At 40.8% G+C, this 144,179-nt stretch overlaps 3 protein-coding genes and 1 pseudogene across 3 annotated transcripts; 3 read left to right on the forward strand and 1 right to left on the reverse strand.

Annotated features, from left to right (window-relative positions):
• Positions 1-24,813: 24,813 nt before the first annotated feature.
• LOC133048170 (proteasome activator complex subunit 2-like) lies at positions 24,814-34,694 on the reverse strand. Its single transcript, XM_061131797.1, has 2 exons — positions 34,669-34,694; positions 24,814-25,628 (listed from the first exon to the last, which is right to left on the reverse strand). Exons 1-2 carry the CDS (start codon positions 34,692-34,694, stop codon positions 24,866-24,868), a joined length of 789 nt encoding a protein of 262 aa, XP_060987780.1. The 3' UTR covers positions 24,814-24,865.
• Positions 34,695-34,735: 41 nt separating this feature from the next.
• Positions 34,736-35,571, forward strand: LOC133048171 (small ribosomal subunit protein uS2B-like; annotated as a pseudogene).
• Positions 35,572-39,166: 3,595 nt separating this feature from the next.
• On the forward strand, positions 39,167-102,664 carry MTCL3 (MTCL family member 3). Its single transcript, XM_061132030.1, has 9 exons — positions 39,167-39,235; positions 41,181-42,382; positions 42,871-43,095; positions 44,873-45,031; positions 75,966-76,037; positions 82,556-83,740; positions 85,363-85,667; positions 96,842-96,889; positions 102,539-102,664. Exons 2-7 carry the CDS (start codon positions 41,276-41,278, stop codon positions 85,471-85,473), a joined length of 2,859 nt encoding a protein of 952 aa, XP_060988013.1. The 5' UTR covers positions 39,167-39,235; positions 41,181-41,275; the 3' UTR covers positions 85,474-85,667; positions 96,842-96,889; positions 102,539-102,664.
• A 4,930-nt stretch (positions 102,665-107,594) lies between these two features.
• Positions 107,595-116,418, forward strand: KIAA0408 (KIAA0408 ortholog). The gene is made up of 3 exons (XM_061132031.1): positions 107,595-107,726; positions 109,946-111,278; positions 113,146-116,418. Exons 2-3 carry the CDS (start codon positions 109,947-109,949, stop codon positions 113,296-113,298), a joined length of 1,485 nt encoding a protein of 494 aa, XP_060988014.1. The 5' UTR covers positions 107,595-107,726; position 109,946; the 3' UTR covers positions 113,299-116,418.
• Positions 116,419-144,179: the final 27,761 nt, after the last annotated feature.

Here is a 144,179-nt window from a genome sequence, read left to right on the forward strand (position 1 = left end):
CCCAGGACAGAGCCTGTCTGAAGTAGTGGGGACTATCTCTGAACCCCTGAGGGAGTACGGTCCATGTGAGTTGTGTGGTCAGCTAGGTGTCAGGGTCAGTCCAGGTAAAAGCAAAGAGGAATTGGCAGTCGGGGTGGAGTGGGATGGTAAAAAAGGCATCCTTGAGGTCAATCACGGTGAAATGAGAGGTTTTGGGAGGTATGGAAGAAAGGAGGGTGTAGGGGTTAGGGACAAGTGGATGGGCAGGGACCACCACCGCGTTGATCAGGCGGAGATCCTGCACTAGCCGGTAGTCTCCTGAAGCCTTTCGAACAGGGAGGATGGGCGTGTTACAGGGAGGAGTCGTGGGGATCAAAAGACCCTGTCCCATGAGACGGTCGATGATGGGCTTTAGCCCCCTGAGGTTACGAGTAGACAAAGGAAACTGGGGCCTGGCTGGGAAGCAGGTGGGGTCCTTTAGCCGGATGAGGACTGGAGGGTGGTCCCGAGCCACCACCGGGACTCGGGTGTCCCAGACCTCAGGATTAACAGAAGAGGTTGGAGGGTCAACAAGTAACATTAGGAGGGCCCCTGACGTGGGAGCCGATCCTGGAGTTAGGTGAAAAATGGCCTTCAGCTTAGCGAGTATATCTCTTCCCAAGAGAGGAGTAGGGCAGGAGGGGATGACCAAAAAGGAGTGGGTAAATAAGCAGGAATCTAATTGACAGGATAGCGGTTGGGCTTGGAGCGGACACGAGGGTTGGCCGTCAATGTCCATAACCGAAACCTGGGAAGGACGTAAAGTGCCCCCCAAAGAGGGAAGGACCGAATAGGTAGCCCCCGTATCAACTAGAAAGTTGATAGACTTACCCGCTACCTGGAGCGTTACCCTGGGCTCGGCTTGGGTTATCGGGGTTCCCGAGTCTGGGCAGCGTCAGTCATCGTTGAAGCTCAGCAGCTCCAAGGCCGGAGGAGGGCAGGAGGTCTCCCTGGGGTGCTCTGGTCCCCGGCCCCTAGAGGTCGGGGCCCGAGAGGCCTGGGGACAGTCACTAGCCCAGTGTCCTCGTCGTTTGCACAATGGGCACGGCTTGGAAGGAGGCTGCAGATTGGGGCACATCTTGGCACAGTGTCCTTCTTGGCCGCACTTGAAGCAGGCCCCCGGAGCGGGGTTTTGGGGCCCTGAGCCCGCCGCCGGCCGCATGGCCACTACCAAGGCCTGGGTTTGCTGGTTTAGGAGGCTTGCCTGAAATTCGGCCTTTTGCTTGAGCCTGGCCTTTCGGCTGGCCTCAGTAGTTTCTTCACGGGCGTTGTAAACCTTAAAGGCCATTTTTACCAGGTCTCGAATAGGGGTCTGAGGGCCGTCCTCGGCCTTGGCCAGCTTTTTTCAGATGTCAGATGCAGATTGGGAGATAAAACGATTGGCCAAGGTAGCTGCCCCAATGGGGGACTCATGGGACAGTCTGGTGTATTGAACAAGAGCCTCAGTCAGCCGATTAAGAAACATGGCTGGGTTTTCGTCGGGCCCCTGAGTCACCTCATCTAGTTTGAGGAGGTTTACTACCTTATGAGAGGACGTTTCCATCCCATCGAGGATACACTCTATCATATAGCGTACCCGCAGCTGGCTGCCACCCCCTTCTTGGTAGTTCCAATCAGGGTTGGTGTCAGGAACTGCCTGAGCTCCCGGGGGGCGCTCGGGGGAGGGGTTGGCACAGTGCCGCTGGTTGGCCTGAGCCTTGGCTGCCGTCCAAATGGCCTGCCTCTCTTCGGGGGTGGTGGTAGACCCCAGGATGACATATATGTCCTGCCATGTTAAGGCATAGGCGTGGGTCAGACCAGTAAACTGCTTAATGTACTGAGTGGGGTTGGAGGAAAAGGATCCCAGTTTGGCCTCAATCTGTGCTAGGTCTTGGAGAGAGAAGGGGACGTGGACCTGGGCTAGACCCTCAGCTCCGGCTACTTGTCGCAGGGGGAGTAGCGGGGCTGGGGGAGGGGGAGGGGAGGCACCTGGAGGGTTGCTGTGAGAGTGAGTGTGGGAGCTAACCGGAGAAGGGGAGGGAGTGACGGGGGGAAGGGGAGGATACAAGTTAGGGTTAAGGGCCGGAGGATCTGGGGCCGGCGGTGGAGTCTCGCGGGTGGGAGCAGGGGCGAAAGGGGCTGGAGTGGAGGGGGAGGGGGCAGGAGCCGGAGAGGAAGGGGTGGGGGCCGTGGGAGATGCATAGGGAGGGGGGGCCACCAGATCTTCCAGGGGAACAGAGAAAACAGAGGACTCAGAGATGGGAGGAGTTGGCTTGGTCCCGGAGGGTGGAGTTGGGGGGGGGGCCATGGTGAGTAGGATTTGGCTGGGAGCGCACGTGGTGCACAGGGTGGGGCAAGAGCACAATGCCCAAAAGGCCTGAACATAGGGGTCCTCACACCATTTTCTCGTTCTCCGGCAGTAATTATCTAAATCACGGAGGACATCAAAGTCTAATGTCCCTGTGGCTGGCCATTGTGAGCCAGTATCTAGGGAATACTGAGGCCAGGCCTGTGAACACAGAAAAGTGAGCTGCTTGGGGCGGATATATCCCTTTAATCTTAGGGTCCTCAGGTTAGCCAGCAGGCACTCTAAGGGGGTGGAGTATTGGGGATCGGGTTTGGAGGCTGTCGATCCCATGGCGACCACGGGGCGTGGAGGCAACCCCCGCTGCCCGAACGTCTTCAGACGTGTCAAGGGAAGCCGGAGGTCCGTGAAGCCGTTCGGAACGTCTTCCTCACGAGCTGGGGACCGGGAAAGGCCGAAGCCGGAGGTCTACTCAGCCGCTGGGGACGTCTCCCCACCAGCTGGTGACCGGGAGGGCCCAGTAAGTGCACACCCGTTACTGGGCCCTAGGAGGTGGTTGCCAGGGAGGGCAGGCCCCAAATCCGAAGGGACTTACCCTGTATCCTGCCGTCCGGGGGGTTGGTCAGCCGCCTGGGTCCGGGGCTACCGCGGCGGTGGAGCTCGAGGGGGCCTCAACGGCGACTGCTGGGGGCCCTCACCTCGAGCCCCATGTTGGGCGCCAGATGTTAGAAAACGCCGCGGGAAGAAACGGCCACCTCTAAGGACCGTTGATGAAGGCCTTTATTGGGCGGTCGCTCTCGGGCAGAACTCCCGGGGGCGGGTGAGCGAGGAGACAAAGGGAGTCTGCGAGGTATGAGAGGTGGGGAGAGGTTTTATAGCCAGGGCCGGCGTCCAAGCCAGGTCTTCCCATATAAGGAAGAAAGCGCGGGCTACAGCGGCGGTTGGTGTCCAAGGGCTCCGTGTCAGCACCTGATTGGACCAGGCTGCAGGGGGTCGGCCCCCGGAAGTTTAGACAGCCTCCGGAACTCATCTGCAGCACTTTTTCTGGGGCATGCCTCAACATGCCCGACCTTTCAGTTATCACGGTCATTGTTGCCCTGTTCCCTAAATGAAAATTGAGCAGGACTCTGTGGGGCTCTGGAGTACAGATCTGTTGGGTGTTCTCCATTTCTTATCTGTAGGATATAGGCTTCTGAGTTCCAAAGGGTGGATTCAAACAATTGCTAATCAGGGAAGGGAGGGGATACAGAAACAGAGGAGAAATAATCAAATGATTGTTCAGCCTTGAGACAGGGTCCTAGTTCCTACTCAAAGAAATATGCATAACAATGTCTTTGAGTTCTACAGAACTGGAGCCCTCACCCAGGTGGAGGATGGTAACTTCAGACTAAACACAAGATTCCTGAAGCACAGCTCAGTTGTTTCACCACCAACCAATCAAAAAAAAAAAAAAAAAAAATGTCACAAGCCCTGCAGCCCTTACCCCAAATGTTGCCTCCTGTTTCTGGGGACCAGTGATGACCATCCTCTTAGGCCTCCTGTTTGACCCCTTTCTATTTCATCTCTGAGAGAGGCCAACAGTTTCAAACTAAATTGCTGTTTTTATAAAGGTGAATGCTGGTTTCAGGCAAAAAAAAAAAAAAAAAAAAAAACTAGCCCAACTTAGATTAGGTAGAGAGAGATTTCTGCTCTGCCAGGGAGTCCTATGCAGAGTACATCATGAGAAACGCTGGGCTGGAAGAAGCACAAGCTGGAATCAAGATTGCTGGGAGGAATATCAATAACCTCAGATATGCAGATGACACCACTCTTATGGCAGAGACTGAAGAGGAACTGAAAAGCCTCTTGATGAAAGTGAAAGAGGAGAGTGAAAAAGTTGGCTTAAAGCTTAACATTCAGAAAACTAAGATCATGGCATCTGGTTCCATCACCTCATGGGAAATAGATGGGGAGACAGTGGAAACAGTGTCAGACTTTATCTTTTGGGGCTCCAAAATCACTGCGGATGGTGACTGCAACCATGAAATTAAAAGACGTTTACTCCTTGGAAGGAAACTTATGACCAACCTAGATAGCATATTAAAAAGCAGAGACATTACTTTGCCAACAAAGGTATGTCTGGTCAAGGTTATGGTTTTTCCAGTGGTCATGTATGGATGTGAGAGTTGGACTATGAAGAAAGCAGAGTGCTGAAAAATTGATGCTTTTAAACTGTGGTGTTGGAGAAGACTCTTGAGAGTCCCTTGGAGTGCAAGGAGATTCAACCAGTCCATCCTAAAGGAGATCAGTCCTGGGTGTTCATTGGAAGGATTGATGTTGAAGCTGAAACTCCAATACTTTGGCCACCTCATTCAAAGAGTAGACTACTCATTGGAAAAGACCTTGATGCTGGGAGGGATTGGGGGCAGGAGGAGAAGGGGACGACAGAGGATGAGATGGCTGGATGGCATCACCGACTCGATGGGCATGAGTTTGGGTAAACTCCGAGAGTTGGTGATGGACAGGGAGGCCTGGCATGCTGCGATTCATGGGGTCACAAAGAGTCAGACACGACTGAGTGACTGAACTGAAATGAACTGAACTGAGGGAGTCCTATGCCCATGCACAGCAAGAAGAATTTACAGAAGAAAGAGACCTCCACTCCAATTCGCAAGAAGTATCTTGAGTATGAAGTCTCTCGCGGGGAGGTGTTAGGGGAAGCACACTGAGAGAAACCACCCACCCCAGCCAGGCACCATAGTAACCATTCCCATGAGTTGTTTTATGACAGAAGATACTGGTAAGGAATACGGAAGTAATAATCCACCACCAATGGGAAGAGTTGGGGAAAGGTCGAAAGGAGACAGCGCGTGTCCATCCACTTCCCAGAATCCCTCTTGCTAGCATCCATCTTGGCTGAGCGATGCGTGTGCCACCAGGAATGACTCTGCATTAGAATGACTGGCCAATGACCACCTGGAAACCAATCCCATCACCATAAAGCCCGAGACTGGGAGCCACTCGGCAGAGCACTTCTCCTGGGTTCCCTTATCCTGCTGTTCCTCACCAGAGTGCCCTTTCCCAATAAAATCTCTTGCTTTGTCAGCACATGTGTCTCCTCGAATAATTCATTTCCGACTGGTAGACAAGAGCCCAGTTTTGGGTCCTGGAAGGGGTCCCTTTTCCTGCAACATTTATACTGTATATTGTCACACTGCTTATTTAACTTATCTGCAGAGTACATCATGCAAAATGCCAGGTTGGATGAAACATAAACTGGAATCAAGTTTGCCGGGAGAAATATCAATAACATCAGATATGCAGCTGACACCACCCTTATGGCAGAAAGTGAAGAAGAACTAAAACGCCTCTTGATGAAAGTGAAAGAGGAGAGTGAAAAAGTTGGCTTAAAATTCAACATTCAGAAAACTAAGATCATGGCATCCAGCCCCATCTGTTCATGGCAAATAGGTGGGGAAACGATGGAAACAGTGACAGACAATATATCTTCTTGGGCTCCAAAATTGCTGCAGATGGTGACTACAGCTATGAAATTAAGAGATGCTTGCTCATTGGAAGAAAAGCTATGACCAACTTAGACAGCATATTAAAAAGCAGAAACATGACTTTGCCAACAAATTCCATGGAGTCAAAGCTAAGGTTTCTCCAGTAATTATGTATGGAAAGGAGTTGAACTATGAAGAAAGCTGAGTGCCAAAAAAATTGATGCTTTTGAACAGTGATGGTGAAGAAGACGTCTGAGAGTCCATGGGACTGCAAGGAGATCCAACCAGCCCATCCTAAAGGAAATCAGTCCCGATATTCACTGGCAGGACTGATGCTGAAGCGGAAACTCCAGTACTTTGGCCACCTGATACAAAGAACTGATTCATTGGAAAAGTCCCTGATGCTGGGAAAGATTGAAGGCAGGAGGAGAAGGGGACGACAGAGAACGAGATGGCTGGATGGCATCACCGACTCAGTGGACATGAGTTTGAGTAAGCTTCGGGAGTTGGTGATGAACAGGGAAGCCAGGCATGCTGCAGTCCATGGGGTTGCAAAGAATTGGACACAACTGAGCAACTGACCTGAACTGAATACTTTTATTACTCCTTTCTGATATGTTGCCAGTTCAGGTTGCCAGGTCGTTCAATTGACTTACTTGTGTACAATGATGCTTAGACTGTCCTTTCTTTGCTATCCAAGCAAAATTTTTTTCCAGAGCTTCACATCCTTTGTTGATCACAGTCTGTAGCTAGAGACATGCAACTCTGTCAGAAAAATGAGGTTTTTGTTGTGAGGGGAAGGCGGATAGAAATTGTATCAAATATTCTCAAGAACAAATCGTTTCCTTCAAAATCCTTGAACTTAGACTCACCTTAATTCTGCTACACTGAATCTCCTTGGACCTTTTTCCATTGTGTCCTCTGATCCATTTTAAATAATCAACAAATATAATCCTCACTCCTTTCACAGACCTTCCCTCTACTTCTATTGCTTTATCTTTCCTGGAAGACTTGTTTTCCATGGAGAATGGTCCTGGACATCCTTATTCATTTACAGTTCATAAACTACAAGGCATACTCACCAAGATGAAAGGTATCCCATTGAATACTCTTCACCCTTTCCTAAAACATTTCTATTTACTTTCACTTCTATTTCTCCTTTCTTTTTGTGATTGCTAGATCCTTAACAATAATTCTTCCTTATTTAAATTATCTCTTTAAAGCCTTACCCCTGGAAACCGTAATTGAAAAAAACACATGTACCCCAATGCTCATTGCAGCACTATTTACAATAACTAGGACAGGGAAGCAACCTTGATGTCCATTGATTGATGACTGGATAAAGTACATATATACAATAGTATATTGTACATATATATAATAGAGTATTATTCAGCCATCAAAAGGAACACATTTGAGTGAGTTCTAATGAGGTGGATGAAACTTGAGCGTATTTCACAGGGTGAAGTAAGTCAGAAAGAGAGAACAAACATTGTACATCAATGCATGTATGTGGAATCTAGAAAGATGGTACTGATGACTATTCTTGTTAGGGGAAGCACACTGATTGAAACTGCCCACCCTGGCCAGGGACCATAGTAACCTTTTGCATGAGTTTTTTTTTTACGACAGGAGGTCCTGGTAAGGAACATGGAACTAATAAGCCACCACCAACCAGAAGAGTTTGGGAAAGGTCAAAAGGAGACACCACATGTCCAACCACTTCCCAGAATCCTTCTCACTGGCATCCATGTTGGCTGAACAAGGCGTGCACCACCAGGAAGGACTCTGAGTCAGAATGATTGGTTAAAGACCACCCGAAAACTAATCCCACCACCATAAAACCCAAGACTACGAGCCACGCAGCAGAGAACTTCTCCTGGGTTCCCTTATCCTGCTGCTTTCCGCCCTGGTGCCCTTTCCCAATAAAATCTCTTGCTTTGTCAGCACATGTGTCTCCTCGGACAATTCATTTCCGAGTGTTAGACAAGAGCCCAGTTTTGGGCCCTGGAAGGGGTCCGCCTTCCTGCAAAATTCTAGGGGCAACAATGCAATGCAGGAGACCTGGGTTCGATCCCTGGGTTGGGAAGATCCCCTGGAGAAGGGAATGGCAACCCACTCCCGCATTTTTGCCTTGGAAACACCATACACAGCGAATTCTGGCAGACTACAGTCCACGGGGACACAAACAGTCAGAAAAGACTGAGCACATGAGCACATGTTCCCCAGAAACATAGACTCAAGAAGTTCAATCATAAATATTTCAAGCCCCGTGTTGCTCTAAATTAGTGGATCACAGCTAGTGATTTGCCAGCTGGGGACATTCGGCAAATTTTGGAAGCACATTTGGGGTCACACGTGGAAAAGAGCATGCTCCTGACATCTAGTGGGCAGAGTCCAGACATGCTGCTATGAATCCGAAAATACATACGCCAGTCCCCTCCAGTAAAGAATTACATGGCTGGAAATGTCCATTAGTGCTAAGGTTAGAAACCCTGATCTAGATGAGGGAAAGCGAACTGGTTCACAACTGCAGGCCTTGTCGTTCCCATGCAGGATAATTGAGAAGAGGTTCGTCCTGTGGTTCAAACATGCCAACCACCATCCTGAATGTCATCTCAGGAAATGTGGCCTAGATTGTGCTATAATTCCTTCTAAACAAAGTTTTCATTTGGGTTTGGTTAATAAAATTCTCCAGCTTCCCTGGTGGCTCAGATGGTGAAGAATCCACCTGCAATGCAGGAGACCCAGATTCGATCCCTGGGTTTGGAAGATCCCCTGGAGAAGGGTATAGAAATCCACTCCAGTATTCTTACCTGGAGAATCCCATGGATATAAGAACCTAGGGAGCTATTGTCCATAGGGTTGCAAAGAGTCAGATATAACTGAAGTGACTTAAAAGGACACACTGCTGCTGCTGCTGTTGCTAAGTCGCTTCAGTCGTGTCCGACTCTGTGTGACCCCTTAGACAGAAGCCCACCAGGCTCTGCCATCCCTGGGATTCTCACTGGAGTGGGTTGCCATTTCCTTCTCCAATGCATGAAAGTGAAAAGTGAAAGTGAAGTCTCTCAGTCGTGTCCGACTCTTTGCAACCCTGTGGACTGAAGCCTACCAGGGTGCTGCGTCCAAGGGGTTTTCCAGGCAAGAGTACTGGAGTGGATTGCCATTGTCTTCTCTGTAGAGGGCACGCATGCATATACAGATATAGCTTTTATTTTATAAAAAATTTAAATGAAGTAAGATGTATAAAATGGTGAATCCTCGTGTTGTATACCCGAAGCTAATATAATATTGTAAGTCAACTGTACATTGATTAAAAAAAAAAGGAAATGATGGAAACATATGGTCTTCCCTTGTTTAATAACATCATCAAGTGTTATTCACATGACAATTGAGAAAAACTTTTGAAAATTTTAATATTGAATATGTAAATACTTCAAATACTTTTAGAAAACTATTTTTATTTCCATTGTCTTTTAGTGCCTATGAAGTAAAGTACTCTCCTACCCCTCTGTCTTGAACTTATTCATCTAGAAATATAAAGGTATGGAAATTTACTTGAGCTGACATAACAAACCTGAGATTGCTATAACTAGAAAAACCTGCTGGTAAGGTTGATCTTTGGCACCAATGTGCTTGGCTCTCAAATTTGCCAAGTGAGAAGGGTTCTTCACTGTGCCCAGATTGTGCAAAGCATAAGTAATGTGTGTGAAACACCTGCTTGTTTGTGGAGTCTGGACTTTTCCTACATGACCAGCCCACTATTAAACATCTTGATCACCACATCTTTAACATGCATTCCTGGGTGGAAACATCACAGGTATGATGCTGCACATTTGTTGCTGTGGGGAAAGTGTGCTCTGTGGGATCTCTCACGGGACGGAGGGAGCATGTCAGGAAACCTACATGTGCAATCCTCAAGACTCTGCCAGTGTCTTTTCCCTTAGGGTTCAGTTGCATGTCTTACTGTATCACTGTACAGAATCTTATCCATGAGTATAGCTACATGCTGAGTCCTGTGAGTACTTCTAGAGAATGTATGATTGTAGCTCCCTGATAGAAAACCTTGAGATGTTCATTAGTTTATCCCTCACCAAAGACAGAAATAACTTTTCAAACATTTAGTTGGTATGTTTATTGAACAGGAAAACTGCTAGTTTCCATACTGAATCGTGTATCTCTGGATTCCAGAGGGTGATACAAAGTCTAACAGGTTCTAATTTCACATGTGTAAGTTTCAACTCATATGAAAAAGAAATTCCTGATTATAACAATTTCATGTAGAGGAATGTGTGTGCTGTGTGTTAGTCGCTCAGTCATGTCCAATTCTTTGCACCATAGCCCTCCAGGCTCCTCTGTCCAGAGAATTCTTCAGGCAAGAATACTGGAGCGGGTTGCCATTCCCTTCTCTAGGGGATTTTCCCAACCCAGGGATGGAACCCAGGTCTTCTGCCTTACAGGCATATTCTTTACCATCTGAGCCATCAAGGAAGCCCTGCCTTATAAGGGGTGAGTTTTCTCCATGCTGAAACTATTCAACTAGTGTTTGGGGGTAATGTATATGAAATTGATATATTGGGTAGCATATAAAACAGTCAAATTTTGGAACTCTTACATCAGAACCTAAAGAATAGGTTAAGATGGTCTATAATACTATAGATAAAACTACAGACACGTTCCAGGAGTTGCTTAGCCTAAATTATGAGTTAAAAATACATCACCAATGATATCAGGGTGCTTCCTTCTCAAAAAAAGTTTTAATACACTGCACAGTAAATATGATTGTTGCTATACTAGGATTTATGATAATGTGTAAAGTTGTGCTGAAAAATACATGAATGATCTAGTTAAAAGAAGTTTCTGCTACAAGAGAGAAGTTTGAAGTGTGCCTATATATCCAATAAACCAAGTCAGTATGTTGGCAAAAAGGCATAGTTAATTTCCAACTTTCCTTCTTCCTTAGAATTTCCTTAGCTGGGAACACGGACATCCAGAATTAAGGCTACATTTTCAGTGTCACTGGCATAATAAGCACGTTACTAAGTGCCAGCCACTGTAATGTAGATGGAAAGGGGTCCACATGTCCCTTAAAAGAAGAATTCATGTCACATTCTCACTCCTTCCTTTGTGTTGGGGTTTAGTTTGAGAAAGTGATGACTAAAATTCATTCTTGACCCTATGGACAATGATACTAACTTGGTAATGGTAGAATGCAAGCTGGAATTTCTGCAAATCCCAGAGAACTATGGAGTCACACTTTTATCCTTCTTCTATTCCCCACCCTTGGTGAAAGAGTAGGAAGATTTTGAGATTTTGTATGCAAGACTAATGGTTTTATGTTCACACATGAAGAGTCCTAGTTATCAATAAAATTTTTTAAACTGTCCAAAACAGAATATATGGTCAGTGTTTCTAAAATAAGTTATCCACATTCCAATAGAAATTAATTTAAAAAATAAATAAATAAATAAATATATCCCTATTTAACTTGTTTATACTTAAGAGCATGTAAAATATTTTTGAGTTAATATTTTAATTACATACGATATATTTACACAAGTGAAACAGTATAGCAGAGAAGCTTTAGTTTTCCTGATTAAATATTCCTTAGCTATATTTTTGGCCTAAAATTTGGTTTTATTATTTCCTAGGTAAAATTATCTTTGTTCCCGCCACTATGGCATGAAATACAAAGAGGAAAAAAGCAAAAAACAAAACCAAAGTCAAAACAACACCCAGAATTAACCTTCATTGGAACAAGGACACGGATATATTTGAAAATTACACACTAGAAACATACTTAGAACAAAGATGGACCCTAAATTCCTTGACCTCACGTGCAGGTTAAACATTAACTTTTTGTAAGATCTAGAACCACAAGAGGGGAATGTCACTGGGCACACAGAGTTTGAAAGAAGAGATGTGATGGTTGTGGTAGTCGTTCAGTTGTGTCTGACCCTTTGCGACTCCATGGACTGTCGCCCACCAGGCTCCTCTGTCCATGGACTTCTCCAGGCAAGAATACTGGAGTGGGGTTGCCATTCCCTTCTCCAGGGAACCTTCCTCACCCAGGGATCGAACCTGGGTCTCCTGCATTGCAGGCAGATTCTTTACTGTCTGAGCCACTAGGGAAGTCCCTTGAAAGGAGAGAAGATTGAGATAAATCCTATTGACACATGATTCTGATTATCTAACTCTTACCCTTGGTAGGTGTCACTGTTCCTACAATCACCATCCGTTTTCTACAAGTCTTACTGGTTATCTCTTTAAATTTTACTTAAAAAAAAAAAAATCACTATCCTTACCTGTTATTCCCGATGATTTAATTCTAAGAGATATCACTCCATTCCTGAAACAATGCACAGTTTGAGTACTGGTATCCCAAATTCTTGTTCCTCTTGATCTAATCCATCCTATGCACTGAATCCTGAATAACAGCTCAAGGCACTGTTTTGATCTTGTTAAGATGTCACTCAGAATATTATAATAAACATTTGCTGTTCACTTAACCAAGTCCAGACTACAATATTTTGATTATGTGTCAGCTTTTCAATCGTATCCAACTATCTTCTGTTACAGAGAACTAACTCAACCACTGTCCCTTTGTATAGTTCATTTGCTGTTTTCATGTTTTCTGTTTGATTGTAGTTTTCTCCTCATCTCCACTTTGCCCTATCGTATTTTTATCTGCTCAATTTCTACTCTCACAAATCTGTGATTTAGCACATTGCTTTGCATGCAATAGATACCCTGTTGGTGGGCTCAATTTCATTTGCTTTTAGTCAATGAGATGTGTCCTGAATGTATTTTGAATACTGCTACTGCTACTGCTAAGTCACTTCAGTCGTGTCCGACTCTGTGCGACCCCATCCCTGGGATTTTCCAGGCAAGAACACTGGAGTGGGTTGCCATTTCCTTCTCCAATGCATAAAAGTGAAAAGTGAAAGTGAAGTCGCTCAGTCATGTCCGACTCTTCGCGACCCCATGGACGGCAGCCTACCAGGCTCCTCTGTCCATGGGATTTTCCAGGCAAGCGTACTGGAGTGGGCTGCCAGTGCCTTCTCTGGTATAGGCCAGTGTAAAAAAGCTCACTCTGAAGAGTTAAGTATGCAATGTTTCTTTTCTTCCTGGTGATACTTTTAGGAATTTTTGCTTTCAGTTTGAATAAAATATGTTAATTACTTTTAAAATTTTTGCATCTTATTCAGTGTTTTCTAGTTTTTTTTTTTTTTTTGTAGTTTGTATTTTTATGCATGTCATTAATTTTGGAAAATTCTGCATCATCAATCCTTCAAATATTTCTTCTGCCCCATTCTTTTTTTTTTTTTTTCTTTTCTATTTTCCTCTATCTTTTGTTCATTTAAGTTTTGGTGTTTTCTATTCACCTATTTTCAAGTTCACCAATTTTTTTGGCCTCTGCAGAGTATACTAATGAATATTTTGATGTGCCTGTCATAGGCATTCTTCATCTGTTAGCATTTCCATTTCTTATTTATTAATTGTTTCTATACCTTTGCCGAAATTGTTTGTTGACTATCTCTTCCATTAGGTTCTTTAACATATTAATCTACGTATCTGAGTCTGGTACTAAATTCTTTGCATTTTGGGAGTACCTCCATTTCCTTAACTTCATATGCTTCAAGAAGTTTTTTGAACATGGCAACATACCAAAAGGAAGAATAAATGATAGTCTATTTTTCTATGAAGACACGCTGCATTGTATTCTGAGTTCTAGGAACTTAGGTCATCTCTGCAAGAAAACACGGAAGCTGGAAAAAGACAAGTAGTCTTTGAGATGCACAGTTAAGTTGTTGTTTGCTAGTGTTTGGCCACACCTTCCGTGTGTTAGGACTTTAGTGCTGGGGATGGTGTTCATCTGGTTGAGCAGAATGTGATATCTGCTTTATCACTTTATCACACTCAGTGAACCAGAGATTTCAAGTTCCACTAACGATATCTTGTGTTTTATATTGGGGCTAGTTTCCTAGAGAATTTTTTATATCTGCCCCAACTTTAGTTTTAGAGTTTCCCTTTCTGCTCTGCTATGCTTCTAGGAGGGTCTGTCTCTTAGTTTTCCCAGAGTATTTTACACTTTTCTTTCCTTGATACTTGTTGGTCTGCTGGAGGCAAGGGAAGTGGATATCCTTTTCTGATTAAACCTCCAAGTTAGGAAGGCATCAATCAGGGATGGACTGGTACCAGTGCCATTTACCCTCCTCTTGTTCTAGTTTTGGGCCCGTGAAATGAAAATAGCTCCTGCCATATTTATAAGCAAGAAATGCTATAGCCATCAGTGCCTTCTGACATCGAAATATGAGTGGGGGTTCCCCAAACTGTAATCCAACAGATGCTGCCACCTCCCATGGTAATTGCTGAGGAGCTGGGGGAATGCAAGAAGCAAGGTGAACAGGGAAAGGGGATTGGCCCCAGATAGCTGAGGTGCATTGGAGAGCAATGAATTCAGTGAGCCCAGAGGCTTGCATCTTCCTCTAACAAATTTAACAAAGAATGTTAAATTCCTTAACTTGATACCTGTCCTTTGATGTTCAGACCACCTGCTCCTTTTGTTGCAAACTTGCATATAGCTTGACTTCCCCTCTAGCCTCCTTGGAGCAGTTTTCTCATATCTACTGAGATACTGTCTCCTGAGCTGAGTGCTCAACATTCCCACCAGAGAAAATAAGTCCCTACTTGCAGGGACTGTGCAAGGTTGTGACTGTATTTTTCAGCCGATAGCCCTCTTGCCTTGCATTCTTCCCCTTTCCCCATGTTTACAGTTTCTAGTTTACTTTCTCCCAGTGTCCTAAGACTATCAGTTTGTTACCATATTATAAGAAATGCTGTTTCCTAAAGGAACAGGAGAGAAGGGGCCAGAAGGAATTTTGGCTCCCTCCTCCAGTAACACTACTGCCCACACTCTGCTTGCGTCATGGAAGAAACTTTCTCAAGACTCTCTGTGGTCTTGTCTGTAAGAAACAACATTAAGCAATATTATTTCTTCCTGACGTGCATGGCAGGTGAATGGGAAGAAGAACCTCAAAGGTGGCTCCCAGGTATTTGGCTTGACCTGAGATATGTGTGTGTACAGTTCCCAAGGCCACATTCATCCAGTCATGGAGGAAAGGTCCAAGTCTCTTTGAGACCCATCTTTGGAATGGCAGCAACCTCCCCCTTTCCTCTTGAACATAAGTCTTTTTCCAGCTTCAGTTTCTTTGACCTTGAGATAACTACAATAACAAAATTCAAGGCAACTGATCTTTGTATAAAGGTGGATTCATACTTTTATTGTCATCATACTGTGTATTGTCACACTGCTTATTTAACTCGTATGCAGAGCACATCATGCAAAATGCCAGGTTGGATGAAACATAAGCTGGAATCAAGGTTGCTGGGAGAAATATCAGTAACCTCAGATATGCAGATGACACCACCCTTATGCAGAAAGCAAAGAACTAAAGAGCCTCTTGATGAAAGTGAAAGAGGAGAGTGAAAAAGTTGGCTTAAAACTCAACATTCAGAAAACTAAGATCATGGCATCCGGTCCTGTCAGGCAAGTGTATACTCCTCGGTTCTGTCTCGTCACCACAAAGATTTGGAGTGACGGACATTAAAGCCCTCGGTGTGTCACGGCTCTTGGGTCTTGGACAGATCGTGTTATAGCTCTCAGATCTCGAACAGACCTGTTTAGTGAAAGTGAAGTTGTTCAGTCGTGTCTGACTCTTTGCGACCCCATGGAGAGTGTAGCCTACCAGGCTCCTCTGTCCATGGGATTTTCCAGGCAAGAATACTGGAATGGGTTGCCATTTCCTTCTCCAGGAGATCTTCCCGACCCAGGGTTTGAACCTGGGTCTCCCACGTTGTAGGCACACACTTTACCATCTGAGCCATCAGGGAAGTCCCAGTGTTACAGCTCCATGTTATAGGTCTATTTTATTTAGATAATAGCAGGAAAATCCATCCTCGAGGCATGAGAGCATGTCGACCCAAAGACATGAAGAGAAGAGTTCCCCAGCACGGGAGAGAAAGAGAGAGAACCCCCAGCCCTTTGACTCCTCTTTTTATATGGTTCTTTCCCCCCTGGGCCTGCCCTGTGTAAATTGGGCTAGCCAGGAGTGATATTTGTTCTACCTGAGGTCCTCACTCTGGTCCTCAGACCTTCCTTTGTTCTAATTTCATGGGCTTTTCTCTTCCTTGTCTTTTAGCCACCGCCATTCTGGACTCCTGTTTCCTATTCTAACTACCTAACAGTACCATCCGTTCACGGCAAATAGATGAGGAAACAATGGAAACAGTGACAGACAGTATTTTTTCTTGGGCTCCAAAATCCCTGCAGATGGTGACTGCAGCCATGAAATTAAAAGATGCTTGCTCCTTGGAAGGAAAGTTGTGACCAACCTAGACAGCATATGAAAAAGCAGAGACATTACTTTGCCAACAAAGGTCCGTCTAGTCAAAGCTATGGTTTTTCCAGTAGTCATGTATGGATATAACAGTTGAACTGTGAAGAAAGCTGAGCACCAAAGAATTGATGCCTTTGAACTGTGGTGTTGGAGAAGACTCCTGAGAGTCCCTTGGACTGCATGGAGAGCCAACCAGTCACTCCTAAAGGAAATCAGTCCTGAATATTCATTTGAAGAACTGATTTTGAAGCTGAAACTCCAATACTTTGGCCACCTGATACGAAGAACTGACTGATTTGAAAAGAACCTGATGCTGGAAAAGATTGAAGGCTGGAGGATTGGGGGATGACAGAGGATGAGATGGTTGGATGGCATCACTGACTCAATGGGCATGAGTTTGGGTAAACTCCGGGAGTTGGCGATGGACAGGGAAGCCTGGCGTGCTGCAGTCCATGGGGTCATACAGATTCAGACATGACTAAGCGAATGAACTGAACTGAACTGAACTGACTGAACAAGCTGTTGTAACAGGTCTGTTTTTACCTGAGGGAAGGATAGAATTGTTGTAGTCAGGCTTTCTGGGAAACAAACTCACTCAGAATAACAATGCAAATGATGGAGTGCAGTTTACTACACGGGCGGGCCCAAGGCAGAGTCTCCTCTTAGCCAAGGACCTGGACCAGTTTTTGTGAAAACCTTATATACCCTAAGTGTACGTGCCCAAACCCACCTCCCCAAATTTCCTGAAACTAGTCTGAACAAAGGAAAAGAAAGATACAATTTAAGTTAACCCATGATTTGTTTGCCTTAAGCCTAGGTAGTTAACAGTGGACAATTATCAATAGGCCTGTGGTCATACCCCAATAAGTATAATAGAATTTATGATTCTATTCAGTTACACAGATAATTAGGATATTCTTTTAGGCAATGAAGAGTCTAGGTACGAGCCCTAGGACTCTTCCTTCTGGGGGGTCTGGTATTCCAGTTAGTATGTTATTTTCATAGATACTGGGCATATAGCTCAAAGTCCACAGTCCGGCCCAAGATGGAGTCCTGCTTTTAAGATGGAGCCTGTTCTGTCTGCTTCCTCCTTCAGAATATTTCCACATATCATGAAATCTAGTTGCCTGAAGGGAAGACAATATTACGTTCAGGTGAACTGTTTTCTTAGGAGTTCTTTTCTTTTCCCCTTGTGCAGCGAACACATACACACTAAAATCTTCTGAAAGGAAAGATGGGTGTCTATTTTAATGTTTAACCACCAGGGGGCTATAAATTATAAGGTCTACAGAAGAGAAAAATAAAACATTTTGGGGCTAGGGATTTAGTTTTCTAGCAATCTTGAGCTGACGGGTAGGATATCTGCCTCATTTCCTCTCCCAGGAGCCAGTGGATCATGATAGTAAGATATAAGTAAGATATAAATATAAATACTTGAGATGAATGAGCTTTAAATTTTAGAACAGGAAGAAACATGAAAAAATCATATAATCCATAACACTCATTTCATTGGCTTAAGAAACTGAGGTCCAGTCCAGAGACATTGATTTGCCCCAAATCACATAACGCATCAAGAATAGAAATAGGCCTTTCTGCATAGGAGGAATGGAGACGCAGAGGTGTGTCAAGTCTTCAAATCAAGATTTGAATGACCTCATCAAGTAACTGAAGGGTCATATTTCAGTGTAATAGAGCATGGTATGGTGAATTCTCTAAAGATATGTAAAATTCCTTCCAGGGACAAATTTATTGATTACCTGTACCATGAAATATCATTTCTGTAATAGAAGTTTAAATTTAAAAAATTATCAAACGATGCTGAATTAAATATAATCTTAAAATACTCAGTCAAGAGGTCAGTATTTTTGTGTAAGCTTTCCCTTTCCTAGAAATTTTACTGTAGTATGTAGAAATAATAAATGCTAGAATCATCCTGTTGCAAGTTTCACATTTATAAAAGAAAGCAGCATGACTGCATTGTATCAAAATAGTTGGTGGCACCAGAGTGGTCACGAAGAGTCGGACACGATGTGGCCGCTGAACCAGACGATATTCAATAGGTTATAAAGCGCCATCTGGTGGTCATCTGGAGAATTTAGCATTCAGCCCCAAGCCGTCCAACCAGCTCTGTCCCCTGCGTGCGGCTCCCTTTCCTATCCTCGCAGCAAACTGCAGAGCGGCGCCTATTCTGCCTTTTCGGGATAAGCAAGTTCATCTCAAGACAGGCCCCTAGGACTTATATATACCTTTTACTTAATTCATAGTAGCAACTATTTGTTTCCCAGAAACAAGATTGTCTCCTGTAAACCTTGAAGTCTGGCTCATTTTATATTGTATTTGAGAATAAATGGCTATTTTCCACAAGAGGATTTATCCCAGGTTTTTTTTTTTTTCAATTCAAAGTTATTGTCAACATCAGCACTAAGAAACTGGTCTAGTAAATATTAGTTGAAATGACCCTTTAGATGTGCACTGTTTTATGACTGGGCCCATAAAATACACAGATTTCTGAATGCAAATCTAAGTTTCTGGCTTATGATACCTTATTAAAAATAGACAAAATTTCCTCAGTTATTAGTATCACAGTGAAATGTGAATAAAGTTAAATTCTCTAGATGACCACTCTGTCAGTTCAATCGCTCAGTCGTGTCCGACTCTTTGCGACCCCATGAATCGCAGCACTCCAAGCCTCCCTGTTCATCACCAACTCTCGGAGTTTATGCAAATTCATGTCCATCGAGTCGGTGATGCCATCCAGCCATCTCATCCTCTGTCGTCCCCTTCTCCTCCTGCCCCCAATCCCTCCCAGCATCAGGGTCTTTTCCAATGAATCAGCTCTTCGCATCAGGTGGCCAAAGTATTGGAGTTTCAGCATCAGTCCTTCCAATGAACACCCAGGACTGAGCACCTTCAGGATGGATTGGTTGGATCTCCTTGCAGTCCAAGGGACTCTCAAGAGTCTTCTCCAACACCACAGTTCAAAAGCATCAATTCTTCGGTGCTCAGCTTTCTTCACTGTCCAACTCTCACATCCATAAAGACCACTGGAAAAACCATAGGCTTGACTAGACGGACCTTTGTTGGCAAAGTAATGTCTCTGCTTTTTAATATGCTGTCTAGGTTGGTCACAACTTTCCTTCCAAGGAGCAAGCGTCTTTTAATTTCATGGCTGCAATCTAGATGGTGCTATATAACCTATTGAATATCTTCCTGTGAGCCCCCGCCCCCACCCCGCCCCCCGCCCCCCATGGACTGCAGCACTTCAGGCCTCCCTGTCCCTCACCATCTCCCAGAGTTTGCCCAAGTTCATGTCGACTGAATCCGTGATGCCATCCAATCATCTTATCCTCTGTTGCCCTCTTCTGCCTTCAATCTTTCCCAGCATCAGTCTTTTCCAACGAGTGGGCTCGTTGCATCAGGTGGCCAAAGTATTGGAGCTTCAGCTTCAGCATCAGTCTTTCCAATGAATATTCAGGGTTGATGTCCTTTAGGATGGAGTGGCTTGATTTCCTTGCTGTTCAAGGAACTCTCAAGAGTCTTCTCCAGCACCACAGTTCGAATACCATCTACCATCTTGTTTTTACTGCCCTCTGCTTCAGGCTCCTTCCAGATGGCTTTTTAATGATTGCAGGTCCAATCTGAATTAATATTTATTAATGATGTCTATAGATAGTGATCAAATAGTATTGCTATTAGTTGAATGATCTGGGACAAGTCAGTTAGCCTCCTTGTGCCTCAGTTTCCTCATCTATGAAATGAGCAGAAGACTCTTTGCTCATGTAGGAACCCACGACCTGGCCTCTTGGCCTTGGCAGAATATACCAAGCATGAGCCTGTGACCTAAAAGCAGTGACTCTGAATCCTTCTCTGGGCTTTTTTCAAAATAGAACTGGGAAAGCCAGCCAGGGCCTCCCTGAAGTGGGAGGATCACAATGTGGGATGCAGGTACTGGGGAAGCAGGGCAGGAACTGGCCTGGAGTAGGAAAAACTGACGTTGAAAACCAGAGACACAGAGATAAGAGGACAAGAGAGTCCTGCAGTGCTCCCGTCCCAAGGATTGATTACTCCAATTGTTTTCTCACATTTGGCAACAGGATGTCCCTCCAATAAATACTCTTTTCCACCCCAGCTAGTTTGACTTAGGTTATCATCACTTTAACCAAAAGAATTCTTACTAATCCAGGGACTCATTCATCCTGTTCATTCAAAAATACAGCCAAGCAATTTAAGTCTTTACCCCATAATCCCTTCAAGTCTAACTCCCTTCGTATTTAATAATACCAAAAGAGGAAAAAGCACAAAGACAGCAAAGGACAAAATAAGGGGAAACATTTTCAAGCTTGTGACTCATTAAAAGTAAGTTGAACCTTGAAAGGAAGGGCCTCCTCAGAAATGCTAAGCACTTTATAAATGGTTCTTACTTCTTACAACCATCACTTCAGTTCTAAAAATCTGGATGGCTCAGCCTTCCTAAACATTGTCCTGCTGGGCAGTTCATTATTTTTTGGATGGTAAGTAAGTGGCATAACTTTATTCCAGTCCTGATTCTACTCTTTAAGACTAATGGGATAAGCATATATTTCCCAGTACTTATATTCTCAGAAACTCAAGACTAAAGGAAACAATAGAAGATAGTATAATTCTAGTGCAGAATCTCAAGGCAATAAACCAATGCAGATCTTGACCTCTCTTTCTCTCTCCCTCTTCCTTTTTCTCCCGCTCTCTCTGTCTCAGTAGAAACATGTAGGATCTTGAGTTCTGTTATACCATGTGCTGCCTATGAAAGCAGAATCCTAAAATGAGTACACTGCTGGGGGGTAGGGACATAGAGAATCTGGCAACCCCTCTATTGTTTCATGGCTCTTTTAGACCCAGCAGGAACACACTCTAAATTAACCTGGAGCAGTAGAGAATCACTCCTCTCCTGATTAGTATGCAGGTCAAATACAGCTGTCTGATGTGTGGAGGAGCACTATAAAACATAAAAAAAAAAAAATGCTTTATAGTCTTTTATGATATAAAAAAGTTTATTTTCATTCATCCTCTACATCATTGCAATAAAGAACATTATGGGAACATAATGATTTTTTAAAAAAAAACTCAATAAATCATTACTCTTCCCCTATAATAGCAGTGTCATCTCTTCCAAACCTTCCCACCTTCTTTCTTGTTGAAAGTAGCCCAACAGTTTTCAGCTCTCTAAGATCACAGTATTATTTAGAATATCTGTGAAATGCCATTTCTCTCCACCCACAGTAGTTAATTCAGCCAATTCACATTTGTCCCTTTGGAATTCATTACTTTTCCTCCATTTCTGTAACTGTTTTTCCCGATGCAAACAGCCAACTCATTTGAAAAGTCCCTGATGCTGGGAAAGATTGAAGGCAGAAGGAGAAGAGGGCATCAGAGGATGAGATGGTTGGATGGCATCACCAATGCAATGGACATGAACTTGAGCCAACTTCAGGAGATGGTGAGGGACAGGGAGGCCTGGCATGCTTCAGTCCACGGGGTCGCAAAGAGTCGGCCATGACTGGGTGACTGAACAACAACTTAACTATTTTCCTAAACCGGATTCCAATGATCTCAGATTGGATTAGACAAATCTGTGTTTTACTCTCTTTGTCTTCCTTGGATTTATCCTCTCTGACCATGGGCAACCTCTCTCTACTCTCTTCTGCAAGTATCCTTAGTGTGTCTCTGTTGATTTTTTGATCAAAGCAAAACTCTTTGTTTTGACATCTGAAATCTTAATGGATACTTATTTACTTACATGTTTATTTTTTTATCTATTCAAACCAGTATAAACATTTTTGAGTGCTTACGAAGGTCTTTTGTCCTGGGTCCTAGAGCTAGAGAAGTGAAAAAAACGAAAGCTCTACCATCTTGGAGATTCTAGAGTGGGGAAGCAGACAGGAAAACTTCAATTAATGTAGAGTATGTTAAGTGGAGATAAGTGCTAAGAAGGCACAAAAAAGTATGGTAAGGGGGTAGAAATTGTTGACTGGGCACAAGCTTGTATAAAGAAATCAGACTATTGGAGACAGTCAAATAAGGTGACAATTGAAAAAAGATGAGAGAAGGTGTGGAGGTGTGTGAGGCAAATGGCAACCTTAGGGTAGAGAGTTCTTAGCAGAAGGGAAACAATGCTTCAAAAATCCTGAGTCCTGAGTGTGCACGTAGCTTTGAGGAAAAAGCGAGACCAGGATGTAAGGGTACAGCAAGGTGGAGACAGTAAGGGAGCCTCCTTGAACCATGCGCATACCAGGGGCTTTGCCCTGGGAGAGCTGGCAAACTGTTTTAAGGGTTGAGCAGAAGAGCAACGTGTTCTGACTTGAAGCTATTTACTCTGGTCACCACGTGGACGTTACTACATAGGAGAGAGAGGAAGGGTAGATGCAGGGCGATCTTCTCAGCAAAGGACGGTGTGTTAGTCACTCAGTCGTGTCTGACTCTCTGCGATGCTATGGGCTGTAGCCCACCAGGCTCCTCTGTCCATAGGATTCTTCAGGCAAGTATGCTGGAGTGGGTAGCCATTCCCTTCTCCAGGGGATCTTCCCAACCCAGGGATGGAACCCAGGTCTCCTGTACTGCAGGTGGATTCTTTACCATCTGAGTCACCAGGGAAGGCCTTGGACTGTGGTAGTAGCAGTGTAAGTAGTAAGAAATGAATGTATTTGGAAATTATTTTGTATTCACAGCTGATAAGGCTACCTGAATGCGTAAGGACGTGTGTAGGGAGAAAGAAAGGAGTGAAGAATTTTGAATTAACTAACCAGAAAGTTGGAGTTATTATTAACTGGTATTGGCAAACTACTGAAGATACCCAGAGTATTCGTTAACAGAAAGATTCTACATCTTTCACTTCAAACTCTTCGTGACCCCATGGACTGTAGTCCACCAGGCTCCTCTGTCCATGGGATTTTCCAGGCAAGAGTACTGGAGTGGATTGCCATTCCCTTCTCCAGGGGATCTCAGACCCAGGGATCCAACACAGGTCTCCTGTGTCTCCTTCATTGCAGGCAGATTCTTGACCCACTGAGCCATTGAGGAAGCCCTTCCTTGCCTTAGGCCAAAGCTTTTATTTCCTTTGCTTAAATCCCTCTTCTCTTTTGCAATATCCCCATTCAATTGAGAATATTTATGAAATACTCATAATTTGCAAATACTCAATATTGCATAATTTGCAATATCCCCATTCAATTGAGAATATTTATGAAATACTCATAATTTGCAAAACCCTGTTCTTAAAACTGGGAAGGATATAAAATAGGTAAGATGTGACCCCACATATCCCAAACAATCTATATGAGAAGAATATTACATGCATTTGTGACAATAAAGCAATATAATTCAAATACGCATATTTTTATGGCTAAATAATCATTTGTGAGCAAAGAACAGTGAATTAGGTACAGAAACAGTGGAAATGTAGCTGTGAACAAGACATGGCCCCTGTTCTTTATATGCTAAAAGTTCAATGAAAAAAAAGAAGGAACGACACAGAATTAAGGCAGAAATAGATCACTGTCAACCAGGGGGATTCAATAAATGGGTCAAACCTGTAATTTTTTTCAAGGCCAGCTTGAATTTTATCTTTCCATGAGATTTTCCCTAACTAAATTACCCTCTGGTAAGTTTCCTTAACACCTACATAAAATCAGCACTCTGATTTTTGCTTAAGTTTATATTTTCTCAAAAGTATCCATTAGTTATACTATAGAACATAAACACGAGAGCAGGAACTTCATCTTATTTAGTTTCCTTTAAACTTTACAAACACTAAATATTGTAAAAAAAAACATTAGAAATATACAAATTATTTATACTATAAAAAATCTAATATTACTGTAAAATGTTTTTGCAAAAGGAGTGTGCAAGGGTAGGAGAGTCTTCCCAAAAGTCCAGAAAACTTCCTTTTTTGAATATATATATATATATATATATATATGTGTGTGTGTATTGCATCCCAAATACATTAAATGTTGAAAGAATTAGTCAAATGCTTGTTCCCTAATTAGTTTGGAGACTTTACATCAGGCAACTGTACTATTTCCACATATTCTGTACAATTGCTGTCAATCATGACATGTGATTTTCCTTTTATCAGGCATTGCATATTAATTTCCTTTGAAATATTTCTGATGTAAAGCACTATCACTTTGTGATAAAGATGAAAAGAAACAATATATGGAAACACTATCAAGTTGGAAACATTCTGTAAAGGTAGCTTGTTTTTCTCAACTTCTTAAAATCTGCTATTACGCTAGTTCTGTCCACTTTTGGCAAGATGGATTTTGGTCACAATGGGGAATTTCATACAGAATGGCTGACACTAGTTTGTTGTTTTGCTAACCTTTTTTCACATTTCAGAGGTATATGTTAATGTGATGTGTGTGTGTGTTCTTTAAACAAAATACTCTTTAGGATGTCTCAGATCCCCAGTGACAGTCATAGTATGAAGTTTTTGCCATTTAAAATTGTGCTGGTGTTGATAAAACACAGTGAAAGAAGTCACTGCACAATGCTATTTTCACTTTGTCAGGCACTCTGCAGTGGCTTAAACAAGATTTGAGATTGTCATAGTAATGTAAATAGGCATATCATTTTTTCTTAGACTTTTTTTTTTTTTTTTTTACACAAAGTATAGGTCATTTATTTCCCTCCTAACCCTGGGCTCAGTACATAGATGGCTTCTCTTCACCCTTTGGGTTGACAATTTTCTCCAGGTTGCTGCTGATAATATGGTAAAGCTCAGCATAGAAGGCCCTCAGGTCCAGCACCATGGCCCTGAGCTCCCCATAGACTGCCTCGTCTCGTTCGTGCACCAGGGCCCGGTAATCCATTACATGGGTCTCCTTAGAGGCCTTGGCCACAGCATCCCCACGTTCTGAGAAGTACTTGGAAATAGTTGTCTGGAAGGCTTCCACTTTGGTCTTTACTGCATTTACCCTCTCCAGCACCTTTTGCTGGATTGCCACCCCAAAGTCATTTCCATCCTCAATCTTGGGGATCAGGTGCTGGATCCATGTGATCACCAGAATGCATTTTTCTTTGAGAGTCCAGACTTCTGGCTTAACCAGGGCAAGCAAGGCCAGAATCTTCTCATTCCCAGGGAGAAAGCCGCACTTAGGGACTTCTTTCTTCTCCTGCTTATCTGTTTCCATCTCATCATCCTTGGGTGGGGGGTCTGGAATAGGGATGTCCAGTGGGGCCCGGAGAGAATTCAGGTCAGTCACATTGAAGGAGTCCTCTTGCAAGAGCTGATTAAGGTATATGATTTTCTGAGGCAAGAATCTGTAGAGGAATTCCTCAGCCTCGTGGAAAAGATTTTGCCTGAAGACATCCACCTGTTTGCGGGCTTCCCCGCTCAGGCGCACCCCAAAAGGCTTGGCCACGCTGCTCCAGTTGCTGCTAGATCTCCAGTCCCTCTTTCTTAGACTTTTTTATGCAAAAGAAAAAAGAGCGGGGGAGGAGCCAAGATGGCGGAGGAGTAGGACGGGGAGACCACTTTCTCTCCTACAAATTCATCAAAAGAATAACTGAACGCAGAGCAAACTTCACAAAACAACTTCTGATCGCTAGCTGAGGTCATCAGGCGCCCAGAAAAGCAGCCCATTGTCTTCGAAAGGAGGTAGGACAAAATATAAAAGATAAAAAGTGAGACAAAAGAGCTAAGGACGGAGATCCGTCCCGGGAGCTCTTAGGCGGCATTGCTTGGGGTAGGGTCCGGGCCTGAGTGCCCTGAGGACAATCGGAGGGAGCTTCTGCGAGTTGCCAACTTGAACTGTGGGAGACCAAAAGAGAGAGAGAAAATTAACCGGCCCGAACACACTGCCGGCCGTTCGCAGAACAAAGAGACCGAGAGGGTCCAGAGAGGAGCTCGCAGGCTGCGGACCGGCCCAGCCCCGCCGGAGGCAGGAGGCAGTGGGGAGGGGAAGGTCGCGGCGAGACCCAGGGCGCAGGCACCCGACCGGCGCGGGCGGGGACTGGGGCTGGGGACGCGGAGGGCGGAAGGCGCGCGCACCCGACTGGCGCCAGCGGAAACTGAGACTGGGTCCGCGGAAGGGAGTGGGCGCGCCACACCTGGGGAGAGTGCGCCCACCAAGCCCCTGGCTGCCTGGACCGCTCTGATGGGGAAGGCACAGAGAGCAGGCGCAGCTTTCCGTTCCGCGCTTTTGTGGAACACCCTAGGGCTGGAACCGCGCGCAGCGCGGGGCGCGCTCCATATGGAGCGGCCGGGAGCCTGAGCAGCGCAGACTGAGAAAGCAGCGTCAGCCCCTCCCGGCAGCGCCAGCCCCTCCCCGCGGAGCGACGGAACTAGCTACCTGAATAAGAGTCCACCTCCGCCCGCCTGTGTCAGGGCGGAAATGAGGCTCTGAAGAGACCGGCAAACAGAAGCCAAATAAACAAAGGGAACCGCTTCAGAAGGGACCGGTGCAACAGATTAAAATCCCTGTAGAAAACACCGACTACACTGTAAGGGGCCTTACACTTATCGAGAAGCGTAAGCTGGAACGAGGAGCTATCTGAAACTGAGCTGAACCCACAGTGACCGCAACAGCTCCAGAGAAACTCCTAGATATATTTTTACTTTTTTTTTTTTTTTAAGTAAGAAAAAAAATTTTTTTTATTTTTTCTTTTTATTTTTTCTCTTTTATTTTCCTTTAAAATTCCCTGTTACTCCCCCATTACTCCTTAACTTTCATTTTCATAGATTTTTATGATTTTTTTAATTAGGGAAATAAATTTTTTTTCTTTCTTTTTTTTTTCTCTTTCCTTTTTCTCTTCTATTTTCTATTTTTCTTTTTCTCTTATTTCTTTTAAAGTCCTCTAGTACTCCTCTACTACTCCTTAATTTTCATTTTCAATACACTATAACCTTACAAAAAAAAAAAGAAGAGAAGCCCTATTTTTAAACCGAAATTCAGTTCCCATTTTTATTCAGGAGTGTGTGGTTATTCTCTCCCAATCTTGACTCTCTGTTTTCTACCTCAGTACACCTCTATTTCTTCCTTTCCCCTTCTCTTCCCAATCCAATTCTGTGAATCTTTGTAGGTGTCTGGGCTACGGAGAACACTCTGGGAACAGACAACTGCATAGATCTGTCTCTCTCCTCTTGAGTCCCCCTTTTTCTCCTCCTGCTCATCTCTATCTCCCTCCTCCCTCTCCTCTTCTTCATGTAACTCTGTGAACCTCTCTGGGTGTCCCTAACGGGGGAGAATCTTTTCGCCATTAACCTAGAAGTTTTCTTATCAGTGCTGTATAGTTGGAGAAGTCCTGAGACTACAGGAAGAATAAAACTGAAATCCAGAGGCAGGAGACTTAAGCCCAAAACCTGAGAACACCAGAAAACTCCTGACTACATGGAACTTTAAGTAATAACTAACTGTCCAAAAGCCTCCATACCTACACTGAAACCAACCACCACCCAAGAGCCAATAAGTTTTAGAGCAAGACATACCACGCAAATTCTCCAGCAACGCAGGAACATAGCCCTGAACGTCAACATACAGGCTGCCCAAGGTCACACCTAACACATAGACCCATCTCAAAACTCATTACTGGGCACTCCATTGCTCTCCAAAGAGAAGAAATCAAGTTCCACGCACCAGAACACTGACGCAAGCTTCCCTAACCAGGAAACCTTGACAAGCCAATCGTCTAACCCCACCCACTGGGTAAATCCTCCACAATAAAAAGGAACTACAGACCTCCAGAGTACAGAAAGCCCACTCCAGGCACAGCAATCTAAACAAGATGAAAAGGCAAAGAAATACCCAACAGGTAAAGGAACATGAAAAATGCCCACCAAGTCAAACAAAAGAGGAGGAGATAGGGAATCTACCTGAAAAAGAATTTAGAATAATGATAATAAAAATGATCCAAAATCTTGAAAACAAAATGGAGTTACAGATAAACAGCCTGGAGACAAAGATTGAAAAGATACAAGAAATGTTTAATAAAGACCTAGAAGAAATAAAAAAGAGTCAATTAAAAATGAATAATGCAATGAATGAGATCAAAAACACTTTGGAGGGAACCAAGAGTAGAATAACAGAGGCAGAAGATAGGATAAGTGAGGTAGAAGATAAAATGGTGGAAATAAATGAAGCAGAGAGGAAAAAAGAAAAAAGGATCAAAAGAAATGAGGACAACCTCAGGGACCTCTGGGACAATGTGAAACGCCCCAACATTCGAATCATAGGAATCCCAGAAGAAGAAGACAAAAAGAAAGGCCATGAGAAAATACTCGAGGAGATAATAGCTGAAAACTTCCCTAAAATGGGAAAGGAAATAGCCACCCAAGTCCAAGAAACCCAGAGAGTCCCAAACAGGATAAACCCAAGGCGAAACACCCCAAGACACATATTAATCAAATTAACAAAGATCCAACACAAAGAACAAATATTAAAAGCAGCAAGGGAGAAACAACAAATAACACACAAAGGGATTCCCATAAGGATAACAGCTGATCTATCAATAGAAACCCTCCAGGCCAGAAGGGAATGGCAGGACGTACTGAAAGTAATGAAAGAGAATAACCTACAACCTAGATTACTGTATCCAGCAAGGATCTCATTCAGATATGAAGGAGAATTCAAAAGCTTTACAGATAAGCAAAAGCTGAGAGAATTCACCACCACCAAACCAGCTCTTCAACAAATGCTAAAGGATCTTCTCTAGACAGGAAATGCAGAAAGGTTGTGTAAACGTGAACCCGAACGACAAAGTAAATGGCAACGGGACCACACCTATCAATAATTATCTTAAATGTAAATGGGTTGAATGCCCCAACCAAAAGACAAAGATTGGCTGAATGGATACAAAAACAAGACCCCTATATATGCTGTCTACAAGAGACCCACCTCAAAACAAGAGACACATACAGACTAAAAGTGAAGGGCTGGAAAAAAATATTTCATGCAAATGGAGACTAAAAGAAAGCAGGAGTCGCAATACTCATATCAGATAAAATAGACTTTCAAATAAAGGATGTGAAAAGAGACAAAGAAGGACACTACATAATGATCAAAGGATCAATCCAAGAAGAAGATATAACAATTATAAATATATATGCACCCAACATAGGAGCACCGCAATATGTACGCCAAACACTAACGAGTATGAAAGAGGAAATTAATAGTAACACAATAGTAGTGGGAGACTTTAATACCCCACTCACAACTATGGATAGATCAACTAAACAGAAAATTAACAAGGAAACACAAACCTTAAATGACACAATGGACCAGCTAGACCTAATTGATATCTATAGGACATTTCACCCCAAAACAATCAACTTCACCTTTTTCTCAAGTGCACACAGAACCTTCTCCAGAATAGATCACATCCTGGGCCATAAATCTGGTCTTGGAAAATTCAAAAAAATTGAAATCATTCCAGTCATCTTTTCTGACCACAGTGCAGTAAGATTAGATCTCAATTACAGGAAAAAAAATTGTTAAAAATTCAAACATGTGGAGGCTAAATAACACACTTCTGAATAACCAACATATCATAGAAGAAATAAAAAAAGAAATCAAAATATGTATAGAAATGAATGAAAATGAAAACACAACAACCCAAAACCTATGGGACACTGTAAAAGCAGTGCTAAGGGGAAGGTTCATAGCATTACAGGCTTACATCAAGAAACAAGAAAAAAGCCAAATAAATAACCTAACTCTACACCTAAAGCAATTAGAGAAGGAAGAAATGAAGAACCCCAGGGTTAGCAGAAGGAAAGAAATCTTAAAAATTAGGGCAGAAATAAATGCAAAAGAAACTAAAGAGACCATAGCAAAAATCAACAAAGCTAAAAGCTGGTTTTTTGAAAAAATAAACAAAATTGACAAACCATTAGCAAGACTCATTGAGAAACAAAGAGAGAAGAACCAAATTAACAAAATTAGAAATGAAAATGGAGAGATCACAACAGACAACACTGAAATACAAAGGATCATAAGAGACTACTACCAGCAGCTCTATGCCAATAAAATGGACAACTTGGATGAAATGGACAAATTCTTAGAAAAGTATAACTTTCCAAAACTGAACCAGGAAGAAATAGAAGATCTTAACAGAGCCATCACAAGCAAGGAAATCGAAACTGTAATAAAAAATCTTCCAGCAAACAAAAGCCCAGGACCAGATGGCTTCACAGCTGAATTCTACAAAAAATTTAGAGAAGAGCTAACACCTATCTTACTCAAACTCTTCCAGAAAATTGCAGATGAAGGTAAGCTTCCAAACTCATTCTATGAGGCCACCATCACCCTAATTCCAAAACCAGACAAAGATGCCACAAAAAAAGAAAACTACAGGCCAATATCACTGATGAACATAGATGCAAAAATCCTTAACAAAATTCTAGCAAACAGAATCCAAGAACATATTAAAAAAAATCATACACCATGACCAAGTGGGCTTTATCCCAGGAATGCAAGGATTCTTTAATATCCGCAAATCAATCCATGTAATACACCACATTAACAAATTGAAAGATAAAAACCATATGATTATCTCAATACATGCAGAGAAAGCCTTTGACAAAATTCAACACTCATTTGTGATTAAAACTCTCCAAAAAGCAGGAATAGAAGGAACATACCTCAACATAATAAAAGCTATATATGACAAACCCACAGCAAGCATCACCCTCAGTGGTGAAAAAGTGAAAGCATTTCCCCTGAAATCAGGAACAAGACAAGGGTACCCACTCTCACCACTACTATTCACATAGTGTTGGAAGTTTTGGCCACAGCAATCAGAGCAGAAAAAGAAGTAAAAGGAATCCAGATAGGAAAAGAAGAAGTGAAACTCTCACTGTTTGCAGATGACATGATCCTCTACATAGAAAACCCTAAAGACTCTACCAGAAAATTACTAGAGCTAATCAATGAATATAGTAAAGTTGCAGGATATAAAATTAACACACAGAAATCCCTTGCATTCCTATATACTAACAATGAAAAAACAGAAAGAGAAATTAAGGAAACAATACCATTCACCATTGCAACAAAAAGAATAAAATACTTAGGAGTATATCTACCTAAAGAAACAAAAGACCTATACATAGAAAATTATAAAACACTGATGAAAGAAATCAAAGAGGACACAAACAGATGGAGAAACATACCATGTTCATGGATTGGAAGAATCAATATTGTCAAAATGGCTATTCTACCCAAAGCAATCTATAGATTCAATGCAATCCCTATCAAGCTACCAACGGTATTTTTCACAGAACTAGACCAAAGAATTTCACAATTTGTATGGAAATACAAAAAACCTCGAATAGCCAAAGTAATCTTGAGAAAGAAGAATGGAACTGGAGGAATCAACCTGCCTGACTTCAGACTCTACTACAAAGCCACAGTCATCAAGACAGTATGGTACTGGCACAAAGACAGAAATATAGATCAATGGAACAGAATAGAAAGCCCAGAGATAAATCCACGAACCTATGGACACCTTATCTTTGACAAAGGAGGCAAGGATATACAATGGCAAAAAGACAACCTCTTTAACAAGTGGTGCTGGGAAAACTGGTCAACCACTTGTAAAAGAATGAAACTAGAACACTTTCTAACACCATACACAAAAATAAACTCAAAATGGATTAAAGATCTAAATGTAAGACCAGAAACTATAAAACTCCTAGAGGAGAACATAGGCAAAACACTCTCCAACATAAATCACAGCAAGATCCTCTATGACCCACCTCCCAGAATGTTGGAAATAAAAGCAAAACTAAACAAATGGGACCTAATGAAACTTAAAAGCTTTTGCACTACAAAGGAAACTATAAGTAAGGTGAAAAGACAGCCCTCAGATTGGGAGAAAATAATAGCAAATGAAGCAACAGACAAAGGATTAATCTCAAAAATATACAAGCAACTCCTGCAGCTCAATTCCAGAAAAATAAATGACCCAGTCAAAAAATGGGCCAAAGAACTAAACAGACATTTCTCCAAAGAAGACATACAGATGGCTAACAAACACATGGAAAGATGCTCAACATCACTCATTATCAGAGAAATGCAAATCAAAACCACAAGGAGGTACCATTACACACCAGTCAGGATGGCTGCTATCGAAAAGTCTACAAGCAATAAATGTTGGAGAGGGTGTGGAGAAAAGGGAACCCTCTTACACTGTTGGTGGGAATGCAAACTAGTACAGCCGCTATGGAAAACAGTGTGGAGATTTCTTAAAAAACTGGAAATAGAACTGCCATATAACCCAGCAATCCCACTTCTGGGCATACACACTGAGGAAACCAGATCTGAAAGAGACATGTGCACCCCAATGTTCATTGCAGCACTGTTTATAATAGCCAGGACATGGAAGCAACCTAGATGCCCATCAGCAGATGAATGGATAAGGAAGCTGTGGTACATATACACCATGGAATATTACTCAGCCATTAAAAAGAATTCATTTGAATCAGTCCTAATGAGATGGATGAAACTGGAGCCCCTTATACAGAGTGAAGTAAGCCAGAAAGATAAAGAACATTACAGCATACTAACACATATATATGGAATCTAGAAAGATGGTAACGATAACCCTATATGCAAAACAGAAAAAGAGACACAGAAATACAGAACAGACTTTTGAACTCTGTGGGAGAAGGTGAGGGTGGGATATTTCAAAAGAATAGCATGTATACTATCTATGGTGAAACAGATCACCAGCCCAGGTGGGATGCATGAGACAAGTGCTCGGGCCTGGTGCACTGGGAAGACCCAGAGGAATCGGGTGGAGAGGGAGGTGGGAGGGGGGATCGGGATGGGGAATACGTGTAAATCTATGGCTGATTCATATCAACGTATGACAAAACCCACTGAAATGTTGTGAAGTAATTAGCCTCCAACTAATAAAAAAAAAAAAAAAAAGAAAAAAAAGTCCAAAAAAAAAAAACAAACCCACAAAACACCAGCCAAGGAAAAATCATTCAAGTGAAGAAACTTGGTTCACACACATAGCCTAGCTCAAAATCCATAAAATGTAGTAGCTGTAATGGATAGTTTCAGGGAATGTTTTTTCACTTGTGTAACAATTTTATATTCTTCATTTCTAAAAGAAATTCAAAAGGCTTTCATATTCTTCATTTCTATAAAAAGTGAAAACTAGTGAATGAAAAACAATTGATATTTACAATATCATTCAGCTCCATGGCAGACACAAAAATCTACTAATTATAGTTTTCATACATAGCAACAAATAATTGAAAATATAGTTGAGAGATATGCTGCTTACAATTGAAACAAATATTTTAGAATTTGTGAAAATAAGGCCAAAACACAAGTGCAAGATTATAACTACAACACAAAAGAAACATTGTTAAGGAACATTTAAAATAATTCAAATTAAAAAAAATAATAAAAAAATAAAATAATTCAAATCAATAGGTAGATTATGTTCCCAGGCAAAAATACTCTAATATTACAAAGATATGTGTTTTCCCAAGTAGATGTATAAAGTTAGATAATCACTGCAGGATTTCCAGAACGCTTGATAAGCTAAAGTTCACAGGAGAGAATAAATGGACATTAAGAGAAAAGATTTACATGAGTGAAAGGGGACATGTCCTATCAGATGTCGATGTGGTCTATGAATTTTTTATAATTAAAGTAGCACATGTCAGCATAGGAATAGACCAATGAAAAGAGTGGGTAATGCAGAAAAGACACCATTATTATTGGAATATGGAATACTATAAAAAAGTAGTGTGATAATTAAGAGCGTGCACTCTGGAGCTAGCATGGCTTGGTTCAAGTCTGAGTCTGACACTAAATTGTCACTTTGGGAAAATTATTTACTCTCACTGAACTTTGATAACCTAATGTATAAAATGGAGATAATAACAGTACCAACCTAGTTTTAGGATTAAATTTTTAAGTAATATAAATACTTAAAAAGTTGGGCTGGCTTCCCAGGTGGCTGAGTGGGTAAAGAATCCACCTACATTTCAGGAGACACGAGAGATGAGGGTCCGATCCCCGGGTCAGGAAGATTCCCTGGAGAAGGGAATGGCAACTCACTCCAGTACTCTTGCCTGAAGAATCCCAGGGACAGAGGAGCCTGGCGGGATACAGTCCATGGGGTCACAAAGAGTCGGACATGACTGAAGCAACTGAGTCCACATCCTCATCAGCAATCAAAAGGTATTATTTATAATTATCATCATCTCAGTAAGACAAAGAACAACTACTACTATTAATTTTAAGCCAGTGGAGAAAGGATAACTGGTTACTTGCTGAAACCAGACTTAAATTACTATAGCACATCGTTCACAAAAATAATTTCCAGATTTATTCAAAGCAGCTAATTTTTAAATTCCTAAAAATTATATTTGAATTAAAACTATGCATGAAAACATATTATAACTTTGTAATGGGAATACCTTTCTAAGCCAAAGTCTAACAGCTATAAATGTAATTATTGCAAAATGTATATGTGCTTTCCGCACCACCAAGACAGGAGTTCATACAGCATTGTTCTGGATTCCCATCATAAATTAAAGGGAAACTTTCACAATGTCCAAAGTCCTTGATGTCCTGCAAATGAAGGAGAAGGAGGTCCTTAAATTCCTTGCCGCAGGAACCCACTTAGGTGGCCCCAACCTTGACTTCCAGACAGAATGGTACATCTGCCAAAGGAAAGCTCATGGCATGCACATCATAAGTATGAAAAGAACTTGGGAGAAGCTTCTGTTGGCAGCGTGTCATTGGTGCCATTGAAAACCCAACTGATGTCAGTGTCACCTTCTCCAGGAATACTGGCCAGTCAGTGGTGCTGGAGTTCTTTGCTGCCCCTGGAGCCACTCCTATTGCTGGCCACGTTACTTCTGGAAACTTCATTAACCACATCCAGGCAGCCTTCTGGGGGCCAAGACTTCTGATGGTTCCTGATCCCAGGGCTGACCACTAGCCTCTTCCAGAAGCCTCTTACGTTAACCCATTTTCCATTGCTCTGTGTAACACAGATTCTCCCCTGTGCTGTGTGCAACAATAAGGGGGCTCACTCAGTGGGTCTGATGTAGTGGAAGTTCTGCACATGCGTGGCCCCATCTCCTGTGAACACCCATTGAAGGTCATGTCTGATCTCTGCTTCTACCAAAACCCTGAAGAGACTAACAAAGGAAAGCAGGAGGCAGCTGAGAAGGCGGTGACCAGGGAGGAATTTCCAGGTGACTGGACCACTCTAGCTCCAAAGTTCACTGCTTCCTCAGCTAAGGTGATGGACTGGTCTGAAGGGGTGCCAATGCTTTTTGTGTCTATTCAGCTGTTCCCCACTCAAGCCTGTCAATGAAGGCTGGTCTGCAGCTCCCACTGCTCAGACCACTGAACGGGTAGGAACAACCATGGAGTAGTCTTAAGTTATTCTTCCACAAACTCAAAATAGAAATAGGTTGACAGAAAATTAAGTTTCTTTAAAAAAAAAAAAAAAGAAAGAATAAGAAAAATATATCCACATATTAATTAAGAATTTTGTGCAAAACACCACAAAATCAGAGGGCAAAAGACAGTCTGGAGAAAATATTTACAAATAGAATATAGAAAAAGCTGGTCTAAGGTTTCACAGTTAAGTATGGGTTACTTTATCCTAAATTACTTTAGGATGCCTACTATACTCACATTGAAGTGAAGTCTCTCAGTTGTGTCTGACTCTTTGCGACCCCATGGACTGCAGCCTACAATGCTCCTCTGTCCATGGAATTTTCCAGGCAAGAGTACTGGAGTGGGTTGCCATTTCCTTCTCTAGGGGATCTTCCTGGCCCAGGGATCGAACCTGGGTCTCCCACATTGCCGGCAGACGTTTTACCATCTGAGCCACCAAGGATGAAGGAGGATTTAGGGTAGGAAGATAAAAAATTCTTAAAGCACTGATATATAAAAATGGACAATTCTGAGCTGTTAAACTACTAAGATTAGGAAAAATTTAATAACTTAGTTAAATTTATGTATATGGAATGTATATAGAATTTAAATGTATATAGAATCTTAAATGTATATAGAATTTATGTAATAACTACTAGACTTGTTAAAAATCTTCACTAAGATTATGATTGAAAATGGAATGGTATTAAAATCAGATGCTTGATAATATTTTGGCTATAATGAGTGGCTAGACACTGAATTATCAAGAGTTGATATTCATGAACATTTACAGAAGTAATACAACAGAAGTTTGGTATGCAATATGCAATTGCAAACTTACATATCAGCAAAAAACAAGAGTAAATAAAATACCTCTGGTAGAGTAGCAATTTCTGCCATTCACAAGTAGCAGCTTTATCCAGTATGTGAAATTAACCATCAGTTTTTGGTCCTAATGTTAACTTATAACATGTGTTTACTTGGTCCAGGAGATTGTAGAACAGACCTTATTGAGATGGCTGAAATTAGGCTAAACCAAAGTATAATGTGGTTTGTAACCTGCTTAGAGATAAAAAGATAAATCATGATGTTTACAACCCAGCCCATATATGAGTCTATGATTCATAAACTATTATCTAAAATGTAATTCAGATAACAAATGTTTTTTTACAGCATACATTTGTCAGTAGCAGTCAAGACAATGGCATATATCCAAGCTAAATTATTCTCCAAAAACAGAAGATGGATCTGAAAACATCAGCTTTTCTCTGTCACTAGCAAATAAAATAGCAAGCCAGATAAATTTCCAATTCAAAAGTTCTTTTTATGGCATGTTTACATGAGTAAAGAAGCATCTTAAACACTGCTTGCAATTAATCTTTATTATTAGCTTTAAACCCTGAATTGCATAATATTATATTATAAAATGACATGTTTAAGCACCTTGGTTGTTTGATTTAAGATGCATGATAATCAATTCTTGATTTTTATTAGATGTTTTTAAGTTATTAATTGCATTGAAATAAATAATATCGACTAAGGAAAAACTGAAATACACCTGAACAGAGTACAAATTCTTAAATAAGCATGATGAAGTAGATTTTGTGTCCACAGACTATGTTTATAATATCATTATTTGATTTGTAAAGATTAATCTGAAAAATGTTTTTATCCATTTTAAATTAATCTTAGTATTTCTTAAGGAAATCAAGCAAATTTCAAGTAAATTGTGATTACATTTTACCTTGCTGTTTTCTGTTCATTTTTGGTATGTTAGTCAAAGTCTGAACTATTCATGGTAGATGTCATAGACATCCCACTTCCACCTGCCAAAGGTATTTAAAGGATTATATGCAAATCATCCCATTTCTTATCGATATGCTTGAGCCTACCCAAACAGTAACTATTTCTTGATTTTTCCTTGCATACCCAGCACCTTGGACAGTGCCGAGCATAAAACAGGCATTGATCTTTTTGGGAGATGAACACATGAATAATTTTGTCCTGATGCTATGTTTGTCTTATATATTGCTGGAGATACTAATCACCAGGGCCTGAGCATCTTTATGCTTCGCTGTAATGATACTGTGTGTATGCAAACCACTCCTTAAATGTGTTATTTCATTTTTAATGCAAGGTGTTACACTAGGAAAATAAAATCTGTTACACTAAAATTCATGTCAATATAAAAATTATTATTTCCAGATATTGACCCTCTTTTACATGCAAAACCAGAATATTAATGTTAGAGAAATTTAAAATAAAAATACTCTTTGTAAAGCAACTCTTATTTTCATTCTCATCTTCAAGTTCACCAAGGAATTCGTAAAGGTAAGAAGGAGAATTTCCTACTTCCCTCCACCCACTTCACCCAACCAAAACAAACAAGCAAAACAAAAACAAGAAACAAAAAACTGGAAGGAAAAAGAGAATTTCCCAGTCTTATCTTTAAATACTGTTACTGTGGAGCAGTATGGATTATTGTGCATCGTCAAGGCATATATTCAGAAGTCCCTCCCCCCCGCCCTTTAAACTCGTATCTTATAGTAAACACACTCTTGATGATTCTTGTTACCCACATGCACTACTATGAAGATTATGGACCACGGTAATTGCTCTTTGTGTTCACAGTGGACACTGGAACTTAATAAAGGAGAGAAGAAAATGGAGCGAAGGCAAACCCGTCTGTAAGGGATCGCTGCAAACCGGTTTTTATTCTGTTTGTGCTAAATGAGTCGAGGCGTGACAAGAACCCTTTGTCTGCGGGACGACGGATCTGGCGACCATTATCTCCTCGCGGAGACGACGTCTGAAGACTCCGCCCGGGCTGGGGGTGGGGAGGGTGCACCGCGTGGAGAGCTCAACCGAGAATTAAAGTGAGCGAACAAAGAGACCGCCCAGTTGCCGCCCGCCAGCGCCGCGCAGCTGCACCGAGAGACGCAGATCACACCCGGAAGGCTCTTGGAATCCGCCTCCCCGAGACCCAGAGCTTAAGTAAATAATTGATGGCGATTGATCCGGCCCAGAACAAAGCTCTGCGGAAAACCAGCGCATCCGATTCCGAGCGGCTTTGGAAGCTTCCGCCAAGGAAGGGGTATGTGAGTGCAGCCAGGACGGTGAGCGCCGCTCCGGGTCTTCCATCTCGGGCGTGGCTCCGGCCCTTTTTTGTCTGCTTGCCACCCTCCCCTCCGCGTCCGCCCCCGCCTTCTTCTCTTCCCTTTTGAAAGTAGCCTCTCTTTGGTTACTTCTGCTCTGTCTCCCTTGCAATCCCGCCTCCTCCCCTGCCCAGGCCGGTGAGGTCAGCTCATGAATATCCGTGCACTTCCCGGGGAGCGTCTGGCACGGCGTGGTACCTCGCGGGTTCGCCGGCTCCGAGCCGCAGCTCCATCCAGCCAAGCCGCGGACGCCGAAGGAGTCATTCGCTCTCCCGGCCGCTGAGTCTCCGCGTTCACGCCATTGTTTGGAGAAAGCGAGTGGGTGTGGAACTGGTGCGAACCGGCCCAGAGTGAAAGTGCTCAGCCAGACGGTCGCATATACAATACTGCGAAGTGCAACTTTCCTCCTCTCCTGAAGACACAATAATAAATCCTGAAGTCCCCCGAAGATAGAAGGAAAGAGCTGTCGACTGACTTCAAAAAGCATCGCCTCTGCCAAGAAGTGAGCAGTTCTGGATTTTCTAAAGGGATGGGGATGAGATATGGGGTGGGTGGGTCAGTGGGCAGATAAAGCTTGAGAGTAAAAGTGTTGGTCTAGGCCGTTGCTGGGGTGCTTGCTTGGCGATTTTCGTAAGGGAAGCCTCCAAGAGAGACAGCATCTTGTCACTTTGTGAGAACCACGTGACAGCAGCCAGGTACCTTCGATTGTGGGAGTCGAGTTCCTGGAACTCGAGCTTCCTAACCTGGGTTAGAACTATATGGGGGTGAATGAAGCGTTCTCTGGTGGCTTTCTGCTTCAGAGTGGTTATGCCTAATTCAAAATAAAAATAAGGTTGCGTTGGCAGTATAACTTGTCTGGGTGATCCACCTTAGTGTGACCTGCCAAATAACTAGACCAGGTATTCAGATATTCTGGGAGCACGTTGCTCTGGGAGGAGATGTAGAAAATAAGTTGATGGACGACTCTTCCTTCACCCTCCCACCGTCTCTTCTTTGTTCACTATTATTTTCCAAACCGTGTTGGAAGTAGATTCCTGAAAGAGAATGGGAGATGGAGGAGCCTTCCCAGTAATATTTCTTTATAAATTGAGGTATTACTACACATTGACTAAGTTACGGTACTTAGACAATATCAAGGATAATGCTAGTACAGTAACTAGCAAATATCTTCTCTCATAATAGGAGCTTGTGTTTTTGTTTTTTTTTTAAAGCAGAACTTTCTGCCTAGTCATGCCCTTTTCAGTGCTTTAGAGAGAAATTATATTTCTAAGGAAAAGGCACCTAATTGAATAGCTGAGTAAGCTGAAACAGTAGGGAGAAGAACCTAGGAGGCAATGGGTTTTGAGTTGCTGTTTTCCAGATTTTAAAAGCCAGTAATGGATTTATATTGGGAAAAAAAAAACACAGTAGGAGTTAATCGTACCACAGTGAAGATGCACCAGGCTTCTTGAGTGTAGGGTCATTCTGTCTTAATTTGATTTCATGGAAAGGACTGGGTACTTTAAAAGTATAACTTTGCCTGTTAGGTGCCATCTGGGAAGATACTTAATAGTGAAAATGCTTTCTGTCTAGTAGTTTACCCTAAAAACTAAAACAATTGACAAAAACAATGAAATTTGGATAGGTGTAGAAAAGTTACCACTTGTAATTTAAGAAATTTTGCACATTCACAATAAATTATTCCCAAAGTATTTTTATTTCTCAAAGCTAAAAAATAAAAGAAAAAATCCCTTTAGGGTTGCTAATGATGAAAGCATATAGATGATTTTAATGCCATATTTTCTTGAAACTGAATTTTATTTGAAGCCATTCATTATTTCTACTTTCTTTCAGTTCTAGTCTAAAGGAAGGAAAATGGGTGCATTTCTCTAATTAAAAGCAACAATAAAGGTTAGATCAGTTTGAGAAGAGTATCATTTATCCATAACAAATTTTCTCTGGGAAAAACCCTTTTCATCTAATTGACATTTGAGAATATTAATTAAAACTTTCTCCACGAAACTAGGATTTGAAATGCAGATATGATAGTGAAGAAAACAAAGTTGAAAAATCAGGGTATTGACAGTTCTAGCATATGGACATCTTTTCCTTCTGAAGCTTCTTCTTGACCTTATCTTCTTAAAAAAAAAAAAGAAGAAGAAGAAACAAAAAAACTTCCTTCCCATCAATTCCTTTCGACTCCATGCTTGCCATAACCTGCTACCATGAGAATGTTAGGTTCAGCAGCTTTCAGATCTTCCTTTTACAGCGGTAGAGTGGGGTGGTGATAGCGCCTCCCTGGGCGAATTGAGAATTGACAATTCTGCATCCTATTTCTAAAGTCAAGGCTTCTATAAAGCGCCTTCCAAATCTCATTTTCTAGGGCTTCTCCTGTTGAGGGGAATCAGCCTTTGCTCTGTAACAACGCAGACATGCTGTATGCTTTCCTTCTTTTGTTTCCGTCTCAGATTAGAAAGGAAGGTTGGTGGCAGTGAAGAGGGAAGCGAATGATCTGGTGATGGACTATTGTATATCACGTTCCTTAGATTCTTCCTAGACCACCATGAGTCAGCCACCGACGGGGGGCGCTGCCCCTGTCACAGCAGCGCCTCCTGCCGCCACCGGTGCCACTGAGGCTCGCTCGCACCCGGAGGGCAGCAGCAGAAAGCAGCAGCGTGCTCAGTCACCCGCTAGACTGAGGGACAATTCGGTCCGACAGGCAACCGCGACCACCCGGGCCCCAGTAGGGGCTGGCACTAAACTCAATTCTAGTCGACCGCAGCAGCAGCAGCAGCAGCTGGGCAACAAGGTCGGGAGCCGTGCAGCGCCTCCGGCCAGCGCCCGGGGAAGCGGAGGCGGGGCGGAGAAGGCCGCGCCCCCGGCGCCCAAGGGGGCGGCCTCGGGAGCTGTCCAGCCTGTGGCTGGTGCTGAAGCAGCCCTAGTGGCGACCGTGGCCCCTGTGGGTGTCAGGAGGCCTGGCCTGTCGGAGGAGCCGCCCCGGGAGCTAGAGCCCGCGCCCTCTAAACTCGGGGAACCCCCTCCGCTAGGAGAAGGAGGAGGAGGGGCTGGGGAAGGAGGAGGAGCCGGCAGTGGCTCCGGGGAAAGGGAGGGGGGCGCTCCGCTGCCACCGCCGCCGCCCAGGGGCTGGCGAGGGAAAAGCGTCCGCGCTCAGCAGAGGGGCGGCAGCGGCGGGGAGGGGGCCTCCCCTTCGCCATCCTCCTCCTCCTCTGCGGGCAAAAGCCCAGGCTCCGGCAGCAGAAATTCCGGGCTTGGCGTGGTGGCGGGTGGCGGCGGTGCTGGAGGGAGCTACTGGAAGGAAGGATGTCTGCAGTCTGAGCTCATCCAATTCCATCTGAAGAAAGAGCGGGCGGCGGCGGCGGCGGCCGCGGCTCAGATGCACGCTAAGAACGGCGGCGGCGGCAGCGGCAGCCACCGCAGCTCTCCGGTCACCGGCGCCCCTGCCGTTTGTGAGCCCCTGGCGGTCCCTGCCGCCTCCCCAATGGCGGCGGCGGCAGAGGGCCCCCAACAGAGCGCAGAGGGCAGCGCGAGCGGCGGGGGCATGCAGGCGGCGGCGCCCCCTTCGTCGCAGCCGCACCCGCAGCAGCTCCAGGAGCAGGAAGAAATGCAGGAGGAGATGGAGAAGCTGAGGGAGGAGAACGAGACTCTGAAGGTGAGGAGAGTGCCGGGGAGGAGGGGGGGTACCGGTTGGGGGAGGGGTGGCGTGGGCCTCGGAGGATTAGGGCGTGTCCTGGCGAAGTGAGAGGCGGCTAACCCTCTCTCACTTAAAGAAGGGGGGAAGGGGGACACGAAATGAGAGGAGGGGGTTCCTAGGCCCCTTCCGGATCTCAGAGGGCTCGAGATCAGTAGCGTCAGGTTTTTATTTGGCTCCAAACCCGGGCCTTCGTTTCTCTGGTTATTAATGGTTTGTCTCACTTTTTCATGGAGAGCGCTCGAGTTAGGAGAGCGAGGGAAGGCCAAGGGCCCGTTTCCTTAGTTTCTCATCGTTCGTTCAGCTCCGTGTCATTCCTGTCCCATGGAGAGGGGCCGCTAAAGCTGAGGATTTGGAGTTGGAATCGGGTGTACGTGCTGTGTGTCCGAGGGGTGGGGTGGGGTGGTGGGGCGAGGCCAGTTTTGACCCACGGCCTGTCCCCGCCTCAGAACGAAATCGATGAGCTGAGGACCGAGATGGACGAAATGAGGGACACTTTCTTCGAGGAGGACGCCTGTCAACTGCAGGAAATGCGCCACGAGTTGGAGAGAGCCAACAAAAACTGCCGGATCCTGCAGTACCGCCTCCGCAAAGCCGAGCGCAAGCGGCTCCGCTACGCGCAGACCGGCGAGATCGACGGGGAGCTGCTGCGCAGCCTGGAGCAAGACCTCAAGGTCTGCGGCGGGCGCGGGGGACGGGGCGGGCGCGGGGACGCGGACCAGGGCTCTTCGCTTCGAAAGGCCTTCAGTGGGGAGAGGCCGAGAGCTTTAGGGACGCGGGAGTTTTCGCAGCACCAATGGCAGCAATCCAAGGTCCCGGAAGGGGAGGAGGAGGAACAGACAGGTGGGTCTGAGAGTCCTGTGTGTACGGAAGGTCTTTCGGAGGGCGAGCTTGGGGAACTCTCCTGGGAAGGAACGGTGACTCTTACCGAGGTGGGAGGAGGGCGCCTCCCCCGACCCCGGCGGAACATGGGTGTGGCAGAGCATCGGCTCTGGCCTTGATCTGGCTTCCAGAGAGCCGCCTCCGAGTGCAGGCCGAGTGGATGGATTCAGGCACTCAGGAGCAGCGCGGTGAAGACTCCTCCGGGGAAGTTGAAACCCAAAATAGGAACAGCTCTCGGGAAGATACTAGAGTTGAGATTTCTCTCTGAAAGCCGTCCCCCGCCCCTCCCGCCCCCCTCCTCCCGCCTTCTTTCAGAAGTCCTTTTTCTATACTTAACCACTTCAGCCATTCCCGGAGAGAAACGCCGTCTCGTGTTTGGCTCCTTTAGGAAAGGTAATGGGAGAGTGAGCTAAATGCAAGAACCTTGTTCTTAGTGAAGTAGCTCCTTCAGAATCTCCGCCAGTGGAGAAATTTCAACTTGGAAACGCCAGTTTGGGGCAGGTGCGGTCTGTTCATTGGGTTTAACTGTAGGCAGGTTCACGGACAATGCAAATCAGATGTTATCTTGACTGTCTTGGACAACAAATGAAATGCAGTATCAGTTGTATTAATTTCATCAAGATATCAAAACTGAGTGTAATTATCTTTTTTTTCCTTAAAGCTATGGGAAAACATTTTATGCAAGCTGTATCATTTCTTTTTCCTTTTTCTGACATTTGTGGAATGCCCGTCATGCACCAGGCACTGTGGCAAGCCTTGTTACCTATATTATTTCACTTAGTTCTCAAGGGAAAAAAAAACAAAAACAAAAAACTGTAAGGTAGAGATTATTAACAGCATCGTTTCGCAGGTGACAAGATGACCCTTTTACAGGAGTTAAGCACCCAGTCCCTAGCCCTGGAACTTGGCTCCCTACCTAGTCCAGATTCACTGTCTGTGTCCTATGCCACTGAACCAAACTACTTCACTTTTGTTCCAAACCCTAAAATTTCTGAGGTGATCTTAAAACAGGAGGCAAAAATGCACACACTAATTTTTTTAAGTTAATCTTAAAGATTAAAATGTTTCATAAAACTAAGCACCTAGAATGATAGGGTCAAAATTCAAGACCCAGACTCTACTTGGGAAAATTTTATTTTCAGGTGATTTAAAATAAGTGATAATGGGGGCATCCAGAATTAGAAGAGATTTGTGAAATTTCTCTACACATGATAAAACACGATTGAACATTTATAACCATGATATCTTGTAGATGTTAAGGGAACAGAGTGTAGAACCAGACTATCTGGCTGCTTGTTAGCTCTGTTACCTTGAGCATATTACTTTACCTTGATGAGCCTCAGTTTTCCTCATCTATAAAATAGGAATAATACTCAAGCCTATTTTGTGGGATTGTTGTGGTGGTTAAATGGTTTATATGTGTGAATGGCTTATATGTAAAGCATCTGGAAGGATGCCTGGCATATGATAGAGACTATATACATATTGGCTCTAATACTTTTAATGTAACTAGCCCATTTATTGTATTGTCTTTAATTATATTTTACTGGTAAAAACGCTTTAATTTAGGTTGCAAAGGATGTATCTGTGAGACTTCACCATGAATTGGAAAATGTGGAAGAAAAGCGAACAACAACGGAAGATGAAAATGAGAAACTGAGGCAACAGCTTATAGAAGTTGAGATAGCAAAGCAAGCATTACAGAATGAACTGGAAAAAATGAAGGAGGTTAGTAATTGATCATCTCATGGCATGTTGTGTATATTTAGCTCTTCATAGAGAGTGCCTAAGACCAATATGACTGTTAAAGTAATTCCATTTTTATGATTGTAGGACAGTTTGTTGTTCTCACCCAATATAGTAACAGGTACAAGCTTTCATACTAATAAATAAGTAGCCAAGAAATAATTCTGACCTCTGCCCTGCTTATGACTTGACATAAGCTGTGTCTGATGCTTTGTGTGTGTCGTCTAAATGGATGTTAGTGGAATAAATTAACACTTGACTTGTTGTTCTCACCCAATATAGTAACAGGTACAAGCTTTCATACTAATAAATAAGTAGCCAAGAAATAATTCTGACCTCTGCCCTGCTTATGACTTGACATAAGCTGTGACTGATGCTTTGTGTGTGTCGTCTAAATGGATGTTAGTGGAATAAATTAACACAGCTATGCCAAACATAAAGGGTATCACAAGTATGAAGGATTAAGCCTTCAGTTAGTTGAGGGGAAGTGCTAATCCTGTGAGATTTCTACAGAGTTCATAGAATCACAGACTTTTAGGATAAAAAAGACCATCAAGGCCATTCAATCTGATCTAACTGTTGCTTGACTCCTCCTTATAACATAACCCCCAAATGGTCTAATGCTTAGAGGATCACCAGCACATAGCCCTTAAGTTCTTCTCTGGTGGTTTAGGTGCTAAGTCATGTCCGACTCTTGCAACCCCATGGACTGTAGCCTGCTAGGCAACTCTGTCCAAGGGTTTCTCCAGACAGGAATACTGGAGTGGCTTGCCATTTCATAATTTTATCACAGCATAACTCTGTTTAAGATTTTCTTTCGGGTTGAAATTTATTTACTAGTAAGTTTAATACATTCATCTTAGTCCTACTCGTTCAAGTAGGAGAGTCAGAGTTCTCTTCCACATTAGCTACTAGAAGATTCCTAGCAAGTTTCCCCTGAATCTTCTCAAAGAACAAAATCAGTAATAAGAAAATAACTAGAGAGTAAAAGAAACAGAAAAGATTTATCAAGAAATAATTAGCTTTGTGATAAGTAACAATTTGAAATAAAATAGTATTTTTCCTTGAAAACTGCCTGAAAATGTACAGTGCAACTTGTGAAAAGCATTGTTGAAAATCAGCAAATACACATGTGGTTCTCTGAACATGTAAATGAAAATCCTGATCTTTTCATAGACTAATTGAGATATTGCACTTGCCATTGCTTTGCTTATCTCAAAGTGGTATAAAAATGTAACTACACCCAGGTAAGTGTGTTATTTGCTCAGTTGTGTCTGGCTCTTTGCGACCCCGTGGACTGTGGCCTGTTGGGCTCCTCTGTCTGTGGAATTCTCTGGGTGGAAATGCTGAAGTGTATGGTCATTCCCTTCTCCAGGCGATCTTCCTGACCGAGGGATCAAACCTGGGTCTCCCTCATTGTAGGCAGATTCTTAACCATCTGAGCCACCAGGGAAAGCCCCGAGGGACCCAGAGTGAAGGAAAAACTGACATTCTTTTAACAAATGTACAGCTCATTCCCTAGATGTTTACAGTGAAATTCCTTTGGAATGTACATGGTGTGTAGTATCTTCCCAATAAAACTTCTCATTCAGCTTTTACTAGGATTTCTTCTAGAAACAGAGGATGGATGCAAAGATTAAATAACATAGAACCTCCTTTCCAAATAAAACAAAGACTTTAAGAAAAGCCCGAGTCTGTTTCGGGATTAAAACCCTTTAATTTTCCTGCTCTGATATCATTCAAAGTGAGTTTTATTGGTGAGTGAATAGCTTCCATGAGGCAACCATTTTCCACACAGATCTCCAACGCTAAATCTAGTTAGCAGTGACCTCAACTTGACTCCAAATTTAACTGTACATGTCTAACCTCAAGGGCAGATTCTCCAGCAAAACCCAGGTTGTCCTTATTTTGCTTTCTAAAGCAATGTGTGTATTGTAACTGGTTCATGATGATGGTGATTATTATATTAATAAAGCTATTGCTCCCTGGGGGAAATAAGTGTAACTACAACATAACAATGAAAATATCAGTAGTCGAGAATATGTGGCAGGAATTTGTAGAAAACTGTTTCAGTGGGATAAACTATTTTATGGTCAAAGTTTCTACTTATTTTACATTATCAGGTAAACACTTTTAGCATGACAAATTAGAGCAAAATCATTGTACTGATACATGATTTTTGGCTAATACCTGAGGGTGGCTGCGTGCTACAGTAGAGAAACTGGGAGCCACAGGGCTGTCTTCACCAATAACTAATTGGGTGATTTAAAAGCTCTCCAACTTCTACTTGCCTCAGTGTATTCAGTTGTAAAATATTACTTTCAGTGATTTCAGTGACTCTCAGCACCTTCTGCAGCTATCATGCCTTTTATTGTGAAATCCGGGACATTGCCATTTAAGACTTCTTTTCTAAATTTGAGAGAGCAAATATTAATATAGGTATAAAGATGTTTCTTCAATAATAATATACAGTTGAAGGTTGTGAAAAATGGAAAGTTTGATTTCCAGGAAAATGGAAAGTTTGATTTCCTTTTTTAATTAAGGAAGTAGCTGGGGCTGTCATAACAGAATACTACAGAGTGGCTTAAATATAGACATTTATTTTCTAAATAAATAGGTCCAAAAATTAAGGTGTTGGCAGGGCTGGTTTCTGCTGAGGGCTGTGAAGGAAGGATCTGTTCCAGGCCTCTCTCCTTGGCTCATAAATTGAGTCTTCACGTAGACATGGCATTTACTTTGTCTGTGATGAAATTTCCCCTTCTTATAAGACACTGGTCAAAATAGATTAGGATCCACTGCAATGACTTTATTGAGGCTTGATTGTCTCAGTAAAGACCCTCTCCAAATAAGGTCACATTCTGAGATACTTGCTTGGGGTAGGATTTCAACATGTAAATTGGGGCAAGGGGTACAATCCAGCCCATAAGAGTAGCTATTAAATATCTTCTTGCTGCTGCTGCTGCTGCTAAGTCACTTCAGTCGTGTCCGACTCTGTGTGACCTCATAGATGCAGCCCACCAGGCTCCCCCGTCCCTGGGATTCTCCAGGCAAGAACACTGGAGTGGGTTGCCATTTCCTTCTCCAATGAATGAAAGTGAAAAGTGAAAGTGAAGTCACTCAGTCATGTCCGACTCTTAGCGACCCCATGGACTGCAGCCCACCAGGCTCCGTCCATGGGATTTTTCAAGTAAGAGTACTGGAGTGGGGTGCCATTGCCTTCTCCGAAATATCTTCTTAGGGACAAGTAAAAAGAAAGCTCGTTGTCACATACATAAGGCTCCATCCTTATTCTGACCTCACTTGCATTCTTCCATTTTCCTTGTCTAGGCAATTAAAAATATCCAAACTTCACTAATTACAAGGGATGAAAAAGAAGTGCCTTGTGATTTGGTATTAAATGAATGTTTTTCAAGTGAATATCTGAAAAGTTGGGTTTAAGAATTGCATAAGAGCTTTCTGATTTTCATCCTGTGTCTGGGAAAGGGGAATATTCTTGTAAACTGACTGGCCATTAGCCAGAGAGATGGGACCTCTCCTGTCTTAAAAGTCAAAATAATCTTACTGCCAAAAAAAAAAAAAAAAAAGATGACAGAAACCTGGGGATATCCTCATTGTAAAAATACATTTCATTGATTCTGTTTCCCATACTTTTTTCTTATAACCATTTCCTCCTTCAGGGCTCTAACTCTGAGTTGGGAAAATACTCTTGCTGCATTAGGCAGTGTGGGTCTATGTTCATGCCAAAAAGGAAATTCTCATGCACCTGGGAGGAATAAAAGCCAAACCCAACCTGGGTTCGATCCCTAGGTTGGGAACATCCCCTGGAGAAGAGAATGGCAACCCACACCAGTATTCTTGCCTGGAGAATCCCAGGGACAGAGGAGCCTGGAGGGCTACAGTCCATGAATGAGGTTGAAAAAAGTTGGGCACAACCTAGCAAGTAACACTTTCACTTTCATCAGGACATCAGCTTTTAAAGTAACCTTTTGTTTTTAAAATGGGCTCTAAAATAGCATTCAGTTTGGGAATTTGAGTGGTGGTAGGGAAAAGAAATGGAAATATAGAGGAAGGGAGAGAAAGCAGAAAACTATCTGAAGGATTCTAAATATTGTTCTAAAGAGAAAATGAAAAATATTCTGGCAGGAAAATTTTCTAGTCATATGAAGGTCAGTTGAGGTTGACCTTTATAGTGTTCAAAAGTGTCAAAAATAGAAAAAGTAGTTTTAAAATATGTTTAGAAATCAGAAGTGTTTCATTAAAATAAGATTTTTGTAATGGTGATTTTGTTAGCTTCTAAAAAGATAAATATAAAAACTGAGGTGCAATCTTAACTGGCTTACTTTGTGCGGTAGAGGTCATGAGCTTGGAGCTGACTTGTCCCCCATCTGATTGCAACAACTTCAGTTAATTATCTGCTTTTTTGGGTGTAAAACAGAAACATTTTTCAAGTCCTTAGTGAGTGTTAATCACACAATTGTTATCCCTTGGTGGTGTCCTACCAGTGGAGTAAATAGAACCAGGCCAAGCTTTCCATTATGAAGAAAATGTACTAGTTATGGAGTAAAATCATAAAATGTCAAACAGAATATACTAGAGAGAAAGCAGTCTTCCAACTCACAGAGTCTGGTTTCTTGTATGGAGTCATATAGATGTTGAACAACACAGCTGGGACCAATAGGCCATCTGCCAGAGTTTGGAAACCATTTACTGAGAGTTTAACTGGCTTCGAGGGTGTTGACCAAGTCCTCTCGGGGTTGGTGGCTGTACAGGGTCCCATGCACCTGCTCACATCCATCTGCTTATCTTCTCCCCCTGAGAGCACAGAGTAGGCACCAGGGGTTAAGAAGAGTTGAGCAGAGGCAGGATGGAGGTAATTAGCTGATTCTACTGCTGCTCGTTGCTTGTATTAAAACAGCTGATGTTCTGCCAACTGCAAACAAGAGGGACCTCTCAGGATGCTGGCTTGAAGTCTTAATTGCATTCTCATCGCAATTATAAAACATTGATAGCAACTGGCAATATGCTTTCTTGCAGCAGAAAAATGCCTTTACCTTTATGTAACTTAGTAAAAATGCTTTTCTGTCTTTCAGCATCACAATCAGCGAGATAGAGGTTTTTGTAAAAGTTATTTTATGGAACCAACAATCAACCTTTGGAATTCCGGGTTGGGTTACTGCACCTATAGCACGAAGGGAGAATATAGAGGGGTCAGGGACTTCCCTGGTGGTCTAGTGGTTGAGACTCTGTTTCTGATGCAGAGGGTGCTGGTTCTATCCCTGGTCAGGGAAGTAAGATCCCACATGCCAGGCACTGTGGCAGGAAAAGAAAAAAAAAAAAAAAGAATATAGAGGAGGCTATTTACAGTATGGAGAAAGCTCTGTGAGGGGTGAGTCTCTGCTACAGTTAAGGGAAGGTCACTGCCCTTCATGAAGTCTTACTTCTGTAGAAACCACCTTTATTTTCAAAGCTTTGAAAGGCCTGTGCTCTTGAGAATGAAGGGATCTTCTCATATCACCCCTAAAGTCTGGCATTTGGAGAAGCATTGGTGACAGATATTTGAGAAATGAATGAACCAATAGAAGTTCTTTAAAGACCTTTTATCTTTAAAGATCAAAAAGGAGAAAAAGAGTAAATGAGATGATCATGATGAGAACTGTTTATTAGATCTTTTTAATTTCAGAGTCTGTACTCTTTGTATTGTCTCATCCCCAATCCCAACCCAAAAATCTTAAAATAAATTAATTTTCTTAATTTTTTCTGGCTATTGCTCTAGGGAGCTCTTAACTGGCCTACTGCAATAGCACCATCTATCTTGGGACTTTTATTTTCTGTACACTTGGTTAATATATCCTATGTATTGCTGTGAACTTTCATTCTAGAACATAGCAGTAATTAGTACTATAAATTTCAACAGTAGTGTCTTTTTAAAATTTTTATAGGGTACATAGAGATTATAGCTGTTTACTCAGACTGTCTGTACAGACAGAACACTTAAATAAACAAATGCTTTTCCTGCATGTTTATAGTTACCTACTTATTTTCTTATATAAGATAAAGAGCTGATGGTAACCATGCTTGGTTTTGATTGGGCATGTTTAAGTTATAAGGTGCAAAAAGAAATTCTGAGTGATAAATCAGCAAAGAAACAGCCCTAAAGACATTTAAGTGGGGAATTTCTCTGGCATCCAAGTTATTTCCCCCCTGGTCCTGGTAGTTAACTTATGATCTGAAAAATGGAATAGTAGTCATTGATCTTTATGGTGAAATTACCATAAATATTTTGAAATGCATCAATTAAATACTATGACTGTAGTCACATCTTCTCAGAGGCCTTAGTTTGTTGAGTAACATAGGCAGGAATAAAAGAAACTAAAAGTAAAAGCAAAGCCTAATGTGGCATCTAAGCATAGGAAAGCTTGTCTTCAGGGTTACCAGTCATCAGATTTGTAAAGATGTATTAATTTACGAATTGTAAGCTTTGTTGGATTTTTAAAAAATGAAGTCACATTTGGAGTTGTATGCACTTTGAAGTGATTCCCAAGGCTCATTTGGTAAATGGCCCTTTTCTTTTACCCACATGCCAAGCTCTCAGTAAAAGCAAAGTGGTTCACAGATCAGAACATGCCTATGGGTGAAACATACTGATTTTTTATTATACGTTTCAAATTTATGTTTCTCTCCACATCAGCAGTACACACCCTATATAATGGATTAGATTACAGTTCCTTTCTTGGCTGGAGTTTCGAACTTTATATTCTTGAAACAGGAAGGCACTGAACAGATGATGAATTCTTACAATAATGGACTAAGCCTCTGCCCCTTGAGTACACATGCAGTTCCCAAGGCTTCATAGGAATTTTTCAATAAATGTATGTTGAAACATTTATTGAAATGTTCAATAAATGTATGTTCTGTTTGCTGATGAACCATATCTGTGGGAACTAAGTCTCTACTCTGGACTCTGCCAGTTTAACAGAGGCTCTAGGGGCTTCCCTCATAGCTCAGTTGGTAAGGAATCCACCTGCAATGCAGGAGACCCTGGTTCGATTCCTGGGTGGGGATGATCCACTGGAGAAGGGACAGGCTAGCTACTCCGGTATTCTTGGGCTTCCCTTGTGGCTCAGCTGGTAAAGAATCCGCCTGCAATGTGGGAGACCTGGGTTCAGTCCCTGGGTTGGGAAGATCCCCTGGAGAAGGGAAAGGCTACGCACTCCAGTATTCTGGCCTGGAGAATTCCATGGACTGTACAGTCCATGGGGTCACAAAGAGTCAGACACGACTGAGTGACTTTCACTTTCACTGGGCCTCTAGACTGAACTTAGAGTGGCCTGAGCAGCTGACCTGTGTTTCAATGCATTCATGGACGCATGTTACCTACACAGTTAGTGAAGAGTAGCTTGCTTCCCTGACTTCTGTATCTAACCTACCTTAAAAAGGGATTTGAATGGCTCTCAGTCAATTGAGTGACACTGTTGTTGCTAAAGCTCAGGGCTGCTCATTGAAATAAAGAGTTTAAAAATTTGGTCACAGAAGAATTCTGACTGTGAAGGAAAACTTAATCCATGGATGTACACTATTAATCTAAGTTCACTAGCAATCAAGGCAGGGAGAGAAATATTGGAAGAAATTCTCACCTAGCTGTGATCAGATATTAAGGCAACCCCAGGCCTCATGTGAGATCTCTAGAGCAGCCATGAAGAAAATCAGTTATAAACAGACTTTATATGTTGATGGATGGCAGCCAGTGGATGGATGAGCCTTTGTTACAATTGTTGGTTCTCATCTATACAATCAATAAATTAGGAATTTAAATTTTGCTGAAAATAAAGTTAAGGCATTTTGTCATTAGCTGTGAATTTTAGGGTGATTTATTAAAAAAAAACCTCATATGTCATGGAGTCTAGAACCTGGCTTTGCCTCATCTCTCGTTTCCTATGGTGCTGCTAAGTCACTTCAGTCGTGTCTGACTCTGTGCGACCTCATAGACGGCAGCCCACCAGGCTCCCCCGTCCCTGGGATTCTCCAGGCAAGAACATTGGAGTGGGTTGCCATTTCCTCTTCCAATTCATTCCCTATAATGTTGAACAATAATTTGAAATGCCATTTCCTCTTCCAATTCATTCCCTATAATGTTGAACAATAAGTGTAGGCCTTAGTTTCTTTACTCATAAATGTAGAAATTAAACTGAATACTCTCAAGAAAAGTATCATTTCCTCCTTGATAAAGTTATCTGTCTCTGTGTTCCCTGAAAGTTCTATTTGTGGTCAGGATGCCATTTCATTTCACTACTGTTATTTTATTACGGTAATTATTTTTTCATTTATACAATCAACAATATTTACTGAATAGTAATCTAGCACCTGCTATAATGTGGCCCTGGGTTCCATCCCTGGGTTGGGAAGATCCCCTGGAGGAGGTCATGGCAACCCACTCCAGTATTCTTGCCTGGAGAATCCCCATGGACAGAGGAGCCTGGCAGGCTACAGTCCATGGGGTCATAAAGAGTCAGACACGATTGAGCAATTAAGCACAGGGCAGCATATAATGTGGCCATATGGATTTCCCTGGAGAAGGAAATGGCAACCCACTCCAGTATTCTTGCCTGGAGAACTCCATGGACAGAGGCTTCCCTGTCTACAGGCTACAGTCCACGGGGTTGCAAAGAGTTGGACACGACTAAGCGATGTGTTCACACTACACTCTGGATGCCCCAGAGGCTACAGAGATGCAGATACCAGAATGTTGCGTTAAACTGAGTGTGCACTCCTTGAGGGCTCTGCTGAAGGGTGTTTAACCACAGAGACCTACAGTGCTCTCTCTGGTTGTTGCTACCGTTCAGCATCTAAGGAGCTGGTTTACTGTGGAAATCAGAACTGAAGACACGATGTGAGGGGCTAAGAACAAGTGAAGCTTTCTGAATAATCTCTTGTTGTTCAGTCGCTCAGTCGTGTCCGACTCTTTGCGATCCCATGAAATGCAGCACACCAGGCTTTCCTGTCCTTCACCATCTCCCAGCGTTGGCTCAAACTCATGTCCATTGAGTCAATGATGCTCTCATCCTCTGTCACCCCTTTCTTCTCAGGAGGGCCCTCAGTCTTTCCCAGCATCAGGGTCTTTTCCAGTGAGTCAACCCTTCGCATCAGGTGGCCAAAGTATTGGAGCTTCAGCTTCAGGATCAGTCCTTCCAGTGAATATTCAGGGGTGATTTCCTTTAGGACGGACTGGTTTGATCTCCTTGCTGAGCCCCGCTCAGAGTATTCAGTAGTTTTAGTGCACCAGTGGCCTCAGGAGGCCTCTAAGATGCCATGGTAACTAAAGAATTCACCATCTTTTCCAATTAGTAATAAACCACAGTATTGAATGATAGCACCTGGATAGTTTTTAACTGTAATTCTCTGCAGTGAAATCTGCCCTGGAAGGCTGCCCGGTTCTCACCCTAAGTTGTGTGGCATGAGTTAATGAGTACTGGTCATTAGTTAAACATCCAAATGTTTGTTTTATGCTACTTTTGAAATAATATGAGACTTCTCTGATGCTTTTTTTTTTCTATTTATTTTTTTATTGAAGGATAATTGCTTTACAGAATTTTGTTGTTTTCTGTCGAACCTCAACATGAATTAGCCATAGGTACACATTTGCCCCCTCCCTTTTGAACCTCCCTCCCATCTCCCTCCCCATCCCACCCCTCTAGGTTGATCCAGAGCCCCTGTTTGAGTTTCCAGAGCCATATAGCAAATTCCCATTGGCTATCTATTTTACATGTGGTAATGTAAGTTTCCATGTTACTCTTTCCACACATCTCACCCTCTCCTCCCCTCTCCCCATGTCCATAAGTCTGTTCTCTATGTCTTTTTCTCCATTGCTGCCCTGTAAATAAATTCTTCAGGACCATTTCTCTAGATTCCAAGTATGTGCATTAGAATATGATATTTATCTCTCTCTTTCTGACTCACTTCACTCTGTATAATAGGTTCTAGTTTCATCCACCTCATCAGAACTGACTCAAATGTATTCCTTTTAATGGCTGAGTAATATTCCATTGTGCATATGTACCACAACTTCTTTATCCACTCATCTTTTTTTTTTTTTTTTATTAGTTGGAGGCTAATTACTTCACAACATTTCAGTGGGTTTTGTCATACATTGATATGAATCAGCCATAGATTTACACGTGTTCCCCTAGGTTGCTTCCGTGTTCTAGTTGTAAATAGTGCTGCAGTGAACAATGGGATACATGTGTCTCTATCAATTTTGGTTTCCTCAGGGTATATGCCTAGGAGTGGGACTGCTGGGTCATATGGTGGTTTTGTTCCTAGTTTTTAAGGAATCTCCACACTGTCTTCCATAGTGGCTGTATCCATTTACATTCCCACCAACAATGCAAGAGTGTTCCCTTTTCTCTACACCCTCTCCAGCATTTATTGTTTGTAGACTTTTTGATGATGACCATTCTGACTGGTGTGAAATGATATCTCACTGTAGTTTTGATTTGCATTTCTCTAATAATGAGTGATGTTGAGCATCTTTTCATGTGTTTGTTAGCCATCTGTGTGTCTTCTTTGGAGAAACGTCTGTTTAGGTCTTTTTCCCACTTTTTGATTGGGTTGTTTGTTTTTCTGGCATTGAGTTGTATGAGATGCTTGTATATTTTGGAAATTAATCCTTTGTTAGTTGTTTCATTTGCTATTATTTTCTCCTGTTCTGAGGGTTGTCTTTTCACCTTTGCTGTGTTCTCTAATGCTTTTTAAAGGTGAAAGTCTATGTTTCCAAGTGTGAAATAATTATTTTGAGATGGCTTGTGTGTGTGTGTGTGTGTGTGGCAGACAAAAATCTCATGTAGAACCAGCCCTCATTTAACAATCTAGTCCGTTCCTTACTCAAGGGTGTAGCTGTACCTGACTTCTCCTGTGGTGCGTTAGGCTTTGGGATCTAAATTACCAACACTGTTCTCCACCACTGCCCTCTCCCCATGGCTACTCTTGGCTGCCTGAGAATGGCCCTGCCTCTAGCAGTGGCATAAAATGCATCTGTTCTGTGTCTCAGCCTTTTCCTTGAGCCTAGAATCCCCAAACTTTGATCTGACTTTAATTTAGCAGGTAGTTTTAAACATTTACTGAGTGTGTACATATAGTGTGTATAAGGGAATAACAGTTAATGTCACCATGAGCGTAGTCCCTGGACTCAAGTTAATTACTTTCTGATGGAAAAGATGGTCTCTTAGAGGTTTTATTTGACAGCAAAGTATTTGCATTCCTGTATTGAGTACTCTTGGGCTTCCCAGGTGGTGCTAGTGGTAAAGAACCTGCCTTCTGATGCAGGAGACATAAGAGATGTGGGTTAACCCCTGGGTGGGGGAGATCCCCTGGAAGAGGGCACGGCAACCCACTCCAGTGTTCTTGCCTGGAGAATCCCCATGGACAGAGGAGTCTGGCAGGTTACAGTCAATAGAGTCACAGAGTCAGATTCAGCTAAAGCAACTCAGCATGCACGCTGGTGTTCGTTGTCTCAGTGTGGTGAGCACCGTGAAGACAGGGCCCCGCCTATTGTGATCACTGTCACATTCCATCCAGCTCAGTGCCTGGCTTGCAGTCAGTTAGACCCTGTGCTTCTGTAATATTGTAACAACTGATATTTCATATTTCACTTGTCTGTAACTTTTTCCTGCACTAGAGTGTAAATTCCCTGAGGGTAAGGACTGAGTCTGTCTTATTCACCATTGCATCCACAACAACCGGAAGTTGTTGACAACATTTGACAAGCAATATAATTTTTAATGAGAGGATGAATGGAAATTAGGAAAGGTGTTTCAGGCCCTCTTTTGCAGAGAAGACAGGAAACTGACTCAGAATCAGGACTCTTTCTATGGTTGCTGAGATTATACAAACAAAATGAGAAGGAAGTAGATGACTAACTCCAGCGCCACCCCACTTCCAGTATTAGAGGTCTCTTGAGACTTTCCTGCCTCCTGGAAATTTCCAGGCCTCTACCTTGCTTCCTGCAAACCCCAATTATTCCCCGGAAGCAGCAAGTCTTCCCTGAAACAAGATTTCATTGGCTTCTTGGAAGGGGAGATGAGGATGCGAGTTCAAACACAGGAGTCCGACACTGACATCCTGGGCGTTGAATCTGCAGTTGAACTTCTGTGTTCTTTGGTGAGAAAGCGTGAACTGCAGGTTTAGAGAATGGAAGAAGATTGCAGATCCTTTCACTCTCAAAGACTATCTGAATTTTCTTTAAATGGTCAATGTTTGGGACAGTCAGTTCAGCAGTTATTTTCAGCTGGGAGATGTGGAAAATCACCCTAGGGCTGTACTTGTTCAATAGCCATCAGTGTTGAGTGCTAATTATAAGCCAGTCACTTTATGTATCATTGTGTTAATAGTTTCATTTTAGAGATGAACACTTAATGCTCAGAAAACAGGCCAGGTCCACATCAGTCCATCTACCTCCAAACCCATGTCTCCACTGGCCAGCTTGGCTTCACTGCAGAGTCTCAGGCTGCCCCTTCCATCTTTTTCCTGACCCCACAAATGACCTGTCCTCTATAGGGACCTCAGTACTTCTGGAATCTTCAAGGTCTGCATCTCCAGCACACATTTAGGGAATGCTCTGGGCAAGCATTGAGAGAATAATTTCAAGATGTCTATAAGAAAAATCTCTTTTATCTTACAAAAAAGGGAATCTTTGGAGAAAAAAAAAAACTAAGAACATAAAGCTAGAAAAATGTTTTCAGGCCTGTTGATCTGGCCTGTTCTTTTTACAAACTTAATACCTGTGTTCTTTCAGATAGATTTGTTAACGGCTGACTCTTGTTTAGTTGCTAAGTCATGTCTGTTTTGCAACCCCATAGTCTATAGCCCACCAAGCTCTTCTGTCCATAGGATTTCCCAGGCAAGAAAACTGGAGTGGATTGCCGTTTCCTTCTCCAGGGGATCTTGTGAACCAGGTATCAAACCTATGTCTCCTGAATTGGCAGGCAGATTCTTTACCACTGAGCTTCCAGGAAAGCCCAACTCTCAGTTTAATCACCTTTTAAAGGAAAATAAGTATGTTCCCTGTCCAGTCTTTTCACAAGGATAACAGGAGATAACATGTGAAAGTGCTTGAAAAACTGTCAGGTATGATGTAGACATCAGGTTTTCTTGTTATTAATATAATAATAATAATAATAATATCACATAGCTCTAGATTGGCCGATTAAGACAATTCCTAGGAAGAATTTTTAAGTCCATGTAGTTGAAATTTTAGGTCTTTCTAGGATTCCAGTTCTTTTATGTAGCCCTTTGAAACTCTTGCTTTCTCTTTTCCCATAAATGTCTGCTACTTTCTGAAGCTCCCTATGACATCTAACTTCACTATAAAACCATTCTGTCTGTCTGAGGCAGGAAGCAGGAGGTATGTCCTTAGTCCTTGCTGCTTTGCCATCCATTAACTCACATTTGCCAAGGTGTAGGGGGGACCCGCTTACAATGGGGCTGCCCTGCTTGCCCCTGCAACCATCAACAGGGCTGACAGCGCTCATCTGTCTGGATAAATGTTTCTCTCCTACCTCTGCTGCCCAACGAACATTATTCTTAAAGAGAAGCATCTTAGCAGAGAGAAGAGGGCTCCTGTATTCAAGCGCAAGATACTTTTGATCATTTTGTAGCTTTTATTGACTCCACAGCTAAATTCTATGCTCTCTGAATTCAAGAACCATATTTCATTTAACTCACACATGCAGACTGTTAAACATGCAAAAACTATCAATAAATGCACAGGCAAGGGAAGACGTGTTTAAGAAGACATTGACTGCTGTCAGAGGAGCCCAGCTTTAGCTCCTAAAATTAGAATTTACTCGGTTCCTTTGTTTTCCAGTACTTGTGTTACATTTGAGTAAATATAACATGCAATTTCACTGTATATTAGGAAATGTTTTCCAAATTGAAAATTCGGTCATATCTTGAATATTTTATACTTGATTGCATTTTAATGGAAATGCAGCCACTTATTTGATGTCTGTTCTAATTCCATTTTTACACTTAAGGGTCAGTTAAACTGATCTTTATCCAGATGGTAAGTGACATTTGAAGATGACATTGAAAGATGTCATTTAGCTGCTCTCCTGACATTTTCCATTTTATACTTAAATATTTCACTTAATAAGGCCATTTATATTCAGCATGAGTCAACTCAGAAGAGCTTAAAATTAAAAATTCAAGTGTTCTATATTCGTTGTCTGGCTAGCTCAGTTATTTCTAATTTGTCTAGCCAGTTAATCATAGTGGTAAATAAAATTAACTACATTATTTTTTCTTTCCTTCAAAAAGTAAGCATTCTTCAATTGGCCAAGAGCCTTGGCTAATAGTAGAAATAATTAGACAGCCCAACTGATTATTGCATTCAAGTGCATAATGAGTGTCTAATATGTTGGTATGTGATTATATCCACTGCCTCTTTACACAAGGAAGAAAACATTTTCATAGAACTTCATGAAATGGTAGCCGTCTGCTTGTATTTAGGAGAATCTTTTATATGAAAAGTATTGTCCTTCAAGGGTAAAATGCAATGATTGAATTCATTTCCTTAGAGATGTGGCTAAATTAGAATAATAATGTTCTATAATGATTCAGAAGAAAACTTTTAAAATACATACTTTAAAGATGTTTTTAAAGACATTTTAAATTCTTCTAGTGTTTTTTATTTTTCCTTTTATATCTGAATATACATTTTCTTTTTAATACATGTACAAGTTTCAGTTTTCACCATTACCAAAATCAGGAATGGAACACAGAATTAAGAATTCTTTTACTTAGTACAGTCCCTTGGATTATTTTCTGTGCTGTGCTTAGTCATTCAGTCATGTCCAACTCTTTGTGACCCCATGGACTATATAGCCCGCCAGGCTCCTCTGTCCATGGGGATTCTCCAGGCAAGAATACTGGAGTGGGTTGCCATGCCCTCCTCCAGGGTAACTTCCCAACCCAGGAATCGAACCAGGGTCTCTCCCATTGCAGGAGGATTCTTTACCTTCTGAGCCACCTACTGTCTCGTATGTGTTAATTTAAAATGGGATTATAAAGTGAGATTGTTACTATTAAAGTATCCATTGTTGCAGTATCAAGTTTCAATTTAAAGAATATCTTTGCTTCCTGTGTAATTATATAGTCACAGAAACAATTCTGTATATTCAATTTCAGTACTTATTGTCAATGATTTTAAACCACAACTACGTTTCTGAGACCTCAATTGTAAATCATCTTAAGTTGATTGGATAATGCTCTTGACTTATTTTCTCAAGGAAAGTTTGTAGATGCTTTATTTTCTGAGACTTTGCACTTCTGAAAATAGCATTTGTTCGACTTCACGTAGCAATGGCAGAATGAATTTAAGTCGAAATTTTTTTCCATGTTATGTGTGAATTTTTTTCACATTCATATTACATATTTTGTTCCATTAGCTTCTGTCATGCAATGGACAGATTAGCTTTTGTCTTGCAATGGAGAAGTGTGAGATTGATCTTGATTTTGATTCCTTTGTGTATCAAATTACTTTCTCTCTGCCTGTTTCTGGGTATTTTTTCTTTATCCTTTGTATCAGTGTGCTTCAGTAGGAAATAAAATTTGCCCTAGATGGCGCAAATGAATAGGATTACTCACAGTGGTGTGGGTAGGATTGAGGGAACATACTCTTAATTTGGGGCTTCCCCGATGGCTCAGTGGGTAAAGAACCCACCTGCAGTGTAGGAGATGCAAGAGACATGGGTGGGGAAGATCCCCTGGAGGAGGAAATGGCAACCCAGTCCAGTATTCTTACCTGGAGAATCCAATGGACAGAGAAGCCTGGCAGGTTACAGTCCTTGGGGTGGCAAAGAGTCCAACACAGCTGAGTGACTGAGCATGCACACATTCTTAATTTAAGCTGGCTAGGCATTCAGAGAACACTAGCAATACTTGGAAACCATCAACACCTCTAGAGATAGGCTCATCAATGGGGGAGGGTTGCAATTTAACACCATCCTCACCAACATTTATTTTCTATCTTTTTTATTATAGCTATTTTATTAAACATTGAACATGAACATTGAACATGAGATCTAGGTGTCTAAATTCATTTTTTTGCATGTGGAGTTCCAATTGCACCAGACTTGTTCATGGGAAAAACTATCCTCTACCTGTTGAAATGTCTTCATCCCTTATACTTTCAACTCTTTTTCTAATTTTTATTTCTTTTTAAAAAACTGTTATCACTGAATAGCAAATTTTCTTTTTATATTCCATCATGGCTCAAGACACTGTGTAACTTTCCCTGAGTCCCTCTCACTGCCAGTACTCAGATCCAAAGCTGTGGTGCAACTTGATTCGCACAACTCCAACCCAATTTCTGCCAGCTAGTAGACATTTCATTATTACACAGAGTGGCCAGTATGAGAGTAAAGTAAGTAAGTGTAAGTATCAGTTGCTCGGTCATGTCTGACTCTTTGCAACCCCATGGACTGCAGTTCACCACTCTCCTCTGTCCATGGAATTCTCCAGGAAAGAATACTGGAGTGGGTGGGTAGACATCCCATTCTTGAGAAGATCTTCCCTGGTGGCTCAGTGGTAAGGAATCTGCCTGCAATGCAGGAGCTGCAATAGACGTGGGTTCGATCCTTCGGTCGGAAAGAGGGCATGGCAACCCTCTCGAATATTCTTGCCTGGAGAATCCCATGGACAGAGGAGCCTGGTCAGTTACAGTCTATAGGATCTCAAAGAGCTGGACACAACTGAAGTGACTTAGCATGCACAGTAGACATTCATCTTTTTGGCCTATTCCAAAAGAATATAAGAAATATTTTCACATTATTTCAACTGCATCTCTTAGTAAATATCTATTATACTCGAATAAAAGAATATGTAGGCAGAACCCTCTTGTAGCTATCAAGAAAAATACAGGTAAGGAAAGAATAAAAAATTGTTAATATCCTGGAGTAATAAACCCAAATTAATAATGAAACTTAATATGAATAAATGTGATCTTATCATTTGATTTTTTAAAATTTCTACAAATACAAAAAAAGAGAAATATATTCATAGCTATTTATACAAAGAAAAGTTTAGGGAGTTAAGCTTACCATAAACTAGATATGAAGTCATGTCATATGATGAAGAACTGGGCAGTATCTGGGGCTTCCCTGGTGGTTCAGGCAGTAAAGAATCTGCCTGCAGTGTAGGAGATCTGGGTTTGAGCCCTGAGTCGGGAAGATCCCCTGGAGAAGGGAATGGCAACCCACTCTGGTATTCTTGCCTGGAGAATCGCATGGACAGAGGAGGCTGGCAGGCTGCAATCCATAGGGTCGCAAAGAGTCGGACACGACTGAGCAGCTAGCACACTTTGGGCAGTGTATGGCTTCCCAGGTGCCGCTAGTGGTAGAGAACCCACCTGCCCGCGCGGGAGATACAAGAGACATGGTTCGATCCCAGGTCAGGAAAATTCCCTGGGGGAGGGCAAGGCAACCCACTCCAGTATTCTTGCCTGGAGAATCCCATGGACACAGGAGCCTGACAGGCTACAGTCCATAGGGTCTCAAAGGGTCAGACACGACTGAAGTGACTTAACATGCATGTATGAGCAGTATATACAGCCTGGAGAAGAAAATACTTGAGATATGATCACTTTCTTTTAAGTGAAAGGATATAGTGTAGAAGATAAAGTGGATTTATTTTTTGAATTGCTTTAAGTGATTTCTACTTTAAGTAGATTTGAGATAAAAATAAAGATATTTTATCCATTAGAGTCATTTATGAAGGGATTGTATTGCCTTCTATAGAAGCAAACTACTAGAAAAGTACAGGCAGGGTCTAGGTTGAGTTTCTTGGGCTCCTTCCACATATGTGACCTTAGCGTTCCAGGGCAGACTTTGAACTTTTCTCTATTACTAGGGGTCAAACAGGTTATATGAATGGGTGAAGCAGATTTATCTGTGTTAAGAGTGATGGGACTAACTGGTTATTGTGTGTATGTCTCAATATTTGGTCCCAGCCCATGTTTTCCCCTCCATAATCAAGGCCCAACTTTACCAGGTCTTCTGATTTTTCAACTGAAACTGGAAATCTTCATTTTTAAAATGGAAACTGTCCACATTTTAAATTTTAGCAACTAATTCCAAAATTTTTAAAGCACAAGTGTGGGCTATCACTTTTTTAATCTCCTCCAGGAATTACCCTAGAAGCTTGCTTCTACTCCCCTGAAGTGCATTTCGGGAATTACTGAATACTCTGACCTTTGAAGTGCTTCCCTGGTGGCTAAGATGGTAAAGAATCTGCCTGCAATGCAGGAGACCTGGGTTCGATCCCTGGGTCAGTAAGATCCCCTGAAGAAGGGAATGGCAACCCATTCCAGTATTCTTGCATGGAGAATCCAATGGACAGAAGAGCTTGGCTGGCTATAGGCCATGGGGTCGCAAAGAGGTGGGACATGACTGAGTGACTAAACACAACACGCACACTGACCTTTGACATTTTATCACGAAGTATCTAAATGTGTGATTGTGTAAAGAGCAATTTTAAAGCACCTATGCAATACCACCCTTAGCATCCTGTCATCTTAATGGTACTTCAAGCATGTTTCTTACAAGACTCTAAAGTTGATACAAAATGATGTTAAAATCAAACTACATTAAGTAGAAGCTGGTTGATACACAATATCAAAACTGGGAAAATCGTTATTTTAATTTACAAATGCTGGCTGCAATTTTTTTCTTTGCTCTATTAGAGAGAAAAGCCATAAGAACTGCTTCCACTGCCCAGCCATAATTTTCTAAATGAATTTTAATTGCTAAATGCAGTGGTGCTTAGAATTCAATTCATTAATGAGAGCAATTTAGAAGGGAATATAAATCTCTGCATTTGCTGATGACTTTCAGAGCTTAGTAATCATACATTTACAGTGGATCAAGTATCTAAGACATAAAATAATTTTTTAATGATTATTATTTCAAAAGTCATTAATCAGGCTCTCAGGTTTGAAAAAAAGTCTCAAATGAGAAAGCTTCCGGTCCTGTCTCTGTTTGATTGTGTGGGACTTTCTTAGGCCTTTTTAAGGTATACCTGTCCAAGTGTAATATGGGATATGTGTATCAGAGAATAATAATCAATACTATTATCATGTTGACTTTGCTTTTTTAATGCAGGGTGATCTAGCTTTGGGATCAGTTTATTGCTGTATTGATAACTTGGAAGACCCTCTCAGAACCTATACCCTGCGTTAAAGAGGATTTCTTCAATGATGTATGAGATTTTAGTACCAGAAAATCTCTCACCAGTAGCCTTGAGCCCCTTGAATGTCCTCAAGTAGCTTAGAGAATATAGACACTAATTCCCCCTAAGGATCTGGGAGATAGTTTGATCATATGATAGAAAGCACAGAACAATGGAAGGCAGGCAATTACTGAGTCCAAGCTTAACCTTTTAAAAGGATATTTTTCACAGAGGTTTTATAAGCCCCCACCATTACAGTATTATCTCAAGTTTCCTCCCAGTTTCGTTTCCTCTAGTTCTGTAGTAAGCACATCCCATTAATAAGAGAAACATTTGTTTTTCTTTTTTTTGCCTTCTGATAGTCCATGGTCCTTCAGATCTTCTGAATTTTCTGGAATCGAGTTCAGTATTTTGCTTTTCAAGTTTCTGGCTTACGTAAATTTCACTGTGCTAATTATGGAAAGTGGGTTCCAATCTAACAACATTTAAGCACTAATAACAAGCAATATGCTAGGAAGGGAGCAGAAGAGATCTAAAGTGATGATGATTGGCAACAAAGAATGACTTTTATAAAAGGAAAGACGCTATGCAAATCTAGAGCCATTCAAAGCCATGTGGCCCTGAGGAGATAATCCCGATTCCCATATAGGCAAAGGTTCAAATGTTTTCCCTTTCATTGGTGGTAGGGTTTGATAGCATGTTCTGCAAAGCTCATGCATTGATGTTCCTTGGCAATAAAGAATTTGTACTCCTCTACAGCCAATCTGACCTCTGCTATAGATATCTAAGCACAAAGGGAGAAGGATGGAGCCAAGGAAAGGAAAATTCATTGGATTATTTTATTTAAAAAAACAAACAGTAGATAACTAATAGATAGCTATTGAGAACCTACTGCCTAGCACAGGGATCTCTGCTCAGCGCTCTGTGGTGACCTCAGTGGGAAGGAAATCTCAAAAAGAGGGATACATGTGTGCATGTATGGATATATGCCCAACTGATCTACTTTTCTGTACAACAAAAACTAACACAACATTGTAAAGCAACTATACTCCAATAAAAATGTTAAAAATTAAAAGAAAAGCTTAAAATAGCAAAGAACGTGCATGATCCCATGATCCTAACTATTCCAGTTTGGCTTTGGTTTGAAGTAGTTAGAGCAGAAAGCTAACATTTCTAGCTTTTAAAAGTGTTTATTTAGGCATTCACTGGAGGTAAGGAAAAAATAAGTTTGGAAGCCTCATAACTTAGAAGATAGGAATGGGGCCTGGGCTTATGGGACAAAAGAAAATAAGTAACCTTCTGACAGAAGAGGGTAGATTCATTCTTGCAGATGTGGGGCTCCGCCTCTATGACATACACTTATGTATGCCAGATACACCTCTCCACTGTGACATGTACCTCTGTGATAATATTCAGAAGATCACCATGTTCCCCAAGAATGAAAAATTCCATTTTTTATTTATTGTTTTTTTCTGGAACAAATCTCAGATTTAAATTGTTGATTAGCTTTCCTTCCCAAACCTTCCAAAGTTTTTTTCTCAGAATTTATTTATTTTTTTTTCTCTCTTCTCTATTCTATTCTTTCCTAAATTCTGGCCTTTGAAAATAGCAAGCAGTAGAAGTTTGGGAAATCTAGTCCTTAAAATACAATTGAGAATTTTCTCAGTACAGCTTTCCTTGAATTTTTTTATGTTTCAACTCTGTATGTTGACTTAATTAGGACATCTTGCAACATTTTTTTTCTTGCCTTGCCTAAGAAGACTATAGAAACAAAAGGACAAATGAAATTGGCGGATATAAATTAGAAACCTGGATCCAGGGAAGCACTGTAAAGATATATACATCATTTCTTTAAAAAGAAGAATAAAAACTAAGTTCAAATAGAAGGAGTATTTCAAAAATATGCTGAGCCAGACCCTGTATTAAGCTTGACTGTTAGAATGAACGTTATTAGCATTTAACTTGTATCATACCTTTGGTGCTAATTAAACACCTTCTTTTATTAAAAGAAGCATCTTAAGAGAAGTATCTGCATTTTAAAACTGGAAGGTGAGCTTTTATGATAACTTATTTAAAGCTCAGTTTTATTAAAAAAATATTTTCTGGAATCAAAATACTGACACAAGTAGGGGGAAGGTGAGAACAAAAAAAGTGTATTGAGTTTTATTTTTTCCTATGTTTTTCAACCCTCCCTTCACCTTTTTTTCCTGGCTTCTTACATATGTCTTTTGCTTTTCTGGGGTTTGAATAAAGGACTTTTTTCTTTAAACTTAACTGAATTGTTTTTCAGTCTCAATGGTGAAAAACGTTTGGTAAATGAAATAGCTTTTTATATGCAACAAACTATCACAAAACTTAGTGGCATTAAACAACCATCATTTATTTGCCTAATTATTTTGCTCTCTGTATAGATTATTCTGGTCTCCGTTTGGTCTCCGAACATATTTGTGGTCAGCTGCCAATCAATTGGGAGGTTCTACTTCTGGGAGTTGGCTGGATATTGACTAGGACCATGGAAAATAACCGGGCCATGTGACTCTTTCCATCTACCACGTTATCCCAGACTGTCATGTGGGACCAAGAGAAAAAGAGCAGGAATGAGCAATGCCCTCTCTTGAGGGCAGAGTCAGAATTAGCTTGTCGTCTTTTCTACCACATTTTACTCCTACCTTATTTTATTGGTCAAAGCAGGTCACAAGGCCAACCTGGTTTGAAGAGGTACAGAAAAAGACTCTGCCTCTTAATGGGGACACATTGCAAATGGGCTGTCTCCTGGGAGGTGAAAAATACAGTCAGCTTTGCGAACATTTTTACTGTGGAAAGCCTTCATCACTAATAAAGTCTTAGATCTGATGTATAAGAGACACTGGTTGGAGCCCAAAGTTAGGTTCCTTTATGCCCGTCATTTCCAGGCTATGTTTTGTAAAACCCTGGTGAATTATATTACATGGGCACCAACTTAGTTCACATCAGGATTACCACATTGCTGTTTACCCAAGGCTAGGGCAAATGAAAAAGTCAGGAGAGTCATTAACTTGGTTCCTTGCATGACTGAAGGCAAAGGTCATTTAAGCAAACAATTTGGGGACTTCCCTGGCTGTCCGGGGGTTAAGACTCCATCCTTCCACTGCAGGGGCGTGCAGACTGGATCCCTGGTCAGGAACAAAGATCCTTCAGGGCATGCCACATGGCCCAAAAACAAAGAATGGAATTTGGAGAAGAGTGTCAAGACTCTGGGGACTTAAGGGCCAGGGATAGAAGAGAAATTGTTGAAAAGGTGCTGACAAGTAGAAGCCATAAAGGCAGATAGGCCATTGAAGAGTGTTGGGACCAAATAATCTTTACAAAATAATTTCAAGACCTAGAATCTTAGTTTATCACACTGGAAAAATGAATTGGTAAAAAAAAATTTTTAGAAGTATTAGAACAGAACAAAGGTGTATCATATGTCCCATTTTAAATACTTTTCAGCTCATACATATTTTTGCTCTTCAGTCTTTTGTTGAAAAAGTAGGGACGTTTTGCTTTTCTAAGCTTTGTTCTTTTTCCTTTTTTGTTATTTATTGTTTATTTTTTGGCTGTGCTGGGTCTTCCGTTCTGCTTGGGCTTTTCTCTAGTTGCAGTGCGTGGGCTTCTCGCTGTGGCGGCTTCTCCAGTTGTGGAGCACAGGCTCTCGGGCTTCAGTATTTGGGGCATGTGGGCGCAATAGTTGAGATTCCTGGGCTCTAGTGCACAGGCTCAATAGTTGTAGCACACGGGCTTAGGTGCTCAGAACATATGGCATCTTCCTGGACCAGGAATCAAACCCATGTCTCTTAGATTGATAGCTTCTTTAGCACTGATTGACCAGGGAAGCCCTGCTAAGCTTTAAATGGCATTTTTAAAGTGAACTTTTATTGTTTTGTTTTAACCTGCCAACTTCTTGGTAGTGCGCGTGCTCAGTGGCTAAGTTGTATCTGACTCTTTGCGACCCCATGGACTGTAGCCCACCAGGCTCCTCTGTCCATGGGATCTCCCAGGCAAGAATACTGGAGTGGGTAGCCATTCCCTTCTCCAGGGGATCTTCCCGACCCAGGGATTGAACCCAAGTTTCCTCCGTTACAGGTGGGTTCTTTACTGCTGAGCCACCAGGGAAGCCCCAGAAAGCTTGGGAGCCTGCCTCATTTGTTTGGGGGAGGGCGCAGAGGATGTGGTCTTGGGCAGGATCTCTGGGCACTCTCACCTGCCTCTCCTCTGCCAGGTGTCAACGGTGCAACACGAGGGAGGGAGGAGGGCTTCTCGTGACCAGAGCCACACCTGCTTCCTTCCAAAATGGGTCGCTGTGACAAAATACCACAGGCTGGTTAGCTTGGTTAGCTTATAAAAAGCAGAAATTTATTTCTCAGAGTCTGGGATGCTGGAAGTCCAAGATCAGGGTGGCCGCATGGCCGGATGAGAGCCCTCTTCCAGGTCACAAACCTGGAACAAATACTCACATGGCTGAAGAGGCTCAAGAACTCTGCGGGGTCTCTTTTCTGTCTGCATTTGTCCTTGTGCATGCTCAGTCATGTCCAACCCTTTTGCAACCCCAGGGACTGCAGCCCACCAGGCTTCTCTGTCCATGGAATTCTCCAGGCAAGACCACTGGAGTTGGTTGCCATTTCCTCTGCTAGGGGATCTTCCCAACCCAGGGATCAAACCCAGGTCTCTTGCGTCTCCTGCATTGGCAAGCGGATTTTTTTACCACTGAGCTACCTGGGAAGCCAGGAGTCTCTTTAATAAGGGCACTAATCCCACCCTTGAAGGCTCCACCTTCATGATCTGGGCACCTCCCAAAGGCCCCACCTCCTGTCACCACTATCTTAGGCTTTAGGATTTCAAGATAGGAATTTTGAGGAGACACAAACATTCAGACTGCAGCAGAGCCAGACTTCCTGCCGCTTTCTGTTTTCCTCTAGATTTTAGTCAGAAATCCTTGTGCCTCACTTCCAATGTTGCCCTGAAGTCACAAGCATTTACAGGATGACTGTGAGAACCAATGGGTTTATATGTCACTTCTGCTGACTCCTATGTTGAAAATAGGAAAATGCATTGCTCCTGTGTGATCTCTGTAGACCCCAAACCCATGCAGCTGCAGCCATGGTGTAATAGCATGCAGAAGGATATGCCCAGAAATAATATAACTCTGTACTTTAATTCTTTTGGAGTAGCAGTGGGATGTAATGTATTTGTTCAGAGCAAGAGCTGTGAGCTGGATAACGTACATTCTGGCTCTAATACAAGCTGAGAGATTTATTGCTTGTTTGCTTCAGATGATGGTGGCAAATTCCTAAGATTGGTAAGATTAAATGAGTGGGAACATATCAAGTGTTAGGAGAAGTATGTGGCACACGTTTAGTGCTCCATAAATCCTATATTGGGTTTCCCTTGTGGCTCAGATGGTAAAGAATCTGCCTGCAATGCAAAAGACCTGAGTTCAATCCCTGGAACAGGAAGATCCCCTAGAGAAGGGAATGACAACCCACTCTGGTATTCCTGCCTGGAAAATTCTATTGACAGAGGAGCCTGGTGGGCGGCAGTCCATGGGGTCACAAAGTGTAGGACTCCATTGAGTAACTAACACACACACAAATCCTATATTAATACACTTATGGTTTCCTTCTTAATTTAATTGCTATGCAAATGGACCTCTCTAATTTTAATAAAAAACACAGGAGACTTTTATACATATAACATGTATAAAAATAGAATTTTAGACAGGTTCTTCTCTGTTGTTTAATATCCTAAAAACACAAAGATGCCACATATTAAGAAATGACCCAAATTTTAATCGCTGAGGGAAGTCAGTCTCGAAACATTTTAGAATACAAGTCCAAATTATATAATTGCTATGCAAACAATTGTTGGTAAAACTCTCTAATTCTTGGCCTTGACATGGATAAAAAGAATTTCAGTCTCTTTTGGATAGCTGAGGATGGGAATGCAAAGAATTATGATGTAGAGAAAACATCAGTATATTTCTCTAGAGAGTCACCTGAAGTGCCTACTTGAGAAAAAAGATGCAGATATGAGATTTAGATCTAGCTTCCCAAACTGGTCCCCTTATAGAGGTTCCTAGATTTAGTACATGAAGATGGGACAGGGTGATGGGGGGTGGAGGGAGGTGACAAAATGTTATCCTCATGGGAAAGAGACTATTTAGACTTAACTTATTTCTCCAGCTTTCTCTACCCAAGTGAATCTCTTGTCATTGTTTCACTGGAGTCAGAAAGTTAATAAAAATGTACTGGAATAGGAAAAGATGGTCAAATATTTATTGAAAATTTAAATGTGCTACTTAAAGATAGGTGTGGCTCTAGAGGTGCCTTAAAGGCGATATATTTTTATTCAGGGGGAAACCTTTACTCAGAACTTTGAGTTTGACATCCCACTTGAGTGATACTTAAATAAAAGTAAAATAGAAAATGCCTCTTAGGAAAAGATGGCCTAGTTTCAGCATTCCTCCTATATTAATTCAGAGGGCTCATTTTAACATTGCCCACAGGATAAAGTGTAAATTTCTTACCTCCACATGCTGACCTCAATCCCTGAAGCATTATACTTCAAATTCTACCTCCATCACTTCTTTTCCAAAGTCAGCAAATCTATCAAGCACATTTATTTCTCCACGTCTTTGCCCTTGCTGTTCACTTGATTTTTTTTCTGTTGAAATGTTATGTATCCTTCAAATATCAGCCCTCTTGGGTGATTTCCTCTGATTTCCCCAGATCTGGAATCATAGGGAATTCCCTGGTGGTCCAGTGGCCACGGCTGTGTGCTTTTACTCCTGAGGGCCTAGGTTCAATCCCTGGCTGGGAACCAAGATCCTACAAGCTGAGCTGTGCTTCATTGCTCAGTTGTGTCTGACTCTGCGACCCCATGGACTGTAGCCTGCCAGGCTCCTCTGTCCATGGGATTCTCCAGGCAAGAATACTGGGGTGGGTTGTCATGCCTTCCTCCAGGGGATCTTCCCAACCCAGGGATCAAACCCAGGTCTCCTGTGTGGCGGGTGGATTCTTCACCGTCTGAGCCATCAGGGAAGCCCTACAAGCTGAGGGACACAGCCAAAAACAGAAAAAAAAAAAAGAGGGAGAGAGAGAATCATAGCTGTTTTTTCCCTCTCTCCATCTTTTATTTGTTCTTCATTAATAAATAAATTAATTTATTATGGGAGAGAGAGAATCATAGCTGTTTTTTCCCTCTCTCCATCTTTTATTTGTTCTTCATTAATAAATAAATTAATTTATTATTTATTATAAATAAATAAATTTATTTATAATAAATAAATAAATTCTGTCTACCGATTTAGCTAATTATCTGCATTCTTTTTACCATCATAAATAGTTAGCCCTTTGGTGGGAGAGTGAACCATTTCCCAATCCTATTTGTATAACCATATAGTACTATATATATGCTGTGCCTGCACGCGCAGTCGCTTAGTCGTGTCCAGCTCTTTGAGACCCCATGGACTATAGCCTGCCAGGCTCCTCTGTCCGTGGAATTTTCCAGGCCAGAATACTGGAGTGGATTGCCATTTCCTTCTCCAGTATATTAGGCCAGAAGTCAACAAATATTATGTCTATGTAGTGAATAAAAAATAAAGACCCCGCCCCTCTCCCCACCAAAAGTTCTCAGAACACAGCATGTGTGTGTGTATGTTCGTCGCTAGTCGTGTTTGACTCTTGGCGACTGTAGCCCGCCAGGCTCCTTGTCCATGGAATTCTGCACGCAAAAACACGAGTGGATTGCCATTTCCTTCTCCATACTTTCCCTCGTTTCCTTTGCGTGTCATTCCTTTGCTTCATGGTCATTTGGGACTGCTGCCTTTGTGTCTTTGTATTTCTTCTATGACAGTCTGATTATGGATACTCCTTTAAAAAATTATAACTCGATTTAACAATTGAATTCAATTTAACCTAATAATGTAATTTAATCATTAATTAATTATTCTAATTTAATAATGAAATGCAATAAATTAATAATTAGGCCTCTTAATACTTCCAATTGACCTCAGGACAATAGTTTGTCCTTCCTGAAATAAAATTGAAGCTTTATTAAATGTCCTTCAAGATCTGATAGTAAATCCCATGTCACCCTCCTCACACTTCGTTACAGCCATCCCAGATATCTTTGTCCCAGCAGTGGCCTTTCTACATGGAATGTTTTGTCCTTTCCCCTCCTCTCCATCTTTGGCTATGTTACTCCTCATCTACCAGAGTTAAGATAAGACCCTACTTCTTTCCATTCCATCTCCAGCCCTAGGCTGGATTAAGCCTTTCTTCTTTGTGATCTAGTAAATAATAAAGATCAGAATCAAGCTTGCTGGAATCAAGATTTCTGGGAGAAACATCAACAACCTCAGATAATGCAATAAAGCAGAGGATACCACTCTTATGGCAGAAAGTGAAAAGGAACTAAAGAGCCTCTTGATGAGAGTGAAAGAGGAGTGTGAAAAAGCTGGCTTAAAACTCAACATTCAGAAAACTAAGATCATGGCATCTGGTCCCATCACTTCATGATGAATAGAAGGGGAAAAAGTGGAAGCAGTGACAGATTTTATTTTCTTGGGCTCCAGAATCACCATGGACGGTGACCACAGCCATGAAATTAAAAGATGCTTGCTCCTTAGAAGGAAAGCTATGATAAAACCAGACAGCATATTAAAAAAGCAAAGACATCACTTTGCCGACAAAAGTCCATGTAGTCAAAGCTATGGTTTTTCTAATAGTCATGTATGGAGGTGAGAGTTAGACCATAAAGAAGGCTGAGCACCAAAGAATTGATGCTTTTGAATTATAGTACTGAAGAAGACTCTTCAGAGTCCCCTGGACTGCAAGGAGATCAAACTAGTCAATTCCAAAGGAAATTATCCCTGTACCTGTATCCCTGAATATTCATTGGAAGGACTGATGCTGAAACTGAAGCTTCAATACCTTGGCCACCTGATGCGAAGAGCTGACTCATTGGAAAAGGCCCTGATGCTAGGAAAGATTGAAGCAAAAGGAGAAGGGGGCAACAGATGATGAGATGGTTAGATAGCTTCACCAACTCAATGGACATAAGTTTGAGCAAACTCAGGGAGTTAGGGAAGGACAGGGAAGCCTGGGGTGCTGCAGTTTTGGAGTCACAAAGAGTTGGACACAACTTAGTGACTGAACAACAATAGCAACAAAAGATCAGAAAGACTTGGGTCAAGGCCTGATTTTGCTACTTACCAAGCAGTGACTTTAGACAAGTGCTTCTCTAACATGATCATGCATCAGAATCACCTGGAGAACTGGCTAAACCATGGCTCACTGGTCCCCATCTCTTGACGTTCTGATTCAGTAGCTCTGGGATGGGTCCTGAGAATTTACACATATAACAAGTTTCCAAGTGACACTGATGATGTTACTGTGGGGACCATACTTGGAGAACCACTGCTTTAAATAATCTAGTTATCCTCTCTCGGCTTTATTTTTACCATCTATGGGGTCTCGAAGAGTTGGACGTGACTGAGCGACTTCACTTTCACTTTTCACTTTTATGCATTGGAAAAGGAAATGGCAGCCCACTCTTGTGTTCTTGCCTGGAGAATCCCAGGGATGGGGGAGCCTGGTGGGCTGCCGTCTATGGGGTCTCACAGAGTCGGACACGACTGACGTGACTTAGCAGCAGCAGCAGCAGCATGTTCGTGCTAAGATGCTTCAGTTGTGCAATGACTCTGGGTTGTACGACTCTGCGACTCTGTGAACTATAGCCTGCCAGGCTCCTCTGTCCAGGGATTCTCCAGGAAAGAATACTGGAATGGCTTGCTCTTCAGGGGCAACCTGGGGATTGAACCCGTATCTCTTAGTCTCATGCGAGTTCTTTACCACTAGTGCCACCTGGGAAGCCCCTTATCATTTACAAAGTGAACTTAAAAAAATTGTGTTTGATATGAATAGTACCCAATGCCAGTTAATATTGCTTCTGCATTATCATTGCTTTCACCACACTATTAAATTGCAGACCGAACAGACCATTTGTCAAGTAAATCAGGAAACTCATAATGAGCAGAGACTGTGTTAGTGTTATTATTGTACCTTATGAAGTGCGTTAGTAAGCACTAGAAAAACATATAATGGAATAAGTTCAAAGTGAGAGCATTCCATAAATATTTAATAAAATGAACTTGGGCATGTCTTCATAGATAGCCCCTGTACAGATGGTTCCATGAGTCCCTAGTGATGGCTTACTGTATTCCCGGTTTTCTTGAGACAGTTTCTGCTGCTTCATTCCTAAATCACTTTTGATTATGGTGAATCAGTCCCCACAGCTTCTAAGAAAATTATACAAGCAACATGGAGAATTTCTGTAAAAGAGAAATAAGTAACCACGTAGACTATTCATTGGGTCCTGTAGTTACCGTTTCATAATGAATGGAAGCAGTTGCAGCTTGAGCATATTGCCTGCGTTTAACACTGAAAATGGGTTAGAAATTAACATGTGAGGAATTTAATTTACAGTTCTTGGCAAATTCATGAAGCCTGTTCTTTTGAGAAACCGTGCCTGCCTTTACTGTCAGCCTGAACCGCGATCCTTCTCTTTGACCTCAGAATCTCATATTTCACATTCACTCATTAGTTCAGCAAATATTTTGTTTCAACTTCTGCTGTGTGGCAACCATTATTCTCATGGTGGAGATGCCATACTGAGACAAAGTCCCTTCTTTCCAGAACCTAAAGCACGGCATTTGCCAACTTGTACTAAATTGTTTGCGTCGGTATCTCTGTCTTCCTCGCTAGGTTGTGAACTTACTGATGGTGGGTACATTATTTGTTTGATCCTTGTGTATCCAGATCAATATTCAGTACATGGTGGATATTCATACATATGGATTATTGCTCACACAGAATGACTTGACTTTACTGGTGGTGAGAAGTGGAACTGAGCCCCAGAGATCAAACACTGTTGGTCTCAGAGGATTTGGCACTCAATGTGTATTTTTTTTTGACCTGCAAAGTGTTGTTTGTTTGAATTTCAATTAAGGCCAGCCAGTAAAATGTGGAAGATTTTACATAACCATCCAAATCTCCAGCTTCTTTTGAAAAAGCCTACATTTCTGATTCCTTCTCATCATCCTGCTCCTTTAGAAAAAGCATGACTCCTCCATTTCTCTGTAACCCCTACCACTCCCTACCATATTACACATGTGTAAGTGTGTGTATGAACATGTGTATCATGTTTTTTTACATGAGTGAGTAATTAGGAAAGAGTGAGATTCTTCAAATTCTACATAAACCCACTGAAAGTTGGTCTTGATAATCTTATAACAACCTTAAGTCCAACCAGAAATAATACCTTATTCTTTTTTTTTCCTTCAATGGTGTAGAATGGTAACAAGAATTTGCTTTCATTTCCAATATAAGTATATCGAGTTATTGATCTAAATTTTCTCCAACTTGCTTTTCTGCATTTTTACAGTAGGTTTCCTATATTTCTCAGATCAACATGATAATTGCCAGCTCTTCTTCTATTGTGATATATACTCCCATCCAAAGTAAAATATATATGGTTTGGGTTTTTCCCCTGTCTTATGATTATTGAACTTTTTATTTGGCTTGGTTTTTTTTTGATCATAGGAGATTAGAACTCTTAAAACTAAAATTGAATTTAAATTATAGTTTATCAAACTAAACCTATTCATGCTTTGTTTCAGCTATCTTTAAAGAGAAGAGGAAGCAAAGATTTGCCAAAATCTGAAAAAAAGGCTCAGCAGACTCCCACAGAGGTATGTGGAAATAAAATTTCAACTAGTATATCAAACACCTCTTAATGTACATAATGATAAGCTACATCTATATGTAGACATAATAACGAGACATACTTGTGTAAAACAGAATTACATTATGTGTATCCATTATGTAGCTGTAAATGCAGGAGGCAATATAAAGCATTCAGTATCTTTGCTTAAAAAACCAGCACTAACATCCCTGTTACTATGGCTTTTGTATTGTAATCACATAGCAAAATGTCATTAGTACTTTATGTGTTGCTGCATTTAAGAACTGTACCCATGGTGCTAATATTGTTCACCCATAATTAATAAGGACATTAGATTAGCTGTTCCTATAGTATCAGGAGAGGAGAAAGAAAGGAATGTTGTAGGAAGGATGGCAGAGGGAAAAGAGAGACTCATGATGTCTTTGGAGAGTCCCAGAATGAAGTAATTCTCTCCACCATGACTGGGGGAGCCAAGAAAAGAAATGAAGGAAGGAAAATAAAATTTAAAACATGTCCTCAACATGGGCTTGTTAAGAACCTTAGAAACACAGCCACAGTAAAGATAGCTTTTATGGTGAGCAGAGGTGCTGGTGGATATAATAAAGGAGATTTTAAAACAGAAGGTGAAATATTTAGGGGCAGCTATGACATTATGGCTTGCTAAAAATACTTGGCCAAATATTTATTTTTACAGGTGTAAACTGGGATCTATAATACTATAGCATATGTACTTTTTTTTTTCATTCTTACAAGGTGTTTTCTCATTTGGTAAGAATTTTAACTAAAGCGATGTTTAAATATTCAAAATTTGAAAAAGTTGATCTCACTCTTTTTTAAAAGCATAACATAGTAATTGTTGAGTTTCCTGTTCTCTCTCTCTCTCCCCTCTCTGTTCATTTTCCCCTTGGTATAGACATGAACATTTATAGGCCTCAGCAGTTCTAGAATCCCAGAGTCTCCTACCAAAGTTATCTGCATTTTGTAACTGTCTTGTGCATGCGTGCTAATTCGATTCAGTCATGTCCGACTCTTTGTGACCCCATGGACGATAGCCCGCCAGGCTGCTCTGTCCATGGGATTTCCCAGGCAGGAATATTTGAGTAGGTAGCCATTCCCCTCTCCAGGGGACCTTTCCCACCCAGGGATCAAACCCAGGTCTCCTGCATTGCAGGTGGATTCTTTACAATCTGTACCTGTCTTATCCTCCCTTAATAAGTTCATGTATGCTCTGTCACCACAACTCTCTCGCTCTGTCTTGCCATAATTTTATCCATCAGTTTTCTTCCCCGACCTCATTTAGGGAGAAGGTGCTTTATACTCCCTGCTTTAAAGTCTTAAGTCAGCTTTAACCAACAGTTCATTTTTTTAAACTTATGTTTGTCCTATTCTTATACTTGCCATGTTAAGTTTGTTTATTCTTTTCACCCATATTTTCTAATCCAGGAATCCTTAAGTGCTTGTTCCTAGCTCTGTGGATCCCCACTCCATGTATTTAGGCACTTTTCTCCAAAAGACACATGCAGCTTTCATCAGCTTTTCAGTGGGACCTGGGGCCTGCATTGCAGGCAGGTTCTTTACCCTTTGAGCCACTAGGGAAGCCCCCGTACTGCAGCCCGGGGCCATCTTACTCAGCTTGTGCTCATCAGGATCGGTACACACTTTTGAATACTTCCATGTACTCCTTTTCTAGATGAGCCATATGAAATTGCCAACATGCTGTTGATTCTGACCTACCCAAATGGCAATTTCATATGGGCCAACCTGCTACTATTGGATAGCTTTGTATTTCACTTTGTTCACTTTCTTCTATGTATTCCCCACATATTCCTCCAGTGGCACAATGACTTTATATACTGAGAAATGGTCTTGCAGAGCAGTTACAAACAGTAACTTTAGGACTAGGTTGCGTACGTGGAAATCTCTGCCACATACCAACTGCATGACCTTAGACAAGTTACTTATTCTTTCTATGCCTGTGTTTCCTCATTCTTAAAATGGGGTCATAATAGAGAGTTGTTGCACAGATTAAATGAGTTGTTGTTGTTCAGTCACTCAGTTGTGTCTGACTCTTTGTGACCCCATGGACTATACAGCACACTAGGCTTTCCTGTCCTTCATTATCTCCCGGAGTTTACTCAAACTCATGTCCATTGAGTTAGTGATGCCATCGAACCACCTCATCCTCTGTCGTCCCCTTCTCCTCAGTCTTTCCCAGCATCAAGGTCTTTTCCAATTAGTTAATACATCTAATTTATTAGAGTGCAGTTTAGCTCTAGAAATGGCTAAGTTAAAGCTAAGCTCAGCTCTCTTCTTTGGGCCTTCACCATCTTAATGTTCCCCTACCTCTTATGGTTCTTAAGAGTGAGTTTTTACCATACAAAAAAAAAAAAAAGAGATAACTTGCTTTGCATCTCAAAGCATTGTAATGTTTCTTGACTGCCATTAGTTGTGGGAAATAGAAGCAAGCATTTCTGATCAGTACATTTCAATATTAAAAAGCAGAGACATTACTTTGCCAACAAAGGTCCATCTAGTCAAGGCTATGGTTTTTCCAGTGGTCATGTATGGATGTGAGAGTTGGACTGTGAAGAAAGCTGAGCACCGAAGAATTGATGCTTTTGAACTATGGTGTTGGAGAAGACTCTTGAGAGTCCCTTGGACTGCAAGGAGATCCAACCAGTCCATCCTAAAGGATCAGTCCTGGGTATTCATTGGAAGGACTGATGCTGAAGCTGAAACTCCAATACTTTGGCCACCTCATGTGAAGAGCTGACTCATTGGAAAAGACGCTGATGCTGGGAGGGATTGGGGGCAGGAGGAGAAGGGGATGACAGACAATGAGATGGCTGGATGGCATCACTGACTCTACCGATGACATCATGGACATGAGTTTGAGTAAATTCCAGGAATTGGTGATGGACAGGGAGGCCTGGCGTGCTGCGATTCTTGGGGTCACAAAGAGTCAGACACAACTGAGCGACTGAACTGAACTGAACCTTTCAACCAGGCACTTTCCATACAATCTCTGATTTAATGATTTCACATTTACATATGGGATTTCCCTGCCCAGTTCCAAATGGTGCCTACAATACGTGGGTTACAGGATGAGGATGCAAGATACCTTGACATATAGGATTCTGACATACAGGATGCAAGGCACATTGACATACAAGATTCATGACTTTGCTACATGCAATACATGTCCAACTCATAACATACTTTTAATGTTTTCATTCCTTTGGACAGGAGAGCTTACACATACACAAATCAGATATCCTCCTCTTTTATATGTGCTTGTCATTCTGTTCCAATCTATTACATATATATTAAACATCATTGCTGTTTTAGTTAGATTCAAACTGCAGTATTATGTGAACATTTTTTTTTACTAGCAACTGAAGGCCTTCCTTGCGGTCAAGGACTTGGACAGAACATGGAGCCTAGCTGGTTTCCCCATCTCACCTACTCTTACTTCCTGACAGAACCTAGTCTAGGTAAAAGCATACTCGGCATGCATATTGTTGGGCACCTTTCTATTCAAGCATTATTTCTATTTCTTGGCTTTAATGACTTTGTCCTGCTCCGGGCTCCAACTTTTGATCATTTCTTTTCAGTCTCCCTTTCTTTTCTTCTCCCCTTTGATTGCCTCTGAAGCCATTGCAATAGCCTCAACCATCACCTCTGTGCATCTCATCCTCATGTCCTCCTCTCTGGGCCCAAGCTGTCTCCAAATCCAGGGCTGTAATCTTGCTAATCATGGGCCTGAGATTCCCATTGATAGATGTTTCTACTGGGTATCCCTCTGCGGACACACCTCAAAGGCAACATGTTAATATACTTAAGCCCATATTCTTCCCCTAAAAGCTGATCCTCTTTGTTCAGTCTCTGTCCCTGTTACTAGCAACACAATCCATCAAGACACCTAAGCTCAAAAACATCAGGGTTATCTTTGACTCTTCTGCTGATGTGGTATTAGACACTGTAATATGTCCTCAGATGGTAAAGAATTCATCTGCAATGCAGAAGACCTGGGTTTAACCCCTGGGTTGGGAAGATCCCCTGGAGGAGGGCATGGCAATCCACTTCAATATTCTTGCCTGGAGAATCTCATGGACAGAGAAGCCTGGTGGGCTAGGTCCATGGGGTCGCAGAGGGTCAGACATGACTGAGCGACTAACACACACAATATGTCCTTGGTTTCATTCTCACTGAATTAGTCCAGGGGATCCCCACACATAGTCTCTTGCAAGGCAGCTTCTTTCTTTCCTGGTGAAATGGATTCTCATATCTAATCTTCCTGTGACATATATTCTTAACCCCTTTCTCTCACTGTGCTTCTGGGGTTCTCTCATCTCTGGGCATCTCTCCTTTCTCATGAACCCCTTCTAGAGGAAAGCGTACAATCTGATTTTGTTATTTTAACTCATTGTCCTACTTTTTCCCTCTTGCACATCGTTTCTAGAGGCATCATGTGCAGGGGAAAAACATGATTTTGAGAATCAGTCTGAATACAGATGTTCTCTGTCACATTAACTTGGGCTCTTCCATGAAGCTACCTTATCTGTAAAGTAGACATCATATATCACCTTCCTCGTGGGGCTAGTGTGAGGATGTAATGATATAAAGAATGTGACATTAAGGGTCTACACACTCAGCAGCTCTCAGACCTTCATACTAATTCTCATTAGTGGACGAGAGCATAAGAGCCCCATGCCCTGCTCTCCCTCTCTTGCATCTAGAAAGCTCTGGGCTGTATTTACTGAGCATCCCTGGCAGAAGCCTTGTTATTCTCCTCACCTTCACCTTGCATGGTAGCTATATTTTTACCAGAATTCATCTCAAACACAGCTGACTCAGTGCTGGAAAAGAAAGGCATTTTTATTCCTTTTTGAAATGAAGAAACCAAAGTCTGCTGAAGTCATGTGATATGCCCAAAGTGCCTGCATAAAAGAGAATTTTGGGAAATCATCCTTGGGAAACATGTCCTTGGGAAATACGTTCTTGGACATTATAATGTGCTTTTATATTAGCTCTCAGAGAAAGAGTTGTTTCCATTTTTCTGTTTGTAATTTTCCATTTAATGATTAGGGTTTGAAAGGTGTCTTACAAATGTGTGGGAAGAACTTCTATAGCAGCAGTCCCCAACCTTCTTGACACCAGAGACCAGTTTTCATGAAAAGTGAAAGTGAGAGTCACTCGGTCGTGTCTGACTCTTTGTGACCGCATGGACTATACAGTCCATGGAATTCTCCAGGCCAGAATATTGGACTGGGTAGCCTTTCCCTTCTCCAGGGGATCTTATCTTCCCAACCCAGGGGTCGAACCCAGGCCTCCCACATTGCAGGCGGATTCTTTACCAGCTGAGCCACAAGGGAAGTCCAAGAATACTGGAGTGGGTAGCCTATCCCTTCTCCAGTGGATCTTCACTGACCCAGGAATCGAACCAGGGTCTCCTGCACTGCAGGCAGATTCTTTACCAACTGAGCTATCAGGGAAACCAGTTTTCATGGAAGATAGTTTTTTTTTCCACAGACAAAGGCATAGTGGGCGAGGATGGTTTCAGGATGATTCAAGGGCATAACATTTATTGCACTTTATTTCTATTATTATTACATCAGCTCTACCTCAGATAATCAAGCATTAGATCCCAGAGGTTGGGGACCCCTGTTCTGTAGGATCTACTCCATCATTCTTTGATCAGGCGGAACCAGTTCTATCCTTTCAGACTGATGGGAATACATCACATTTTAAAAGTGATCTAGGCGGAACCAGTTTCTTCTTAGATGGACCATTCCTGTGTTAAACTTATCTATGTTAAAGGCTTTAAAAACAATTCTCCCTTGAATAAAGATGGAGGATAGATTATTTTCTGTATGGCTCCATGATCATGTGCCTAACTGAGCCTTAGTGTCAGAACTGAATTCAAATTTCACCGTGGTCCTCTGCCACTTAAGAGCCATGTAACCTTGAACAATTGGTTGAACATCTTTAAATCAGGTGTTGTAATACCTACTCCCAAATGTACTCTACACATTAAATTAGGTCATATATGTTGAGAACTTTTATAGACTCTGGCTAAGAGTCAGAGCTCAATAAATGGCAGGGAGTGCATACCAACCACATCTTCCTTCCAGGGAATGTTTTACATATTTACTACAGTCCGGGGAATTCAGACCCCAAGAAAAACAAAACAAAGTGAACACTGTTGAAAATGACAGTCAAAACCAGTTGTATGCAGTGGGAACATATAATTTTCTGAACAGTGATGACCAGTTTTTCTGTTCTTATATTCCCTTCTCTTTTTGTTTCCAGCATATAATGTTGTCCTGATCTTTTATTTGCCAAAGAATTTAAATGATTTGGAGAAAACATACAGCGTCTATGTCTCTGTCTCTCCCTCTGTCTTATTAAAGCTTAATTACGAGGAAAGGGAATGATTTCCGCAGGTGTCCCTTTTGGGGTTGTTTTCTTTCTTTACATGAAAAATGAGCTCCTATCCGCTTCCTCTTCTTTTTCCCAATTGAGGAGGACAATGAAGATCTGAAATGCCAGCTGCAGTTCGTGAAGGAAGAAGCCGCTCTGATGAGGAAGAAAATGGCCAAGATTGACAAAGAAAAGGACAGATTCGAACACGAGCTCCAGAAATACCGATCCTTTTACGGGGATCTGGACAGTCCTTTGCCCAAAGGAGAAGCCGGGGGCCCGCCCAGTACCAGAGAAGCCGAGCTCAAGCTGCGGCTGAGGCTGGTGGAGGAAGAAGCCAACATCCTGGGCAGAAAGATCGTGGAACTGGAAGTGGAGAACCGCGGCCTGAAGGCGGAACTGGACGACCTGCGGGGCGACGACTTCAACGGCTCGGCCAACCCCCTGATGAGGGAGCAGAGCGAATCCCTGTCGGAGCTGCGGCAGCACCTGCAGCTGGTGGAGGACGAGACGGAGCTGCTGCGCAGGAACGTGGCCGACCTGGAGGAGCAGAACAAGCGCATCACGGCGGAGCTCAACAAGTACAAATACAAGTCGGGGGGCCACGAGAGCGCGAGGCACCACGACAGCGCCAAGACCGAGGCCCTGCAGGAGGAGCTGAAGGCGGCGCGCCTGCAGATCAACGAGCTCAGCGGCAAGGTCATGCAGCTGCAGTACGAGAACCGCGTGCTCATGTCCAACATGCAGCGCTACGACCTGGCCTCGCACCTGGGCATCCGCGGCAGCCCCCGCGACAGCGACGCCGAGAGCGACGCGGGCAAAAAGGAGAGCGACGACGACTCGCGGCCGCCGCACCGCAAGCGCGAAGGGCCCATCGGCGGCGAGAGCGACTCGGAGGAGGTGCGCAACATCCGCTGCCTGACGCCCACCCGCTCCTTCTACCCCGCGCCGCCGCCGCCGGGGCCCTGGCCCAAGAGCTTCTCCGACCGGCAGCAGATGAAGGACATCCGCTCGGAGGCCGAGCGCCTGGGCAAGACCATCGACCGCCTCATCGCCGACACCAGCACCATCATCACCGAGGCGCGCATCTACGTGGCCAACGGGGACCTGTTCGGACTCATGGACGAGGAGGACGACGGCAGTCGCATCCGCGAGCATGAGCTGCTCTACCGCATCAACGCGCAGATGAAGGCCTTCCGCAAGGAGCTGCAGACCTTCATCGACCGCCTCGAGGTGCCCAAGTCCGCCGACGACCCCGGCGCCGAGGAGCCCATATCCGTGAGTCAGGTACAGTTCTGCCTATTGCGAGCCACGGCGCTGGCGAGGCCGGTCCGCGGAGCCGCGGTCCCCGGAGGGGCGACTCCGCGCACCCACCTCCACGCCCCGCTTTAGGGAAGCCCCAGCTCAGAGCCTCTCTGGGCTTGGAGGCTCCACGGCGCACTTGTTCTTTCACCCTGTCCTTCAGGCCTGAGGTTTTCGTCATCCAGTCGCTTACTGAGTTAACTGTTCCCTCTCTGATCTGTTTCAGAGAGAGATATACCCACCTCTTCCTTCCCCCAGTTTTTGTGTAAAGATGAAAGGATTTCTAAGATACATTATTATTGAAGGTCGACATTTTCAGTATTAACTCTACTGATTCTAATAGATTTTGCCGCAGGAAGATCCCGAATAGAAATCTTCAATTGCTGGTCTGTGGTTTTCGAGCTGAGATTCAAATTAAGTTTAACGTATTTTTACATCACTAAATGATCAGCCTTGACGCATGACTACTGGTGGTGATGGTTGTATAGTCGCTCAGTCGTGTCTGACTCTGTGCGACCCCATGGACTGTAGCCCGCCTGGCTCCTCTGTCCATGGGATTTCCCAGGCAAGAATACTGGAGTGGGGTGCCATGTCCTTCTCCAGGGGATCTTCCCAATCCAGGGATCGAACCTGTGTCTCTTGCATTGGCAGGAGGATTCTTTACCGCTGAGCCACCAGGGAACCAGCGGTAAAGAAAGATGCTTTTGTGTCCGGAGCCCTCCCTACAAGAGGAGCAGATAGAAGCCGCTGTTGTACCTACCACCAGTCAAAGTAACATGATATTTATTTCTAGAGAAAATCAGTGTTGGTTCTATAGCGAAGACCCTCAGGCTGGGGAAGGAGTGTTATACTTTAGCCTTAAGGCAACACTAATTCCGAGAAATAGTAATAACTATTCCCGAACAGGGAAAACCAGCATTTTTCCTTCATCCTAATTGTAGAGGCACATCTGATGAATTGGACTGATCTCCTCTAGCCAGGTATGATGGCCAAAAGCCAATGCACTTTGTCAGAGTTAAGTACATAAGAGAGAGTTTATAAAACAAACAGGCAGTACTGCCCTTCTGGCAAGCGGGGTATCTTGTATCCATTGGAGAACCCACAGGAGAGCAACAGCATGCATGGCTTTTAAGGCACGCAAGAGGTTTAAATCTAAAAATCAGTTTATACACAGAAGCATGATATTAGATTAACTGCCTGTTAGTCACAACTAGAAAAATCCCAACCCTATCGCTTATTTATCTTGCATGCTGCTTTGCTTTGCTATTTAAAAAAATAAAAAGTTTTATAACAAAACTTGTTGAATTTTGAAATGTTAATGATTTTTTCTCTATGTATTATATCAAATAGTTGGTTTTTAATTTCCTTGTTGCAGATTTTGAATACTTTGAGCATGTGTTTTTTTCAATTATACTCTCAGAAAGAAATAGCAATCAGGGTAAGAGAAAGTATGTATATAACAGTTGGCTTTCAGACTTTGTAAGTATATATGAGGGAGGGGTATTTATTTTAAGTTGAATGGATATGTAGATTAGTTGATATAAACTTAAGTTTTAAAAATTATTATTAATTAATTCTTCTTTTTGTCTTTGCGTTTACCTTCCCAGATGTTCCAGCCTATCATTTTACTTATTCTCATTCTTGTATTATTTTCGTCACTTTCTTACACAACAATATTTAAACTTGTCTTCCTTTTTACACTGTTTTTTGTACTGTAAACCTTTCATCATTTACCATTCATTGTAGTATTTCAGTTTGTTTGTTTTGTTCACCCTTCAAGACAAGAAGTAAAAGAAGTATAATTTCTGTAGTAACCAATGCTATAAAAACACTGAAGACTGCTTATTTCTTTAAAAAGATGCATCTTCCCACTACCAAATTCAGTAAGAAGCCTGAGCATTAAATATTTCAGGTAAGGGTGTAAGTATGACTTCTCTTTTTATAAATCATTTTCATTTTTACCACTTCCTTTTACATTTTGATTTGTACTCTTCATAAATCACTGTAAGAATGACTGTAAACATTTCCCAATGCTCTCCATTATTTCTCAGCATTTGACTATTATAATTCAAAATCTGGGCATTCACAAGTTGGTCACATCTTAGAAAATGTATAGATTTATGCATCAGATTAACAAAATAATTTTGATATCCAATAAGTATCAGTGAAAATTCTGGTGAAGAAATAAAATGTGACCATCACGGAAACTAAACAATTTATTGGATGCTGATGGTGTTCTGTCTAAAACTGAACAAGTCATTGTGATGGTGATGGTGTTTTGTCTACGTGTTTGGAAGCATGAGTGGATTATGCCCTAGATCATTGAGAAAGGAATTATCTTTGTCCTCTGCATTTGACCAGTTTCAACCATTCCGACCAAACCAATCATATCTGTGTTTACCTATTATGTGTGTGCGTGCTCAGTCACTTCAGTCGTGTCCAACTCTTTGCGACTCCTGGGACGTAGCCCGCCAGGTTCCTCTGTCCATGGGATTCTCCAAGCAAGCATACTGGAGTGGGTTGCCATGCTGTCCTCCAGGGGATATTCCCAACCTAGGGATCAAACCCACATGTCCTGCATTGCAGGCGGATTCATTATTGCTGAACCCCCAGGGAAACCTTTTTACCTGTTATACTTGGAGCCATATGTTGCTAATCAGGTTTGTTGCTTGGCATCCTGTCCTCTGTAGTAGGTTACCATGTAGAACTGCTTCTGGAGCAGAAAATATGCTAGAAATACAGTATATGAAGTATTTTAAGTAGGGAAAAAATAGTCATTCTGTAGAATTTCATTAAATCACAGTCCAAAACCAGTGGCATAGTTCCAGTGGGAGTTGCTCTGTAGACAAACTTAACTTTGGTGAACCTCAGCACTGCCCTTTCTCCTCCTACCTAAAGTGGCCTGGATAGGTTTCCTGTACCCAAAAGTTCCTATGCTGTCCACCTCACTGGCAGTTTACAGAGTAGAAAACTGGACTCAGTCATGCTGAGTCATGCTGATTGAGTGATTGAGAGCACTCACTAAAAAGTCACCTACTTAGAAATACTGGTGAGTTGGTGGATAGATATGAAAATCTGTAATAAAATGAAGTATCTTGCCCTCAGCATAAAGAATGATATATGGAAAATCTTTGCTCTAATACAGAAGTTGGCGCAGGCCACAATCTCTTGAGTCCACATCCCTCAGCACGGATATTTCCCTTTCAGTGTTAATTTAATAAAAAGAAAAACTACATAAAATTAAAAATTGAGTTTAACTCTTTGCGACCCCATGGACTGTAGCCTGCCAGGCTCCTCTGCCCATGGAATTCTCCAGGCAAGAATACTGGAGTGGGTTGCCATGTCCTTCTCTAGGGGATCTTCCCAACCCAAGGATCGAACCCAGGTCTCCCGCTTTGCGGGCGGATTCTTTACCATCTGAGCCACAAGGGATACCTACTCCTAATGTACGTGATTTTTAATTTATAGTTTTTGTTTTGTTTTGGGGAAAAAAGAGACTGGGAGTGAGGAGTGGCTAACCAACAGTTAGAATCTGTCAGTACATACTTCTAGCTTTTCATCTTAAGATTTCAAGTGGTTAAATAGAGCTTCATGACAAGAACAAATGAAATAGCATAAATGCTATATTTAATCAATTATACGTTACTTTAAAAAAATATTTCATCTTAAGGAAAGCAACCACTTTAAAAATCAAAAACTAATTAAAAATCAGAATTTGACTGTTAGACCCTTGATTAGCCCCCAGATTGCCATCTTGGGGGCTTCCCAGGTGGCTCAGATGGTAAATAATCTGCCTGCAATGCGGGAGACCCAGGTTTAATTTCCAGATCAGGAAGATCCCCTGGAGAAGGGAATGACTACCCACTCGAGTATTCTTGCCTGGAGAATTCCATGGACAGAGGAGCCTGCCGGGTTACAATCCACGGGGTCATACTACTGAGCAACTTTCACTTTTGCTATCTCAGAGGAATCATTTTGGCAATGAAAGTGGAACTGAAAATAAATGTTTGAGGTGGAAGTTTATATGAAATGTTTATTGCCTTTGGACTGGAATGCAGTCAGCTACGCATTGACTCTCTCATCTACCTGTGAAGCATCTGGTAGTTTATGGAGGTGTTTTAGGTTCCAGTCACAGTGACTGAAAGCTCTACTGGCATTTAGAGGAAAAGGGCCAGAACTTCAAATATGTGTCATTTCCAGATTCCTAGCTTTGTCCCTGTGAGGAAGCATGGTTTGCAATGCACTTGTTCACTTCACTTCAGAAATGTCATGGATATTCAGTATCCTGTGTGGCTTTAAGAAACTGGCTTTGGAATTGAAATTATCTTTACCATGAGGAGAACCAAGAACTAAATATTTATATTAGTGGTTTTCAATCCTAGCTGCACATCAGAATTCCTGGCTTGTTTTTATAACTGAGATGCTACTTCACATTAATTGAAATCCAATATATGAACCCAAGCATATATATATATTTTTTTTTTTAACTCCCAAGAACCACTTCTTTAAATGTTTGAATTATTAAAATATGTATATAAAGTATATACAGCATATATACCAATGTCACAGCAAACTGTGTGTGATACTAGCTCTATAGAATCATGGGTTGTCTAGATTTTAGTAGACCTTAAAATTCCAAGCATTCATGAACATCTGTATCCTCTTTATAGAGCATGTCTACCTTTGTCATATGGCCTTTGCCACAAGACCTGTAATGACAAAGCAACGCTGTTTCCATACTGCTAATAGTGTTCGAAAATTCCTCCTTTCATTCAAACAGATTTTTGAAAGAAACAAAGCTAGAGAAGACAAATCAGAATAATATGTGTCAGGAAGGAGAACCATGATGAATATTGTGTGTGTCAGGGTCATACACACACCTGGAGATATCAGTGCACGTGAATGCTGAATTAAAACCTCAAGATGATCCCCCCCAACACATCATAACAAACACCACTTTGTTGTTACACAATCATCTCTGCCACAAAGCTTCCCCATGTGATCCACAGAGAGGATATGGTGTCCCACAAATCCACCAGGGATAACAGATGCCAACTGACTCTACCCTCCAAACCAGATAGAGCATGGATCCTTTGTTTATTTAACACACATTTTGAAGTATTGGCTGTGTTAGGTATAGAGGAAATTGAGGTTCAGTTTTTATGGTTTACAGCTTTCTACTGGCTGATTGACAAGGACAGAGATGTAGACAGCTAACTCTGACATGTATTCTTACCGAAGAGCAAAAAAAAGATTTGTGGTTGAAATTTATTCTTTATTGCATACCTGATAGCATGTTAGATTTCCCTAAGAGAACACAGTAAAACCCCAAAGCATTCTTGAATGGAAAAATACAGAAATCAGTGCAGGGGTAGGCTTCCCACGTGGCACTAGTGGTAAAGAACCTGCCTGCCAATGCAGGAGACTCAAGGGATGTGGGTTTGATCCCTGTGTCAGGAAGATACCCTAGAGGAGGGCATGGCAGCCCACTCCAGTATTCTTGCCTGGAGAATCCCATGGATAGAAGAGCCTGGTGGGTTACAGTCCATAAGGGTCGCAAACAGTCAAGACACGACTGATGTGACTTAGCATACGTGCAGTACATATATCAACAATATCTTGTGACCTGAACAAGAAAGAAGAGGCTAACCGAGGGAGATTCAGGCTATCCAAAACATCAGCCTTGTCCTCAGATCTCTTGTGAAGCATTAAAGTCTTCCTGGCAACAGTGTTATTAATCTTACCTGTGGATTCCTAAGCCATTGACTTTATAGAAGAATTTCATGAGAAATTTGAACTCCGTCCAGGCTCTTTGTATATGAATCCCAGTAAGAAAAAGATGAGGGGAGATAGTCCTGACTTGGAGACTCATTCCGACTCTGCCGCACCCACTGCAGAACTGATTACCCAGTTTGTGCCTGTGTGTGCACACACATCTTTATACATTGATGTACAATGGGAAATGCATCCAGTGTCAGGGAATTCAGGCCTGACTCTATCTCAGGGCACTGCTGGGGGCCAGTAATTGGAAGGTGGTCTCAGCAAACTACCAGCAGACCGACGTTAACCTTGTCCCTTGCCGCCTTCTCCTTGGAACATGAGGCTGTTCTTTGAGCACCCAGGATCTAGAGTGAATGTCTTCCTTACACTGCAGGATATAGTCATGGGAAGAACAGTTAACAGAGATGACTCCCAAGACCTCAGAAAGGAAGTCTCTGATATCTCCCTTCCCCATCTCTTTGATTCTGTTCCTTGCATGGTCTTTGTCGTATAAAGCTAGTTCTAAGAGAGGAACATCCAGGCTCCTTTGTTCATGAAGAAAACACAGTCCTCCAATTATTGAAACAGGGACTCTTCTCCTATTTGCACCTTTGAAAACTGTGCTATTTAAACATCACCCTGAAAATAAATTCAAACAAACAAAAATTCTATTGCTTGCACATTCTTGGGCGTAGGAAGGAGTGACTTTGGTAATTTGGCCGAGACTTAAGAAAAAAAGAATTCAGTTGGCTATTTTTAAGCAGAACAGGCTCAAACTCAAAACAAGGGAAAATTCAGTGCTGAGCCTGGAATGTGTATTGGCCTGCATTCCCCAGCCTTCATTTCATTCTATGTGGTAGAGTGGGATACGATTATTTTCATCAGCTGCCAGTGAACTTTGGAATGTCAATTTGGTCACTAAGCCTTAACTGCAAATGTTCATGTGGTGTTGGTAGCTATATTCGTATAGAATCACAGCTCACTTTCATCTGGCAGCATGCTTCGGGTCAGATGCTCTAATGTAAAGTCAGGATTGGAAGTGAGAAAAGTTGACACTTTTAGGGACCATTTTCAAATAGAGCGCTGTTACAACCTTTCTTGATCAGAGAATAGGAGCAGCAAAGGCAACACTCGACTCTTAAAAACAAGGAAGAATCTCCACCTTTCACTTCCTACTGTTAAACCAGGTGTTGTCTCAAAGGACCTATTCTTATGTTATACCTCAGATGTTTATGTATAATAAGCTTAAATATGTTGACATTTCCTGATTATTTTATTTCATTGTTAGAATTATAAAACGTTTTTTAGTTCACACTTGTATGAGTTTCTCTATAGCTAAATAGGGTACCATCCACATCCAATGTCTGAAAATAAAATTGTAAAATTTTACAAATTCACAAAATTTACTGTGCGTGTGTGCTAAGTCACTTCAGTTGTGTCTGACTCTGTGGGATGCTGTGGACTGTGGCCTGCCAGGCTCCTCTGTCCATGGGATTCTCCATGCAAGAATACCCGAGTGGGTTGCTATGCCCTCCACAAGGGGATCTTTCCGGCCCAGGGATCGAACCTGCATCTCTTACATCTCCTTTGTTGGCAGCCGGATTCTTTATCACTAACACCACCTGAGAAGCCCTAAAATTTACTATACACGTATATAATCAATGGTGTTTAGCAGTTTTTCAGCCTTTCAGAAAATATTCATGTAACTCTTTTGACTTGAGGATGAGAATATTTCTTTGAATGTTGTTGAAACCAAATTTCCTGTTGAGGATTTTTCAAGTTCAGTTCATAATATTTTACTTGTTTCAATTGTTTTTCTTTTAAATTATCAATGCATTTTTAGATATATTAAATATATAATCTTAAGTTTTATTTTGTACCAAGATAAATGTCTTGTACCACGGTTAAGGATCTGAAGTATGACCGTGGGCCTCCCTTTCTGAACCCTCATCTCCAGATCCTTTAGCGTGGCCTCCTCAAGTCATGATGCCACATTTTCTTTGCATCTGAGTATCAAGACCTCTCACATTAGCCCCTCAAAATCTAGCACCACTCATTCAGTTCTTCTTTCTGTCTGTCTGTCTCTCTCTCTGCTCTACAGTCCACAAAGAAAACAGCTCCATTTCCCAGGCTCTGATCAAAGCTTACCTATATTGACTGTTCCTTCCAGCCCTTTTTGTGTTAACTGTTCTCCTTTTCTTTTAGATGGGTTTGTAATCATGGCAATTGAATATCTATTTTCCATTGGTTCCTCTTTGCAGTTTCTAGTTCCTTGTTACAGTGCTCTGTGCTTCTATTAATCATCTTTCTTAAATCCTTTAGCATTTTTGTTACCTCCTTTTTGAACTAGGAGTCAAATAGACTAGAGAGATGGCTTGTTCTTTTGGAGGATTTCTCGTGTTCTTTTTCTGAGCAAAGTTTTGACTAGCCAGTAATTGCTTCCTCTGTCAATGGCATTTTATCAGACAGTTACTTAAAATGTAATGCTATCACTTAATGCTGATAAATCTAACATTCCTGGTAGAAGATAAAGGTGGGGTGGAAACACCCTGGGGTGGGGAGAATAGGAATTAATGTCTGTGTCCTTCAAGTTATTACACCCTCTCGGTGGCCTGTCAGCCCTGCTCTACTGCTGGAACTAGAAGTGTCTCAGGGTGGCCCTCTTGTGGTGGACAGGCATTCGCAAGGCCCTTTTCTGGAATGAAATGAGAGGTAGCCTTGAAGAGTCCCTGTGTCACTTAGCTTTTATTGTCATCACTATCAACATTATCATCATCCTCATTATCAACCTTTCCCAAGTCAAGAATCTGGAAATAATATAGTGAGACAAAAACAAATAATAATATAATAACAAAAACGTGTAATACAGCGAGACGCCAGAAGCAAATTGGAAAATCGTCAGCAAGATCTGTCTCTAGTCCTAAATAACTAAACATGTTTTTCAAATGTTTTGTTTCTTCAAAATATAGACCAGTACTTAAAAAAAATAAAGCAGATAGTTTGAAACTCTTTCTTTTGAATATTTCTGTCATCTGGAAATGTCTGTACATAAGCCCCATGACAGATTTGCTTGGCTAACATATTTGACATGTCGCCATCCCTCAGAATAGAGGAGACAGCCAGCATCCCATGATTTTAAGGGAAAAACATCCAGCACTGGGAGAACAGCACACTAGCTGGAACATGACAATCTAAACATGTAACTCCATGGAAAATAAATCACCCCAAATAGATTCTAGTAAGTATCGACATCATATTTCTTTTACTAACACAAGAGTCCAGACTCTCATTCTACGACTCATATAACACAGGACCAAACTTGACAGAATCAGCTGTAGAACATTATAAAAATTAAGAAACCTGGGCCTCATCACTGGATGGTCTGGTTCAGAAAGTCTCTGGAGGAGAATTTTTAAAATAATTCTTTGAGTGATTGCAGTGTACAGCAAGGTCTAAGAGTACCACTGAATGGTTCTCCCGGTGGCCGAATGCTATGGGGACTACCAAGAGAGGTGCTCCATATTTGTTCATTTGTTTCAGGAATACTCAAGAAGTGAGTAGTCATGCTGCAGTTGCTATTGCAGGGATCTTCAGAAGTGATGGAACTGGTTGAGGACAAAGATTTGCTTTATTCTTCCAGTCCTCAGAATCTAGCCCCACACCTGGCCCAGAGTTGGTGCTCACAAATATTCATTAAGTGGAATGTTAATTGGAGTACCCAAGACCTCTCCTTAAGAATGGAAGATTAAGATTCAAGAGAGTTCTACTAAACAACTGAGATGTTTCATGAAGCACTTTATTTTATTAAATATAATTTATTAAAATTTATAATTTTCAAATTAGTGGACTTTTTAAGCAGTTTTGGTTTCAGAAAAATGAGCAGAAAGTCCCGAGAGTTCCTATATAGAGCACTTTAAAAATTGCAAAGGGCAGATACTATACTGTAAGGAAGGGTTATTTAAGATTTGCTACCTATAGTAGCTTCTAAATTTTAATATGCTATGAGTTCAGTTTTTCGAAGTCATCCCTTCAATTTTTTCCATCTCTTTACAATAAAAATAGAAAAACAGTACCCCTCTAGCTGGCAAATATGTTTAAAGAGTAAAGGAAGAAGGGCCCGAAAAACTATACAAGCAAGAAATCAGAAGCCACCCAATCTAATATACGGCCAGAGCTGGTATAGCATAAACAGATGAAATAAATAACTACTTGTGGTGCTTCAAAATCATCCTTCAGATAGAGAACTGGAAATGAAATGTGCAATGTATGCTCAAGACAAAGTCGGTGCTTTTATCCCCAGGTTTTTTACGATCACTCAGTTAAAATTATTTTGTCTTCATATTCTGACCAAGGACTTATATTATTGAACGATGCAAACTTTTCAATATAAATAGCTGTAAAGATAAACACTCTCTTATATGACTCCTGCATCATACTTGGAAGATGAAATATTAATATTAACCCCTTCACTTGGACTTAGAAAAAATGAGTTTAAGATTTGGCAAAGCCAGAAGTCAGTGTCTCATGCCCAAAGCTCTTATCCCTGGGTTTTATTCCTTACCTTGAGCTCATTGGAATTTTAAACTTTAAGGCACTCCCCCAGGAATTAGCAGACCTGGATTCTGTTCCTGACATTGCTGGTAAATGGCTTTGTGACCCTGAGTAAATAACATTGAGGCCTCTTCCCTCAGCTGACAAATGAGAAGCTTGACTGGATAGTTTCAGTTTTTTCTGGCTATAAAATTCTCTAAGTCTGGAAACCTCCTAGTGACATTTACACTCTCAACATTCCTCTTTCCCCCTTTCCAAAATGTTTTAGTTTGTGGCTTAATATCATCATTTATACAGGTCATTTCAAACCCTTTCCAGGATTTTCTGTTGTTTCTTGACAGCAGCTTGTGTTTCTATATTTACTTTAAGTATTACTATATGCATTTCTTTACATATTTGTTATATGTTGAAATAGGGTTGGTATGACATCAGATATGAATGATTCTTCCAAATTCTCTCCAATGTATAGAGCAATAATTTGAGTCAGTTTCACATTTGAAGTTTCAAATATTTAAATGAATTCAAAGCAACCTGTATTATGCAACAAACTGCATTTTTTCTCTAACGTTTTCAGCCGTTATGACTCCTGCTTGAAAATGTCAGGAACTTCCAAATGTCTGATTATTACTCTATGGCTGAGCATACTGGCATCAGTCTTTAAAATCCATTTGTTTTGTGTACATAACAGCAGGAACTTTTCTTAAAACAAACTTTCTTAAAATTTTTAGTGCAAAGGTTCAGAAATACCTGTGCTGAATATTTATTGCCTTTGTATGCTGTCATCTAATTGTATTACTTTCTTTCTTTAGGGTATGAAATATAGCTTGGAAATATTAGCTAATACACATGAAATTATACAACAGAAAAGGTTGGTAAATACTAGAATAAATGGTAGACTTGGGTGAAATTCCATGAGTTTTTCATCCCTCACTTTTTATTCTATATATAATTTAAGGTCAAGTTTACCATGACAAGATGCAGATGAAACAACTGCAAAAAATAATTACTGGAACATCCATCGAAAATAACATTGAAATAGGTACTATTGAGTGAAGTACAGAGGAGAGAGCAATATAATTCTTTCTGTAATTAGCTACATATTATCTGAAGTTCTGATAGGGTATGGAAAACTGTCTGAATTTGATTTACAAAAGACACATGGAAATTAAGAGTTTTGGAGTGACAGAGAGGGTAGGAGAAACAATTTCATTAGATAATCCTATAGAGATGCCTTGGGGATCGTCCTTTCCTCCCAACTCCCACCTCCACCCCCATGCCAAGATCTTCCTTCTGTCCTGATAAGGATGGAGGAGGCAGAATGAGCTAACATTTCCTAGTACCCGGTACTGTAAGTCCTCCCCTCACCCCCATACTCTTAAAACATCCTTACCAAGTAAATTATCCCTTTACAGAATTAACAGACTTGAAGTTCACACAGATAAGTGGTAGCAGTAATTTGAAACCAGTATCTCTGTGACAAAATTCCAGTGTCCTCCATTAGAGAACCCAGTTCTAAGACCTGCGCCTCTGTGTAGTCAAGCTTCTGTGAATTTCAGCAAGATACTTGGCCTCGTTGAGCCCTGGTTTTATCAGTAAAATTGGATTAATATCTACAGACACATTTTCTGCAAGAGTGAACTAAAATGAAGATACATTAGAAGTACTTAGCCCAGAGCTGTGCAGAGTTGTCTTTCCATGAGTCATCACCATTATCACTGTAACTCCTATGGTTGTTAATTGCTTTTGAGATTATGATGCTGGGCTTTCAAAACACAGAGTATGATTTCATTTAATTGTCCTACATACACTAAAGTCCTACTATGAGCAGGTTATACTTAGTAAACATTTTAGCTCCCCATGAACCATGTATCTGGGATCAGGCAAAATACTGTAGCAGTGAATATGTAGTGCTTTAAGGACCACACAGACTTTGGACTTGAGGGTAAGCCCTTGTTATTTAAAGTTTTATCTAGCATATTTGCTGAATTAGGCTGCAGCATGCCTTAATTGAAAACAAGTATCTCGTTTTTTTTTTTTTCCTTCCCGCAATAAATATCATCCTTTCCCATGGTATCTAATTTAGCAGAAAGACATCACCATCCCTATAGATATAGGCAGCAAGCTACCAATGAATCACAAAGAACAAGGAGGTTGGTCTTTGTATGTCATTTCTACCTTATTTCAAGACAGAAGTTTGACACATCTTCACAAATCTTTTGAGATTTTTTAGATAATATGAAATCTGCCACACTTAGGTGGCACACCAGCTTCCAAAGGCACCAAAAAGTGCAGTTCTGAAAGGGGGAAACAGAGAGGCAGGCAAGATGATTCTTGCCTGTAAACAAGGAGTTAACTTTTCCAAATAAGTGAAATCTAAAATTGGCCATTGTCATTGTGTGATATTAACACCAGCTCTTTTGGCAAGTTTAGAAATACTGGGCTCCCTTAGAAAAGTTAAAAATGTCCTGGACCTGGAGTTGTTTACCCAGAGTAGGAGCTGCTCTAAAGTTACAGAACTCTGGTTGGAAGAGGTGACTTGAAGGCCGCCTCTGAGAAGCTGACGTCACAGTAGTCTCAGCTGCTGCTGTGACACTAGGCTGAGCAGCTTTTGGATTTGTGAAAGTGGTCGAGGTTTCAAAGGGACTTGTCAGTACCTCTCTGTTGAATGGTTGGACTGATTTTACATTCCTATTTCATGCAAAGAAGCAAGATTCACTGCTCCAAGACTTCAAAGACTTTTCACTCTAAAACAACCAGCTGTCCTCCCATTGCTAGGTTGACCGGTGGTTGGACCTCCGTAGGATTTCTCCCCAGTGCAAAAAGGTATGTTTGTTTTCTGGCAGTTTGAAAGCAAGTGAGTAATCGTGGCAAAATATAGAGAGGGGCTGCTGCTGACTTGTTTAAAGCTGTGGATACCGTTTAAGTAGAGGGTGATTTCAACATCTGCTTGATTTAGCATCAGTGCCTAGGCTTCAAAACAGTGGGGCGGGGTGCGTAACGGATTTTACTGACTCCCGGGGAAGAAAGGATTCAGCTGCCGTGAGTGGATTTCCTGACTCTGGACTGATGGTGCCATCAGCTCTGAGAGACGGTTTTTCAAACACTGCTTCTCAGACCTTTGAAGACCGCTTTCTCTGCTGTAGGATTTCACTAAATTTATTTATTTGAAAACTAGTTTCATTAGGATGAAGACTTTTTAACATTTGCTGAGTAAAGTTCACAGTCTTTGAAATTGTTGGCATTTGAAAATGGCAGTGAAAAATAAATCAGTGTGGTTTCATCCGAGATGATGGTTTGCTCACTGCATGAGCAATGTTTCTGTAATTTGAGTTGAAGTGTATAACATTTATAATGGGTTCATCTGCAGTTAGGAGGGAACCGTAATCTACGTCTTCTACTGTTTAAGCTGGTTAAGTTTAGGCATTTGTTTATCCAAGCCAAATGTATTTTTCAAAGCTTTTATCAGTTAAGTAAAATCAGTGTGCCTATAGGTTGGATATTTTCTAGTTTGAATATAAAACTGAAGAGAGAACATGAAGATAATGAAAAGGCAAAATTGATTTTTCAGAATTGCATGTGGTAATATCCCTTTGACTCTATTGGAAGATAAAGAACATGTTGAAGTGGCCAGTTTTAAAAATTCCCCTTTGCCTTGTAACAGAATCAAGTCATGGTTTTCTTTGGAAAGATGCCTTTGCCAGTGAACACTAAGGGAGGAATAAGGTCTGTTAATCAGTTGAAATGTTGCAAGTGATTCCTAATAGCCTGGAGAAAGGGCTGGAGAATCCTGGAAGCAAATGGTGCATAATTTTGATAGGTATAGACAAGGGAATTCCTGATTCCTCAAAGTTAAGAGGAAGTAAAGCATCTCCAAGGCAAACGGTTGTTCTAGGAATTGTGAGGTTGACAGTACCTACTGTGTGTGGCATTCCTATTGGAATGTGTAACCTTCTACAAATGAAAACGTTTCCATGATATGAAAAGTAGCATGTTTAGGGAAAGTAAATCAGAGAATAGAAAACAAACTCTGAACAAAACTCTCCAAAGGGAGAAGTTGCCATTGAGTCTGTTCTCCTAACATTGTTTTATTTGTTTGGCTAAAATCCAGTTTTTAGTGGGGAAGATGAAGGTTGAAGTGGTAATGATGAAGGTATAGTTAGGAGTGAAGCATCCCTCAGATGAAGAAGTGTTACCATGACCCACGTGAGGCTACCACGGGGAATGGAAGTGATTTGTTGTGAAATTCCTGTGTTGCTCTTAAATTTGGCTTCCTAGTAGGGCCGGAAGGTTAGCAGAACTTATTTTCCTCTCATCACCATACTTATGCAACCCACTCACAACTCTTTTACAAATCTGGCTTCCGGCCTGGGGAGGGAGAAGTGGGCTAAAATTGATTATGTAATGCTCACTTAGAATTGTTGGGGGAAGAATGTGTGCATGACTGAGTAATGCAACTCCCTCTGTCTCTTTACATGTGCTCTTACACATTTTTATTCTCAATGAAACTCTGGAGAGAGTGAAGTGAAATGGGAGAGTCAAGGAGACCTGGGGAGTGGTGTAGATAGCAGAAATTCTTCCTTCTCTCCCACGGAGATACCACTATCTGTGGGCGAAAAAGATTGACAGCTAGGAACAAAGAGAACTTTTATATTGGCCTCCGCAGAAAGCACTGAAATTTAGTTTTTGAATCAGCTGAGCCATTTTACCCCATAATTTTTCATTTCAAGACATTCAGTTCAGTTCAGTTCAGTCGCTCAGTCGTGTCTGACTCTTTGTGACCCCATGAATCGCAGCATGCCAGGCCTCCCTGTCCATCACCAACTCCCGGAGTTTACTCAAACTCATGCCCATCAAGTTGGTGATGCCATCCAGCCATCTCGTCCTCTGTCGTCCCCTTCTCCTCCTGCCCCCAATCCCTCCCAGCATCAGGGTCTTTTCCAATGAGTCAACTCTTCGCATGAGGTGGCCAAAGTATTGGAGTTTCAGCTTCAACATCAGTCCTTCCAATGAACACCCAGGACTGATCTCCTTTAGGATGGACTGGTTGGATCTCCTTGCAGTCCAAGGGACTCTCAAGAGTCTTCTCCAACACCACAGTTCAAAAGCATCAATTTTTCAGTGCTCAGCTTTCTTTACAGTCCAACTCTCACATCCATACATGACCACTGGAAAAACCATAGCCGTGATTAGACAGACCTTTGTTGGCAAAGACGTTGTGTCCCTACAAAATTGCCCAACTTAGTTGGATTTTTTTTAACACTTAGGGAGAATTATAACAAGAACAGTTTTATGTAAGATTTGTCTACTCAGATTTTTACTAACAATAAAAAAATTCCTAAATCTTCAACTTGCCTTGTGTTCTTAAAATACTTGAAAAACACTGAAGGCAGAGGAAAACCATTATAAATATGAGTTCACACAATTACACTTGCTTCTATGAATTTTCTAATTACATCAAAATTTTAGTTTTATCTAGAGGAGGATAGATTAAAGAAAGAAGGGTGCAGGGGAAGACCAAAAAAAGAGAGAGGGAGACAGGAGAGAGGAAGACAAGACAGAGGAAGAAACCAGCCCTTTATTGAGCAGCCAGTATGATCCGAAACAGTGTTAGGTGCTTGAATTAAGCATTCTCTTACTTGCATATTTAATCCTCACAAAACGCTTTGGACCCCGCTTTATTTTTGGAGGAGAATGCAATATATTCAGCTCTATTATATTTGACATTTATGGCAAGACATAGACAGTGGAAAGTACAATAAACCCACAGAAATTGACACAAACATTGCCCTATAGGAATTTTCTCTCAAAGGCTTGTTTTTGATCCATAACCATTGGGTTTTGTGGCACTAGATGTGGCTCTAGTCTTGTAAAGGACAAGCTCTCTAGATTGGTCCTTCTCCATATTAAGTGATGAGTTTGGCTCTTTGCAATTAAGTGCAGGGTTCTGTCTGCTTCATGAACATGGTAATGTTCATGTGTAGTCCTGTTACCAGGAGCAAGCCTGATTGAAGGTTTTCCTGGATGATGTTCTTCAGGTAGGTAAAAAAGAACAGGGTCTGTTGCCCTTTAACCCTGATTTGAAAGTGATTGAAGAAAAGTTTGAAATGAAAAGAAAAATTGAAGTCATTTGCTACATAATTGTAGGAGACAGTTTATGATGATTTCTGTACATTTAGTGTTTAAAGACGGAATGAAACATGGACTATCATAGCACCTGTTTTCTCATAGCTTGAAATTAGTCTGTTCTCTTTATATCACTTGCTTGGTTAAATTTGTGATTTTCTCTTGATATCTTAAACCATTCCACTCTTCCTAAGAAATTTTAATGTTAAATAGCTGCTGCTGCTGCTAAGTCACTTCAGTCGTGTCCAACTCTGTGCAGCCCCATAGACGGCAGCCCACAAAGCTTTCCCGTCCCTGGGATTCTCCAGGCAAGAACACTGGAGTGGTCTGCAACATAGTTTTAGCTCACAATTAATTACTTATAGTAAAACAGTCTGTATTCTCTGAAAATTAGCACTCTCTTCATTTCCTGTGAATAGTTATTAAATGAACCTAGAAGATTAATAGGTAATCAAAACCAGTAACAGATTCACTAAGACACAAAATTCTGTGTATTCTTTACTGTCTTCATTATGTTATGTCTTCATTGACACATTTATTTTGGGGCAACTTGCATTTGCTGTGGCACGTACCTCTGGTCACTGTCTCATAGGACTGGAGGGTAGCAAAAGGAGGGAAGGGGGACAGAGAGGATGGAAAATGAGATTAGAAAAAGTGGATAAAATGAGACATGGTAGTGTTTTTAATGGCTAAATCTGAAATTACTTCTTTTTCTTGGCTGAATTAGTCACAGTAGAGTGCCAAAGAAGTGGGTAAGAATGATCGAAGTATCTGTAACAAATTTTTTGAGAGAAGAATAACCATATAGCTCCTAACATTATTAGGGTGTTTTTTGAGGGTGGAGCCCTGCATATAGTACTGATATTCTTTGACCCTTATTAGTCTATTATAATTCATTAATAGATTGCAGCTCAAAAGTGTATGTTTGGCACAGTTTAGCACATGATATACATGTTCAGGACAGCCTGACAAAAAAATCAAATGTCTTCGATGTTTATATTTGGGATATGAAATATGCGGCCTTCTTCTATGACTGCAGACTGGGGCTTACTGCCTGGGTTTGTGGGCTTCTGGGCTTCATTTGACAATGCCAGCACCCAGGCAGCTATGACTCTTGAGAATTAGCTTAAAAGTAGCATCATCTGCCACCTGGTAAGTTAAGGCACTTTGGTCGTGGCCTAAAAAGTCAAAGAGTTAAAGACTTCTTATAGGCATGATTATCTTAGATGGAGATTTGAACACTTTAAACATGCTTTTCTACCCATGTTAAAAATGTATCTGGCTTTACTAACGAAAATACTTTCAGTGGAAGTCAGCACAAGGTTGTTTTTTTTTTAAACAAGAAATAGAGGAAATTTTATCTGTCTCAAATCTCTTTTTATTCATGTCATTTAATCTTTTTAATAACCCTGTGGATATCCTCCATTCTAATGTAAGTAAATAAATCTCAGAAATTTTAGGTGAGTTATAAAAGAGTTACCAATCAGGTATTTTAAAGTACCTCTTAAAATCCTGAGTACACATGCCCTAAATGCTAGAAATCTAATTATTTCAGTCAGTGCTTAGTATGATCGAAGGTTTCCCTGCAAAGTGATCAAAACATTTTCTTCAATACTCTAAATTCAGTATCAGAACATACATTCTGATATCTAGTCTATTAGAAGGAAAAAAGAGCATGGATAAATTCTAACATGGTTTTCAGAATAATTTTGCTGCTCTAATATTTTATTTGATGAAATAAAATAATGACAATATTTTTCCATGCTTTAGTTTAGTTTCTTGCTGATACCATCAGTCCCAGACTGACTGCCAACATTGGGGTCTTATTGATACAGTAACTACATTTGCCACAAGATTTAATTCTTCAGTATAAAATGAAGACTGTAGCACAGCACCGTCTCAGGACTTGAAAGATCATAAAATTATATAATCTGGTTGCATCAGAACAGAAGGAGTAATTCTACTGCAGAAGAATCTACCACAGTTGTGTAGCTGTGACTATCCAGTTGAATTTCATACTTCCACTCTTAAATATCCATGAAAAATTCTATCTTTAGATTAGATGGTTAGTTTAAGGAATACTTATATCTCACACATGCATTTAACCATCCTGTCCACTGTAATTTTGCTGTCTGGTTTCAGAAAGAGGAAGGAAAAAACCCTGGACAATACTTTTTTTTGTTTGTTTTTGATTGTGCTATTCTCTTCTTAAGCAGATATTTTTGTCATCTCTTCTTTTGAGTCCAATTTTCCTTTGGTTTGTTTATGTCAATGGCTCTTGACAATCTGATTAAAATGTTTCCAGAAAGCACATGGATTTGGAATTCTCTCTTGTTATGTTTATATTAGGCTTTGTTTTAAAGGCAAGTGAGACTGCTTCAAATAAAACAACTCCAAGCTTCCAAGAAACAGTTAAGAGAAGGCAGAGACGAGCAGAAACACCCCTTCACTAACACTCACACGGTTACCATGGAGCTGCATAACCGGTGGGAGAACTCAGAGACTAACTGGCACAAAGAGAAAATGGAATTACTAGACCAGTTTGACAATGAAAGAAAGGAATGGGAAAGTCAATGGAAGATAATGCAGAAGAAGATAGAAGAGGTACGTGTTGATTTGTTTGAATCCTTTGGAAACTTAAAACTCAAAATGAAAATCCTTTTTGGTTTGTTTTGTATTGGAAACTGTTTTTACTTTCCAATTCCACCTAAAAGATACATGTCTCAGTGATATTTACTAGACCGAAAATAGCATAGCCTAACCCATTGGTAGTGTAGAGACTATACTTATTTTATAACTTTGCATGAAAACTCTAAAATCTGTCAATTTACTCTTTCCTTACCAAAATGCTGATGGTATCAAAAGTGAGGTATGTATTTTGCATGAGTTTTCAAATGCCGAGCCCAGTGTGAAAATAAAAGAAAACCATAATTAGTGGAACATACCTTTGGAGTATTACAATTGGGCATTGAAATAGATCTTTTCTAAGATAATGTATGAATAATATCTACTAAAGGAAATTATGTACTCGATAATTCAGTATAACCAAAAGGAGTGTCTTATATCAAAAAGAAAATGACAGTGGACATGATATTTATCTTGGCAAGGTGCGCCACATTTATTGGCATATTTATTAGAAAAGAGTTTATGAAAAATGACATGCCCAGAATCTGATACAAATAGTAATTTTATCCCTTCAGCCTGTTGGACCTTGAATATTTCCTTAATTATCTGCATTGATATATATTCAGGCTTGTTCCAACTGAAAATTATTTATACTTATCTTGCTTTCTTATAACATCCCTGCTGTTGACTTACATGGTTTGTGCATATTGTCAAGGCAGTTATTTTAACAGATTCCTTGGCCTTCGTTCACAGGCAATCAAAGCTAATTCTTTGTGTGTTTATAGTGCAAATATTTTTCTTATTAACAACCATGTAATTGATTATGAATAAGATACAAATTGGCATGCTAAAAGGAAAAATAAGAAAAGAATAGCCATTAACCCATTAGAGAATTCCATGGACAGGCCATGGGGTCACAAAGAGTCGTGACTAACACATAGCCATTAGACTGTTCTTGTAAAATTCAACTGAGAAGTCAGGCATGTAGTAGACGATTGCAGATTGAAAGGAGAATTTACTTCTTGTCCTTCTATAGTTTGGAAAATGCATTTTGCTTCCTCTGTTAACTCCTCCACCCAGAGTTCTATTGGATCAAAAAGGAGATGGCTAAATCAGAATCTACAATGCCAGTTTGAAACCTGAACTCATAGGTCACTGGCTTCTCAAGGTTTGGAAGATCCGTTTAATAATAGTCTCAGATAATTCTAGCATCTGAGCAAAATAATTAAGGGAGTCAGGATTAGTCCAGCCAATTGTTTAAGCCATGTAGCTTAGGATGGTAGCTAAGATAGTCTGCTCTCTGGTTAAATTTGTTATTGTCAAATAATTATTCTGACAGCTCTGCAGATTCCATCTATGGAAGATATTAGCTTTGTCAATTAACAGGCATTAAACATACCTCAAACTTAGGCGATAGTCCATAAAAATACTGACAGAAGGACTGGAATATTTTTTCTGTATCTTGGATAGTAGGTGTGGTGCTATCTATGTCATGATGCCTGCTTTGTACAGCACCATACCTGAGAATATGTTGGATAATGTGCTTATTCAGACTACCCACCCAGAGAGGGTGCTCTACAATACCTGAAGACTAGCATTGTGTCCCCCTTGTCATGAAAATATAGTTGTCCCTCAGTAGACATGGGAAATGGCTCCAGGAGCCCCCATGGATACCAAAATTCATGGATACTCTCAAGTTCCTTATATAAAATAGCAGAGTATTTATGTATTCTTTTCCACTCTCAGCTTTCCACTCCCAGTATTTGTACCTATAATAATGTACCTTTAATATCTTCCTGCTTAGAAGCTACAAAGCTGGCTTAGAAAAGATTGGGAAAAACAGGAAATTGTCCTCACATGTTATAGAAAGTCAAGACAATATTTTTAACTAAAATGAAAAGTCTACACTTGGAAAAAATGTAAGATCCTACAAGCGTGTGTATGTGTGCATGCTAGTCACTTCAGTCGTGTCTGACTCTTGCGACCCTGTGGACTGTAGCCCACCAGGCTCCTCTGTCCATGAGATTCTCCAGGCAAGAATACTGGAGTGCATTGCCATGTCCTCCTCCAGGGGATCTTCCCAACCCAGGGATCTAACTTGTGTCTCTTATGTCTCCTGCATTGGCAGACAGGTTCTTTACTAGTAGCACCACCCAAAGAGACTGTATTTCTTTCTTATTTATCACGAATTCTGTGTTTTAGATCAGACACAACTTATTAAGTCATATGCTAGAAAGTTTAACATTTTTAAGTGCATGCTTATAACTTCTGTGATTCCAAGTAAATATATCAGTATTCTGATCGGAGAGAGGATCAGTATTGGGTATTAAGATGCTAATGATTCTTTATTCAGCCACTAGCCACAATCATTGCATTTGCTGTTACAAAGTGATGATGTAGATACTTGGATCTTTGAAACCTAGACTGATCCAGATAGTTACCCTTAATAGAATTAATAGACACCTGGGAATTTTTCTTTTTTTTAATCACTTTGCCATATGTCCTGCTTGTATCCTTTGTTTGAATGATCAGATACCCATTGAAGACAGCTAAGTACCAAGTAACAGATTTCCTTACACAAAATAAATGGTTTCCCATCAATAATATAATGTTTTTTGTTTTTTCATACTTCACCTAAGTCCCCAAGAGAATTTAAGATGTCAAATAGAATTCTATGTTAATTAAAGTATTTCTAAACAAGAAGAGAAAGATGAAGTGAAGACAAGAGGAAGGATCCTTTGCAAAATGCATGCAGCAGGTCCATTTTTCTAGCAAGTAACAAAAAATTATCAGATGCATATTTCTCAATATTCAGGAAACAAAAGGAGACTAACTTCCCAGAAATAGCACTTTGGTCCCTGATTTTTACATTGAAGCAATTTTGTTTTCACCCATGACTCCTCTAAAAGAGGACAGTGCCACCAAGAACATCCTTAGATTTAGCATTGTGCTTTGAAGGGTTGCTTCTTATTATACCCCTCAAGGTCGGCCAAAATTATAATGCCCACAGCAGTTCAGTACAGATAATTTTACAGGAGCCAAAACAGTTGATTCATGATGGCAATTTGATGCTGTCCTGACTTCATCCAATGACAAATTTATGACTAGGGCAATAAATGCAGTGCATATCTTTCAGGCATTAAATATGTTCTAGTGCTTCTATCTGACATTTGGGTAATTATTGAGTAGCAATAAATCTGTTATTATATTCTTTGATTAATAGATCTCATGCAGATATAGGATGTGACTGTAAAATGTAGAGTTATTTGCTTTAATAGTTCTCTGGCAGTCTTTGGAATTTGACAGGTTTCCCCAGAACTCAAGCCTGAAGAGAAAGTCACTAATTGCCTGCAGGTTAAACTAAATCCTCAAGAACTAATTTGGGGCAATTAGTAAACTAATAGATGATCAAAGCCTTAGAGTTCAATTGTATCACATAGGACAGGGTCACATTTGTTTTAATTAGGACAAAGAAAGAAACTTTTTTTGAATGTATATAACCTTGGAAGTAAAAAAAAAACCAAGTCTGAGAATTACCTACCCCTCACCCACATAACTTCCTAAAGAAACATCCTTTGATGAAGAAACAACTACTTAGGGGACAGAATGAGCTGAGAGATTGTGAGATTACTACAATTATTACAGTCTACTATGTGAGATTGTCAGTCATTTAGACAGTTCAGTGTTGACTTACAAGTAGGATCATATATTTTTAAAATATGGCCTTAATGTCAGTTAAATTAAAGTACATTGCTAGTAATTGGGAGAAGTCAATGGCACCCCACTCCAGTACTCTTGCCTGGAAAATCCCATGGACAGAGGAGCCTGGTAGGCTGCAGTCCATGGGGTCACTAGGGGTCAGACACAACTGAGCGATTTCACTTTCACTTTTCACTTTCATGCATTGGAGAAGGAAATGGAGCCTGGTGGGCTGCCGTCTATGAGGTCGCACAGAGTCGGACACGAAGGAAGCGACTTGGCAGCAGCAGCAGCAGCCAGTAATTGATTGAGGTCCTTCCAATTTTGTTAACAGTGCTTCTGTGTCATTATGACATCTATATACAATTGCAGGTTTCTGTCATATTTGAATGAGTTGATTTCTACTCAGAAAAATAGAAATTACCTTCTTTGCCCTACTACATGTAGTCTTTATGGTTCATCAAAAGTTCCTCCAGCTAATCCAGATTTTAGAAGCATGATTTGGAAGCATAAGTGTTAGTGCCCTGGAGCAGTCTATGTATGCATGCGTGCTAAGTGGCTTAAGTCATGTCTGACCCTAGGGACTGAAGCCCACCAGGCTCCCCTGTCCATGGGATTCTCCAGGTAAGAATACTCAAGTGGGTTGCCATTTCCTTCTCCAAGGGATCTTCCCGACCCAGGGATCAAACCCAAGTCTCTTATATTTCCTGCAATGGCAGGTGGGTTCTTTACTACCAGTGCCGCCTGGGAAGACCCACCATAGAGAGAGAGAGAACTCAGAACACTGTGTTTAGGATCAAAACTATTGAGAAAGTGGGATGGGGGAAAATTTTTATCTTTGTTTTCCTTATAGCTCTGCCATGAAGTAAAGCGTCGGAGGAAAATCAACATGAGTGAACGTGCTAAGGTCGTTGATCTTGATTGTGAGAAGGCCGTTGGAGATAAAATGGAATCTTCTCCAGATTACCCCAATTCAGGACAATGTAAATTTACCGGGATACATCCCAGGGACGTTCTGGGGAAAAAAGATAAAACAGAGCAGAGTTTACTCAGGGAAAGAAATCAAGTGTGCAAGGAACAAAAAGCAATCAAAAAATCAAAAGTAGGGTATATGGATTCTGAAGTCAGAGACAACCAAAAAGAACGTGAGGCCCGGCCTGACCTGAGGACTTCTGAGGCAGAGAACAAGAGCTGCTCTGGCGCCCTCAACACAGTAAGTAAGATGGGATTGGCCTTGGACTGTTTCTAAAGAAATATTTACATTTCAAAGGGCTAACGTGCTATTGCTTATATGTATAAAGGCTCTTGAAGAACTTGCCAAAGTTAGTGAAGAATTATGCAACTTTCAAGAGGAAATTCGAAAGCGGTCTAACCACAGAAGGTAGGCTGGTACATCTATGATGATTTTTATGTTGAAAAACCAAGATGGATATTGTTTTAAGTTAATGAGTCCAAGTTACCTTTCACATTTAACACTTTGTTAGCAAGTTAGTAATGTTACTAAAATCTGTTATTTTAGGAGATAAAAGCTTAAATGGTACATTTCTGTGTTCATTAATTCTTAAAGTAAATCTTCTGGTTTTCTTCATAATTTGACTACTAGGTGTACTTTATTTTTTTTTTGATGTTTAGTTTAGTTATACTTGCCATTGTGCTCAGTCACTCAGTCGTGTCTGACTCTTTGTGACCCTAGGAACTATATAGCCCACCAGGTTCCTCTGTCCATGGAATTTTCCAGGCAAAAATACTGGAGTGGGTTGCCATGCCCTCCTCAAGGGAATCTTCCCGACCCAGGGATCAAACCTGTGCCTCCTGCATTGGCAGGTGGATTCTTTCCCTCTGAGTCACCTGGAAAACCCTAACACTCACCATAACAAATAGTAAATTAACAAGTGTATGCAATGGCATTCTTTTTGTTTTGAGTATTTGGCCAGTGGAACAGTATGCTGGGTTAACCTAGTTAAATGCATCTTTAAGCTGTGTCAAATTTAACAATGTGGTGTTTTAATTTTATAAAGGATGTTCTGCTGAAATATTCTGAATTATTTATTTCTCTACATTTATTATGTATATAATGAAAGCATTCATAATTTTCAGAACAACATACTGTAAATACATACACACATATATTTTTTACACAGTGCTGTAAAAATGCTGTTTCAGTTCAGAAACACCTATATAATTCGAAGGCTAAGTTTTAGCCAAATTGAAAAATAAATTGGATTCTCCCCAAGTTAAGTGATGGATTGCTCTAAAATCACCATTTATCTCCTTGTGGGACAGCGTACTTCTCTTAGAAGCTATAGCAACATGAACCCTTATTTTTCTTCATCTCTTTGGAAGCTCAGAGAGAATTTTTGTACTGATTTACAACAGATCTGACTTACCCAACCATGTTTTATACATAATTTTGCCTTCCACTTTTCCCATTTAGCTTTTGCCTAGTAGGTATTCATCTGCACTTTTTTATAAGCTATCTCATAATGAAAGTTAAATAGGTATAAATGTGGTTTCTATTTATCAATATGATTAATTAATGTTAATTTGTGAACCCACAATACTGCTACATTTAGGCTTTTATTTCAGTAATTCAGAGAATTCTGACTTTCCAATTTGCTTTTACAAACCATCCCTGGTATAAAGTTCTCACTGTCACTTCATGGCCTTTAGAAAAAAAGCTCAAAATTCTTAATATGTAATTCGAAGTTATTACAATTTGACCTAGTGTTTCTCTCTTATTTGTCATCATCCTTTCCCACTCTGTTTTATATTCCATCTATACCAAATTACTCACTGTAGCTTGAGCAGCCACATGATTTTTACTGCAGCTTTTTAAAAAAAAATATGTCCTTTACTCATCAAAAAAAAAAAAAAAGCTCACTTTTCTTTCTTGTCCAAATAACACCTCCCATTTGGTATTTCTCATGCCTCTGTGCTTTGATTCAGATTTCTGGAATGAAATAGAATGTTATTTCATTAATTTCTTAGAATGTTATTTCAAATTTGAGGGGCGGAGATTGAGCTCAGAAGACAGTATGAATAGGAATTCAGTAGGCCAAGCTGATGTAAGGAAATGGCAAGAGAAAACCTATGAAAATGGGAACACCAGTAGGAGACACCCAAGAGACTACACAAAGTGGAGTCTGAGTGTAGGTGAAGTTTCAGGTAATAGAAGAAAATAATGCGAGACAGTTAAAAAGACAGCATGGGTCAGACTATGTATATAGTCTTGAATACAACACTGAGTGGTGGTCTTTATCCTACAGCAAAAGTGATTTGAAGTTTTGTACTAGGAAATTTATATAAAAATATTGTTTAAGGAAGTTGTGACTCCTTTTCCTATAACAGAATCCGTTGTTTTAGGCCTAGTGTCTTTTAAGAGTTTATCATAAACAAAGTCATCACTAATATAGCACATTTTATAATTTTTAGGATGAAGTCAGATTCTTTTCTCCAGGAAACACCAAATGTAATGAATACTCCTCGTGGAGATCACATGATCAACAACAGCCGGTGCATTCCTTCAACCAGTTTAGAAAATGAGAAACGGAAAAACAGGAAAAATCTGAGCTGTACCAATGTTTTCCAGAACAATTCCAAGAAAAAAGATGGAATTGATACAACTGACCTGAAAAGAAGTGAAACCCCACCAATTCCTCCTCCAAGAAGCACATCTCGAAATTTTCCCAGCTCATATTGTGCACAAGCCCATGAAAGTTGGAAAGAATGTTTAGACCACAGCATCTGGGTGGCCCAAGAGGGTCGAGGTGAAAAGAACAGCCACCCTCATTTCCTCTGGAAGCATGATGAGATGCCTCTGCTGGGTCTAAATGAAGGGAAGACTCTGAATGATGGTATCATGTTTCCTTCTTTGGCACCAGAAGCCAAAGTAGATAACAAGCCTTCATATAATGAAAATGTTGGACTTAGCATGTGGTCATGCAACACTGGGGTTTGTGTAAAAAATAGCCCCTCCACACTGTGGTTTCAGAAAGTCTGCTCTACTCCCAATAAGCCAAAATATGAAAAGGTAATTCCAGATCACCCTGCTCAATCTCCTCCTGATCTTCATATAAGCAATGACTGTAGCTCCTTAGCGTCCCAGAGCAGCGGCCCACTGAGAAGTCTCAGTTATGGCTTTGAAAAGACGACCGGGAATGAAAAGCTGGCAAAAAAGACTGATGAATTTAACAGAATCGTATTTAGAACGGATAGAAATTGTCATGCTGTACAACAAAGTCAGAGCTGCTCAGAACCATCTGAAGATCTTCAGCCCTGTGAGACCTTGACTGCGTGCACAGCCAACGTCTCAGACGGTGACAGTGTTTCTGACGTTCTGAAAACCAGTGCCCCCATGTCTATGCCCAGGGAAAATGTGCCTGATAATTCCACCAAAAAACCCACAACAGGCCAGTTCAGACCAACCCAGGAGCCCGTAAGCCCTAGCAGTTACCGGAATATGCTTCACGAGCATGACTGGAGACCAAGTAATTTGTCTGGCCGGCCAAGGTCAGCAGACCCCAGATCAAATTATGGTGTGGTGGAAAAGCTGCTGAAAACCTATGAGGCATCCACGGGGTCTGCACTGGAGAATTCTAGATGCTCCCAGGCCAACTGGACCAAATGTAGTTCTGATGTCAGCGGTGGAGCCACATTAGGTCAGCATTTAGAAAAGCTCCAAATAGAACAAGAGCTTGAGCACAAGACAGCAGTGCACGGAGCACAGCAAGTGAAGCAAGGAGTAGATTGGAAAAAGGTAACTGAGGTGAGAAAGCAATTTAACATATTTTGGTGGAACTGCACCCACATTTAGCAATGGCTCAGAGTTCAGTCATTTGCCCATTCATATAAATAGAACATAGGCAAATGTTTTGACATCTTCTGGTTCTTTGACCCTTCATTTGTGAATAAATATAAACCTTAGGATTGTAACTCGGTGCAAACTTTTAAAAGTTTAGTTTTTAAGTCTGGGTTTAGCACATTACAGCTTTTATTTAAATTCTGAAATAGCAGAAAATATAATGTAAAAAATGGGCTCAAGAACAAAATGATCAAATATTTGTTGTGTTTCTTTCTTGAAGAATATTCTGAATGGGAGTTTGTTCATTTATAGAATTTTATCCTACTAAAGTGTTCATAGTTTTTAAAGTTCTCTTATTGTGGAGCTAAAAGGCAGTATATGAAAAAAAATGATAGTATAGCATAAAAAATTTAAAGTCATTGTTATTGGTATAAATTCTTTGTGTGGAAATTGTCCCCCCAAAATGGGTATTTAAATAAACTGTTACCTTTTTTTATTACAGTGTGCCTGCAAAAGAGTGTAATCTTAGAGGGGAGAAAAGAGGTTAAAGAGATCTGTATTTACAATGAAGAGCTATCCATCAGTACCTTATACACATAATTTATAAAAAGTTACAAGGTGACATATTGTTATAATTAGGCAACACTTTGAAAATCCTAGTTTTACAGAGCACAGTGTGTATGCAGCATAGTTTTAAACGATGCAAGTTGCCTCCTTCTGGTGTGAGAAATTTTTATGTGGTTTTCAAGTCCTACAGAATATCAGTTTACATCCAGTTGATCAGAAGCTTTGTCTGTTTGCCCAAAGTGCAAATAACTATCCTGCTTTTGTATGTCTGTTGTTTAGTTGAGCCCATAAATACCTGTAAGGTCCTCTGGCTTCAGATGGAAGCGCATGGAAGTGGAAGCATGTGTACAATAATCAGCCAAAAATTCTCATTAACAAATGTTATTAAATATTTCCCATTTTTGCAATGATGGGAGGTTTGAGAAGGGTCCTCTACTGTAGATCCTTAAGAGCAGTTCTTATATTTGGGACACCCCTGATGGTCCAGTGGTTAAGAGTCCACCTTCCAATACAGGGGACGTAGGTCTGATACCTGGTCGGGAACTAAGACCTCACATGCCAAGGGGCTACTAACCCCAAGCGCCACAACTAGAGAGATACCTCACACATGGCAACTTGAGAGCTCACTCAGCAACAAAAGACCCTACATGCCCCAATTAAGACCCAGCACAGCCAAAAGTAAATATTTTAAAAAAGAACAAAGTTCTGTTTTAAAGTCTTTTAAAGATAATTTTGAAGCTTTTGAAAGATTGATAGTAAGAGTGGTTCTTAGTGAACAAAAAAAAGGTAGCATCAGACAAATCATTTGGTGGTTTGTGTCCCTTTCATTTATGATCTCTAAAAGTGTCAATAACGACATAAAATAACCAGATGCAAATTAATTCTTCATGAATTATTATCTTTTAAAAACTGAAATATCCTAACACTCACTAAGGATTATTTTAGTTCCATCATATCAATGTTACCTGACATAAACTTTGAGTTCTAACATAAGGTTAACTTACATAGTTAGTTCTAAGAAGAAATTAGTTGTATTAAAACTTAGTACGACGAGATCCACAAGATTAGCAAATGCCATATTCATATTCAAAGTGAGTTGTTTTGATTAAAACATTCCAGACCACAAATATTAGACAAAGAGCTTCTTTAATTTTTCTTACTTGTAAACATGATAATATATTAATCCTACAGTTGGGATCCATAGTATATTAAGCTCATTGTTGGTGCCTGAATGGTGAGGTGAAGGTCTTCTTTTGTGTCTTAGGAATCCATGGCAGTGAAATCCTCCCCTGGAAAAGGATTTTCCCGACCTGCCAGACCAGCAAATCGCCGTCTCCCATCCAGATGGGCATCTAGATCTCCTTCAGCACCCCCTGCCTTGCGGAGAACTGCCCACAACTTCCCCATTCCTCTCTGATCAGAAGCTTCGATGGTCTAAGTCTCTGACGTGAATTGCTAGACTACGAAAGTCCCAATTGCCAAACAGAGTATTCCAAGTGTTTACAACCAATTCTGTCTCTTCTGTATCTTTCAAGGTTACTGGGACAATTTAAACCTTAACTTCCCATCAGTCTTCAGTGTTTTTAATCTATGGAGTAATTATGTTCCTGTATTTTGATTTCCTAGATCAGAATTTTTTATTGCCATCCTCATTAATTTGCCAATATGATTTAAGTTGAAACAGTGTACTATATTGTATAGTCTGACTTTCTTGCAAGTGGCAGAAAGCAAGGTTATGTGCATGGCTATGTGTTTTGTAGGTGCATGTGTTGATATAGGACATGTCAGTATGTATTTAGATAAGTAAAACTTATGTGCTAGTGTTGACTTTGAAATTATAACATATATACCTATATATTCTTTGTGTTTATTTAAAATTTTTTAAAATACACAGTATTATTTATATTTTTTGTACATTTTAATAGGCATCCACTTAAGGCGTTTGAGGTACATATATTAACTAACCACTTCCTTGGCCCCAATTACATAGAAAACTAACTATACATACACCTAAGGTTAGTAGGTTTCTACAGCCAACTCAGTTCCTTAACCCATATAAGGATAGATTAATACCATTGGTCTCCTTGTTTATTCTTTTAAATATTAATAAATAAAGAGTTTAAATAGTTGAAACAGATCAGCCTTCTAAAACAAACATAAAATATCCACAAAAACTTTTGTATATCATTCAGCAGTCTATTATGGCTTTCACTGTATACTTGATCCTCAGAGCTGGCCTAAGACTGCTTTATAAACAACATAACTAAACAATTAATTTATTTTGACAACTTCAGTAACAAACATACCTTAAATATGGCTTAAAAACAAATTCAGTTAGGCTGAATTCTAATTTTGGCAAAATTTTAGTAAACTTTTTTTTCAGCATTTGGAGCAATACATATTGTGAGAGGTAAGTTATTCACTTTTTCCTTTTTTAACCTTTTCCCTCAAATTAGTAGATAAGAGACTATTTCAGATTTTTATTAACAAAATCAGGAACAATATTTCATTGAGAGCTGAATTGTATTTTTTGTAGTGTGCTACATTCAAAAAGCCTTAATCTAACCTTTGGCATCCGTGGGTAGCATAAGGGGCAGAGACTTTTTTGGTGGTCACAATTTGCCAACAGTGAATATCCACATACTGAGAGCTGACAGTAATACGAACGTTGAGGTGCTTGGAATTCTACATGAATGATGTTAGAAGCAACTTTGCGTCCATTGTCTCTGTATAAAGCCAACTACATTACTAGATAGTAATTCTATTTAAGCTTTTCTTTTACTACCGAAAGGTTAATGAATTCTTATGACAATGATATTCAAAGAGCCTTCTCCTTGTGATACATTCTAACAGTTTAGAAAAATTCACTTCATCACAGTATGATTTGAGGTACAGTAGTTATTTTTTGAATCCCAGACTGCCTTAGGCTCAAGACTGTTGCATGGTGATGGCCAGATTCATATTTTCCAATAAGAACAGTTTCTGGGAGTTGAGCAGAATTAAACTTTTAGAACGTGAGGTTGGAGCAGATGATAAGAAAGGGTTACAGATCCAGTCTTTTAATTCTTATTTGTTCCAGGAATATCCTTTTCCATAGGAAGACTGTAGGAAAAAAGTACCCTAGATATCAAGTGATGTCACTCAGATAATATGCTTTTCATCTAAAAGGGAGAAAACACTGGGGAGGTGGGAGACTATGGCATAAGATGATGAACCTGGTAGGAAGATGCTGCTGTGTAACAATGGAACACAAGCCTGCCCACGGGCCGTGAGACACAGCTACTCCGCTCCTTCACTGTATCTATCCCAGGTAGTCTGACATGGGGCTGTGGTTCCTAACTTGACTTACAAGTCAAATATTGAGGGTTGTGTCTTAATTCTTGGCCTCACCCCATGATTACTAAAAGAGCATTTCCAGGGGTGGGGAGGGAATTTTGAGTCCTTAATAACACAGAACAAAATATTTGCTAATTAGGGAGATTTGGAAGCAGTGACATTCATTGATACCCTAATGAATGAGTATCATTGGATATGCATGTTACTTCTCTGGGACTTCCTTATCTGTAAATTAAAAGGGCGATATTGTCACACATCACAATTTTGTGCCACTTGTTCTAACCATCTGAATGAAACAGTGGGATACATTTTAACATCTTGTGTTGACAAAAATCATAGAATATTAGAACTGAAAAAAAAAAAAAAAACCTCGCATCTACGCCAACTCCTTGATTGTAAAGTTGGGAAAAAAAGCAAGTATTATTTGAATATTCTGTCTTCTCTTTTAAATATTTTATAATTTTTTTATGAAAAACCTATCAGTTAAATGGAAATTATCCTTGAAAATACATTTTTGATGTGATTTTTAGCCAGTAGTTTTTCTACTTTGGATGGGCATTTTCTTCCCCCAAAACTTACCTTTATTATACCATCGTTACTGGATTTTAGAGGCTTATAAACATTTCAGAGGCACTTGATTAGAAGTTTTCTCTGGCAGACTTTTGAGGGGGAAAAAAATCTTATCTTATCTCAATAGAGTTACTGACATTGTAGATTGATCTCAGAAAGGACAAAGAATGAGGCAGAGAAGAGTGTCTGAGTTTCTGTGCCTGTGTGCCTCTGTGTGTGTGTGTGTGTGTGTGTGTGTGTGTGTGTCTACGTGCACAACCCTTGCCCACGCTCCCTGTGTTGCTTTATGACCAAAGCCAAGTACAAATGATGTTGTATAATTCACTTTATTAAAAATTATTCATAACTTATTTTTACATAGACAAGGACAATGACCAGCTATTATCATGCACAAAACATGATTACTTAGAGGATTTAGCCAGTCTCCACGTCATCCTAAGAAAACATTTGGACCTAAAAAAGAGAATCTGCTTGCCCACACATACTTTTTAAAATGATTTTTAGTCACACTTGCTGACAAACAGCTACTCAATAATGAAATCGCCTTCAATCATTGGAAACTATCAAGTAAAATAGGTGTGGAAACACTTGTGGTGGCATATGTATTCATGAGGAAGAACATTTATATTTTCCTCTTTTACTGGTGAAACTCCAGCAGAGAGTTTTTTAAAGTCTAAACTCAAATATGTACACAGTTCAACCTAGCTTCTCCTAAAATATCTCAAGATGGTAGTCTAAAGACCAAGCCTTCTTGAATTCCTGCACCCAGTCATATGCAAACACATCTAGTTTCTCATATATTGACATCATTTTGTGTCTACTTATCTGCTTATTAAGTCTGATTAAGTTTGTTTTTAAAAGAAATACTCCTCTGAAACTTGCTCTTACATTATGAAATCAGTTAAATTATTTTTAGACATACACAGATTTCTTGTTATTGTTGTTTTAGTCACTAAGTTATGCCTGACTCTTTCAACCCCATGGACTGTAGCCCACCAGTCTCCTCTGTCCATGGGATTTCTCAGGCAAGAATGTTGTAGTGGTTGTCATGTCCTTCTGCAGGGGATCTTCCCAACCCAGAGATCAAACCTGCACCTCCTGCTTGGCAGGCTGGTTCTTTACCACTGAGCCACTTGTGAAGCCCCACAGATTTCTAGTAGAGTGCTATTTCACTTCAAATTCTGCACATTTCTTAAGTAGCAAGTACTTAATCAGAGGGACTTCCCTGCTGGCTCAGTGGTAAACAGTCCACGTGCAATCCACATGCAGGAGCTGCAGGAGATGTGGGTTCCATCCCTGGATTGGGAAAATCCCCTGGAGGAGGGCATGCAGCCACTCCAGTATTCTTGCCTGGAGAATCTCATTGGCAGAGGAGCCTGGCAGGCTACAGTCCATAGGGTCACAAAGAGTTGGACATGACTGAAGTGACTTAGTATGCATGCACCTTTAGCAGAATCTAGACCCATGACCTTCATTTTATTACAGCTCAGAAAATTTGCCTTTCCAAAAATGAGCTTCATAAACAAAAAAAAAGAAAGAAAAAAATCGCAGGAGGAGTTTTAAGGCAAGTGCCTAGCCAACATTTTTCACTGTGGAAATTCTTATAGAAAATAATCTGTCTCAGTGGGAAAAAAATAATAAGACTTGAAATCTGATACATATTACAATGATCTCATGAATCCAACAGGTAAGATTGGCAACTTCTGGAAAGAAAAATGATCCTGTTTTCATGAATCTATGATGGAGTCTAGAAATGAGAGAAGAATCTAGAGTAGGAAAGACCTTAGAAATCACACAGAACCAACTCATCTGACTTTAAAAGGCAGGCAAGGGTGGTGCATGTAGACTGATAGTCTCTTTCCACTTTCCTTTTATTATCATCTAAAATTTTATCTAGATAAACCCATAAATAAAATCAACCATCTATATCTTCATATAATACACCATAAGAGCAAAATTAGATACCCCAGAAACTGAATGTGACATGTTTCTTCAATAAAAAACAGAAATAGGCACAATATCAAAGAGTAAGACCATGTCTAGAAGAACTTGGAAAATGACTGTATACATGAAGTAGAAAAGCATGGGGAACACCCATATTGCATCTGGGAATAGAATATAGTCTCAGGGAAAAAGAAGTGCAGTGATATTGTAACTAAAGAAGGTGAAGCTTAGTCAGCTTCTCTGAGCTCTGTCCTGAATGGAAAGGAGGTGGGCTGCATGGAGCAGAGGAAAAGATACTTGAGAGCAAGAGTGTCCACTGTTAATCCACTGCCATCCAGTTAAAACAAATGAAAAAAAAAGGCCAGGTCCTGAGAACACGAAATTTCTGGCCATAATACTATTCCATTCTGTCTCTGGAGGAGGAGGTTCCCGCAGACTATCTGTGCTCCACCGGTCTGTGCCACAGGGTCACCCAGTTCCATTAGCTCACTTTTCCCACACTCACTCAAGTACCGTTCTGATTCTCAAATTAACGACTTGTCTAGAGAAATAAGAGAGTATCCAGACTGGTGTTTTTTACTTTTTTAATATTTCCAGGAAGTTTTCTCTAATAGCAAAAAAAGAAAAAACTACCCCAGGTCTCTGCAGAGCGCTTTCTCCATCCTTGGCTGCAAAGAACATAATCTGATTTCATCTAGTGATGTCCATGTGTAGAGTCATCTCTTGTGTTGTTGGAAGAGGGTGTTTGCTGTGACCAGCATGCTCTCTTGACAAAACTCTGTTAGCCTTTGCCCTGCTTCATTTTGTAATCCAAGGCCAAACTTGCCTATTATTCCTACCTTTGCATTCCAATCCCCTATGATGAAAAGGACTTCTATTTTTGGTGTTAGTTTTAGAAGGTGTTATAGGTCTTCACAGAACTGGTCAATGTTAGCTTCTTCAGCATCAGTGGTTGGGGCATAGACTTTAATTACTGTGATGTTGAATGGTTTTCCTTGGAAATGGACAGAGATCATTCTGGCATGTTTGAGATTGCACTCAAGTATTGCATTTTGGACTCTTTTGTTGACTATGAGAGCCACTCCATTTCTTCTAAGGGATTCTTACCCACAGTAGTAGATAAAATGGTCATCTCAATTAAATACACCCATTATCATCCATTTTAGTTTGCTGATTCCTAAGATATTGATGTCCAATCTTACCATCTCTTGTTGACCATGTCCAATTTACCTTGATTCATGGACCTAACATTCCAGGTTCCTATGCAGTATTCTTCTTTACAGCATCAGACTTTACTTCCACCACCAGACACACCCACAACAGCATCATTTCCACTTTGGCCCATCCACTTAATTCTTTCTGGAGCTACTAGTAATTGTCCTCTGCTCTTCCCCAGTAGCATACTGGACACCTCACCTGGGAGACTCCTCTTTCAGTGTCCTATCTTTTTGCCTTTTCATATTGTTCATGGGGTTCTCAAGGCAAGAATACTGGAGTGGTTTGCTATTCCTTCCTCCAGTGGACCATGTTTTGTCAGAACTCTTCACTATGACCCATCCATCTTGGGTGACCCTGCGTGGCATGGCTTATAGCTTCATTGACTTATACAAGCCCCTTCGCTACAACAGGGCTTTGATCCATGAAGGGTGGTCTCTAAAATTATTTCATTTAGGGTAGTCGTAACTTGAAAATTTTTACAGTCCTTAAACAAGCAAGAATTTTGTTTGCTTTGTTCACTTACTGTGCCAAGTGCTTAGGAAAGTGCCAGCAGAGAGTAAGCTCAGTAAATATTTGTTGAATAAATTTTTTAAAAAAATTGTTAACAGTTTAACAATAACAAAATACTTTAATCATTTGCTATCAGGAAAATCAAAATAGGTTTTCCTCTCTGCTTTCTGTCACCATATTTTTCAGCACTTAAAATGTGCCTACAAATAGAGATCATTTGTTTTCACTGCTTGTAAACTTTATAAGCATAATCACTGGCATAAGATGACAAGAATACTACCAAAGAGATAGTATTCTTGAATGTTTGAATTGACTGCTGGTAGAAATTTAAATATCTTTTAGCTGAAAAGTCAGTGTGCTATGTGAAATATTGTAAGGCTCTCTTTTTTATTGTCTGAGGAGAAACATAGTTGAAGGGCTTTTGTGAAGACAAAAAATAACAGTATAGGACTAACTTTTACCACATATCGTTGAATTAAAATTTCCAAAATTTCATGGTTGATGTCAGCTCTTCACAGCTCTCACATTTTAACTGCTGTTTTGTCACACCCAATTCAATCTTAAAATATTTTTGCTAAATAAGCCAACTTTGAGAACTACTGTTTGCTGTTAAATAAAGCAGTGATTCATCATTTTAACCCATATTTTAGCCATTTTTACAAGTTTTTAATTTTCCTCTTAAAAAAGTAGTTTTACTAAATTGAAAATCTTTTTTAAATTGTTATTTATTTATTTCTGGCTATGCTTGGTCTTGGTTGCTGTGCGGGGACTTTCTCTAGTTGCAGAGAGTGGGGCTACTCTCTTGTTGCAGAGCACAGGCTCTAGAGCTCGTGGGCTTCAGTAGTTGCAGAAAGCCTATGCAGCATGTGAAATCTTCCTGGACTAGGATCAAACCCATGTTCCCAGCATTGGCAGGGGGGATTCTTTAGCCACTGGACCACCAGGGAGGTCCCTGATTTGATCAGCAGTTTTATCTGCCTAAACCAGCACATATACATGTCAAAGAGCAGATTTTCAAACTCATTTCCCATTTCTTTATAAATTTATCTAAAAGATAAGCATCTAAATAATTATTTCTGTTAATTTTCAACAAAATTCAGCATTTATGTCCAGACCACTAATCCACAAAGAAAAGCAAAAAACCAAATTCTTTGAGAGGGGATATTATTGATGCACCACCCCAGGGCTGCTGATTCATGCAGAATATAAAAGGGTGAGCCCTGTTGATGTCAATGTCAACATCATAGATTCATTTCTCTGCAAACACTCATCAATGGGCATTTTCATTAATTAAAAACAAATTCATATATAGTTTAAAAATCATTTACTGTAATTTCAATCTGTATAAATTAGGATAAAGATTTTTAAATTACCAAATTGTCAGTGTCCATGCTTTCCAATTTAAAATAAAGAGCAAGGTTAGGGTTCATCTTTCAATCAGTCATTCTAGAATATACTCATGTGTTAGAACTATCAAACATCATTTAATAATTGTATCTTTTTCATCCTGTTGTTTTCTTTTTAATCTCCAAACAGATATGGTCATAACTATAGCATGGATCTTCACCAAGATTGGGGTTATTTTCTTTAAACAGATTTTAATCATCAGGCAATTTTGTCTTTTCAATTGTGCTTTTCACTCCCAGCTAATATTTTTTTCCTCTGTTGGTGCAACATTTTCTGCTCCTTTGAACAGTTTATTTTAATATTAACCACAAGAACAGTGATGATTTATGCAGTTATTCTCAGAGTTTTATCCACTGAAAGATATAAACAACTAGACCTTTGGCAGTTCCACCATATTATAGCTCATATTTCAAATATGCTTCTAAGTACATCCTACTATTTTTAGATGGCAGCTACCTAGTACCAGTTCAGTAGTAAAGAGAATGGTCTATGACCTTTTCATCATCATTTTATTGGTAAAACTCATCTCTCCAACTTTTGCTGATTTCTGGATGTACTAAGAAGTTTAAATTATCTGTTTTATTTTACTCAGTATTCAGCTTGGTACTCAAACTTCCTTTTTAAATGACATAATGTATTTCCTGAGGAAATACAGTTTTTAAATTGTTGTTGAGTTGCTTAGTCGTGTCCAACTCTTTGTGACCCCAAGGACTGCAGCATGCCTGACTTGCCTGTCCTTCACCATCTCCCAGTTTGCTCAAATTCATGTCCATTGAATCGGTGATGCCATCCATCCATTTCATCCTCTGTCATCCCCTTCTTCTCCTGCCTTCAGTCTTTCCCAGCCTAAGGGTCTTTTCAAAAAATGATAACATAACATATGCAATACAGCTTATTTTAAAATATTTATTCGCTATTGGCAGTAAGTAGAACTTAGAAGGAATCAAGCACTTGTAAACAAACTACATGATGACAGTAATTGTTAGAAATTCTTAAATTCCATTTTGCAATCAATGACTTTCTGTGGCATGTAATCTGAAGTTTAAAAAACACTGATTCTTCCTTTTTCAATAGTAAAAGATGTGTATCAGTTTTCACAATCAATAGCCAAACAAAAAATAAAAGATGATCACAATTGCAAGCCATATTGGGAACATGATTAACTTAGCAATATAAAATAATTACATAGAATTTGGGGGGTCAAGCAGAGTGATGTGGTAAGTGAAAGTGCATACATGGATGTGTTTTCATCCACCCAGCCAGTTTATGTCTTTTGGTTGGTGCACTTAATCCATTGACATTTAAGGTCATTGACAATATATATGATCCTATTACTGTTTTCTGAATTGTTTTGGTTTATTTTCTATAGGTCTTTTCCTTCTCTGGTGTTTCCTGCCTACAGGAGTTCCTTTATTTGTTGTAAACCTGCTTTGGTGGTAACTTTTGCTTGTTTGTAAAGCTCTTGATTTCTGCATCAAATCTGAATGAGAGTCTTGCTGGGTAGAGTATCCTTAGTTGTATGTTCTTCCCTTTCATCACTTTAGATATATTATGCCATTCCCTTCTGGCTTGTAGACTTTCTGTTGAGAAATCAGCTGATGGCCTGATGGGAGTTCCCTTGTATGTTATTTGTCATTTTTCCCTTGTTGCTTTTCATATTTTATTTTTGTCTTTAATTTTTGTCAGTTTGATTACTATGTGTCTTGGCTAAAAACACTGATTCTTGCAGCAACTAAATAATTACTCTACAGACTGGTTGTACAGGTCTCTGAGGACATATGGGGAAATCCCATTTTTCCGCTTTTCCTGCTGTAGCAGCCAGTGCCAAGACCAATCTTAGCATACTGTTCTTCCCCTAGTAGCATGTTTACTTTCATTTTGTGGGACCACACTGTTGACAGCACTTTATTCCCCAAAGCACAAGAGTACTAAACTTTCCAGTCAATAATCGTGTCTAAAAAGGTGATGCTTTCTTGGCTGACATAAAAGCCACAAAATATTCACCAACAAAGAAAATCAAGTTATCTACTTTTCATTGAGTTGGCTTGTACCCAGCACAGTTTTATACACGTTTTATTTTGAAGTAATAGTTGACTCATAGGAAGCTGAGAAAACAGAACGAAGAATCTCATACGTCCTTTTTTACCCAGCTTCCCCTGATGATGACATCATATAGAGGCTCTAGTGTAAAATCAAAACCAGGAAACTGACACTAGGACCTGCATTTTAAAACCTGCATTCATTTGTGTGTGTGTGTTTGTGTAGCTTTATGCACCTTTTTTCATGTACAAATTTGTATAATCACCACAGTCAAAATACATGCTTGTTGCACCATCACAAAACATTTCCTTTGTGCTGCCTCCTTGTATCCTTGTATCTCCCCACTAAACCCATCCCTGTGCCCTGACAGCCACTAACCTGTTCTCTACCCCTCTAGTTTTATTGTTTCAAGGATGTTATATGAGTGGAATCATACACTATTAATATTGTGGAGGTGAAAATTAACTTTTTTCACTAAACTTAATGTCCTGGGGTCCATTTGGGTTGTTGCACATATCACTGTGTGTGTGTGTGTGTGTGTGTGTGTGTACGCAAGTGCATGCACTTGTGTCCAATTCTTTACAGCCCCATGGACCGAAGCCCAAGAGGTTCCTCTGCCATGTAGCTTTCCATGCGGGAATGGATGCGGTGCTGTTTCCTTCTCTAGGGGATCTTCCTGACCCAAGGATCAAAACTGTGCCTCTTGCATCTCCTGCATTGGTGGGAGGATCTTTACCATTTAGCGCCACCTGGGAAAGGGACAAAAGTTCCAAAACTACTAGTATAGCTTAGGAAATCTAGTGGCTTCATGTTGGTACTTTGTCCGTCAAGGGCCAGTCAGGAGGACAGAAACAACAATAGGAATCTAAACACGGAAGAACAGGAAATTGATAACAAAGGGACAGAATATCTGGAGGAACACACATGATGAGGAGCAGGAAAGAAGATCTAATACCTAGAGATTAGGAGCTGCTAATGTTCCCTCATGTTCCTAGCCTAGAACACACACACTTGAAGCTGCACTGTTGGAAGCTCCGTCAGGGCTTGCTCTAGGATGTTAAATAAGGACCATTTCCTGTAGAAAAATGCAGCTTCCATTTGGACTGTCAAGTTTAAAATCACCTCACCATCACTATCATTACAACAACACTGGCAGTTATCACTGGGTGGGAGCTGGGAGCCAGAAGCTTCTCTTTTCCTTTATCATCCAGATCTCCATCCAGTACCAAAGGGGCCTAGAAGATACAGTGTAGGCTCACAGCCCTCGTCATACAGAGCAGAGTCTAAAAGGGAAGTGGGAAAATCCAAAATATTTCTGCAGAATTTACTCTAAAACGAAACGTTAGACTTAACATTAATGCCTTAAACAAAAAGAAAAATGATCGAAGATGGCACCCATTGGCCAGCTTTTTGTTTTCATCAGTATTTTAGAGCAAAATGAAATTATCAGTAGTATGTAGCAGGATCATTTACTTATGGATCTCAGTAAAATCAGCAAAGAGAGTTTACAGGCTCAAGTTGGTAGAGAGTACTACATGGAAATTTCAAACTTCTAGTAAGAGAATAAAGGACTTTATGGAGTTTTTTTCCCCAGAATTATACTTCAGACATTAACTTGTTTGTGTGAAGAAGAACATGGAATAAGTCTTTCACGTAAAGGTATTCAATCTGTTTTAAAAGGAAAGAAGATTAACAAATCACTGAGGATCTTCCTTTAAACTACAGTTTACATTTGTGCCCTAGGCAAGCACCTCTTACCCAGATCATCCTAAATCAATTTACAAAACCTGAAAATATATTAATTCACCTGGTATCTCTTCTCTAACTTTGAAATTTACACTCTAGAATGTTCATGGATTATTCAACAAAGCTTCCAAAATTATTTAAATCTCAAGTCCATTTCAAGAGAAGAACAAAATATGGTACTGGCAAAACCTAATTGAAAGTCTTGACCTTTTCAAGTATTTCTTTTCCTTAGCAGTTCTAATTTCTGAAATTTTATAAAGCGCAAAGGGAAATTTTCAGAATGGAATGAAGAATGGCTTTGATTTTCTGTTTCCCACTCTGGGGTGGGGGTCCATGCCCTTTAGGTTTCATAAAACACAATGAAAAGACAGATCTGATTCTAAATTACCTGACTGTTATGGTCCCCCAATTCAGACAGTACACGTCATGCAATGAGGGCAAAGAAACACAACATTAGCAACCAGAGGCATAAAAGTAAAGTGAATGCTTTGGGGAAATATACCGTTAGGGAAAACAGCAAGGCAAAGCCATCCCATCGCCCTGCATATCCTGTGTAGCTCTTTGTGGGTGTGGGGGGCAAGCTGAGGAGGGAGAACAGGGGTTGTCAGAGCAAGACCTCATCAGATACGTATTCTACACATTGATGGAGAAAGAGGGGTAGGAAATGGCCACTTGGTTTTGACAGTGTAACAAAGGGAGCTTCTTTTCACAATGTCATGGGACATTAATAACAGACTTGTTGGAAAAGGGGAGCTGCAAATTCAGGCACTGCCAACAGCTTGTTCTTTCATCAGCCTCAGACTGAAGTCTAGCTAGCTACCGAAAGGGGGAGGAAATGAGCTACTGACACCAGCCATCTCAAGGTGTCTGTCATTATATTCGTGAACTATAGCAGTCATGGGAAGGAGAAAGAAGAATTTAGAGAAGTTTAGAGGACTTAGTGAGAAACCTGTATGCAGGTCAGGAAGCAATAGTTAAAACTGGACATGGAACAACAGACTGGTTCCAAATAGGGAAAGGAGTGTGTCAAGGCTGCATATTGTCACCCTGCTTTTTTAACTTATATGCAGAGTACATCATGAGAAATGCTGGGCTGGAAGAAGCACAAGCTGGAATCAAGATTGCCGGGAGAAAATATCAATAACCTCAGATATGCAGATGACACCACCCTTATGGCAGAAAGTGAAGAGAAACTAAAAAGCCTCTTGATGAAAGTGAAAGAGGAGAGTGAAAAAGTTGGCTTAAAGCTTAACATTCAGAAAACTAAGATCATGGCATCTGGTCCCATCACTTCATGGGAAATAGATGGGGAGACAGTGGAAACAGTGTCAGACTTTATTTTTGGGGGCTCCAAAATCACTGCAGATGGTGACTGCAGCCATGAAATTAAAAGACGCTTACTCCTTGGAAGGAAAGTTATTACCAACTTAGATAGCGTATTAAAAAGCAGAGACATTACTTTGCCAACAAAGGTCCATCTGGTCAAGGCTACGATTTTTCCAATGGTCATGTATGGATGTGAGAGTTGGACTGTGAAGAAAGCTGAGTGCCGAAAAATTGATGCTTTTGAACTGTGGTGTTGGAGAAGACTCTTGAGAGTCCCTTGGACTGCAAGGAGATCCAACCAGTCCATCCTGAAGATCAGTCCTGGGTGTTCATTGGAAGGACTGATGCTGAAGCTGAAACTCCAGTACTTTGGCCACCTCATGGGAAAAGTTGACTCGTTGGAAAAGACCCTGATGCTGGGAGGGATTGGGGCAGGAGGAGAAGGGGACGACAGAGGACGAGATGGCTGGATGGCATCACTGACTTGATGGGCATGAGTTTGAGCAAACTCTGGGAGTTTGTGATGGACAGGGAGGCCTGGCGTGCTGCGATTCATGGGGTCACAAAGAGTCGGACATGACTGAGCGACTGAACTGAACTGAACTGAACTGAGAGGACTTAGTAGCAAATAGGCACTTACTCTTTTGACTGCAAGGAAAAAATGTTGCTATATTGTAGAGTGGGGGGAAAAGTAGTGAGATTTCATTTATGTATAGCAAAATACTTTTGTATTTTCTACTCAAAATTTTACAGAAACAGATATATGTAAAGAGGGAACAAATTTTAAAATCTATAAACAAAATATGATTTCCTTGATTTACTCTTTCAAATGATGCTTATCTTCCAGTATCCTAATTAGAAAATTAATTTTCTGTAAAGAATAGGAGAAATCTTTTTTTTTTAAGAATAGGAGAAATCTTTTTATATGATAAATAAGTCAGTTTCTACTCATTTAAATTATGTAAGTGTTTTCTGTTAGCTTCATTGTGTCTAATCTATCAACTTATTTTCGATAATAGACTGTAAAATTACCCTGACCTGCGTAAAGAAATTATCATCTGGAAGAAAATGGTTCCAATAAGCATATTTATGATGATCATACACGTGGGGTTTCTATATTTAAAATTATAAATACATGATGCCCAGTTAAATTTGAACTTCAGATAAACAACAATCAGTCTATAGTAACACTATTGGCTTATTCTACTCTGAATTGATTGTTAACACAAAGATTGATAGATGATGATAAGCAGACAGAAGATAGAAAGATAGAATACAATATTTGGGACATACTTACTGTAAAACACTTTTTTGTTGTTTTCTGATTCTCAATAGAGGAAAGAAAGAAAAAAAGAAATATTTGAAAGCAGAGTCCAAAGGAAGGCTAACCAGACTAACAATAAATTGGTTGCTTTGAAAAGCAGAGGAGGTTTTAAGCTGATCTCCATGAGAGATCAATGGAGCTTCTAGCTGCAACAATATATTAAATAGGTATTTCCCAGGCTTAACACCCTACAACATGCAGCTCAGAAGAAAATGAAACAGACAGTCAAAAGAATTCTTTTGACTTGGAAAAGTCAATCTGGAGCTAAGAACAGTTTATAGCTTAGAGCAGGATAAACAAATAAAGTGGCTATTAACTGATGGTTAACAAAAAAGATTAAGAAATCAATTACAAAAACAGAAGCTAATTATAAAATAAAGTAGTTTCCCATTGTATTCATAATAATACTCATTACATAAAATTTGAAATCATTAGAGAAATATAATTAAAAACACAATGCTTTCCCAACCCAGAAAAGATAATAGAGAAAGACAGTACTTTTATTTTTGAATAAGCACTAAACCAGACTATAATACACATCACAGGTAATCTGCTAGGAGACTGCAAAGATAGAAAGGAGTTTTACCCTCTTATATAGCAAAGCTAATAGAATCCATTGTATGTTAAGTCCCTTCAGTCATGTCCAACTCTGTGACCCCAAGGACCGTAGCCCACCAGGCACCTCTGCCCATGGGATTCTGTAGGCAAGAATACTAGAGGGGGGTGCCATGCTCTTCTCCAGGGAATTTTCCCTACTCAGGGATCGAACCCACATCTCATACACCTTCTGCATTGACAGGCAGGTTCTTTACTGCTAGCTCCATCTGGGAAGCCCAATACATACCTATTTTCAAGATAATAATGACTACTCCTCAAGTGGGAGGACTGGACAGCACCATCAGTCATACAGAATTCATCCTAAATTCACCTGGTAAATCAGTGGCCATCTATGCTAGGTAACTGAACTAGCCAGAGGGAAAACAGCCTTCTCTCATTTTTACAACAGAAAGTAGTCTCATACCTCGGAATGAGGTACCCATTCAAGTTAAGGCTCCTGTCCTCCCACAGAGACTGGGAAACAGGGACACTGTCTCCTTTAATGTTTGCATTGCCTTTTATGTGCGGTGGGGCCAGGGCCAGGGTAGGGATGGGGCAGAGGGGCTCAGACAAACACATCCTTCTCCCAGCTCCGAAGGCTCTGCTGTGCTGTGCTTCGTCGCTTAGTCATGTCCAACGTTTTGTGACCCCCCTGGACTGCAGCCCACCAGACTCCTTTGTCCATGGGGATTCTCCAGGTAGGAATGCTGGAGTGGCTTGCCATGCCCTCCTCCAGGGGATCTTCCCCACCCAGGGGTCAAACCCAGGTCTCACACATTGCAGGTGGATTCTTTACTGCCTGAGCCACCAAGGAAGCCCTAGGAAATCCAAAATCCAGGCAGACAAACTGAACAGATTAGGTGTCTTGTGAGGATGTTTCCTAGGTGGCGCTAGTGGTAAAGAAACCGCCTGCCAACGTATGAGACTAAGAGACACGGGTTTGATCCCTGGGTTGGGAAGATCCCCTGGAGAAGAGCATGACAACCCACTCCAGTATTCTTCCTGGAGAATCCCATGGACAGAGGCTGGAGGGCTACAGTCCATGGGGTCACAGAGAGTCTACAGGACTAGAATGCCTTAGCACTGCACTCACACTCACAGGGACGCTTCCTGGTTCATAGACTTCCAGGTCCATTCTGTCCACTGTGTCCTCATAGGGAAAAGAGTTTGATGTTTGCATTTCAAAGAGATAGTTCCCAGATCCTTAAGAGAAATGTTCCTGGTTCATGAAGATGACAAAGGCCTATCTAGTTTCCAAAAGGGTTTACATATGTTTCAAAAAGAGAGGAAGTAAAGTGCTCACAGCTATGGGGCTTCCAAGGTGACTCAGTGGTAAACAATCTGCCTGTCATTGCAGGAGATGCGGACTCCATCCCTGAGTCGGGAAGATGCTCTGGAGAAGGAAACGGCAACCAACTGCAGTATTCTTGCCTGGAGAAATTCCATGGACAGAGGAGCCTGGTGAGAGGAAGATCTCTTCCTATATTTTCAACAGGAAGAAATAGCCTCTTATTTTAAAATTGCACTTGCCCTTAAATGTTATGAGAAAAGTTAAGGCAGTATCTTGATACTACCTACACCTAGATATAATCTTATTAGCATTTTGTTATAGTTTATACATTACTTTGTTTTTTATAGTTTTAATCAAATAATATAAACCAAATTTTGTGTCTAAACTTTTTCTCTTAACATTATCCCATATTATTACAAATATCACTTTTAATGGTAATGTTTTAATTGTTGCATTATGGTTCATTTCATACAGCAGTTAAAGCTTTTATTCCTTCATATTTACCATTAGTTCATTTTGAAAGGTTGTCAGGAATAGAATTCCTAAGTAAATACAAATGAGTCTTTTAAAGCTTTTGTTAGATGTTTCTGAGCTGCTAAAAGTTGCTTTTCTAAGTAACACAATTATGTTTTATCCAATAACTTTTCTCTCCCTAATTTTTCAAGCAATTGTGCAGTTTCTATGATTTTTAAAAAGTGACTTGAACAATTCCCTTCTTCTTAATTCATTTAAATACTTCAAAGCATTTAGAATTATTAGGAATCATGACAAATAATATTCCTGTTCCTTTTTTATTTCTAGGGAGAGCCCACGCTTTTCGCCCTCATTGGAAGCCATCACTTGACAGTGAACCATCACGGACCAATCAGTAGCAGTTACCAGAGGAGAAGGAATACTGGGTGAATCTCATGTTGCCTTTGACCAAGCTTTGAAGTTCTAATGAACACTTGTGATCTTTGTATCCTCATATAGAAAAACAGATTGCTCAGCTTCAAATTAATAACCACAATGTGTTTTTAAAAATAGTCTATTTGGCTGCATTACATACTTTCCTTGCTCTGCTGCAGGCTGTCCTCTTTACCCTAGAGACAAACTAATGTAAACCCTGGAGACTCCACTGATTTGAGTCTCTGAAACAGCCACTGAGGTCCTTTGATGAATGGATAAAAAGAAAAAAAAAAAAAAAAATAGGTCCCTAAAATGAAGCATCTTTTCTCTCTCTTCACCCCACCCCCAACTTTTCTTCATTTGTCAGCTGTTTGAAAGATCTAGTTAAAGCCACTGTGTTTTGATACACAGCCAGACCCCAATGGGTTGAATTACAAGTCACCCTGAAGTCAGAGACTCAAGGCAGGGTCCTAGCTTTTAAAGCTAAAATGATGAATAACAGGTGACATTTCATCAAATTCAGCATTGGTTTTCTGGCAGAGAGATGAAAAGGAGGGATATATAATTTTTTAATTAATATACAGAACTTAGATCCTCTTTGTCACAATTCCATTTTAAATTACCCCATGTCCCCTGTAATTAACAACAGCAAAGAATTAAGCACTATCCTCACATATTACTAACCAACTAATAATGTACTTAACATGAGATACTCCAGAAGCATTTTATCACTGTATTAAATTCATTCCATAAATTGAGAAATATCTTTGTTTATATAGAATGGAAAAAGACTTAGCCTGGCATATACTATATAGCACTCTCAAGAATTTTGGGATGTAGATGGAGAAATAGGATATTTATATATAAATGGTAACTACTATAACCATACATGGTATTGAACAGAAATCATGATATATCTAAAATTTCTATGATTTATTAGAGTGTGCTAAGTTTGGCCTTCACTACAACTCTGAATTTGGTGTTTTTACCACCATTCAATGGATGAAGAAATTGGGATTTAGAGAGACAAGAACTTGCCCAAGATTTCACTTCTAGTAAGAGATGAGATCTGACATCAAATTCACAATCTGGAGTACTTCACTCAATTAAATGCCTAGAAAATCAAAATTGGAGCTTAGCTTTATCAAAAGAGCATTTATGACAGATGCTGGATTTAACAATGTAAGCACAGAGGTCATGTTAAGTGAAAGAGAAGTTTGTCAGCAAAGGCATACCAAACAGGAATCCCTGAGGCCTTTCCATTGGAATCTGGAGAACAGTGACTGAGCCAGCTTGCCTAAGGGGAGATTTCAGGAGAGACCGAAATGCTAAGGCTAAAATGTTTACACTTTATTAAGTAAACCAATGGGTACTAGAGAAAATTTTGAAACAAGACTGGGACATTTTATCTTTAAAGAAAATGACAGTGTTGGCTTCTGTAACATACATGAGTCAAAAATGTTCTTTAATTTTTTAAAGAAATTATTTCTAGGAACTCAAGCCTGCCATATTAAGCCAGAACACATTGTTCAGACCACTAAACTTGGCACCTGTGGTAAAGAACATGCCTGCCAATGCATGATTCATAAGAGATGCAGATTTTATCCCTGGGTCGAGAAGATCCCCTGGATTACCGCACAGCAACCCACTCCAGTGTTCTTGCCTGGAGAATTCCATGGACAGAGGAGCTTGGCGGGCTACAGCTTATAGGGTAGCAAAGAGTTGGACAGGACTGAAGTGAGTGAGCAGGCACGCAAACTTGGCAAAAATGTTACAGGCGTCAACAATGTTAAAATCCCTTCACAGATGTCCCTACTGTGCTTGATAGTAGCTAATGGGTAGCAACTCATGTCAACTGTTTCTCTGTTGCAATGCTCCAAAATTCTGAGGACCATTTTTTGGATTACAAACATAGGTCATTTTATCTCCAATAAATAGACTTTATTCTCAGGGACTTTGAACATATTCTGAGGCACAGCGTTGTTTCTCTAAAGTCTTGAGATACCAGGAAACTGGGAGGAAGCATGCTGGAGAGGGAGTGAACGGCACAATTATAACATGGGTTTGGGTGAGATTTGAAGAGAGCCAAGAGATTCTGATCTAGGGTTAGGGGACATTTCTTTGTGCTTCTTTTCCAGGTTGGAGCTGACTAGCTTCCATCTTTCAATGGAATAAAGGTGTACACCACTAGTAGTCTCTCCACCACAACTTTGCCCCTCTTCTAAAACTCCTTGTCGGTGAAGCATAGGGAAAATCTATGAGTCTGAAAAATTTACTAAAATTGTTCTTATGAATACTATACCAATTAATTTTATAACACTATATGGAAGCAAGACACATCCAGGTGAATAAGATTACTTAGCATTCTGAAAATGTTCTGTGCATAAATAAACTGGAGATAAAATTTGAAGCAGTGTAACAGAAAGTTATTCTTTCACTTACTCCTTTTCTCCTACTCTCTGATTTCACATATCTTAGTATTTTAAAAGCATGCAAGATTTATTTGTTCATATGTAACTCTTGAATAACTTGGTATAATTGATACCCATGGATTATGATTATAATTTTATGGCATTATTTGACTTTCAGAATTAAAGGACAGTCATCACTGCACCATAAATATGAGTCAACCTGTACTTTATGGAGCCTTTGCATACACAACCATTTTATATATCATAGTCACCTGGATCTTCAATCTTGAGTATTAAAACATGGTTATAGAGAAAAATATACATGCTTTGAAGCATTTCCAAAATTAGCAGTCAGTAAGCATAAAACAATACTGTAACAGCACAAATTAAATGCACACATGTAACATAGAACCAGGGTGGAAATGACAGAATAGGCAGATAGAGTAATAATTTTTCTGACCACAGATGGTGCCCATGTCCCACCCAGCAGATGGAGATCTTTTTTTCCAGCTTTTCATGATTTGCTAAACCCCATTCTATGACCTACAAAAAACAGGGCATCCTTGTTCAGTCCAATTAAAACCCTGATGACATGGCTAGTCCTCCTGAATAAAAAAACAAAAAGGAAGATTCTAACACTGTAATCCAAAATACTTGGGGGGGGGGGGGATGAAAAAATTCCTCTAGATTCATAGAAATCCATAAGAAGGTTAACAATTGCTTTAATTAGACAAAAGACCCAAAGCAATGCTAATGCACAATCTTCCAAGAATAAAAGATCCCACTTATTTCATTCAACAAATATTAATTGATCATCATCACATATTAGGCATTGTTGTAGGTCTGGGTGAATACAAGTCAACCAAATCCCTTCCTTTGGTGCTTACAGCCTATTGAAAGAAGAAAGACCAAGAAAAAACTTACAAAGGTAAGATTTTGAATGCCAGGTGGGGAGTAGGGTGTTGGAAAATGAACTAGAAAGAAGATAGAATATGCTGGAATGGGCATTCAATTTAAATAGAGTGATTAGTGGGGGTTCATTGAGAAGAGGATGTTTGAGCCAGGATGATAAGGTGGGCTTCTGAGGTTGTGTTAGTGGTTAAAGAATCTGACTGCCCATCCAGGAGAAACAAAAGACTCAGTTCAATCTCTGGGTGGGGAAGATCCCCTAGAAGAGGGCATGGCAACCCACTCCAGTATTCTTGCTTGGAGAATCCTGTGGACAGAGGAGCCTGATGAGCTACGGTCCATAGGGTCACAAAGAGTTGGACAAGACTGAAGTGAGTTTGTTCTTGTAGTTTACTCCCTCAGTTGTGTCTGACTCTTGCAATCCCATGGACTATAGCACACTTAGCTCCTCTGCTCATGGGATTTCTCAAGCAAGAATACTGGAATGGGTTGCCATCTCCTCCTTCAGGGGAATCTTCCTTGACCCAGGGATCAAACTTGCAATTCCTGCATTGCAGATGGAGATTTACCCACGGAGCCAAGAAGGTGAGCGACTGAACTCTGTAGATACCTGGGGGAAATATGCTCAGGTAGAAGGAATAACAAGACCAAATGTCCTCAGGCAGTGGGATATCTGGTGAGTGAAAGGCCCAGCCAGGAGGCCCGTGTGGCTGGAGAACAGGGAACAAGAGAGAAATAAATAGAAGAGACTGGAAGGGTCATGAGGAACCAGATTGTGTAAGACTGGCTGAGTTGTTTCAAGGGCTTACAGTTCCACTCCAAGTCAAAGGGAAAAGTCCTGGCAGGGCTTTAAGCAAAGGAATGATAAGATCTTATACATGTCTTAAAGGCATAGCTCCGATGCCTTTTTGAGAATTTAAAAGAAAAATCCAAACAAAGAGTTATCCTTTACCTTAAAAACAAAGAATCCATAAAGTAGTATCTATCAATTGAAAAAAGAAATGCTTTGTCCTTTGTACAAAAATGTGGCTCCTTTGTTCTGGCATTTGGCAGAAAAATGGTCAAGTTGGAACTAATGTATCCACGTTCTCTAACCTGGATTCCCCTGCCTAGTTGTATTCTCAGAGCAGCCAGCTGGCTGGGATTAGAGGCTTCCTGCCCACCCCAGGGCAATGAAGGAAGTCCGTGGGCCTTGAGGGCTTATCATTGGCAAGTGTAAGTTGAGCAACTTCTCTCCCTGTTCCTGCTCCTACTAAGATGAAGACCAGCTTCATTTCAAGAGGAAATAAGCAGTATTTTTATGGATAAAAATAAAGTTTCTTTACTTCAATTACTTTCTCCCTAAAAAAATATATACAGCTTGAAAACCATCAGAGTAATACACAAGGTCCCAAAACTGACATCGGAGGCTTTGTCACCAAAGCCCTGCTCTTTCCCACATGTTCTATTTTTTTCTGAACACAATGAGCTTTAGCCAACCCGAAGAGCTATTTTCTGTTTCTTTTCTCATGCTTATTTCTGTTTTTTTGCTCATGCTGTGTTCTGCCTGAAACTCTTCCCTGATGCCCCATTTCTCCAGGTCCAAAATGAAGCTACAAAGTGGAAGGAGTGAAAACTTAAAGTGAGGAACCCTGGGTGAAATTGTTAAACTTTGACCCCAGGAACTTAAACTTCCTCAGTCCATTTCTTTATTTGCCTCACAGAGGATGTTATGTACCAACTAGATAACAGAAGTGAAAGTCTTTATAGATTATAAAATAAAAACATCACATTTATTTAGTCAATAAATACTGATATCTATTTCACTGAAGGAGACAGATCGAGGGGAATTGAGGGAAGGTGGGAAGATACTTAGGAATAAGACAACTCAGTGGTAAGTGCTGTCACAGAGGGGGTCTATGACTACTTAAGGAGGTTTTCCTCCCCTGCATCTGGTCATACAGTGGGGGGAAAGTAGTCAGTCCTGCCTCTAACATTCACGGGGTTTGGGACAAGAACACAAAATGAGACCCATGTCACATACCTCGTAACAACAAAATTGCAAAATACCAGTAAAACTATGGTTTTCACACAACTTGAAAGTCTGAAAAACACCAGAGTTAGCTGAATTCAATTACTGTGACACAGGTTCATTGTTCTATTTATAGACTTGTGTTGTAACAAGTAATAAAGACAAACCCAGTTAGCAAATAATCATGCGTTCTATTAAATTTATTTTTATTGTCTTCATTTTGACAAAGTCACTAAATGAAGTTGCTCTAAGTGTAAAATGGGCTTCTCTGGTGGCTCACTCGGTTAAGAATCTGCCCGCAATGCGGGAGACCTGGGTTCCATCCCTGGGTGGGGAAGATCCCCTGGAGGAGGGCATAGCAACCCACTCCAGTATTCTTGCCTGGAGAGTCCCCGTGGACAGAGGAGCCGGGCAGGCTGCAATCAATGGGGTTGCAAAGAGTTTTACGCAACTGAGTGACTAAGCACAGCACATAAGTATAAAATACACACAGAATTGGATGACTTGCTACCCCTCAAAAGAAGGTAAAATAGCTCATGAATTTTTGTGTTGATTAAATATTGACATGATAATATTTTATAAGGATTGGATTAAGTAAGACATTATTAAACTTTAAAAAACCATATATAGCACATATTGACTTTCATATATTTTAGATAAAGCTAAGCACTGAGCAGTCTCATGCTAATTTAGGATAAACCTTTCATTTTATTTCTGAGGCAGGGAAGATGATGGAACATTTTGGTGATCTCTGTTCCTTCAACTCTTTCCTTGAACAGACATAAGGAGAACACATCAGGAGTAAGGACTGCAGCTCGAGAAGCTGACTTAGTCTAAGTCCAACTTTGGCCATGTTTTGCCCCAGGTCTCCCTACCTAGAGAGTAACTATGAGCCTGAGTATTACGAGGAGGGAAGGTGGGGGAGGACTCTGAAAAACATTGGCCCTGTGAACAGGAAGAGTCTGAACACCTAGAGGGCTGCATGATCTCACAGCTCCCAGAAAAACCCCTTCCTCACAGAAACTTGAAATCCCGGAAAGAATTTCTTTCTAAAGTCACAGGAGGAAAGGGACAGCATGCAAACTGTGTGTGTGTGTGTGTATGTGTGTGTGTGTGTGTGCGTGTGTGTGTGTTAGTTGCTCAGTCATGTCTGACTCTTTGTGAGCCCTGGACTGCAGCCTGGCAGGCTCCTCTGTCCATGGAATTCTCCAGGCAAGAATACTGGAGTGGGTTGCCATTCCCTTCTCCAGGGGATCTTCCCAACCCAGGGATCGAACCTGAGTCCCACATTGCGGGCGGATTCTTTACTGTCTGAGCCAGCAGGGAAGCCCAGCATCCAAACTACATCCCATAAAACTGTATTTCATGTTTTATGTCAGTCAAATTGTATCTGTGAAATCAAGGACTTCAGAGCTCCCAGAAATAACCTTGAAATTGAAAAGTACTTGTAAATGACTTACGGTCTGACAGACGCATTCTGTACCTTTTATCATGGCACTGGTATAAATTATTACCCAGCTAATTTAAGTAAAAGCAGATTCAGGTAACTCTAGCTTGACATTTGTAAATATTTCCCTTTTAATCTGGACTCTTTAGGTGTGGCAGTAACCCAGGGATTTAGAACATTCAAGATGTGTGTGCATAGGATAGGGCTTAGAGTTTGCTCACAGGGGCAGGGAATTGAATTTCTTCCCACCAGAAATGGAGAGTTGGAGAAAAGGTGTGAGGTTGGTGCATCCCATTGGACAGTCCATGAAGAATGGAGAAAAAGATTCAATGTGCACTTCTTAACATGACTTGGAGCAGAACAACGGGCCAAGAAACCAAGCAGGCAAAGATGTGCCAGATAGATGAAGACAGAGAGGAAAAAGAACCTGTTGATGTTGGGTAGCTAGTCAGCTGCTGTCAGAGAATATTGTTCGTCCTGTGGGATACAAAAAAAACACAATGCAACTGGTCTTCCAGCAGGTGGGGGTACAGCTCTCCTCTTCCCAAACTGTTTACTTCCTTGTGTAGTTGGCTTTAGACAGGTAGAAAGGTAAGTGAGAGAAAAAGGATCAGATCAGGAAGGACTAAAGCAAAGCATTTAAACTGAGGTTAAATGTAATTAACCTTATTAATTAATTACATTATTAATTACATAAGTCTACTAATTAAATGTAATTAATAATGATATCAGGGCTCAGATGGATATTAACTTAGAGAAAGGCAGGGCAAACTTCCTCCCTGAAATTCTTTTTTGTTTTCAGATGTACATTTTACTGCCTGTAACCGTCAGAGATAGCCTGTTTGTGACTCATCTTTCTGGAGGGCAGATATGCAGATGTACATTGATATTTACTTTTGTTCATTCTTTAGTCAACAAGTCGTGTCCAACTCTTTGCAATCCCATGACTGTAGCCTATCAGGCTCCCCTGTCCATGGAATTTTCCAAGCAAGAATACTGGAGTGGGTTGCCATTTCCTTCTCCAGGGGATAGTCCTGACCCAGGGATTGAACCCCTGTCTCCTGCATTGCAGGCAGATGCTTTACCCTCTGAGCCACCAGGGAAGCTCTAATTACATAAGTATATTTATTAAATGTAATTAGTAATGATATCAGGGTTCAGATGGATATTAACTTAGAGAAAGGCAGGGCGAACTTCCTCCCTGAAATCCTTTTATGTTTTCAGATGTACATTTTACTGCCTGTAACCATCAGAGGTAGCCTGTTTGTGACTCTTCTTTCTGGAGGGCATATAGTCAGATGTACATTGATATTTACTTTTTTCCCTTCTTTAGTCAACAAATATTCACTGGCCTTTTTCTTCTGGTTACAGCACAATGAAAAATGAAAACAGGAAACTTTCTAATCTTTTGACTCATATCTTTTTATGATATAGTTTAAAAATAATTTTTCTAATTAAAGATTTCTCAAAGAGGTGATATTTGAATGAGTACTTTATAGACTTTGAACATGGAGAATGGTTACTTTACTTTTTCTTCTAGTCCAATAATTTCTTCCAGTCCAAAACTGCTTTTTCAGCAATTTTGAAAACTGCAAAAAACTCTTACTTACAAGATCGTATCTGGGCAAAGGTACTTGATAATTATTAAACTGGCTACAAGAGAGGATTGAGATTAAAAAAGATAGGCTAAAGAACTAAACAGACATTTCTCCAAAGAAGACATACAGATGGCTAACAAACACATGAAAAGATACTCAACATCACTCATTATCAGAGAAATGCAAATCAAAACCACAATGATGTACCATTACACGCCAGTCAGAATGGCTGCTATCCAAAAGTCTACAAGCAATAAATGCTGGAGAGGGTGTGGAGAAAAGGGGACCCTCTTACACTGTTGGTGGGAATGCAAACTAGTACAGCCGCTATGGAGAACAGTGTGGAGATTCCTTAAAAAACTGGAAATAGAACTGCCATAAGACCCAGCAATCCCACTCCTGGGCATACACACCGAGGAAACCAGATCTGAAAGAGACACGTGCACCCCAGTGTTCATCGCAGCACTGTTTATAATAGCCAGGACATGGAAGCAACCTAGATGCCCAACAGCAGATGAATGGATAAGAAAGCTATGGTATATATACACCATGGGATATTACTCAGCCATTAAAAAGAATTTATTTGAATCAGTTCTAATGAGATGGATGAAACTGGAGCCCATTATACAGAGTGAAGTAAGCCAGAAAGATAAAGACCTATACAGTATACTAACGCATATATATGGAATGTAGAAAGATGGTAATGATAACCCTATATGCAAGACAGAAAAAGAAACACAGATGTACAGAACAGACTTTTGGACTCTGTGGGAGAAGGCGAGGGTGGGATGATCTGAAAGACTAGCATTGAGACATGTATATTATCAAGTGTGAAACAGATCACCAGCCCAGGTTGGATGCATGAGACAAGTGCTCAGGGCTGGTGCTCTGGGATGATCCAGAGAAATGGGATGGGGAGGGAGGTGGGAGGGGGGTTCAGGGTGGGGAACACATGTAAATCCATGGCTGATTCATGTCAATGTATGGCAAAAACCACTACAATATTGTAATTAGCCTCCAACTAATAAAAATAAATGGAAAAAAAAAGAAAAGAAAAGAGAGGCTAGAAAGAAAATAAAGCACCAGTTCTGCTGTTAAAAAAAAAAAAAAAAGATAGGCCATTCTGCATATTATTAAAAGGAGGGCAGGGAACAGGGTCACCTGCCAGTCATTTTCAGTAAAGTATTTTGAATCTAAACTTCCCACAGGCCTGAGACATAATTTTATCATTATAAAAGGTTATTTTTAATTAAAAAATATACATACTTTTTTATAGATTCATTGGTTTTCATTGCATAAACAATAAAATCATGCATTCAAAAATGTAAATAATTATACTAAAGTGCTACTGGTATGTGTGTTCATGTGATGAGATGCGTTCTTCCCTCATTCTTCTGCTTTCTAACTTTTAGACTTTCTTCTATGATATAAGTAACATATTAGGAGGAGCCTGGAGGGAGGAGCTTCTCTGGCCACTCAGCAGAAAGAATCCACCTGCAATGCAGGAGCCTCAGGAGACAGGGGTTCAATCCCAGGATCAGGAAGATCCCCTGGAGGAGGGCACAGCAACCCACTCCAGGATTCCTGCCTAGAGAATCCCATGGACAGAGGAGCCTGGAGGGCTACCGTCCATAGGGTTGCAAAGAGTTGTATACGACTGAAGTGGCTGAGCATGCCACGGAGGAGGGGGAGGTACTTGCACCTACTCATGACATTCTCCTGGGAAAAGCTCAGATCTCTATCAGTCTGTTGGCTTCTTCTCTCATCTGCTGATCAAGCCGGAGGAAATTCTAAGCCTCTAAAGATTAGTGTGTCTCCCCAAGGGGCTACCGTCAAGCTTCTCAGGACCTCAGTACCAGCCACTCTTTTTTTCTCCCAAGCCTCTCTCTCCTACTGCCTGAGGGTCATTTCAGTCCTACACTTCCCCGAACCCTCTGTTTCATATGCCCTCCTTGTTTTGAACAGTTTACCTTATCTTATTTTTAACTGAAAGAAAAGAAAAATAGAAATCTGTCTGCAAGAACTGTGTCAGCTTTCTCCGCATACTCACATGACACCATCACTCCCTCCTCCTCTCAAAGGGTGGCTCTTTCTCCACGTGCCCTAACAATCTCTTTCAGTTTCTACCCTGTTCTAGACAAGGGAGACCGTAGAGCTTATACTCTATTAAAAAGTTCATTGTTGGCAATTCCAACCCTGAGGAAATCTAGTGTCATCTGTTCCCAGACAGGAGGAGTACCTGCAGTAAACAGTCACTGGAGCAGAAAAGGGCCTCGATGGTTACAACAGTTTCATGTTTCTCCTTTATTTATTTAACAAATATTGAATGTCCGCCTAAGTGTTTACCATTAAGAGGGGGGACACATATTAAACCAGTAATTACACAGATCATTAGTTAATTATATTCTATGAAATGCTCTGAAGGAAAGATACAGGATGTTAAGAGCATATAACTAGGGGACTTTGCATAAACTAGCACATTAAAAAAGCCTTCCCTGAGAAAATGTCAGTTAACTGAGAGGTGGAGGATGAGTAGGAGTTTGTTAAGCAAATCAACAGGGAAAAGTCCTTCTAGGCAAAGTGATCAAAAAGCCTCGCATGAAACTGGAAAGGTATAAAAATTGAAAGTAGGTCAGGGTGGCTAGAGTTTATTGACCAAGGACAGGAAAGGGTAAAAAAGGAGTTTCATAGGTATGCTGGGACCAGATCTTTGAGGAGCCTGGTCTTTTCCTATGATCTTATCCTATGACTTGGGCTTTCTTGGTGGCTCAACGGGTGAAGAATCTGCCTGCAATGCAGGAGACGCGGTTTCAATCCCCGGGTTGGGAAGATCCCCTGGAGAAGGGAACGGCTACCCACTCCAGGATTTTTGCCTGGAGAATTCCATGGACAGAAGAGCCTGGCAGGCTAAAGTACATGGAGTCGCAAAGAGTTGAACATGACTGAGTGACTAACACTTTGACTTTCACTTTATCCTATGAGCAGTGGAAAGCCACTGAAGGATTTAAATCAAGACTGACCTCATTTACATTGTTTTTAAAAGTCGATTTCAGATTTTTTGTTACCAACACCAACTAAAACACTGATTTAATTCATAAAAAACTCTAACAAATTTCAAGAATGTGTTCCTCTTGGCTTTCCTTTCTGGTTATCTAAATCCCACTTCATTGAACACACAGTTCACCATTACTTCCACAAAGTCTTCTTTGACCATTTCAGGGCTGAGTTATTTACAATTTTGTGAATTCTTAGAGCTATTGCAGCCTTGCTGTCCCCCTACCAGAATATTAGCTTCTGGAGGACAGGAATTACTATCTACTGTCTTCACTGATCTATCCCTATCACATAAAACAGGACCTGGCCATGACTGGTGTTCCACTCAGTTCAGTTCAGTTCAGTCACTCAGTCATGTCTGACTCTTTGCGACCCCATGGACTGCAGCACGCCAGGCCTTCCTGTCCATCACCAACTCCCAGAGTTTACTCAAACTCATGTCCATTGAGTCAGTGATGCCATCCAACCATCTCATCCTCTGTCATCCCCTTCTCCTCCAGCCTTCAATCTTTCCCAGCATCAGGGGCTTTTCAAATGAGTCACATCAGGTGGCCAAAGTATTGGAGTTTCAGCTTCAACATCAGTCTTTCCAATGAATATTCAGGCCTGATTTCCTTTAGGATGAACTGGTTGGATCTCCTTGCAGTCCAAGGGACTCTCAAGAGTCTTCTCCAACAGCACAGTTCAAAAGCATCAATTCTTTGGTGCTCAGCTTTCTTTATAGTCCAACTCTCACATCCATACATGACTACTGGAAAAACTATAGCCTTGACTAAATGGACCTTTGTTGGCAAAGTAATGTCTCTGCTTTTAATAGGCTGTTTAGGTTGGTCATAACTTTTCTTCCAGGGAGAAAGTGTCTTTTAATTTCATGGTAGCAGTCACCATCTACAGTGATTTTGGAGGGGCCCAAAATAAAGTCTGCCACTGTTTCCACTATTTCCCCATCTATTTGCCATGAAGTGATGGGACCAGATGCCATGATCTTAGTTTTTTGAATGTTGAGTTTTAAGCCAACGTTTTCATTCTCCTCTTTCACTTTCATCGAGAGGCTCTTTAGTTCTTCTTCACTTTCTTACATCAGGGTGGTGTCATCTGCATATCTGAGGTTATTAATATTCCTCCCGTCAATCTTGATTCCAGTTTGTGCTTCATCCAGCCCAGCATTTCTCATGATGTACTCTGCATATAAGTTAAATAAGCAGGGTGACAATATACAGCCTTGACATGCTCCTTTTCCTATCTGGAACCAGTCTGTTGTTCCATGTCCATTTCTAACTGTTGCTTCCTGACCTGCATACAGGTTTCTCAAGAGGCAGGTCAGGTGGTCTGGTATTCTCATCTCTTTCAGAATTTTTCAGTTTGTGGTAATCCACACAGTCAAAGGCTTTGGCATAGTCAATAAAGCAGAAATAGATGTTTTTCTGGAACTCTCTTGCTTTTTCGATAATCCAGCGGATGTTGGCGATTTGATCTCTGGTTCCTCTGCCTTTTCTAAAACCAGTTTGAACATCTGGAAGTTCACAGTTCGTGTATTGTTGAAGCCTGGCTTGGAGAATTTCGAGCATTACGTTACTAGTGTGGGAGATGAGTGCAATTGTGTGGTAGTTTGAGCATTCTTTGGCATGGCCTTTTTTCGAGATTGGAATGAAAACTGACCTTTTCCAGTCCTTTGGCCATTGCTGAATTTTCCAGATTTGCTGGCATATTGATTGCAGCACTTTCACAGCATCATCTTTTAGGATTTGAAAGAGCTCAACTGGGAATGCCATCACCTCCACTAACTTTGTTCCTAGTGATGCTTCCTAAGGCCCACTTGACTTCACATTCCAGGGTGTCTGGCTCTAGGTGAGTGATCACACCATCATAATTATCTGGGTTGTGAAGATCTTTTTTGTATAGTTTTTCTGTGTATTCTTGTCACCTCTTCTTAATATCTTCTGATTCTGTTAGGTCCATACCACTTCTGTCCTTTATTGTGCCCATCTTTGCAGGAAATGTTCCCTTGGTATCTCTAATTTTCTTGAAGAGATCTTTAGTCTTTCCCATTCTATTGTTTTCCTCTATTTCTTTGCACTGTTCACTGAGGAAGGCTTTCTTATCTCTCCTTGCTATTCTTTGGAACTCTGCATTCAAATGGGACTATCTTTCCTTTGCTCCTTTTCTTTTTGCTTCTCTTCTTTTCACAGCCATTTGTAAGGTCTCCTCAGACAGTCATTTTGCCTTTTGGCATTTCTTTTTCTTGGGGATGGTCTTGATCCCTGTCTCCTGTGTAGTGTCATGAACCTCCATCCATAGTTCATCAGGCTCTCTGTCTATCAGATCTAGTCCTTTAAATCTATTTCCCACTTCCACTGTATAATCATAAGGGATTTGATTTAGGTCATACCTGAATGGTCTAGTGGTTTTCCCTACTTTCTTCAATTTAAGTCTGAATTTGGCAATAAAGAGTTCATGATCTGAGCCACAGTCAGCTCCCGGTCTTGCTTTTGCTGACTGTATAGAGCTTCTCCACCTTTGGCTGCAAAGAATATAATCAGTCTGATTTTAGTATTGACCTTCTGGTGATGTCCACGTGTAGAGTCTTCTCTTGTGTTGCTGGAAGAGGGTGTTTGCTATGTGTGTTCTCTTTATAAAACTCTAATAGCCTTTGCCCTGCTTCATTCCGTAC

The sequence above is a fragment of the Dama dama genome, chromosome 28 (assembly GCF_033118175.1).
Source record: "Dama dama isolate Ldn47 chromosome 28, ASM3311817v1, whole genome shotgun sequence".
Lineage (NCBI taxonomy): Eukaryota > Metazoa > Chordata > Mammalia > Artiodactyla > Cervidae > Dama > Dama dama.

What these genes read in the sequence shown, in the direction of transcription:
- LOC133048170 (XM_061131797.1), bottom strand. Translation starts at nt 34,694, where the DNA reads ATGCTGTATGAACTCCTGTCTTGGTG. An exon ending in TATGAACTCCTGTCTTGGTG is followed by an intron (nt 25,629 to 34,668) that starts GTGCGGAAAGCA and finishes TGCATAAAAAAG; the next exon opens with TCTAAGAAAGAGGGACTGGA.
- MTCL3 (XM_061132030.1), top strand. Translation starts at nt 41,276, where the DNA reads ATGAGTCAGCCACCGACGGGGGGCGCTGCCCCTGTCACAGCAGCGCCT. An exon ending in AGGAGAACGAGACTCTGAAG is followed by an intron (nt 42,383 to 42,870) that starts GTGAGGAGAGTG and finishes TCCCCGCCTCAG; the next exon opens with AACGAAATCGATGAGCTGAG. An exon ending in AGCCCATATCCGTGAGTCAG is followed by an intron (nt 83,741 to 85,362) that starts GTACAGTTCTGC and finishes TTACCTTCCCAG; the next exon opens with ATGTTCCAGCCTATCATTTT.
- KIAA0408 (XM_061132031.1), top strand. Translation starts at nt 109,947, where the DNA reads ATGAAGTCAGATTCTTTTCTCCAGGAAACACCAAATGTAATGAATACT. An exon ending in ATTGGAAAAAGGTAACTGAG is followed by an intron (nt 111,279 to 113,145) that starts GTGAGAAAGCAA and finishes TTTGTGTCTTAG; the next exon opens with GAATCCATGGCAGTGAAATC.